This window comes from Emydura macquarii, unplaced genomic scaffold (assembly GCF_026122565.2).
Source record: "Emydura macquarii macquarii isolate MOO-44397 ecotype Brisbane River unplaced genomic scaffold, CSIRO-AGI_Emac_v2 contig_2768, whole genome shotgun sequence".
Classification (NCBI taxonomy): domain Eukaryota; kingdom Metazoa; phylum Chordata; order Testudines; family Chelidae; genus Emydura; species Emydura macquarii.
In genome coordinates this window covers 41,633,813-41,741,031 of record NW_027132905.1, presented here as the reverse complement: position 1 = coordinate 41,741,031, position 107,219 = coordinate 41,633,813, and the positions used below count along the sequence as shown (strand labels likewise).

The 107,219-nt window shown below is 48.5% G+C and overlaps 2 protein-coding genes across 4 annotated transcripts; both read right to left on the bottom strand.

Annotated features, from left to right (window-relative positions):
* Positions 1 to 17,755: 17,755 nt before the first annotated feature.
* Positions 17,756 to 19,102, bottom strand: FNDC10 (fibronectin type III domain containing 10). The gene has a single exon (XM_067567228.1). It carries the CDS (start codon positions 18,605 to 18,607, stop codon positions 17,819 to 17,821), a length of 789 nt encoding a protein of 262 aa, XP_067423329.1. The 5' UTR covers positions 18,608 to 19,102; the 3' UTR covers positions 17,756 to 17,818.
* Positions 19,103 to 29,828: 10,726 nt separating this feature from the next.
* Positions 29,829 to 105,678, bottom strand: LOC137165778 (Golgi integral membrane protein 4-like). 3 transcript variants are annotated; one of them, XM_067567226.1, is made up of 14 exons: positions 104,877 to 105,678; positions 84,621 to 84,695; positions 80,643 to 80,692; positions 75,186 to 75,239; positions 70,451 to 70,601; positions 62,896 to 62,978; positions 56,325 to 56,420; positions 55,797 to 56,090; positions 53,658 to 53,815; positions 48,990 to 49,198; positions 43,743 to 43,810; positions 41,573 to 41,743; positions 37,624 to 37,708; positions 29,829 to 30,443 (listed from the first exon to the last, which is right to left on the bottom strand). In XM_067567226.1, exons 1-14 carry the CDS (start codon positions 105,061 to 105,063, stop codon positions 30,409 to 30,411), a joined length of 1,716 nt encoding a protein of 571 aa, XP_067423327.1. In that variant the 5' UTR covers positions 105,064 to 105,678; the 3' UTR covers positions 29,829 to 30,408. The 3 variants fall into 3 exon arrangements, with proteins under 3 accessions (XP_067423327.1, XP_067423326.1, XP_067423328.1); XM_067567225.1 differs by having other exon boundaries at positions 37,637 to 37,708; XM_067567227.1 differs by lacking the exon at positions 41,573 to 41,743 and having other exon boundaries at positions 37,637 to 37,708.
* Between the last annotated feature and the right edge of the window lie 1,541 nt (positions 105,679 to 107,219).

The following is a 107,219-nucleotide window of genomic DNA, read 5'->3' as shown; positions in this document are numbered from 1 at the left end:
TGAAAACTAGATTTTTTTTTTTAAAGGAAAGCTGAGAGTCTCACATAATCAGATGACTTTGGAAGAAACCCCAAATATCAGGAGACCTACAATAAAATCGTGAGAACCAGCAGCACTGACGACTATTCATGCCAGTTCTTAACAATCTCCCAGCAGAGCAGAGTGACTAGTCGGGTATTCAGTGACAATAAATCCACCCCTTTTCTCTGCTCATGATCGTTCCGTGAGCAGACTATAAACCCCTCCAATGTGGATGAAATTCAGCCCCATGCAGAGGAACAGCACAAGTCCTCAGCAACCCTTAAAGCTTTTTTATTGGTACACAAACCTTGTGCTGGGCCCCTGCTCCGGGGGGAATTTCACCGTATTTGGATCCGTCCATTGAGCCTAAGTCTAAGGACCCATCCCAGACAGGTTGCTGCAATTATTTAATACTCCAGAGTTGAATGTCAAGCTGGGACACTTCACTGTGATTGGTCACATTACGTCACGTGCTATTATTTCCTTCCCGACTCGAGAGGTAACTCTCACGCAGGACAAATGCTTGCATATGGGAATTGAGAGTCCACCTGGCACAAGTGTTCTGTGCCTGTGAGCTTTCAACTGACTTCCTCCAGACAGTCATAGGAGCAACAGAAATGATCCCCAAGGGGCCATGAACGCAGCCACAGCAAATCTACTTTCAAATTGAAGCTCATGCCAGTGGGAAATGATGTATGGTACTCACTCATCTCTGCTTCCCAAAGCCAATCTCTCTCTTCTCTGCATCTTCCTCGCTGAGCTACAAACTCCTACCACGTGAGAGCAGACACGGCTTCTGCAGCACATCATTTTCCATAAGCTCCAGTGTGATCTGGCCTGCAATCAACCTGCTTATTAAATAAAAAGGATAACTGAGGGAGACTTTCATAAAACGATCAAAGCCCATTCTTAGCTCAAGGTCATTTTTATTGATTTTTGGGGGTTTTTTTTTCCTCCCTTGGAAAAGAAAATGAAAGTTATTTTCAGCCTCTCCAATATGCCAGAGCAATTCTAGAGCTGCTAAAAAGGAATGCAATGGCAGCATTTTTATGAGATGTAATTACCCAGGGCTGCTTTTAGGGGGATTAAAGCCCTTATTAAAAGGGAGACCTGAAACGGCTGAGATTACACCTGTACGGGATTTAAATAGCAGTGCACAGACTTCGTGTGACTTTGGAGATGTCAGACACACATCAATTCTGAAGTGAGGCTGCACTGGGCTGTCACTCAAAAGGGCTCTTTGTATCATCTGAAAGAAAAATCCCGAGTGCTCCATCGTGCAGCAAAGGACAGTTCACCATTAAAGAGTTCTGAGCTGTCTCTGTCAAAGCCCTCAGCAATGCCCCCGAAGTGTTAATTAAAGTCCAACTGTACTTGGGTAAATGTCAAAAAAGTCACCAGGGGAAATAAATGGCAGGTTCGGTTAAAGCAACTAAAATCCCTTGAAAAAAAAAATATCCCCACTTATTCCAAAAAGTTTTTTTCACTTACAAAAAAAAAAACCCCCACTCCAGACTTGGCTGCTTCTTCGCACAGTACATAGGTAACCTATGTAACTCACTGCTGTAGGGAGTCAGGGTCAACTCTTGTGGCTGAGTTATACAGATGGGGTGGGAAAGGTGGCGAACAGTTACATACATCACCACGTGTGCCAAAGCGAAGTGGAGTCAAAGCACAGGGATTACTGCAACAAGGCTCAGGAAGAAAGTTTGACCTCTGTCTGCAGCACCGAACAGTGACTAAGTGAATTTTCCCCTGAAACTTCAGGTACTGACTACTGAGGGGAGGCAGGATGCTGGGGGATGAACCCATCGGATAAATCCTACCCCCATTTTACCTTCCTGCATAACTAACACATGAAAGGGAACAAACTTATCCATACGCCCCAGGGATTAAACACTTGGGCCATTGCCCCCATCCCACCTCCTCCATTGTACCTTGCTCCTGGTCTGCAGCCCCCTCTGCTAGGCCAGTCCTGGCCCCCTTCCACACTGCAAAAAAGTGCCCCTTTTCTTAGCTCCACTGTCAGCCCTCAGCCATGCTCCCCGGTAGCAGACTGGCAAAATAAAATGGGCACTTCACTGCGCTGATCCTGGGCATGCAAGCTGAGCACGTCCACCCAGCAAGGCAGCTGCTACCACCCTACGCCCTGCTTCATCCAACCCAACAGAGGCCCACTGCAGAGGGACAGCTCCCAGCACTCAGACAGTACAGTGCGGACGGCCATGTAAGCACCTGGCTAGATTTGGTGGCGTTTGGCTCACCCGGGCTAAAACTGACTTCTCGTTTGGCTCTGCCTGGGCTTCTGTATTCACCTATTTTTGGGACGGGCCTGAACCGTGCCCTGGATTAAAGACCCTGAAGTCCGGACAAGTTCCTGTCCGGATCCAGGCCTGGCAGTCTGGCTGAGCGGTGGTGATTGTGCCCTCTTCATGGGGCAGCCTGCAATTCACCATTTGTCCTCAGTTCTCCTGGCCAGGCCCGCCCACTCTCACTCCTCTTTAAGCAGCAGCCTCCAAGCCAGCGAGTGCATAGCGCATCCGCCAGCATCTCTGAACTAACTCAGTTGCCAAGACTACGCAGCTCAGCAAATAGTCCCCCACAGGCACCGCCTGCACCAATTAGAGGAGGCCACAGACCAGCCATTAGCCGCTCAGCCGATCAAAATGAAACACAGAACCCAATTTGCTTCCCAGAACTTGTCTGCCAACCTCCCAGGGCTCAAGGCAGGAAACAGCCTACCAAGGTGGGGGCCCATGGCCTCAGGGCTGCCTGAGCAGCAGGTTGGTGGCATGACCCTGGACTCTGTAGCATGAGCTATGAAGTATCTGCTCCATGACCTGGGCTTTCCTGGTAAACAAAGGGCTGTGGGTTCAAAAACATTTCCATCCCCCAGTCACATTATTGAGCCCCAGCCCTGTGCTTAAGACAGAAAGAGCAGAGCACATTTTATCTCAGGTGCTTATCTGACACCCAGCACCTCACAATCTTTACTGTATTCAATCCTCAAACACCCCAGTGAGGCAGGGCTGTGCGAGCATCCCCATGTTTACAGATGGGGAACTCAGGCACAGAGAGCTAAGTGACTTGCCCAAGGTCACACAGGAAGTCTGTGGCAGAGCAGGGAAGTGACTGTGAGTCTCCTGCGAGCCAAGCTAGTGGGACCATTATTCCTCTCCTTTGCTGGTCAAAGCCACTTGCAGCTGCCCTTGCAGCTTGAGGAATTGAGTTTGTGCCACCTCTGTGGTGCAGCAGGGCTGTTTTAAGAGATGCTGAGGTGACACGGGAGTTTGAGCCTTCACGCTCTTCATGCTAATGAAATCAGAAGCTTCCTCACAGAGAGTATTGCCAAGGGAGGCAACTCAAGGACAGAAATAAAGTATCTGCTTACTTCATTCCTGGAACAGAGCAGCTGGCAAGATTGTCTCTTGTTTATTTTTACTCAACACAGACTGTGACAAACCTAATTCTCTACCCCCCCAGGACACAATCCTGCTCCACACGCAGCCACCTAATCACAAGCACACACCTCTGACTCACTCACACACACACACGCGCACACACCCCAGCTAGAGAACACACGCGCACACACACACCTGGCCCACAAACACCCTCTCCTAGATACACACGCCCTTAACCCACACACCCACTCCTCTGTAACACCCCCTCAGATACTTACCCCCGCCCATACTTCCCTAGACTTTTATGTTATATTATAAGTGTCAAAACAATGAAGGCGAAATGAACTGTTTCAATAATTTGCCATCCAAAATGTTGACCAAAATTAATATGTTGTCGCAGAACATTTCAATTGTCAAATCAAGATTTTCCAAATGAAAACTGTCCCATTGGAATCTGTCCGTCCAGCCCTAGAGACCACCTACAAATCGCAGCGGCAACCTACCCCAAGATCGCATCAGCTATGTTTGCTAGTGCTTCTCCCTGCAATCCAGGCTCCATTGACACCAGTACTAACTCAGGAGAAGAAATCTGTGGCAGGCAGGGAATGCTATTAGGGCAATGGATGCAAAACTCAGCATGGCCACCGGAAGTGCGCTAGACGTTAAAGCAGTGGTCACTGAGAGTGGGCCTGAAGAGGAACAGTTTCCAGACCAGCTGGGACCTTATTAGTGCATGCCAGAATTCCACGCAATAGCTTCAGCCCCCAAAATCCTGAACAGCAAACAAAAAAAAGTAAGAACCAGGTGATTTCCTCTACCACAGTCATGACTGGTGCCCCTCCCGGGTTCTGAAGGATATCAGCTTAAGGCTGGTGCAGGAGACTGGAGTCCACAAAGCATCTGAGAAGTGAGTTAAACCGAACACACATTTCACTGCAATTCCCCTCTCTCCTTTTTAAATGCAGACACCCTACTTGTGGAGAAAGCTACAGAGGGGATTGTAGGCACATGTTCTCTGTGTTTCCTCTGCACTGATCACCTCCAGGAGCCAACATCTACCATAAAGGACATGACCCCTTACACCCTTTGGCTGCAGGAAGGAGGGCAGAAGGTGATATCCCTTGACAGGGCAGAGGCAGCCACGGTCAAAGCCCAGGAATTTTCAAACCATCAAAATCAAGGAGGAGAGACCTTTGCTCTTATTAAGAGGTGATCTTCACCAGCACTCAGGTCAGGAGAAGAAACAACGAGAGACGGGGACTGAAGAAATGACTTGCTACAGGGCGTGCATTATCCTGAAATGACTGCTCCTGTGGCGCACACGGTAAGAGCAAGGTCAAAGGCCAGATGTCTTCAGCTGTCAAAGGACGCGCCCGTGCACACCACAGATGGCCCTTGCGGAGCAGAGAGAGGCAGAAAGAAAGTGAACATGGACTGTGAATGTGCGGGGCCTGCTCCTGTGAATCCACACTGTACAGATAGGATCGGCTGGGTGTAACTCAATCAATCCCCTGCCATCGCAGGAGCCTTGGGGAACCCCAGTCCTCCTGCTCTCTGCCTGCAGCACACATTAGTCAGGTCTCCTGCTGACTGTAATGCAGTGGGATAATTCTGGCTGTCGTCTTGACATGGAGGGTGGCATTTAGTGGCCTGTGATATACAGGAAATCAGACTAGCTTATCTGGGGGTCCCTTCTGGTCTAAACTGTATGAACATTACACCAGCCCTCCCCATTTCTCCTAGATTCTGCTTGATGAAGAGCTTCAGCTCCTTCTCCCCGGTGGAGCCGAGATCTGCCTGGTACGCGTCTCCTCTGACTGGTACCTCCAAGTCCAGACCTAATACCTTCCAGATCAGCCATATCCCTATCCATGGAGATGGCCCTTCATCTCTTCTGAGGTGTCTCTGGTGCTCTGCAGCTTCTTGCTTTTCAGGCTTGGTTGTCTTCCTCCTACCCCTCAGGACTCTGTCCCTGCCATCATCTCAGTGAGGAAGCACTGATCTGGGTGTCTGCTAATCCCTTACACCCCTTTTACCCCTTGCCCCCAGCTCTCAGGTGGCTGTCTGGGTCACTCTCCTAAATTAGGGTTCCCTGCCCAGCAGGGAGGGAGGGGTGTTGTAATTTCCTCTCTCCAGTGACCTGAATGGGTTGCCATGGAACAAATAAGTGCACTGGTTCCCAACCTTTTTGGGTCAAGGACCACAAATATCATTTTTACAACCCTGAAGGGCCGCCAGTCTATCAACTCATAACAAATGAAGTGTTCTACGCACCATTAAGGACCACTAATCACTATTAGTTAAAGGAAACATTTTGATGCTGCTCTGCTCATTTTTACATTCACTACTTTACACCTACAAATTACCTCCCAGTATGTCACACACTCGCAGACAAAGCACTAGTGTGGATGAGTGACTGTCACTACACACTGAAGCACATGGCCTGGCAGCTTACATCATGGTGGTGGCCTGCCTCCTTGCTGATCTCCCATCCCCCTGGCTGCAGCAGGGAAAACGCATGCATCCTGTAGCCCCGTGCGCTCCACTTGGGTCCCTAGGCAGTGGCTCCCTTCTGCAGCCAGGGGGATGGGAGATCAGTGCTCCCCTCCCTCTGGCTCCAGCAGGGACCCCAGCACCTAGAGACCCAGGCAGAGCACTTTGCCAAGCTCTTTGCTAGAGCCGGGGGAAGGGAGTGCTGATCTCCCATCCCCTTTGCTGCAGGTTCCTTGCTGCACCCATCTTGTAGCCCCACGGCAACACGCTACACCTGGATCCCTAGGCAACAGCTGCCTTCTGCAGCCAGTGGGAGGGGAGTGGCGGGCCCTGTGGGCCACTTTTGGCCCCCAGGCCACAGGTCGGGAACCACTGAATTAGTGCATCTCTGTCTCCCATACATCGTCACAAACTCCAGCGCCATCACTGGCCCTCGCGGTCCAATTCAGCTCTGCAAAGAAGCCAAGGACTCCCTGGGCCAAAAAGATTGAACCTCTGCTCTCGCTCGAGGGGTGTCTCTCATGGTATGGGCAGCGTGGTCAGCGGACAGGGCACTGGATTAGATTTCAGGAGATTTGGATTTTGGCCGGGATTGTATTCCCAGCTCTGCCACTGACCGGCTGCGTGACCTTGGGCAAGTCACTCCTCCCCTCAGAGCCTAGGGCTGATTAGCCTCACTACAGCCATGCAACTTCTGACTCCTCACCATCCTGAAGGCGACAGAGACTGGCCTGGAGGGCTTGGGTCATAACAAGGACTTAACAAAGGCAGAATTGGGCACGGCGACATAAGGGGAATAGAGCCGGGGAGGTGTAGCTCCCCATCTTGCCACAAAGGGGTGTTAACAAAGGCCCCCATATTACAGGGCCTCTAGGAGCTACTGTACTACAAATAAATAACATCCACAGGCCAGGGGAACTTGCCTGTGCTCCGTGGGCAGAGGACATTCATCTCCATGGCTCAGTCCAGCACTTGGCAACAGCCTAAAATTCACCTCAGAAAAGAACGAAGAACATTAACAGTTCAGCTTTCTTTGGCCGGCTCTCTGATCGGATTTAGTTTCCTCTCCCTGACACCCGACTGCTTCCTAATTTTATCTGATCTATGAAACCTCTTTAGCCAGCCGGTCCGTGCCCCTCTTCCTGGAATGGCTGTTTTACCGTCATCTCCTCTCCCACTTCCATCTTATCTCAAAGCTCTTTCGTCTGAGTTTCGTCTGCTTTGTTGCAGTGCTGTTGGCGCGGAGAAATGAAGCACAGAGCTCTCTCCCTTTCATGTTTCATCCTTAAAGAGAGACAACTCACCAGAAGGTTTATGGCACTAAACTCATATGTTGGCTTCTTTAGGCAAAGACGGTTTTAAAGGAAACTTTAGGAGAGCTCCTTTCGCAGCTGCACTTGACCTTCGCCTGCTTTCTTCCTTTTCAAGAGATAGATAGACCCATAGCCACTTTTCAGCCTTAATTGCTCCCGTAGCGCCCTAGAGGGAACGTGAGCATTGCCAGTGAGGCAAGAAGCAGGGTGGTCCAGTGGCCAGAGGACTGGATGTTGGGAGACCCGCCCAGCTACGTCACTGATTCACTGTCTGACTTGGGCAAGTCAATATTTTCCTGCCTTAAGTTCCCTCATCTGTAAAACGGGGATAATGACAGTTACCCAGCTTCATACGACACCTGGGAAATGATGAGTAGAAACCCTCTCATTGAGCCCCAAATACAAACCTCTCACGCTGCTGGCAGCTGTTATCGGCGTTGCATATTCGTTTAAAATGTTCAGATACCAGAATAAACCCCAGCGATTGCAGATCTCATCTGCAAAGGAGTCTTGGGGAGGGGAGGGGGAAGCACTGCAGGACAGTCTTGATCCTATGTTCTATTAGGCCCACAGCTGCTTACAAAGACGGAGCCTATTCAGAAGAAAGTAACTTTCTAATTTCCCACACCTATGATCAATGACGACAACACAAAATGTGTCGAGCAAATGGTGCTGCAGTAAGTGGTTTCCAGGCGGGTGGCTACGTCATGTTGAGTTTGCCGTTAGGAACGCTCAGTGCCTTTGCAACATTGGAAGCCAGTTGCTATTTGTGTGGTTCCATGTGCCAGCTTCTCCTCTAAGCATTGGGGCTGTCACGGCACATTGCTCCAAGGGTCTAGGGAGCAGGAAAATGATCACTTCAAATAAAGGTGTCGGGAATCTGGGAACACGACCCTGCTTTGTGTGCGCGCGTGAATTTGATGTTCATGAAACTGAGGGGCTGATAGCACTAGCAGTGATCACTGATGATCCAGAATTGTAGGGTGCGGCAGTGGGGTGGGGGAAAATGTCCACTGTGCGCTAGAGACTAAAAATCAGACAATCACGTTTATTTACTTGTAATGAAGTCAGGAAGTGAACCTGTGTTACAGGATGTGAAGAGCTAGAGGCGTTAACACCCAGATCCTCAAAAGGTTTTTAGGTATCCAACTCCCACTGAAATCAATGGGAGATAGACACCTAAATACCTTGGAGAGTATGAGCCGAACCCGCCTGAAACAAATCTCTTTTACAGACAATACCACTCCACTTCTACAGCCAGAACTTACATACACTGCTGCCAAGACACACAATAGAGCCAGCTGACATGATCTACTAGGAAGTCAAGCTAATCCATGCAATAGCATGTTATCAGTATTTTGCTACACCACATCAGCCGGACTCCAGGGCAGGCGATAGTAAGTGTATTAGCAGATTTAATCTTGTTGTCTGTGGAAACCAGCCTTTGTTCAGACACATTCACTTCCCTTTCAGGCTCTCTACATATTGAATGCGTTTTAAAGCACAAGCAGTCTGCGGGCCTCTTTGTTGAGAAACTCAGAGGGCTCTGCCGCTCCAGCAGGGGAAACCAAACTTTGCCCAACTGGTGGCCATGGGTAAAATCCAGTGAAGTAAATGGCAAAATTCCCATTGATTTCAAAGGTGCCAGGATTTCACCCCATCTCTTTAATATTCAAGAGACTACAGATCATGGCATGCAGAGCTCTAGCTTGATAGGAAAAGAATCAGAGAGAGCAACATAGGGCAGGAATGAGCATGTCTCTGTTTAAAGATGAAGGCAGTTGGTGAGGACTGCATTGAAGGGCGCTACGAGCTATATTTGGGCTGTACTTTGGCTAACTCTGCTCCATGCAAAAGTGATGCAGTTAATCCTTTAATCTGGGTTCTGGTCTCCGAAAACATATTTGTTTTCCTATGCTTTAAAAAGCAACAAAAAGTCCCATGGTGCAGGGAATAGAGAAAAAAAGATGAATTTCAGTTAGTAATCAACATCTTGAAGTCGATTCCACCCCCCATCTGTTATATCACCAAAAACACATTAAGATATTTTACACATTGCAAAATCAATCTGTGGAACTCACTGTCACATGATATTATTGAGGGCAAGAGTTTAGCAGCATACAAAAAAGGACTGGGCTTTTTATGGGCAATGAGAACGTCCTCAGTTACATTAAATGCTATAAAAAGGTTATAAGGACTAAAAACTCCCATACTTCAGGGTATAAACCAACCCCTAAATGACAAGGGTCAGGAAGGAAATTTCCTCTGTTGGTAGATTCTAGAATATTCCATCCTTTGAAGTATCTGGCACCGGCCCCAGTCAGAGAAACAGGATATCAGACTAGATGGATCCTTGGTTCAGTAAGCCATGGCAATTTTAGGTCTGAAAATCTGTTATAAACTCTTACTAGTGGAACAGTGGCAGTTTTATCCTGGCATCCAGTGATTTTTTTTTACAGTATTTTGATTTTTTGTCCAGCTGAACAGACACAGGAAGGTGTCATGTCACCATGGCATAAATTATCTTCAAGCGGAGAAGTCCCTTGAGTTTTATCCATTACTGAACAGGCTTTGTATACATTACCTGACGCGCACTTGTACCTTCTCATGTGATGGTCCTCACCAGACTGCACTGCTCCTCATGGGCAGGGAGGTGTTACACATAATGTCAAGTTTGCCATTGCTCGGTAACAGAGAAGATGCAGAGAAACTTGCAGCCTGATTTGCTAGTAGAGGAGCCTGATCTGTCCAGCTTTTCATTCTCTGGTCTGCAGCATTGCAGTCAAAGAGGAATTATTCCAGAGCAGCGAAACGGCATTGGGTTATTTTGTGAAGGATGCCAGGAGGGGCACTATGGCAGCTCCACCTCTGTCAGCAGAGAGAAAGGAGTGTCTGCTGGTTGGAGCATCAGCTGAGGACTTAGGGACCTAGGTTCAATTCTCTGCACTGCCACAGCCTTCCCAGGTGACCTCAGGCAAGTTGCTTAGGCTGAGATTTTTAGTGGGGTTTAGGCACCTAACATCTATTGATTTCAATGGGAGGTAGGCATTTAAATCCCTTTTAAAAGCCTGGCTGGGCCTCAGTTTCCAGTCTGTGAAATGGGCATGATAGCACTCCCTATCTCCCAGGGGTGTTGTGTGGATACATACATTAAAGATTGTGAGGCACTCGGGTCCTCTGGCCGCAGAAGTACCTACAATAGAAGGTTCAAACCTCTCCATGTGGATCAAGTCCTAACTGACTGCTGTTACTTATCTGCGAAAGCATCTCAGGCCAGATTCCACATGGATATACACTCCATGCAACACCATTGGTTTCAGGGTGCCCGGCGGTGGAGAATCTGAGCCCTGTGTGCATGTGAACTGGAGGAAGAATATTGTCTCTGCATTAAATGTACCCATTGTCACAGGGCAGAACAGAAAGTGTTCTCAGCATGCTCAGATTTGAACACAAAATCATTGTCTCTGGGTAATCAAGGTTTAATCCAAACCCACACCAATTTATTATAACCATCACCATGAGGCCCCGACCCAGATCTGGACCCGATCATGCTAGGTGCTTTATAACACACACACACCCATTGTAAATACCGGTCCCTGCCCTGGAGAGCCGATACTGTAATTAGACACAGAAGACAAAAGAAATATCGTCATCCCCATTTCACAAGTGGGGAACTGGATCATTGAGGGATTAAGAGACATGCCTAAGGTAGGAGTCTGTGGCAGAACCAGAAAGTGAACCGAAGTGCGACAAGGCCTCCAGCAGGGGCCAGGAAGGGTCTGGTACACCCAGTCACACCAGGTCTCTTGAGACCGAGTTCAGTGCCTTAACCACACGATCATCCTTCCTTGATCTCACAGCCACTAGCTGCCTTTCCTTCCATTCTGTTTTACATCCAGGAAACAAAAACAAATTGATAAGTAAAAGCCCTTACGGGACTCTCTCTCTTTCCCCGGAGCTCCCTGCCCTGGGGCCTGGTCAACAAAACCCTCTTCTCTCTATTCTAGGGCTGAATGAGTTAAAGAGGTCTCTCTTTCTTCTTTCCAGGCAAGAGAAGCTTAAAAAAAAAACCTCACCACCCTGAAAACAGTACAACAGCAGCAGCAGGCAGGAAGGACCAGGTCACCAGGACAGCGCTTAGTGGGCTGATTATGGAGGACAAGGATGGGCAAGTACTCGCAGAATGGCAGCTGTGCCAATAACCAGGGGAATATCAGTACAGCGGCAGGAGCCAGGATGGGGCCGTAGCAAGAAGCCAGCATCGCCTGTTGATTTACCTTGAATTGAGGAAGGAAAACTGACCCGGGCGTGTTATTCTCCACCCTTTCCCTCCAACACTATGAATCCTATGAAGACTGGCTCAGTTTCTCTAGAGGGTGGCCCTGAAAGAGCTAGTGCCAGGGCAAGTAACGCTTGGGGGAAGGACAGAAGATGCAGCCGCTCACATTTTAAAACTGCACTGTTGGCCTGCAACAGGCCATAGCAAACATCATTACTATAATTGCAAGACTTTTACCCAGGAACATGACAAGGTAGCGGTTATCCACCATTCCCTCCCTCAACCCCCCAACTGCCCCCTCTTCTTTCTACACCGTTTTGGTGAAAAACAGCCTAGTGTCTGCAACCCTGCAAGGTTATTACTCCAGGTATCCATGGAAGCAAAGCACCAGCCTTCCCTTGCACCTCACAGGGAAGCAAAGCACAGGGAACTTTCCCTTTCATGTAGCACAAATACCGAATGTAGTTTTAAAAAACAAACAAACCAAACCCACCCCCATAGCCTGAAGCTGAGGCCATTTCTGCCTGGGAGCTGAGATGATTCAAAGGCAAGGTCAGTCAGGAGAGTTGAGTCTGCTCACCTTTCTGCTAACATGGCTTGTTTTCCCATTTAGCACAAGGGCACAGGGAAAACAGGTAAGCCTTAAATCCAAACAGCCCTCAGACAGTAGCATTTGGATTTTTAACACCTCAGTTGCTAAGGTAGAGAACACAGCAGAAGCTAGTTCCATTGCCCCCCAATAGCAAGTATACAACGGTCAGCTCCGTGGCTGGTACAAATCAGCATGGCACCATTGACGTACATGGAACGATGCAGAGATACACCAGCTGAGCAGAATCTAACCCCAGCGCTTTACAGCAGTCTGCAGTGGAACAGGACCAATCCTATCCCCGCAACCTAAGAGGTGTGTTTTGGATACATGCTTAATTTAATTGCCCCATTTTATACAACCAGAATTTAATGTAGTTTGTCTGGGTCCAATTATATCAGGGCACAAATATGTAACTTCCCCATTATTGCTGCATAGGAATTTTCTTATTCACGCTGTTGAAAAATAAAAATGACCAATTGCAAATAGGTTATTGAACATATGGTCTCTTTGTTTTGCTTAGTGTCATATAAAAAAGGAAGGAGAATTCTCTCATTTTTTTTCTGCTCCAATGTTGCAATGTATTGTGAAGATTTAATCTGCTGAAAGCCCATGAGAAGCCACACCATATTGTTTTACACACCCCATCCATAATGCATAGCAATGCTGATGAAATAACCCTTCTGAGAGCTGCAGCAATTCCCCCAACAGGATTAATCCTTTGTAGTACATCTTGTTGCTCTTGTTCCTTAACCCCAGCCCAACATGCTGCAGAAATGCAATCCACAAAAGCAGATGACATTACTAGAGGGTCTCTCTTTAATATGGTATACTGGGGAAGGTGTTGTAGCGAGTGGATTTGCTCTACCAGCATCTAGCAATGCAGCTGATTTGAAAGAGGGACACGTAAAGCTAGAAATGAACTTTGTGGCTGTTTCCGCTAGTGTAACTGAGGTCAGGAGCTGATCGTGTGAGTACATGGATAAAAGCAATTTGGGTTTGCAGCGGAAGCTTGGGTCAGGAGCTGAGAACGGCTCATTAAAAGGTTGATCGTTTTGGCTCAGTGGGACTACTCAAAGGCTCCGAGGTCAGCACTATCAGATCTGATTGAAGGACTGCTGCATCTCTCCCCCACCCCTTTCTTCTTTTACCTTTATAGATAGCAAGCTCTTTGGGGCAAGGACTTTGTTTCTCTCCCTCAGTTTTTAGAAAGCATTTATGGGTTTGGGGCACTACCACATTCTAAATAAATCACAACGGATCACTTCACCCACTGCAGAAATTCAGCCACCGTTGGGGTGGAAATTGGGCACTAGATGAACTGCCTGACACAGTTGTTTTGACAATGTTATTAGTAAGGAAAGTAATTCAGTAGGGGTTGCAGTGTGTTTAGAATCATTCTCTCATGGATTTAACTCTGCTTCTAAAATGCTGTAGATACTGTGATTTCCTTTTTACAAAGAAGCTCAAGGAGCAGATATTTGAAATCATGTAACGTTTATCCCAAACTAGGGTTCATCCATGGTTGATGATGAGAAATGAAAACAATTCATTTTAATGCTCTTATTTTAAATGGTGCATACATTGAATAGATCATTGAATATCAAACTGAATAAGATCTAAATGGATTGGCCCAGAACTTCAACTGATGTCAATCAGGATAGCTCCCCAGGCCTCAATGGGACTATGCCAATTTACATCAGCTGAGGATCTAGCCCATTATTTCAAAAATGAAAGTTGTTAGAGCAGATTCTATTTATTAAAAGCAGATTAGAAATCCAGTAGTCTGGATTCTAGTCCAGGCTCTGCCATAATTGTTCTGTGTGACCTCAGACGAGTCACTTAATAATCTTTTTGTGCCTCAGTTTCCTCAGCTTTAAAATGGAAATAAAAATACTTACAATTCCCTACAAAACACTTTGCGATCCTCCCAGGAAGCGCCACCATTATTCTATTATATTGGCCATCCTGGTGAAAAATCAAACCAAAAAAGTGGGTGTGAACATTTAAACCACTGCTGAAAATTCCAGCACGTCTGAGAACTCATTTACTGTGCAGCTGAACCATCAGTGTTACTTTTTCCCCGCAAAGAAATATTTTTTACAACTAATTTGCTAAGAAATGCAGAAATCAACAGCAGCATTCTAGGGCCTGATCCAAAGCCCATTGAAGTCAATGGCTGGCTTTCTATTGATCTCACTGGGTTTTGCTTCAGGTTCATAGACATGTGGGACACTGAACAAGAACAAAGAAAAGGAAAAGGTGTGTATGGAAAATGTGTTTGCTAGGAAAAAAATCTTTGTGCCAGCGTGTTATATTAGCACTGTTTTACATAATCTAGGTGTTCCAAAACTCCATGTGTTTCCACTTGTATAACAAATGATGTTGCAATAATTTCACAGCAATCAATATAACTAGGACAAGCCTTGGGTGGGTTTATCCACTATATGAATCAGAAAGGACTTCTAACTCACCTGATCTAAAAAAAGGTATCAGTCAGAATCTAACGTTTTTATTATGCTCTTTTAATTCATTAAGGTCAACTCTAAGGTGATACAAGGCTCATTAGTTATACATTTAACTTTCAAGTCTGGCAATTCATGGCAAGATGAAGGACAAGAACAGAAATTGATAGAAATGTACAATATTAGTTCCACTCTACTAATCCTGCCTAGAATTGGCATAGGGTAGATGCATGTGAAGACTTCAAAGGAAACTGGGCCAAATTCACTGTGAGTTTAAATCCACTGAACTCAATGGATTTGCACAAAGGATGATTTGAGGCTATTAGGTACAAGTTGTCTTAATATTCTTAACCTAATTTCAGATTATTTCACACATTCTCTCTCTCGGGAGACGGGGGAGAATAAATGAAATTCTCTGTCAGGGCTCATACTCAGATTGCAATTATATTTTAAATACGGTCAGGTGGTTTTAAACCAAGGTTCACAGGCAAGAAACTCATGGAGGGAAGAAGCGTAATTTACAACAAGCTTCTTGTGAGAAGGAAAACATGAAGAAATAATAAAAGAGAAGTTTTTTGTCTGACAAAATACAAAATAATTTGACCACTCTCAAATTATTTCTGTCCTAAGGGAAATAAATTTGCTTGCTAGATTAAAAACATACAGTACGGAAAAAGGAGAAATGTAGTTCATAGTATGGCGGTGCTCATCTGATTAGTACAAATATTATATTTTAACAAAGGATCCTAGAGGGTTTCTACATATGCCATCTACTTACAAGTTTTATGTCTTCCATACTACCTAAGAAATGCCCGCTGGGCATTTACTGATTATAAACATATATGTTTATTCAGACAAATATTTTAGTTTCATATGTGATCTATCAATAATATCCTGTTACATAAACCCTATTCCCCCTCCCCTTCATTGTTTTTTAATGTGATATAATGTTAGATTTTTGTTACTCCAGTCAACTATATGGAGACAATACTCAACAAAAACTAACACAGGAGCTATAGGAAGGTAATTTACTCTATTTTATATATATATTAAAATTCAAGTAATGTTCAGCTAGCCTAAGTTTATTTTCCTATTAAAGAAACAACACACTGTGGGAGGTACCTGTGTTCCTACAATGTTTACAAGAAGAACAGAAAAGCCAATGTAAATGGGTCAAACTTTCAACACTAAGGCACAATATAATGAATATAAGAGTTTAGCTAAAATCTTAGTTTATTATAGCATTGAGTGAATGGATTACAGCTAGTGTCCCTATATTAAAAATACTCAGCTACGTGAGAGAATTCAGAGTGTTATCTTGGTGCAGCTAAGGTGTATGGCATTCCTAAAAGAAGGGGTAACAAAGACTAGTGATCGTAGTTATCACTAGTAGTTACTTTTCACAACATTATAATTAAAGGTCAATTCATCTTTCCACTATGAAGCCCAGTTTTCAGACCCTATTAAATTGGCCTTTTTAAACTGCAGCAGGCAGAAACCTGTGATACATTGGCTAGATCCATTTTTTGTCCTAAACTCCTGTTGATTTTGATAGGGGCAGGATGGGCCCCCGAGTTGCTAAGCAGTTTAGCAAAGAGCTTGATCCAAAACTCACTGCTCCCAATGGGAGTCTTTCCACTAAGTTGAGAGAGCTTTGCACCAGCTCCAGAGTTGCTTAAGCTGTACTGATCTAATTCTCTGTGACTGAGTTTCAGGATAGCACTCCAAATCAGGAAAGCAATTAAGCACATCTAAATCAATGGGATTTAAGCACATGCTTCAAGTTAAGCATGTGTTTAAGTGCTTTTTTTGAGCTGAGGCTTTGTAGTTTACTTTTTGAAACTGCAATTCTGCTGGCACTTCATGCAGATTCCTGATTTTTATTTTTAACTCACTGAGCTATTTTAAGTTGGAAAACCTGGTATGGCACATGCAGAATAGTTGCTTTAAAAAAAAATTGTACTTAAAAATAGAAAAAGAAATCCAAACCTTTAAATGATACACTTGGCAAATATGCTATTAAAATTGTTTGTAAAATATATTTATATAGAAAAACTAGAAAGATCTTGGTATTTTAACAGCTGGTCTGCAAATAAAACGAAGGAAAATGACTTCAGAAAAAAGATTGTACCTAAAAAAATGTGTTGAAAAATAAGCTTATATTTCTGAAATCTTTAACTCAGTGCTAGTTAATACACCTGACTTTGATCCCATTACTAACTTACTCTATTTTACTGTGAATTTTCCTATGTAACACTACTGCAAAAGAGTGCAATAGTCTATGTTATGGCAATAGTGTGAGGAGTTGGGGCTTTCTTTGTCCCATCTCTTTTATCCTCTTATGGAAAGATTATTTTAAAAAAATCACAGTAAAATGCGCACAGGTCAACAGGGTCTTGAAGGCTGCTTATCTTTCAGGGTTCCACAACACTCACTTTTCGATTAGTAATGTCTGCACGCCCACTCCCAATGTCAGTTACAAACTTCACAAACATTTCACAGTATAAGTTCTTTAGCGCAGAACACACACGTTCAGACACGTGTGGCTATTTCTCCCAGGCTTCTTCCTAAACTCTGTTTTCCCTGGCTTAGTCAAGACTGATCTATTGAAAGTCTTCTATGGAAAATAGTACCACATACAACTCTGAAGACCTTTGAGTCATTCAATGGTATTTAAATCCATCAGGCTGCTGCAGATCTGCTCTGGGTGGTGACACTGGTTTCCTCTGGATTTGAGTTTTCCTTGTCTCCACTAACAGGAATAAAAAGGTTACAGGCTCTGGTAACCCACAGATGATGCTTCAAGTCTACTCCCTAGGGGACCATGATCAACATGCATTTTGGAGTCAGCTAGGTAGAGAAGTGTCCGTCCTTCCCCTTGATGAAGAGGAATCCAACATGCTCCAGCTGAGTGGCAGGTTCCATCCCCCTGGTTGGAGAGGGAGTTGCAGGCCCTGGCTCGAAGGAGATGATTCCATCCTCGAGGGCAGAAGAGGGAGCTCCAGGCCAGGCTCTAGGGCCCGTTCATACCCCTGGCTGCAGAGGGATGGGAGCTCCAAGCCCAGGCTCTAGAGCCGGTTCCATACCCCGGCTACAGCGGGAGCTCTAGGTCCCAGCTCTAGGGCCAGTTCCGTGCCCCTCGCTGCAGAGGGAGCTCCAGGCCCCGGCTCTAGGGCAGGCTCCAGGTCCAGGTTGCCCGGCACGTTCGGGGTTGGAGCGATCTTGACTCCACCCCGCTCCTTCCCTTCCTTCCTCCCCTACGTGGCGCTCTTGGCCGGGGCGGCTCGGCCGAAGGCCGGCGGCATGAGGTTCTCGGTGACGTAAGCCACCAGGAGGCAGATGACGACCAGCATGACGCAGATGGCGCCCCCCACGGCCGTCATGGCGATGACGATGTCCTGCATGCTGGCCGGCTCCACGCTGAACTCCACGCACTCGGCGCGAGGCTGGGCGGGGAGGCGGGGGCCCGGGCCGGGGGGCGCGGCGGCGGCGGGGCGGGGCCGGTAGACGGGCTGCAGGCACAGGCGGTAGCGCACGCTGTCGTGCGCGTCCGGCAGCAGGTAGTCCCGGCAGCTGGCGCCCAGCTGGACGCTGTCGCAGGGGAAGCGGGTGTAGGTGCCGTCCCAGGAGCAGTTGAGGGCGAAGCCCCGCAGCTCCCCCGCCGGCCGGCCGCCGGGCGCCCCCCACTGCAGCAGGACGCTGCCGTTGCGCAGCACGTTGGCCACCAGGCCGCCGGGCGGCGAGGAGCGATGCCGCTTGCAGCGCGGCGGCGGGCACTGGAAGTCACGGGCCGGGCTCCTGAAGCAGAGGCGGCCGCTGCCGGCCTGGCCCTCGCTGAGCACCTTGTAGGGGCACCACGAGCTGTCGCTGTCCGGCGGCGGCGGGGCCCCCCCCCGGCTCCGTCTGGGCAGGGCCGGGAGAGGGTCCCAGGCAGCGGCCTCGGTCCCGCCCGACTCCCGGGAGCCCCTCAGCCGACCCGAGACGTGCCCGGGGCGCCGCTGGCAGAGGCAGAGCAGGGCGAGCCAGGGCAGCAGCGGGCTGAGCATGCTGGCCGGGCAGCGGGGCCGGCTGGCCGGGCGGGGAGAGCGCCGCAGCCCGGCGCCCTAGCGGGGTCCCGCTCCCTTCCGCCGGCTCCGCGGGGACCGGGCACCCCGGCCGGCTGGTAGCGTCATGCGCCGAGCCCAGAAGGGAGCCTCCGCCTCCTCGCGCGCCCGGCTTCCCCCGGCACCGGCGGCGAAGTTTGCACCGGCAGCCGCCCCCCCCCTGCCCAGTGCAGGAGACTGGAGCAGCCGCTGCCTCCTTCCTCTGCTTTGCGCAGCGGCCGCCGCCGCCTTTCGGCCCCGCCAACTTCCAGCGAACGGGCTGCGAGTGTGACTGTGTGCGCCCCTCTCCGCCCCCCTCCCCGCCGCCGCTTCCCCCGGCTGCCAATGGAGACACGGCTCCGGCGTTAACTCTCGCTGGGCTGCGGAGGACAAGACAAACCCGCCTGGCCGGAGCCGGACCCGACTCGGAAGGGAGATCGCGTTGTTAAACTGGAGCTCGGGCAAAGAATAGCACTAAATACTGTCAGTGGGAAATAACATCCCCCAGCACCACCAACCCCAAAAGCACCTGATCCCCTTCACCCCTCCAGCTCAGAGGAAAGCCTCCCATTCACTTCAGCCAAGCACTATTTGGAGGAGGGTTGCCAGTTTTGGTTGGACCTATTCCTGGAGGTTTCAGCACAGGACATTAATTAATTAAAGATTAATCTTTAATTCCTGGAGACTCCAGGACGCTCTTGGAGGGTTGGCAGCCCTCATTTGGATCACATCAACACCTCTTGTATTTTATAGAGCGGGACAAAGTCCAGGGCCTCTACCCACAAGTTCCATCTACGTTTGACTTTTACATTTATCCGTGCACGGGCTCAGCTCTGCCAGGGGTAGCACTGATAGGAAGTTTGGGCCAGTTTCCTTCCTGTAAAATCAAATCAAGGCTGCCCATCTAGAGACAAAGTGTTTTAGTCATATTACCTGGCCTGATGGAGGGTAACAGGGTAAAAGTCTCTGGCCTTGGTTAAGAGGTTAGACTAGATCAGTCTTTCTCAACCTTTTTAAGATCAGGGACTGGCTTCCTATACTGTGTCAGGGAGATCTCGGACCGGTGCCGGTCCATGGACCAGTTGTTGAGAAACTCTGGACTATGACCTAATGGTCCCATCAGCTGTCCTTTAAAATCTAGAGCTGTGAATGAAGTGGGGAGTAATGGAATTCCTTTCCCTTTCGAACAAAGTATTACTACTGATTTGTTTTTCATGCTTATCCCTGCCCTTGTGTCTTTGCTGCATGTTGTACAAGGCAGGCCCAATCCAGCTGACACTTCCTGCCATGTAGCCCAGAGTAATCCCATTGATTGACAGCAGGGTACTGGCTAGAGGGCCCTTTGGCCCTGTCTACGCTAGGGAAAATTGTAGAAAGTTTCCCAGCACTGCTCATGCTCATGCAGCTCCACTCACTGAGGTTAGCAACATTGGAGCCCTGGTGGAGACAGGTTGCAGGGCTGCCACAGGTGTTTCTAACACCTCATCAGGTAACCCCTGCTTGGAACAGATTGATATTGACCCTGTGTTAAAACAAATGCTGATGGTGGGACTGGGTTAGAGTCACCCAAGATCACACGGTAAGGGGATAGTAGGAATAGAACCCAGGTACCCTGCTCCTCTGGACCAGGCTACCTCAAGGTGAGTGAGTGGTATATTGTTCAGGGAAGTGTTTTTGTCTGGATTTTCTTATAAAATAAACTTAGGTTTGTTGCCTTTCTAATTGCTGGCAAGGGACCCCCTATGCCTCACCCTGCCTTGCCTCTTCCCTCAAGGCCCCTATTGCTCACTTGATGGTCTCAAGGAGCCTGCCTGCAGGTAGGAGTGGCCCTGGCTGAGCAGGGGCTGGCCTGGGTTAAGGAGCGTCGTGACCTGACGCCTGACAACCCTATGGCACCTGGACACAGAAGCCAGAAACCAGACAGTGTGGGTAAAACCCAGATGGGTGGCAGCCCTAAATAAATGTTATGCTTTCAGGTTTAGAATTTCTATCTTATTAAACATGGCCCTGGGGGAGCAGGTAGGGTGCATTGGCCTTTCCCTCAGAGGAACTGCGGGTGAGACTTGAGCATGACATACTGAGTCAGACAGGCTGGGAGAAAGGCAGAATGACACAGAGGCAGGAAGTGGCGTGGGTCAGGTAAATTTTATCATAGAAATTAGAGAAGGACTTACAGTACCGAGCCCAGTGTCTTGCTAGCTCCGGGTACATCGACATTGCGATAGACCCCGGCATGGCTACGGCTGGCTCAGGTCAGCTGCTTGGGACTGTGGGACTTGGGCTGGGGGAGCTATAAAATGGCAGTGTTGATATTTGGGGCCTGGGCATGTCTCCACTGTAATAAAAGATAGGTGGCACCGAGCCTGGGAGCCCAGGTCAGCTGACTCTGGCTTGCAAGGCTCAGGCTACGGGGCTAAAAAGAGGAGTGTAGATGCTCACGTAGGAGCCTGGGTGCTCCTCCCCTCTGCTGGGGTCTCAGCTCAGAGCCCAGGCTGCAGTCCCAACATGAATGTCTACACTAGCCCGGCAACCTGAGTCAGCTGACCTGGGCTGTGAGACTTCATGCAGTGGGTTTTTTATCAGTGTACACATAGCCCCAGAGAGACCTGTAACCAAACACCACTTCCGGTCGCCAGAAGGACCCCTAATCCACCCACTCAACCTTTTGGTGTCAGCTATTTCCTGCAATGCTGAGGGAAAGTGGAGAAGATCATTGGGGGGGGACATAATACCAGGCAGATTTGCTCGACAGCATAATGCTTTCAGAACGCTCTTGAAAGATTTATGCTGGGCGTATGTTCCTGCTGCTCTTGCCCTTGTCAAAATGTGGAAGCAGGAGATTCCTAAAAAACAAAAGGATGATCAAAATACACATTTAACTTCAACTCTTTGAGGACCCTTTGAACAGGTAAAGTGGTGAAAGCTGCTATAAATCTTGCCTAATAACTCCCAGCCTCCACCCAATGCAGGATTTTTCTCTAATTATTTTATAAATGAATTTATGAAGTGTCTTAAGAGGTTTTAAGCAACAGAGAAGCCACAAGTTACTACTTTCTGCTCCTTTCCTTCCTACACCAAAGTCAAGGGAGACTATAAATATTGCTGAAGGACCAGCTGCTTCACTTTCTTATTGTTTAATACCATGAAATACTTCCTGGGCCAACACTGACCTGATCACTGCAAACCTTGCAAGGAAGAGTTTCCAAATTACGGCTTGTAAAAAAAACTGTGATCAAAAGCTTGATTAGGGAACATTAACCAAAAGTTAAATGTTTTCTTTAGTGACAACATTAACTCATTTAGCTCATGTCACCTATGATAGTGACCATACTCTGAATTTTAATGTATGGTATAAGATGCATATTATTAAATATATAGTGCCAAGAACATTTTAAGTTTCTTCCCCCCATTCTACACCATTAGTGAATAATTATAGGGTCCATATATAGAGATTTATATTATCTCTTTGTCTATTATATCTGCTTCTTCTGATGCCAAGAATTAGGTTTTAAAAATAGCTACAATTTGATGTCTCAGATAACGCTCATGCTGCCCCTGCTGGCATGCATAGGTATGGTCAGTATCAGTTAAACCATCAGTAATGCTACACACGCCCACAAGAGGAAACATAAAGGTGAAATATTGGCTTCTGATTAATTACAAACGCAGAAAGGAGGGGAAAATCAATGTTTGTCAAATGCCGAGGGGGGGAGGGGAATCAATATTTGTCAAATGCAGGGAAAAATCAGTACAGGCTTAAGCTGATGAGACCAGAATGCAAACAGGAGAGCACAAAATGAGAATTAAAAGCCATTATAAGGAAGTGGTCACAAGTCTCCATTTGAATGAGAAGAAAAGGGAATTGTAGTTGTGGTGGTTTCAGAATGACTGATGTGTGTGGTTGGCCATTTGTTCTCACAACAGAATGTGCAAGGCAAAATCAACAAATACGAAAATGGAAATAACTGTATAATGGAAAATGCAAGCAATGTGTGCCCTCTTGCCAACTATTATTTAAATAGGAGTGAGAAATCTGGCTAGATGAGTTCTTATGCTTTTTCATGAGGAACATATATTGGCTTGTGAAAGTTTGATGTATAATAAAAGTTGAAGCACTGAAGTTTGATTGAATTTGTTTTATTGCCTCAGAAAATGGCTAGGCCTGAATTCAAGTAGTTACTTGAATGTGTTCAAAGCATAATTAACTCCTGTCTGAGATTTATTCAAATTTAGCCTTGTTTTAGACGTGTTGAGCATATATATGATCAAATGGTCTACTGCTGAGCCAGCTTCTCTGAATGACTTACCTTTTTAATTGTTGTTTGCCGTATTGCAGCCGTGTTGGTCTTAGGATACCAGAGAGATGGTGGGTGAGCTAATATTTTATTGGACCAACTTCTGTTGGTGAAATGTACCAGCTTTCAAGCTACACAGAGCTCTTCTTCAGGACTGGGGAAGGAAATCAGAGTTGTAAGCTAAATACAGGGTTGGACAGATTGTTCAGCAGACAGTGTTCACACATGCCTTAGGAGACCACTTCATTTTAAGCGAGCACTGAACTGTTACATAGGGGTCCTCCTCTCTTACAGATCAGAAGCCTGTTGAGGAAAATTTGCTGGCATTAAGGACCCCCTAGCATGTTTTGTAAAAGATGGGGGTCTCTGGAGGGAGCTCATTCCACCTACTGTCCTTGCTGCACAGACTTCAGGGAGGCAGAATGCACTTCCTTCTAAAAACAGATTCCACTCTAAGGCTGGCTTCGGTTTCGTGGCCAGGGATGTGATCCTTTACCAGCCGCACAGGCAGCTTGTCAAGCATAACTAATGAAGAGTTGCAAAGTTTGCCACAGTTATGCCCTTCTAGTCCCCGTGGTTTAGACATGGCCCTCGCTTGGGCCTTATTTTATGTCTGTTTTAAAACCTGTGGGGAGGGAAAACAAATCAAACCAGAGAACCTGTTAATTCACTGCAGTAGAATGGAGCACCCTAGAACAGTGTGTCCCAACCTTTTTGATACCATGGATTGGCTTGCTGCCTTCTTAAACCGTGTCAGAGAGATCTCAGGGTCAGGCGCCAGTCCACAAACCGGTCATTGAGAAATCCTGCCTTTCCTCAGAGTGGGGGTCTGGATTTGCTAAGGATTTTTATTAATCACTCTATAGACAATATTGTAATATTGCTTCCTTTGAGTCTAATTCAACTACTCTACCTCACACCGAATAGTACTTTGAAAGCACTTGGGCTGCTCACAGAGTAACATGCTACTCTGGGTGAGTAAGGGTTTCCAAAGGAAGCCCTTTGGTTGTAGGGTTGTTAAGAGATGTTAGTCATCGCGGGACGGGTCTTTGGAGACCTCTGAATACAGAATCGGATCATTGTGAATTTGGAAAGAGTACTGTGGAATGGTCTCCAGTTATTTACAATTTCTTTATACCTACCCATGGTAGCACAATCGTTTCCCCTCTATTAAATTCCAAAGCAGTCTATTCATTCTTACTCTGCCAGTCAGCTTAGAAACTCAGAGCATCTTAAGTATATGGGGCTCTTCCATCTGGGACAAATTTACTACCAGAAAAATTATACTGACCTTTAATTATGCAACAGCTCTGGCTGAGCATTCAATTGCACATGTCTCTGTGAGTTACAAGTCCTCTTCAAGGGGACAGCACATTGTGCTGTTGTGATAAATTGGGCCTACAAATGTTCCCTCTTTGAGCCCAGCTGTGAAGAGTGAATGAAAGCTCACAAAGTGTCACAATAACCTGTAACAACAAATGTTGATGGCAAAAGGTAGAGACAGACTGAATGAGTGCAAAACAAAACAAAAAAAAAGGCAGCCTCCTGCTATAACTCAAGGACAATGTTAAGATCATGCCTGTAACCAAGAAAAGCAGTGATCCAAAACTGGTGTGTCAGAAATTAGGTGGACAAAATAATGAGAGGATGGGGCATTCCACCCCTCACTCCCTTTTGGCATCCTCAAAAGAAAAGATTTTGGGGGGGGAGAGTTAGGAGAGAAGAGGACACGGATGCTGGCAGATTGAAAGATGGGAGAACAGGAAGGAGGGAGCTTCACAATCATGGCTGCTTCCTGAACTGTGTCCTTAGACCCAGGCTTCCACTGTGACCCCACTGGGCCTGCACTGACCTGTCCCTGAGAGATGTCTTGACCAGAGAGAGGAACCCAGATGACTTTGCCACCTAAACTGGCTTTGACTAAATCCCAAATGCCCCCCAAGACGTGAAATTTTGTCTTCCCTTCCCCCCCCCCCCTTTTTTTTTTCCTATGTCTCTCTTTTTGCCTTCTGGCGAGTAAGAGTCTGACTGTATATTTTGCATCACAACAGTGAGCCTGTGACCAGAAAGAGGCAGTGCCTGCCCTAAACACCCCAGCAGCAGTAGAAATGTGCAGAGTGGCTAATAAGACCATGTGCAGTGCCTGTGTTTTTCCAGCAATGAAATTGCAAGCGAAAGTCAATGCCAGAGACAGAAGCTGCACTTACTCTGACCTCATGCTAACCCTGAAAATGTGCTTGTTTACAAAAATCCAAGCTCCCTCTTGATCAAATTTGGGAAGGGCCTGAAGGGAAAGAAAAGGTTTTTCTTCAGTTCCTGAGACATATGTATAATCAGCCAAAAGGAGACATTACAGCAGGAAACATTATCCTGTCCTACTTCCAGCAATGTGCATCTATTTGCATCTGTTGTCCTGATACTATTGCATTTGCTTGATGTGGCTAAAAGAAATCTGTCACCTGCACATATGCAGGAGTGCAACACCAGAACCCATCACTTGGCACTCTGGTCAGGATGCACAATAATCCTTGAAGTGTCTTGATAAACACCTGCCTGAAAGAACCGGTCCAGTACCCTCTCCTGAGTTCTCTCCACCCCAAAGGGACCTGGTCAGTGCTTAATTTATAATGAAAGAGATGCTGGGGCTCAAGCAATTTTTTTACTTTCATATCGGATGCAGCAAGTCCAGAGGTGCAGGGGCTATGAACTGCCAACCCTAAACTAAGCCCTGGCCCTGCCCACAAGACGTCATGGGCTAACTGTAACTCTTGGCTCCACTACTGGTTGGAGACCAGGAGCTGCATTTGGTGGGCTCTAGTTTGTGTCCCAGATCATCCTCACCAAGAGGTCCCCCTTAAGTTCAAAATGCGGGTACTCAGAGTCCTGAACTGGTCATCCAGTATCCCATTTGCCAATCAGCTATATACTGGACTGAACCCTAGATCCTCCCTGACTTTGGATCAAAGGGCTAAGCCCAACACAGGAGGTGGGCTAGGTTGGGTTGTCAGGAATGGTTTTGAACCAAAGCTTTGACTCAACATTTATTCCCTTAACAACACAGTCATTTCACTCTACTTTTGTCCTTGTCCCTAATCGGCAGCAAACATTTTGGCCATGCTGCTCTCATGCCAGGGTGCCTGCGCAAATACTTTGCTCCATCATCTGCTTATATGCAGCCTTCCAACTAGAATATAAGAAGGTTAGAAATACCTCATAATAGCATTGGTGCTCTTGCACACAGATCTATCCCCACCATTTTCCATTTCTTCTGTTCAGGGCAGAGGACATGGAGTACATTGCACCTCTTATTCCAGCCCACATTTTTGAGCGCATTCACATAGGTATTAGAATGGGGGACAGTTTGCTATAAGACAGACAATTAGGAACCAGGTCACCCAACAAAACTGGCACAGTGCTGTGTGGATATTACACCCCCGACATGGGTGGGTAGGCAGTCCACCGAAAGCATGGGACGTGCTTAGGTCTCAGCAGAGGCCAGCATACAATGGCTAGATAGTAAATGCATTCTCTTACCAGGGAGCCTTGCGTTTAGGGTTGAGTTGTCATCATCCCGCCAAGTCATAATTTCAAAGATAATTCATCACTGATCTGCAAGAGAAGCGAATTAGCCTCCTAATTTAGATAACTCCTGCTGACTCTCTCTGAATCAGCACACTGTTTCATCACTACTAGGAGTTTATTTCCAGCACTTAGCCCGCCTTCAGTATAGCCTGTATGTACTTACACCATCTGGGAGTCACAGGTGAATGAGAACATGAAAAGGGATGGCAGCAAACAAAGTTCAGTACTCATCCCACGCTGCCGGCTTGGGGACGCAGAGATGAAGGTGTCACGGGAGACCCTCCGTGTCACTGCTGATCTTAGTTTGGTCTGTGGAACAATGAAATCTTTGTGGCCCAGCTGAGAATCAGGGATGTTTTTGACTGGGATGCGTCTGGGAAGATTCAAAATAGATTAATCAGAGGAGAATGGTAAGAGCTATTTATAGCAGGCAGTAGAGACAGAAGTGTGTTGCATCATACAGCAAGGTTTGGAGGAGGATAATGCAGAGTGTAGGCACAGTATTAGCTGTTGTATTTAAAACATTCCGAATGACACCTGTTCCTTTGTAGTTTTGCATTGAACTCCCTAATGGATCACGGTGTGGCTTCCATAGGGAGAACACAGCATAGGCAGCAACAATGCCTGACTAACGTGCCTCAACCCTGGAGTAAAACGTTGTCTTACAAGAGGCAAGGAATTTGCCATTCTGTCTCTGGCCTCTTTGCTGAGGTTGGCAACCAAGGTACCAGTTAGTGCCTGTTGCAGTGTGGACAAATGTCCACTAGGCCCCAGCTAAAACCCTTCGTATGGCATTTGTCTCTCCAAAATACTTATATAGATTTTCCAAGCTCTGAACACTCAACCCCCCAATATACTTAAAATAGCAGGACATACCAATGAGTTGCTTGAGTTGTACAAAGCAGAGAGATTTGGGAGCAATGCTCATTAATTGGGGTTTTATGGAATCGCTCTAATTAGGCGCAAATCTGGAGAAAAAAAAAAAGAGGCCAAATTAAAGCTTCACTTACGTGTGCAATTGAACAGCTCCTGGGTGTAGGTCTCTCACCCAAGGCTGGAAAAGGGGACGTATCCCAGTTGCTAGGGGTGTGACCGCCCACTTGCCTTGATTTCCTGACTCAAGAGAGTTATTGTAATGTGGGAAGGGGAGGGGAGCAGCTCTGTGATGTGCGGAGATATTCACGCAGCATCAGCAAACACACTAACCAGCCACCCTTGCCATTCACACGGAGAGGTCTTCCGGCCTGCAGTGAGGTTTTTGCCAAGAACAGCTTGGGGGATGTTGGGGGCGCATGTCTTCCTGTGCACTTCAGGCTGTTTGTCATTTGACTAAAAGGAATAGCAACTATTTTGACAGACAAAAAAAAATAATCAAGGAAGCGAATTTCTTAAAGCTATTGTTAAACTCAAATTCTGCTCTCACGCCTAAAGAACTGCACTGAAATAGGTGGGCGCACACAAGCTTAACTGAAGAGAAGTTAGCTCCCACCCAGGGTATAGAACTGGGCGGGATGGGGTATGATGGCCGCCATCTTGACTGACATGCTGGGGGCTGAACTGAGCACCCCCAGAGCTAAAAGCCTGAGCTGCTGCAGCCTGCGCTAGAGTCAGGGCTTCTTCGCATGTGGGCGTAACAACTCCCATCCTCTGTGGTCAGCACAGGGGGGCTCTGTCACAGGCACGCCTCAGTGGGGTGCGTGTACACTTGTGCTTTCGGAACCGGAGGAGCAAAGCGCTATCGCCGCCATCTCCAGGACGTTGTGAAGGGCAAGGACAGAACCGGGCAGGCGCCACAGATTGTTGCTCAAAAAAATAAATAATAAATCCAAGCTCAACGTCGGGCTCTCAGCGAGCAACTGCCTGGTAACAAATTCCAAAGCAGGTGCCTGGGGAGCGATTGGTCCTTAGCTCCCTGGGGACACTCTCCAGCTTGGCCTCCATCTGCTCCTTCACACCTCATTCTGAAACCCGCCTTCCTGTAATATTGCTGAGGGCCGGTAGCAATGTTAATTGAATACCTAAGTAGGGATGGTACAAGAGAGAGGGAAAGATGATTGTGCAATCACCAGAGAGGTTAGCGTGGTTTGCCATCTTCAAACTGCTGGCTATTTCCGCCTCCCCTCGACAGCCCCTTCCAACAAGGCGCAAGAGCATACAAACCAGCCAAAAATACAGACGGGGGTTTGCTGCAAAAGTACGTCCTACCCAGACCCCAAGCCAGCCACAGATGACTGTCTCTGCTCAGTAAGACTCACCGGTGTTCCTTCATCACAGCTGCTGCCTCTCACAAGCAGTTTGTAAACTGACACAGCAGATTTAGCCACGGATCCATAGGAAGAACCCAGCTACCAGTAATGTTTGGCAGCTGTTAAGTGGTAATATGGTTGCAGCCTCCACCCTTTGCAAGAGATTTATCAATGATACGTTCAAGACAGATGCTCATTCTGGTCTGGAGCCAGATGAGTGAATTCATCCTGGATGTCTATTTTAGTATAAACCCTCCCCCACGCCTCATCACCCACCCATAATCCCCCTGAGGGTCAGTCTCCCATCAAGCTGCCAGAAGTGACCCAGAAATGTACCAGGTTGAGATACGTTCCCATTGCTCCAATTTTTTAAAAGAAAAGGGCTATTTCAGTTTGCACTCTCACTGCAGTGGGTTCTGGCTGGTCAGTAGCTGATGGACCCCAAGTGTTTAAATGACCAAGATGCTCATTTTTTTCTAGCAACACCCTGCACATGCAGCAATTGGGAACAGAGCGGGGCTTTGATGGGCCCAATCCTGCAAGATGCCATGAGACTGGACCCACAGTGACTTTGTCTGCCTACAGCTGTACTCATTACCTCATCTGGGAGTGAGAACGCTTACTAGCTTCCAAGCACAGCCAGCAGCGAGCCCCTATTTAAACCAATAAAACCCATTTCCAGTGTTTGGCTCACACCCTTCATTACGCGTGCGAAAAACCCCAGCGCATTAACTTCAAGCCATTAGAACCACAAGAATAAAATTAATATTGGCCCAATGAAAAGGACCATCTCTGGAGGCTGGGTCTGACTCAAGCTGCAGATGGTCCATTCTAGCACAAAGGGGGACCTGATCCATGAGTGGGCGCTACTGCAATGCAAATAACAACTGATAACAAGAGTGGGCAGGGTAAGGTACTTGTTTTTAGTGTTAAATCCTGCAGGAAAACATTTGATTCTGTAGGGAAAGGGGGAGACGCTGGGGGGGAAGGGTAAGAAGTTTGAATCATTTTCAGGTGCGGTTTGCAGCAGGTGGCATAATCCCAGATAGCAAACAGACGATGTTTTAAAGAAGCATCATGAACCAAATGATTTATAAAGAGAGATTCCTTTGTATTAGAGATCAGTCAAGTGAGCCCAGGGCAACAGCCTGGACCAGCGCAACCAGTGGCATCTCATAGTTCTGCAAACATCTGCTTCTCCCGTACCACAAGCAGTAAAAAATGAAAAACAAAAACAAAACACTTCATCTGAAACGGGGAAGCAGGGATATCAATAAGCACCCCCAAGAGACGCAGCAGGACATGGCCATGCCGGGGGTCAAAGAGCACTTCTGCTTTCTAGACCAGCGGGCAGCGCAGCCGAGGTTGCACAGGGCACACAAACACAATGTGCATTTGGAAGCGGCCTGCTTGAGGGCTGGCCGTGCATTCCTCTGGTGCTGCCTGTCTCGCCGCCTCTGGAAGTTAATGCTGGATCCGTTTCTCTAGAGGAGATGGCTGCAAATCCAGCCCTCTGCTCCCGTAACATTCCATTCTCCTCCCAGGCGCTCTGGGCCGCTGGCATTCTCAGTAGTAATCGTCCTTCTTGCCATCAGCTCCTGGGATGCCCCCACGGTCCTTGTGCTCCTCCACCAGCTCCAGGTCATCGTGATCGTCCACCTCCCCTCCATGATCCTCCTGTTTGCAGAGAGAAGGGAGAGACGGGGAAATCAACGCGGAACAGAGAGGAATTGCTCAATACACACAATCAAGCGGTTGCCAAAATTCATGGTTTCTCCACAAATGAACACGGGTTGGGATCCAGGCGATCTGGGTTTGATTCCTAACCCTACCAGTCTTCCCCAGTGACCTTGGGCAAGTCACATACAGTCTCTGCACCTCAGTTCTCCACCTGTTAAATGAGGATGATAATCCTTCCTCCCTCTCACTCTTTGTCTTGCCTCGTGTTCAGATGTAAGCTCTCTGGGGCAAGGACTATCCCTTAAGCTTTAGGTCAGTTTAACGACATTGGTCAGGGGTGTGAAAAATCCACCCCCGTGACCGGCGTCGTTATGCCAACCTAAGTTCCAGAGTAGACAGCGCTACCGCATCTCGGGGAGGTGGATTTCCTACACTGACTAGCAAACCCCTTCCATCGGCATAGGTAGTGTCCACAGCGAAGCGCTATAGCAGTGCAACTGTGCCACTGTAGCGTTTTAAGTGGAGACAAGCTCTTACTGTGTGTATGTACAGCGCCTAGCACACAGGGGTCCTGGTCTCAGGGTATGTCTATGTGATCAAATGCTTTGGACTCTGGGGAATGCCAAGGGTGTTAATTGGCCACTTATCCGTAATTCGTAGACAATTAACACCCCTCATCCTCACAATTGTATGCACCCTGCAGGTGCAAACTGGCTGCCTAAAAGTACTCCTCTTTTTCAAAGGACTACTTAGTATTTCAGTTCCCACCAGCACAGTATAACAGATCAGATACTTTGGATTCAGGGGACAGGTGTGAATTGGCTGTTATAGATAGTTCATGGGCCAGTTAACATCCCAGGCATTCCCTGGGGTCCGATGCCTGTAGTTGGCATGTTTAAGTGCTACTGCAGTGCAAAGACACACCCCTCCAGTGGAGTAGGAATTTGTTCCCTTTGAAGGGTGCAATACACTCTAAACGTTTCATAACACACACCCCCACCACAGGGTCCTCTCTCTGTGCTAGGCACAAGTATGTGAATTTGCTGGTCGGTCTCCTTTCGATGCCACACTCTGGCCTGGTTGGTTCATGTCCGTGCCCTCGCTGGCTACACACCCTGAACCACTACAGCTTGCAAGCAAAGGAGGAGAGGGGTGGTGGATTTGACTAAGAGGCAACTGGCTCGTGCTGTACGCCTCAGAGAGCTGGAGTCAGGATTCAGCACAAGCAAACCGGACATTCCCAGGGCCTCACATTGCTCCCGATCTGAGCAACCTTCGGGCTGGCCCCCTCTCCACAGGTGGAACCTTTCCTGGCACCTTAGGGCCCTGATGTGCACCTCTATTAGAGCTATAGGCCTGTTAGAGCATCACTCTCTCACCTGCTGCTCTCCTAGCCTGCAGGCTACTCCTTGGTGGTGCTCACACGGAGCCAGGCAACTGCTTGTTACGCTGGTGGTCCTGCACGGACCGGAACCGAACAGGCATGGGAGAGACAGGCACAGCCTGGGTCCCGGCTGAGTAAGACACTGCATCTGATACTGAGGTAGCAGTTAAAAGCTTTTTGCTGAACTCTGAGGCTCCTTGCTTCTTTGACAGCACCATGGGCAGCACCCCTCCGCCTCCACCCCACACACACAGGGACAAGCAAGATGGGTTTCCTTCCCCTGGAAGGCTTCTGATCTGCTTTGGGACATGGGGGAGGCCGCTCCAAGGTGGATTTTTATTGCCAATGGCACTGGCCAGCAGCTTGGTCTTGCTTTGCCTGTTTTCTCTCTCCTGGTTGGTTTCTAGAAGACCAGCTGCTGTCGTCTGTACCCTACCCCGTTCAGTTTCACTGGATCGGCCCGGCCTAGGGCTTTGCTCTCTCACCCAGGTTCCAACAAGCAAATCTAGCTGTTAAAATAGCAGAAAAGTCAAGACGTGCCTCCAGGCCTCTCTCAAATCTAAGAGCCCTGCCCGCACAGGCCAGGCGGCCTGGGGCCCGCTCGAATCAGGTACAAAGCTCAGCTCAGTCTTAAGGGCTGACTCCTACCCTCAGGCCAACATCTTAACAGACAGTGTCTTGGGGACTCTGCCCCCCACCATTGCCTCCCATCCACCATCACATAACATCCCTATGGCAATTACAGCGCTTACATGGAAAAGTAACGTTCAGATGTATTTTAGCACACTGTAATGCAATTCAGTGGCTGGAATCAAAGAGGAGGAGCCACTGCCTGCGTCCTGAGACCAGGCAGCTCCCCAATGACCCCCAGCCAGTGCTCCATGGACCGGATGGTTTGGGAAGTGATGCTTTAGAGTGAACACCAGGGCTCCATCCCCAGCAAACATGGAGCTGGCGCTCTCTGCAGAACTGCCATGGTACTGCAGGAACACTGCAGTGCCGAATACAGAGACTGCGACAGCTACAACTAACTACACCGGGAGTACGTCCCTGAGGACGGCGACTGAATAGCCTGATTTTTTTTAGAGGCAGGAGCGGAGTCCTTGTAGGAATCCACATGACCCCACTGGAGAGGCAGGTTATGTCACACCACGCAGACCCATAGGAAAAGCTTTCTAAGCCGTGCAGTCAATTACAAAGAGCAAGGGATGGGGGGAGGAGAAATTAGGTCACTAACACGTGGCGTCCGGGCATGCCCCTTCCTTTGCCAGCAACCATGCTTCCCGCAGGGAGAAACAGCACAGCTCATGTCCTACATTTTGCAGGGCTGCTGCCTTCCTCCCCTGAAACTTCAGGCTGAGCCCACAGCTTTAAAAAGATGTTACCACCAACCCATCAACAAACGAATGCCATGCACGTGATCTCTGACATACACAGAAACGGCTTAATGCCCCCATAGGAGACAGCGTCCTCGCAGGTAACCAGGTCATTTGAAACGAGGAAATAGCCCACCCACTGCAGCTGGCAAGAGGGGCCTAGTGTTCAGGGTGCTGGACTAGGAGTCAGCAGACCTGGGTTCTATTCCTGGCTCTGCCACTGGCCTGCTGAGTGACCTGTCGCCGCTCCGTGTCTCAGCTGCCCCATCTGTAAAATGGGAATAACGACCCCTCATTTGTAGAGTGCTTTGAGATCTATGGATGAAAAGAGCTTGGCATTACTGTTATTATTCACTCTTACGGGACGTGAGGGAACATTTGATGGGCTCAATGGCAATGGCGGGATAAAGGCTCCCCTCCAAGCCAGTCACAGGGCCAGGCTCCCTGAGCGATGGGGTAAGGGCTGACCTTGCGGTACACACGGTGCTAGGAACGAGGAGTCTCAAGCTTTTACAGGTTGTGCTGCGGGGATCTAGCGGTCAGCTGCAGGCCCCAAAGAGCTGTTTATTCAGCGGGTGCTTCAGGCCATCCCTGGGAGAGCTCTTAAGTAAAAACAATAGTAAGTGGACACCATCAGCCAAAGGGCAGCGATGAAAGTGAGGCAGGAAACGGGGAGCAGGACGTGGCATCAGTCCAGATAGTTAATTGAAAGGTCCCCTATGCAGAGCCAGGGAGAGAAGGGGACGCCTCATTGGTTCAGCTGACGTTAAGGGGAACAGCATTGCCAAGCCCCAACCTTCAAAAACCAAGACGCGGGGCTGCCAAAATCATGAGGCTGGCTTAAAAATCATGAGATTTAAAATAATAATAAGAAGTGTGGGGTCTTTTTCTTTGCCTTTTGAGCATTTCGGGTTCCCATTTTTCAGCTTCTCTCCTCTCACCATGGTTATTAACTCCATGACAGAGGATGCACTGCAGAGCTGGGGTCAGTGCTCCACCATGCTCCACCGTCCGACTGGCAGATTCTGGGGGACTGACCCAGTATCCATGGAAGTCAAGGGAGTCGTTTCCCTGATTTCCGTGTGACTGTGCTCAGACTAAGCTACGGCCTGACCTGCGGAACGGCCCAGCACCCGCAGCTCCCACTGAGGTTAATCGGAGTCATAGGCAACCAGTGCCTCTGAAAATCTGGCCTCTTTCTGCCACTACAGAAGGTCATTCATTTCCATAAACATGGGCCAGGAAATCTCAGAAGCAGTGCCTGTTAGGACACGTCCAGTTTCCATAGAAGGCTGGTTCTCAGGCGCAGCATGGGGCAGGGGAGGAGAGGGAGGCATTATCTAGAAGCTATGTTCATTAAGCCCCATGCAAGTCATCATCCTCATCCACTGCACATTTGCACCTCAGAATTAGAGATTCTTCTTTTCATGGCTCTGAAGTGGAAATTACGTTTAAGTGTTACAATCAGATGACAATAAAAATTCAAGAAGGCACCACAGGTGGCACTAAAGGGCATCTCCCGGTCTCTTTGCAATCAAAGCCCTCAGGGAGGCCGTGTCCCAGGCAAAATTAGCTTGCCAGCTGCTGTGAATTAGATACTGAATTCGTTTGGGGGAAGGAAACTTAGATTTTGGTAAAACAGCTCTCCATCCACATACACACACGACTCCCAGTTTGAATGGAAAATCATTCCCTCAGTCTTGTCTCTTTTTAAGTTAAATGGAAATGGTGCAATTGAAAGCCCTGCCAGCATGACTGCAACAATAAGGTTATTCTAGTATCTAGTGCGTTATGCCAGGCAGTGACTCAATATGGCTACAAGGAGAAATGAAGCTGACATGTCTGCATTCACTGCCTAAGCTAAGGGCAGTCCAAATAAACAACAATAAAATAAAGCGCTCTATAGCGTTGACAATTTCGGACAATGCCCCAGCTCCTGGAGTCCTGTGAACAGGTGTGAACCTCAGCTTTAACTAAAAAAAACCAAAACAGTTTCTAGCCCTCCTGGCTGCAGAGAAAAGTTTGAAAATGTGACCCTCCTAAAAGCTCCAAAAGCAGAAGACAAATATTATTATTTACTATATGTGTTACCATAACAAGAACCACCAAAAACTGTTGTTTTAAAAAGTTTCTAGCATAAAAGTCATCTCTCATTATTCTATTCCTGGCTCTACCACTGGGCTATAGTAGGCAACCCTGGACAAGTCAATTCCCCTCCCAGTGCCTCAGTTTCCCCATCTGTAAAATGAAGATAATGATACTGACCACCTTTGTAAAGTGCTTTGCGTTCTATAAAAGCCAGGTTGTGGTGGTGGTATTTCCTGAGGCCTGACTCATGATTTTTTTTGAATGGTTTGGATTGGCAACATGGAAGCTAACAGCACAAGTGGATGAATGTCAATGTGATTCTTCAAATTCCTCAGTCTGAATATCCCAATGTGTCAATAGAAAGACAGGGGAGGAAGTGAGTTGAATGAAATGAGTAAAAACAAACAACCCCGAAATTACAGAGACATGCACAAGAGAGATGATGTAGCCCAGTGATAGAAATGATATAAACTAATCAGAGACCAGCCAGTGTTTAAATTGGGAGGAGAGAGGAAGAGGGGCAGCAAAAGGTTGCAGACCTGGCCAAAAAAAACAACCCAAAAACCAATTTGAAGTCAGTTAGGTTGCTGATGGGTGAACTTTAATCTTTGTCTTCTCTTGCTTCTCCCAGACTATGACAGGCACCGCCACTATTTTTAGACCAGGTTAAGTCCTGAAAACACGCCATAAAACCCTTGGCTTAAATTATCCAGCAGTAAGTAATGACAGACTGCCTAACTTCAGACACCTTAGAGAGTCCTGATTTACACAGGGCGGGTGCTCAGCACAGCTTGAAAATCAGGGTGGCCCCTCTTTTCAAGTTGGGTACCCACGACCACAAGTCACGTCAGAAAATGCAGGCCCTTATTTCACAGATAAGGAAGAGAGACTGCACCGGTTGTTCAGTGGATACCTTAGAAACCTGCCGCTTTGTTTTGTTCACACAAGTTAACAATGTGCTTACGCCCCCCTTGACTTGTGGATGTGCTTGTGTGCTTTGCTGAATTAGGGCCTCCATGATCCAAGGCATGAAATCCAATCACCCACGTAGCTCAGCTTGCATAGCAACAAGCCGTTTTAACCAGTGATCACACATTTATATCAACAATGTAAAAGCTTCCCCCTCGATGTCAGCATCCCTAGAAGAAGCCTGGAGAATGGGACTGGATGAGGAAGAGTTAACATGAAGTAGCTGAAGATAGGTAATTTCTCTGCTTTGAAAGCAGGCAGAAGCCCAAAGGGGACAGTTTCTGTTGGAGGCACTTATCTTTTGTCTATTATTAATAACCCAGAATAAATGGAGACGCTCTTTCTGGCGTGCCACGGCAAAATGCAAAAGGCAGAGATGCAGCTAGAAGGAGAGTGTCCCCCCCTGCTCCCAAAGTAGACCATTTAAAACAAAATAGGGGTCTCAGCCATGCTCAGTGATGCACTAGGGGCTGGGATTCAGCTTGTTCTGGAGGTCAAACAATCAGGGAAAGAGGGGAGCTGACCATGGCAGAGCTCTAGTTTCTGATTAACAATCTCCCCTCACCCCCATTGGGCTCCCTGAGGGCGGGTGCTGAACCTGAGGGCAGAGCTCTTAGCAGAGTGGGGGCCTTGGTCTTATCAGGATGAGAAAGCCAGGCTGCTTTGGGAAGTGTGGGGGGGCCGCCTTGTATAGCCTCAGTGCTTTGGAACGACGTGTGTCTATCATCACTGACTGGGGCGGGGATGAGGCTTAGAACAATTAAAAGCCTTATTTGTCCTATTTATTACTGCACAGGTGCTGAGCACCAGCTACTCTAACTGGTGAGAAGGAGAGCTCAGGGGGTGCTGAGCAGCTGGGAAAAGAAGGCCCCGTGTGCGCAACATGCTAATACCTGAGGGCCCCCCATGGGAACAGGGGCCCGCTCTGCTAGGTGCTGCACAACCACATAGGATGATAAGGCCACCTAGCTCCTACACAGCGCTTTTCATCAGCAGACCTCAAAGCACTTTACAAACGAGGTCAGTATCGTTATGCTCACTTTATACATGGAGAAACTGAGGCGCAGAGAGGGGAGGTGACTTGCCCAAGGTCACCTGGCAGGCCAGTGGCAGGGCCAGCAAAAGAACCCAGGTTTTCTGATTCTCAGTCCAGTGCTCTGGCCAGTAGGTTGCGAAATGGCCCCCGTTCCTGCCCTGAAGAGCTTACAAGGCAGCCTATTCCTAGGGGTGTAGAGGATTTCCCCTAATAGCTGCTGTCAGCATCCCAGTGCACAGATCTGCCCAGCAGCTGCACCAGGCTCAGCTCCTGGTCTCAAAATACACCCACAACCACACTATAGAACAGGAAAGGAAGAGGAACCTCGGTCTCGTACAATTTCTTGCTCCTGATCTTCTTGGTAGTCATCCAATGGCTCTTCTCTGGCCTTGTCTGGCCCAGCGGCACCCTGGAAACACAGAAGGGTAGCATTGGTAGGTCAGTCTGCTTTAAACACTCCCCCAACCCCAATCCTCACAGCATGGCAAAGCAGCTTTGGAGAACCAGACTTTCATGCATTACAGCCCCAGGTCTGAAGGATGCTGAATTGAGACCCTGGAAGATCAGAGGTGACCCCATATTTGTTGGGTGCCTACTCCCAATCAATGCCTCTGTCCCCTTTATTCTCCAGGCAGCCAGGGGAGTGGACGGAAACAGCCAAGTCACTTCCCGGCTGCCTCATGCCTTCGTGTCTGCCTGATAGGAGGCTGTGCTGGGGAGCGCCCTCACGGTAGGGATCAGCAGGGTGTCAGAGCTCTGCATGAAGCCCTGGGTATGCAGCGGCCACTCTGGGTCAAGCAGTCCCTACAGACAGTGGGGAAGCATCTGTTACGGAGAGCGAACAAGCCAGTTGGCAGAGCTGGGCAGCAATCATGCGCTTACATCCCTAGCGCCACGGCAGTACCAGACTCCAAAGCCTTCTGGATTCCAGGGGGCTGTGGGGAGAACAGTGTCAAGAGCTCCCTCCCCGAACCGCAGCTGCCCAAGTCACATTAGCAAGGCACAGCCAAGCGCAGACCTTCCAGCCGGGAGCCGACAACGAAGCAAAACGGTCCTTCCCCCAGCAGAGACCATTCGTTTTGTTGGCTGCCCGTTGAAGTGAGAGATGGCAGCTGTTTGGGAGGCAGCCGGAGACAGCAAATAGCCATTCATTCAGCCATCCTAGTGCACAGAGACAGCGCGCCCAGGGGAGCCCCGGGGCCAAGCCGCTCGCACCGAGGAGGTCTCCGAAGAGAAGAGAGGAGCGCAAGGGGGAGCAGAGATTGACTGCTCTCTCCACTCATGTACAGGGCCACAGCCGCAGCTGGGATCAATCAGTGCAGCTTCTCTGGCTCCAGCTAAGCTCTGGTGATTGGCACCAGCTGAGGAGCTGGCCTGTGGCTGCTGTCTGTTTGCAGGCTGGCAGCGAGGAAGCCAAGGGCTGCTGCAGGGCACCATGGCCGTGACTGTTACAACAGGGTATGGGCATAAGGTCCATGTCTCTTGGGAATGATCCAACGCCTTTAACCCCCTCTCAGCAGTGATGGCCAAGGGCTCTCAGCTCGCTTGGGAATTGTCATATTCCCTGGAGTCTCAGGTTCAAAACCTGGCTGGCTCTGTTCGGCGGTTTGTCATTCGGAGAGGCTGGAAGGCAGCATGGACCAACGGGCTGGGCACAGCTGGAGCTTAGGACATGCAAGTCCTATGCCCAGCTCATCACTGCGTCAGAGATTAGCACTCGTGGCACTGGCTAAAGAAAGCACCAGGGCTGGTAACGGGCAAGGGCGGTCTGCACGGCCTGGCTCAACCCACGGCACCTGCCCAGCTGCAGAGTTGGAGACGAACAGAGCGGGATCTGACCGGGATTTTCTTGGAGCCTCTTGCTGGTGAGCATGAAATATTAATGCTTTCCATAATTTATACCTCATGGAGAGACGGAGCCAGGGACTCAGACAAGCTGATGCAGCTTCTGATTTACAGAGGCTTTTGTCAAAGCAGCGGCTGAGCAGCACGGCCGCTTTCACCCGACAGGCTGAGCCACGAGCAGGCCATCTGCTCCTGCCCAGAGCTGCTCTGATGCATGCCACCCTCCGCATCCCACAAATGGCAACCAAACCGGCCACCCTTTCAAATACCCTCCCCATGGGGCCTGCCAAAGAGTTAATCACAGCCTACCAGAGCCATGCCCAAGTCAGAAAAGCAAGCCAGCAGAACGGAGGGCAGGCATTGAACTAAGGTCTGTATTGTTCAAAGAGTGGAAAGGAGCAGAATGAGCAGGGAGAGAGAAAGGGAAACAAACAAGGTAGGAAGGGGAGGTGGGGGGAAACCCCACAGGAGGAGTGTTTTGTCTTCTGGTTAGTTCTGTCCTCTCTAAGGGCTGTTGACGTCATCCTTCCTTGTCAGCCATCTGATTGTCCATGCCCTGTCTATTCCTAGTGTTTAGACAGCTCTGGCTGCTGCAGTATCTTGATGCTACAGCATAGATTGTGACAAACCCATGACGACAGCCCTTTGGAACGTAACTGTGACAGCAGGGATAGAACTTCCTCAAAAGGCCCCTCCCACTCGGGCTACAGAAGAATCCCTGTTTCTCATGAGCAATATAGCACTTATGACACACAGTTGCACTGTTCCGATTCCATCCAGTAGAAGGCAGTTTTACCAGTAACCGATCAAGCTGATTTAAGGAGTTTCAATTTTCCTTGCAAAGGAGTGCTAAGTTTGCATAAGTTCTCATTGCCAGAGCTCTCAGGCCTTTCCCCACAAGGTACCTATGCTCTGTGCATACAGTGTAAGCAGATTGGCCGAGGCAAAGACAAATATTTAAGGTACAAACTCTTTTTGCACGAAGGGGCTGGAGTGTTTTATTCAGCAGATGAAATGCTGCCGTGGTGGGATCTTTGCTTCAAATGTCTATTCCGTTGCTTTGGAGTGTTTTTAGACTTGCTACCAATCATTGTTTTAGAGCCTGACAGATAAAATGCTGCTTTTAAAAACAAGTGACACAGAGAATACTTAGCAACTTGTCAAAACAAGCTAATATTTCCCTGCCACAGAGTCTCACTCCAGACAGCAAGAAGCGCTTTACAAAACAAATGGCTCCCTCTGAAAGTGATCGTCTCCTTGGAGGAGGCAAGATTCTCCCTCACCCAGCATAATTGCCACCAGACCATCACAGCCACGGCTACATCCCAGAAACATAGGAATCGCCAGGCTAGGTCAGGCAAGGTCCATCTAGTTTAGTGTCCGGTCGGACAGTGGCTAGAACCAGCTGCTTCAGAGGAAGGTGCCAGAATCCCAAATAGGCAGATGGAGGATAATCTGCCCCTCACATTACATCTCATCCTGGATTCTCATCGCTCAAGGTTGGCTTAAAGCCCCAAAGCAATATCTCCATAATTTTGGTTGTCCTTATGACAAGCCAGGATCTTCCAGCTATCAATTTCCCATCCCTCTGAGAGACTCGTTCAGTTCGTGGCCTTAACTTTCTGTGGCAAAGAGCGCCACAGTTTAATCACATGGTCTGCGAAAAAGGATCTCCTTTGATCGGTTTTGCGTTGGACGTCTCCTTGCTCTTGTGTTGTGAGACCGAGAGGAGAGAAGTTTCTGAGTCACCTTCTCTAGGCCACGCATCAGCTCAGAAGCAGGCGTAACGAGGGCCACTGCGCCCTTAAGGCTGTGTAAGCTGTGGCCTCGGGCTCTCTAACGCTATAGAGATGCCATGCGATATGCCAGGATTCCCCGTTTTCAGTCCTCCTGCAGTTACACCTATCGCCAGGAGTGGCAAGTGGACAGAGTAGGAACAACACAGTCCACCTGGCACCCAGATGTCTGCCCCCTTCTCTTTACCCCCTTCCCAGCTCCCAAACTGGCACTGGAATGGGCTGAAGAGGAAGTAGGACATGTTGCTTAATAGCTGGGCAGAGAAGAGGTGCTGTGAGGTGCTGCCATGCCAGCTGCGGATCAAGCAGAGGGAGAATGGAGGGCAGCTTGCCAGTGGCTCCTGGAAGCCAAAAGAAAATTGGTCATGACCCAGCTGGGACTCCAGAGCCATAAGCTGCCCAGAATCAGGAGCAAGAGATGCTGGAGGAAGGGTTCTCTCACTGCCAGCCCATCACAACATGCCTGTGAGTGGCTTCCAACCATACAGCATAGGGCTTTGGGGGTGAACATTTTCTTGGGGGGGGAAGAGGGGCGTGCATTCTCTCCCTCCTCCCATTTGTAGGACCAAGAACCCTCTTCCTCACCCCCAACACACACCCCCTGAAGACATGGTTTCCCCATCACGAGTTACCTTCAGTGGCTTCTCCTTTGTCTCTTCTTTCACTAGCACGCCGGGTTCCTTGTCTTTGTCTGATCGCACCACCTTCTCTTCAAAGTCCGGCCTCTCCAGCTCAGCCTCCTCAAACTCATCTTCCCCTTGGTTATTGGGGTCCTGAGCAGGGTCTGCAGCATCATCAGGCATCTGGGCAAGAGAAGCCTCGTGTGAGCATCGAGCAGGTCACACTCGTGGTGGCCAGAACGAGCTGGCTTTCTCCAGCAATTGAGCCCAGGCCAATGAGTGGGAGAAGCTACAGCTGGGGATACCAGCATCCAGGAAGGAGGGTTCCCCACCTCGCTGCAGCAGTCCTCTGAGGTTTCCTTTGCTCACTAGTATTCTGCCCCCCTCACCCACGCTCCACCCCGCTGAAATCCCATGGCACTGAGTGTGTCCATCCTGAGTGGGGGGGTCTCTCTATTGGTCCAGCTACGTTGGTAAACGAAGAAACACCCAGCAGAAGTTAAGTCTTAATGAAGTTCTTAGGAAGTCATTGCCTGGAGTTTTTAGGAACCGAAGGAAGGAAACAACCTCACGTCAGAAAGTTGGTTTGCCCAGCTGCAACAAAACCGCTCCATTGACAATAGGCATGATGACCCTAAATCAACCCCCGGAAAGGAGGAAGCTGCATTCTCTGTTTATCAGCCCGACCTCAGAAGAAAAAGCTGCCTTAAGCCAAAACAAATCTGCATTCTGACACGACACTCTATAAGTTGTTATGCTTGCAATGCTTTCAGATTAAAAGCTCCGTTTTTCTTGGCACAGATGTTCTCAGGAGGCACATCAAACCCTGGGCTCCAGCAGAGAGGGACAGCTCTGGGCTGTGGGAGATGCAAGACTTCTGCCTTGTAGCAGATCAGGTAGAAACATGCCCTGTCACTAAAATAAAAGAACAGACCAGCGAGGAAACGCTGTCATCTCCTGTGCTTAATATTTGCCGTCATTTTGTCCTGACATTCTCCTCTGTAGGTCACCTGGGAAGAGTTGGTTTCCCCTAGTGAAGCTGGATCCATGTTGACTCCTATCTGGGGGTGAATTACCAGCGGGCATCCTCATAGAAAACGTCTCGATGTCCTCCTTTCTAGGGAGGGCAGAGAAAGGTGAAAGCCTGTGCAGGAATCAAGGTCATGGATAAAGCTGTGATATCCCCAAGGACCTGCAGGCACCATGATGGGCAGAAGAAAGCCAAACAAGCTGGAGGTCCAAGGCCCAGCCAGAGCCATGGAGGCCAGGGAGGGATGCTATAGAAATGTGTAGGGAAAGATCACTTCTCTCTGAAGTTACCTCCTCTTTCTCTACTTTACTTCTCTACTTGAGCCTCCCTAAGCCAAGAGAAGGCAGCTAAATGGAGCTGCAGCTTTCCGGATGGACATTGATTACCAAACTAACAACACTTGGCACTTACATAGCACTTCTCACCTTCAAAGCATTTACAAACCATCAGCTAATTAGCTAAGCTAGCCCATACTGTCCTCATAAACACTAGTCAGTGCATTGCTTCCCCCATCGCTTGTCTGATAAAATCATATGCCAATGTATTTTCCTCCTGCTATCTGACCAGTTTTACAGATAGTTGAAACAACCTCCTTCCACAGTGGTTCTCTGTCTCTTTCCATACCACAACCGCCCTTTCTATAACTAGAATCAACTCCTCAGGATCCTTCCCGCATCCAAGAAGCTGAGATCAAACTGGGACCTATTTAGCCATATAAGAAGAGTAGGGTGCTTAGGACCCCCTGAAACACCAGGTTTGTGACCCCCAAGGTGAGAGGTTCTGCAACTGATTATATACCACGTCATCAAACAGTAAATAAATTTCCCCTCTGCCATCCACACACACACATGCTCTATTTGACCAGCTGTGTTCCTCCTAACACCCATCAGAGAGAGGTAATGATGTGTTTTTAAGATGGGAAAAATTGAGGCATAGATGTGACCTGTCTAAGTACTTCCTTGTTAGCACTTGAATGGATGCTATGAAAAACCCCTACTATTCTTCATTCAGACAAAACCTTCTTGGGAGGAGGGGTGAGAAAGACCCTGGGAATTACATGCTACATACAATCCATGAAAAGTTTCTGCTTTAAACAGAAGACATTGGCTTCCCATCAGACCCAAGCAATGACACCGTGGAGACGTCTCTTACCATCGGCTCCTGGAGAACCGTCTCTTTTCGAGCATGCATGTTCTCTTCTCTTTCAATCATCCCAGCATCTGTAAGAAAAATGAAATGAGTAAATCCATCTGGCCAAAAGCTTCAATCAAGGGAGTAGCAAAACCCACAGGGCACTGATAATGTGACTGTTTGGCGCCATGGAAAGTTCTCTCTCGCCTAGAGAAAGCGAGCGAACTGATCACTCATGCCTATCTGGGAAAGAAACTGATTTGGGGTGTGAGGAAGCATCACTGGAACTGGAGAGCGGTGTGATTAACATGCCATAAAACAGATACAGAGTGGAAGCTGAGCCAGTCGTGTCTCTCTGAATCTGCAGCCAGCCTGACACAATAGCGTGGATGGGTGTGAACTGCTTCTTGTTCATGGTAACAGGTTAATCCTGGTGCCTAATGATGGTACTTTAAAGGGTCAACACTGACTGTTTCATTGCTCACTTCAGTAAGCATCAAGCTAACATGCTTATTTGCCACTGCTGGATGCAAGGTCAGCTGTCGAGTAGCTGGTTGCTGTCAAGGGCTACGGAGAAATGAGCAATTCAGTTCCCCGCCTCCGTGATCTGAAGCCACCTTTGCCCCAGCCTAGCAGCAGATGCACTTTCGCTGCCTCCTCAGTGCCAAAATCCAAAGCCACCTCCCACATCTCTGTGGGATCCAGAAACCCCCACTACACAGAGCCTTCTACACAGCTGCCGAAACCTCCCCTGGCAACGTCTAGGGTGCAGGTGTGGGCTGGAGACACAAAAACCTCTGACTCTATTGACAACTGACAATATGGGGAAAAGCGGAACAGACATTTAATATCAAACCCAAACGCACCCTCCCGGGGACACTGCACAGCCCAGCCTGGAATCGCGGCGGGGGGAGATGGATGCACCGTTTCAGGGCCCAAGCGGCAAGCTTTAAGTCTCGGGTGCTGAGCAGGACAGCGGGCCTTCACTCATCTTTCCCCCCCGTGTCAAGTTTGCAAGAAAAACAAAACAACATATCAGCTTCTGGGGAGGGCAAGGGATTTGTAAGGCTGCCTTTTTTGGAGGCTTAATTATCCCTGATGTGCCAATTACATCCATCTGCTTCCTGTTCGGTGGCAAGATAGCTGGAGTCAGACCGCAGGCGACTGGCTTACTCAGGTACCGGATGCTCAGTCACTAATCTGTATTTTCAGGAAACATTCTCTCTCCCTCCCCCGGGCTGCTGCAGAGGCTGGGTGGTATCCATGGAAACAACCCAGTTGTGCAGCCAGTCACAGCACCGCTCCCGGCCCGACGGTGCCACGGCGGGTTACAGGTCGGTGCCAGGTCCCCCTTCGTCGGCGGGTGGCGGTTGAAAATGAAAGGCTGGCGCCCCGCATGGGATGGTAGCAGGAGAGGAGAGGGGAGCCCCCTAGTGCAGCAGTGCGGGGGGAGCAAGGTTGTTCCTTAGGTCGATTTCTCCCATTGTACATTTTGGAGGGAGCTGGACCCTGCCCATGCCTTTGTTTTGACCAGAGGGAGGCTCGAACCCCACCCAGTCGGGATCTGGGGCCGAGCTGCAGGGTCCGGTTGTGCTGGCTCCAATGGTCACGCTGACCGATGCAGTGGCAAGCCCAGCAGGGCCCTCTTTGCAGGCTGAGATGGGTGATGCAAAGCAGCCTGCAGCGTCAGGCTGCCCCTCTTTGGCCTGGGGTGTGATCTACAAGGCAAGTGTCCCGCCAGAGACAGATCCAGCAGCAATCGGTAGTGCTCTGAGGGAACGCTTCACCACCCCGACTGGCAGGGGCTGGGAGAACCGAGGAGGCAGTGTCCGGGTCCCCTGAGGGTTTGGGTGCACAAAGAAAAAGAGGGGCAGCCCGTCGGGGTCAGCAATGACCTCTCGGCCAGTTAGAAGCAGAGTTTATGGGCTGTGGAGACCGTCCCAAGGAGAATAATGGTGACGGGGGGTGGAAAGCAGGGCGCGCGGGACGGAACGCCAGGGTGCTAAGAGAATACGGAGCTGCATTTCCAGGATGGCCCCTCCATTCAGAAATGCTCCTCCGATTAAGCAGCTTCATTCTCTGTAGTCTCTAATCCCGTGGCGCGGAGATAGCTCTCCCTCCGGGCTCGTAGTCCAAGTCTGGCTGCATTAGACCCGGGGCCTTTCAGGCCTGGGTGTGGTTCTAATCGCAAAAACAAGCGACAGAAAAGAAGTATTCCTGCCCAACACGCTTCTCGGGACTCCTGGAGCGGAGGGGGAGGTTGCGGGGAAAGAGAGCTGAGAACTAGTCGGCAATTTTGAGAGAGCATCATTTTTATCCTTCTCCTAACAATCCTTGACAAGAGCGGCCTTAGCGAAGGCCAGGGGCGGGGGAAATGCAGGTGCTTGGGGCCGCGTTTCTGTGGTGTCATCATCATTAGCCAAGTTTTCCCTCTTGAAACATTAAATAAGAAAAGAAGAACCCAAGAGGCAAGAGGGCCCCCAATTAGATAGTTTCATGGCCTGGGCGGTAAAGTTGCTCCCTAAGGCATTAATCCCAATTAAGACATGGAGGTCAAGTCCTGCTGGTCCCCACATTCCCCCTGCCTCCCTGTGAGCCTATTTCCTTCAAAGAGAAATTTGCTTTGATGTAAGGCAATTAGTTTGATTCTTCTGTGGGGGACTTGTTGAAAGCAGGTCATTTAAAGATGAAATACCAGCTGGTGGCCTCTATGGAAAAGGACAAGGCATCTGGGCTTTGAAACAAAAACATGGCTCCTCCTTTCTCTCATATATCCCGCTCCCCTCTTTGTCCCAATTGACTGGACCTGATCAGCATACTATCTGACTGTCCTATATTTGGGGGGGTTCTTCTGGACTGGAAGGGCACTGACCCAATGATCTAGGCCTTTCCTCCCTATTTCTGTTATGGCATTATTATTATCTAAGGCTCTGTTAAAGTCATACCCACCTGCATCTCCACCCCTCAGCACCGCTATTCCAATCCCAGCCTTCCCCTGAGCACAGAACGGCATCTGTGCCAACATCCACCACCAAGACATTATGCTGAGACCACCAGACACATTTTTGCTTGTGATCTTAGCCAGGATTTGAACACAGGTCCCCACACGCTGAGGATAGAACCCAGGCATCCTGACTACCAAACGTCCTGCCCTATCGACCAGCCAAGCTGTCTAAGGTCTCAAGGAATATTGCATTCAGAATCACAATGCAGTGACACTTAGATATACGTCACTGACCAAAAGCAACAGAGGCTTTGTTAGCTCGGCTCACTCTAGTAACCCCATGTGGTTGCATTGGTCAAATCTGCATTCTTACTGTAATTAACACTGTTAGCCCTTTAGACCTGAACAGTTAACCAATATTTGAGGTCTTGCGGATTGTTTCAGTTGGGGCAGAAATTGATGATGGAGTTGGATATTTCTTCGATGCAATCCTGTTTATTTACAAAGAATGTGCATAAAGTCCTGTTTCCCTGAACACATTAGGAATCAAAAAGCAGGAAGACAGTTTCTCTGTTTACAGTTCCAAGTCCTTTTCCAGACAGCACTCTGCCCAAAAGCTCTCACTTTGGTTTAGTTTTGTTTTAAGGTCACACTACAAGTGTTCCTTTGGCTGTCCCTGTGGATTCCTTCTTGCCTTCACTGAGGTGTTTCTGCTGTTTCTCTCCTGCACACAGATGCACTGCTACCCTCATATTTAAATCCCTCATCCCTGCATTTGTTATCAGCTCACAGGAAACTCCTTGGACAGCATGGCCCACCCACTGAAAGCAGTCTAGTCCTTGGGCAGTTGTCTTCTATAGTTTCAGCTCTCCCTAAACAAAGGTGCATTTCACTGTTCCCTCAATTCCCCTCTTTGGATGATTGAAACTATCCAGTGTATAGCAATGGGCTGGTGTGATTGTCCCACCCTCAGCTTAACAATATTTATAAATTGTGCCTAAGAAGTGAAGCAGAGATAAAGGCTCTTCCCTCGCAAACCTCAGCTGGTGAATTATTCATGAATCTGTTTCCTGGCCTGATGATGAACTTTCACACCCGAGTCAAATGCTTCTCTCGCCTCCCCTTTTTAATGGCTTCCCTTGAAAATACATTATTAGATGGCTGAGCCAGTCTGGGGAGTCTGAATGCAGTTTGATAAGCAGAGGGGACAATTCTAACATGGGCCAAATGGCTCGAGGGCTGGTCTCCTCCAGATGCCGATTTGCAGCTTTCCAAGATAGCTGCAGTTGCTGCAGTTGTCTGACTGATTAATGCAATTAGCTGGCCTTTGAAATGGCTTGGTCTTCATCCCCGTGGGAAATTCATCACCACGATTAAAATTGGAGCCCCCCCTTCCAAAAAAAAATTTAAAAAAATAAAAAAGACAGATAGATAAGAAATCTCATGGGAGATTGACCTCAAGTCTTGCAAGAAACAGTGACAGGGGATTCTCTTATGAGAGGGGGATCCCTCTTATACAGAAAGGAAACAAACCGCCTGAGCCTGTGTGAATTCCCAGCACATCGCTTTAGTATGTATGATGCACGTGGCCTGAAGGAGGAAGATAGTGGACAAGGCAAGGTTGGATGAAAGTGCCACCCTATCCCTGATAAAGTGATGCATGGGATTCCTTGGATGACAGAGGAGAATAAGGGCAACAGACTCTCCTCCGTATTACTACAGGAGGTGGGTCCTTTCTTTTTCAATCTCTAGGAAAACAAACTCCTTAGTCATTCACAAGGGGACTGCAGATGTTAAGATGCTTCCTATCAGAAGCAGCAGCAGGGAGGATGTGCGGGGTTTCCCAGAGCCAGTCTCCATTTCTGCACATTGCAAGGCAGGAAGGAGAAGAGTTATTAGAACTCGTAGCAGTTGTACCTCATTGGCAATGAAACATGCCTTGGTTGGACCTATGCTACGTGCCTATCGGTGCTAACCTAAGCAGGGCCAGGCCACATCTGTATTTGAATGGGAGTCCTCCCAGGAGCACCTGCATATTGCCTGAATTAATGCTGGAGACACGGGAGGCTGCAAGCATTCTCCTGCAGCGCTGAGAATCCAAACAGGATTGAACTAGGGCATGAGACAGAAGAAACGAAAGTGACTAGAAAGTACGGCAAAAATAACCAAGACATTTGGATTTTTTAAAATACTGGATTTCTCTTGACAACAATTTCAAATTAAAATTTCTCTTCAAGTTTTTGAAAGACGTCCTTTATTTAAAAAACACCCGGTTGGTAAGCAATGGGTCATTACTGTACTTCATTGCATTATGGAAACCATACCCATCTCGAGTTCCTCATCATCCGTCCCTTCTTTGTCTCCTTCCTGATTGGCTATCTGATGCTTTGCCCCTCTGTGCTGATTGGCCAGCAATAGATTGCCATTCTGCATCTGCTGCCCAGGTCTGGTGTCAAAGTGAAAGCGTTGTGGGTAACTGTGCACTTGTTCCTCGTCCATTCGTGCGTTCACTTTGTTAACAATGTCCTGCCAGCTGCAGCAAATAAAGAAACAAAACAGAGCAAGCCACACAGCAGTAAGCTCAAGAGATTTCAAGATGGCATTTCATAATCTAAATGCAAACGGGAAAACAAAACAAGAAACCCACCTCCAATACATGCAAAATTCCTGCCTCATTTTACATCTCAGGCAAAGTAGCAGATTGCATTATCCCTGCAAGCTACATAAGTGCAAGCTTTATAAATGTAATGCATTAGAACTGCTTTAATCTCTTATTCATGCACTGTGACAAATGATCTATATAGCAGTGGCAATATTTTCACTAACTCCAAATTGATATATTTGCATGCTTCCCGCATATTGGAAGGCATAAATTTGCCTTTTTGGAAGAATACCAAACCAATAGCCCTCTTCATGTCCCAACCTTTATTTAAAACAATAATGCTGCTTGTACTACAGTCTTCTAGAATAATTGGTCCAAACCCTGAAGAGTCATTATTGAGAACTGCAGGGTTTTGGTCTACGAGTATAGAAAGCCTTTTTAAGAAAAACAATGATATAAGGAACTCGTTGCAGTGTAGCAGTGCAGATACCTTTTTTCTGGTCTCTTTTAATAAAATCTCTCTCTCATAAGTTGTTTGTAGTGATTGTGACAGACGCTGTGATGAAAGTCTCCTCTTTGGGGGAGACGGGGTCTGTCTCTTTTAGAGCCTGACATCTGTGATCTTTCTGTGACCCTGCTTCTGAGCTCTGTGGAACTACAGGCAGCTCCTTCTGGCCATCCATGAGCTAGGTTGGGAGTTCCATCCTTTTCTGCGAATGCCTGCTTCAAGCATGTTCCTTTTGCTACCTTTACCTGGATCCACTATCTGTCTGCTTCCCTCTTGGCACAACAAGGCATTAACAATAGTTGGCGACGGGACAAATGCTGAGTGCCACACCCTTCTTCTCAATGCTTCCATCTATGCATGGCGTCGGTACCATCACGGAGCTCAAAAACCCATCTCTACATGGCCAGTCAGAGGCTCCACTCTCTGTCCATAAGTGTGCATTACCGATGCAGAGAGATGGGTTGGGGGGCCGTACAGGGGTGCATAAGGTAGGACACCTACGCAGACATTCTCAGGCAATGTCAGAGGGGAGCGTCTTTTATGTAGGGTACAAAGACGGCCCAGTCTTCTCCAACAAAGGGACTGTTCTCCACCCAACTTGTTGCCGGAGGGCAAGATTCAATCACCCAAGCACCCAGACTCGCACTTTGGAAGATATCTAACACACCAGCAGCCAAATCCAGACCTGGAGATTCCCTCAAGTGGCACCTGCCTGCACCTAGGCCTGAACAAGGCCCCCGTTTCTGAGGAATGCTTTCACTTTTTTTTGGAGCGAACCTTGAAAGTTCTGAATCCGCGTAAGGCCCCTAAAAGTCCAGTCTGCTTCTCTGAACAATTTTGGCCCTCTGAAATAGCAGGGAAGGCTCTCCAGAACAGCTACAAATGCTTGCAACATTTCACCACTTCCATCGCCCGTCCCAAAGGCACAGAGACTTTCAGGAGTGAAAAATGATGGGTGCTGCCAGAACTTTTAAACCTCGAAAAATGGCTTCAGTTCAAGTTCAGATTCCTGCTTTATATAGCCAGAGATCCCTAATTCAGATGCATACGCCAGCTGAGATTTCCAAATCTACCTAAGAGATTTGGACACCCAGTTGCCATTAAAATTAATGAGACTGCTGTGCATCCAACTCCCTTAGTGTAACTGTTTACATTGCAGGCTTGTCATGGGTCCTGACTCATGCACATGCGAATGCACTAGCTGAACCTGCCTCCAAGAGTCCACATTGCTATGCCCTATACTCTGTATATCTGTGTCCACACTACTCCAGCTACTCATGTCCAGTGCAAGGATTTCTGGGGGCATATCCCAGAGTTCTTGGCGCTTAGCCCAGTGAAGCCACTCTAGGATTTGGTTCCTGGCATATCGTAGAACTTGTCTGTCCTCCCCGGAGGCTCGTATTGAAATGGTTTCAGCTCACCAACCCCAGCTCTGTACGCGCCTCACTTCTGCCTGTTCCAGCCAGGCTCAGCTGCTGCTACACTTCAAGCCAGCCACTGCACAAGCTTTTAGAAAGGAAATCACAGCCGGGATTTCATCTTGGATCAGCTCACCACAAAAACAATCAAAATGTAAATCAACCATCAAGAGCCTCTCTGGAATCTGCTGATCTCATCCACCCCTGCACCAGTTCCTCACGCTGGACAAATGTCATCTTTGCCTCTGTTAGGCTTAGTGTTATTTTTGGCATCTCCAAGAGAATGTCAGTTTGACCGTCCCCCTCCCCCACAATTATCCAGGTTACATGACTGTCCCTAGCTGCTCTGACGATGTCTTGATCTTAGATCCATTCAGGGAGAATGTCCTTTCAGTGCCATGCTGTGGCCTCCATAGGAATCATGTGCCAAATAGCTCAACACTTGGACGTCCTGATTCATTTATTGGTGACAAACTCCCCTCTGTGTTATATGTGACCCAGGATGGAATATTGGGTCATCTTGAGGCCAGAGGCTGCCCTCAGTTACACCCCCAAGTTCAATGACTTTAATGGCTCCACATCAGCATAACAAGAGACCCTCATCCATCTATTTTATGTTTTATTAAACCCAGTTTGCTTCTTAAACCTGTTGGTTATTATTACGATTTCTGTTTCAGTGGCACATAGACGACCAGACTGAGATCAGGGCCCCATTGTGCTTGTTGCTGTACAGATACATAATAAAAGACAGCGCCTGCTCTGAGGAGCTGGCAAACTAAGTGAACAAGATAGGAAGGGGGGAGGAAATGAACTGTTCCTATCCCCATCAGAACTCAATGAACAATTCAGAAGCTGTCTCTCCTACAGCTTTTCTAAATCTACACAGATCTAACAGGAGCAAAACCTTGTTTGTTTCAATAAAGTCAGTAGATGTAACTTGGAGATGTGTAGAGAGCAGATGGGCTGAGAAAGATGCCAGTTTTAGATTCACTTTTCAGATTATAGCCAAACTTTGAAGAATGGTAGTATCAGAAAGTGTTTTCACATGCAGACTGCTCATTCTGCTGACTGGTCAGCAGAGACCTTCCCTTCGATTGTCAGCTCTTTGGGGCCGGGACAGTATTTTTGTTCTGTGTTTGTACAGTGCCTAGCACAGTGGGTCCTGGTCTATGACTGGGGCTCCTAAGTGTGTCTGCAGTACAAACAAGTAGTATCCATTTCATGATACAAGTGTAACAGTCACACCCTACCTCCGAATCCTCCTTTATTTGCAAATTATCCGGAGAGCATTCATCTCGTCTCCCCTACACCACAGAACGAGGGCTGAGTGATGCAGGTTGTTATGTATAAAGAAGCCCTTTGCATTTGTCTAATAAAAACTAAAGCTCCCAAGAGGCTGGGAAATTTCATACTAAGACCTCATCTAGAAACAGAAGTTGCACTTGTTTTAAATCTCTTGAGTTAAACCAGTGCAAGCTACTGTGTGGACACAATTAAATAGGTTTACATCGACCAAATTAAGATAAAGTCAAGATAAGCCAATTGCAAAACAATCAAAGTGCATCTACTCTGGAGAATTCACCAGAGTTTTACTCAAGAGAGGGAAGGAAATCCGCAAATGAGAAAAGGACAGAGCATCCAGTGCTTGGACCTTCACCTCAAACCCGGGTGCAAAACTGGAAGATGACAGCATCTTAAACGAGGCCGGTTGCCTGCCACTTCTAGATTATCCTATAACCTTGAAGATGACAACCCTTCAGATCTTGTTCTGATCCTTCCGACAGAACATGCCAGGTTACTGATTAATTAGTGGAAAACATGAGCAAGCCTCAGCTTTAATACACAGCTTAACGCTTCTTAATTAGAGGAGCTGATGGGATCCCTTAACCGCCCTGCTGCTGAAGAGGTATAGCCTCCACTATGCTGCACTTCTTCCGCTTGCTAAACAACACAGGATTTTTATTTTTAAATTCCCCACCGCAGAGAGGTCGGGTACTTTTTGGCAGAAGTCAGCTCAGAATTCTGCACTACCATTTCTTCCAGCTAAGACTCAATCCACACCGCGCCCTCCTCAACAGGAGCTCCCCAGTGTCTCCCCGCTGCACGACACCTCTAGGACTGGTAGCCAGAGCCCACCCAACTGGCTAAATGCAGCCCATGAAGAGGTCAGCCCTCTCACGTGGAAATGGAACTCACCAGGCCATGCATCCCAGCATGCAGTGCTGCATCTTGACACGAGTGGCCTGCTGCTTGACGCCAGATGGAACCTCGCATGGGTAGTGTTCAAAGCACGAAGGAGCAGAGCATGCTGGGACCTGGAGTCTCCATTTGCGCCTCTTCGTACGGAAGATGATACGGACCACCCCCAGCAAGGGGAAGTGTTCAACGGGCCAGTCTTGATGACCTCCTTTAGTGTTCTTCCCCCCTGAACCCTGAGAGTAGGGGAGAGCCCTGCAGTACAAACCTTTGCACCTGCGCCTGCTTGTTCCCTGCCGAGGGATGGTTGCCCGGAGCCCGCTCCTTCTCCAGCGTAGATGGGTGTTTCAGATTGGGCGCTTGGTCTCTGGGAGCTTGGTTTTCCTCACTGGTTTTCCCCTGAATGCTCACTGCCACCTTGTGATCCTGCAGAGAGGACAAAGATCCAGAGGATCTGTAGAATCTACCCGGCCTCACGGACCCTCACTGCCCCTCATCACATTTGGAAGGTTCCTGGTTTTGGCTCACATTTTTCATCAGGGAACATTAGGACAGGAATTGCTCTGCCGGAGAGATGCATTCCCTACCAGCCATGCTACCCTATTGTGAGCAACGGAACGCCAGAGTTCAGAAAAATACATTTCTGTTGGGTGGGCTATGTGAAATGTGCTTGCCCTGTCCTCAACAGGCCTGTGTCCATGGGACAAAAGGGCAATCCTATGGTCACACCTTAAAATAAGGGTACATTAATTACTGTGTAACTACTGTGCAATTAGTGTTGTTATACTGTGGTTTTCCTTGTAATTAACACTTAATCACCTTCACAACATCTCTGTGAGACAGGCCAGTGCTATTATTAACCCCATTTTACAGATGAGGAACGGAGGCATCAAGCGACTTGTCCAAGGTCACACAGGGAATCTATGGCAGAGTAGGGAGCTGAACCCATTCTTCTGAGTCCCAGGCCAGCACTTTAGTCACGGGACCATCCTCCTGAGTACATACAGGATGTCCTTATTCACAGCCTGAGGCCAAGACTGTTTCTGGACCAGGCCAGCGTGAAAATCCACAGCCACATGTGGTTTGGAAGATAAATATAGCTTGGGGCTCCCCAGCCAGGGGCTGCATGAATTAGCTCTGCAGTGATGTACAGAGAAATATGTGCTGGCTGATCAGGAACCAGCACGGCAAACATCTGTGGTTTTTCCCCACCTGCGTGTTAGAATTTACTCCTGCCACCTCCAGTTTTCCCACATACACCAATTCCCAGCTTCACTTCTAGTGTCCCTAAACCTGGCTACGGCAGTATTTCTACTCTACCTGCCCATCACTGTGGTACCCTGAGATGTGGGTTCCTAGATCTGCTGCAGACTTGCTGTGTGGCACCAGACAAGTCACTAACTGGGGGGGGGAGTCATTTGGGGTGCTTAGGACCTCTGGAAAGAGGGTCCTTAATCTCTCTGCAACAGCTGTAAAATGGGGGCAGATAAATTCCTTCTGGCCACGAAGTGCAGGTGCTACGGTGAAGAGTGCAACAGAAAAGACTATAAATAACTAGGATAAATATGGATGAGCAGCTACCTCTGGAGACAGATGAATGAAAAGGAGAAGTAGAGGACTTAGCTGATCACCCACTTATTCTCTGTCCATTGGCTGACAGTGGAGTCTGACTCCACAGCAGAGGAATCAGCCCGTTGCTGATACCCTGGGACTTTACGGGCCTGATCCAAAACCCATTGGAGCAAATGGACAGGCTCCTACTGGTCTTTGGATGAGACCGTAGGTCCATCTCTGGGCTGTAGCTAGAAGGTAAAGAGGGATAGAAGAGATGAGGTTAGATGAAGACACGCAAGGTGAACTATTCGCAGAGCAAGCGCCCTCCATGGAGCAGAAATCCTTGCTGCCATGGCACTGCAGCTCCAGCCCTCCTCTGAACTGCTGCCCTGCCGTTTGCAAAGGGAGTGAATCCGAGCCCAGAGAGAACTGGGGAAACGCGCAGCAGAGCCAGCCCAGCCGTGTCATTAACTCCTGCTTGGCTACGCCACAGGCCAGCAGTCAGCGCTCTCCCCCTGGAGGAGAACGTCCGGGGAAGAGGAAACAAACGCTTCCCAAAGGATCGTTCCCTGAAGACCGAGTCAGAGAGGGATTCACCCTTTCCTTTAGCTCAGAGGGAAGAAATCGCCAAAGGCAAATCAAACCTGGAAACAAAAAGCAGGACGGGGGGCTAGTTTCCACACAGACTAGTTTCACTTCCAAATTTAAAAAAGAGGATCCTTCACGGAGGCTGCTGGATGCAGACTGACCCTGTGGTTCTCTCTGACTCCCTGTGCTGAGCCTGTGCTGTCTAGTGTCACAGGCTCCCCCTAAGTCCCGGCTTGGATTACACAGCTGACTGCGCTCTACTTACCGAGTTCCCATTCTGCACACTGTTCACTGTCCGTGTGAATCGGATCACGGGGCCGTCCCGGGGCCCTTGTGGCCAGGCAGGCTGGGCTGCTGGAGGGGGGTTGGCATCCTGGAGGGGGGCTGGATGGGTGAACAGCCCGTCAGCCTGGGATCTGGGGCCATCATTATTATGCGAGGTCTGGCCTTGGGGCAGAGTCCCCTCTCCCTGGATCTGTGGTCTCAGGAGGCTCCCACCAGGGGGCTTGTCCTGATCCAAAGGGCTCAAGGGCATTTTGGCCCCCTTGGCTGCAAACACCTGGAAGAAGGAGAGAAGAAAGAATTTAGCCAGGCCGTGTTAATTACGGAAGGTGGGAAAGGGGGAGAAGGAACCCCAGGTGATCACCCACCCCACCTTGCGGCATTCCTCTCCCCAGGACACTTCACACGCCCAGGTTCAAACCCAGCAAGGCCCAATGGCAGGGCACTGTACCTACTGCCTAGAAAACTATAAAACATTGCTGCCGGGCACCAGGGGTTGTTCTTTCAGTACCTGGAGCTGTGGTTTCCCCTTTGCGGGTCCCACTTCCTTGAAACTCGGCATCTTCTGCAGAGCTTCCTTGAGCTGCCTGAACTCCTCCATCTGGGTCTGGGGCAACGAGAAGGGCAAATAAAATCTCAGGTGACAAAGGGTTACTGTTTCCCCACTGGGAGAAGCCATCACTACAGAGTCCTGCTTCCCGTCTGCTGCTCTTTAGGCTGGGGCTGGACGCTCCACTCAGCGTCAGGGGGCTGCAGTAGCACCTGGCATTAGTGTGCAAGAAGCTGGGGGAGAGAATTCACACCTATTGTCCAATACCACCCCCTCAATGACTGCAGCAAGCTCCCAGGAAAAGCTAATCTCTGCCACGGTCATTCCCCCGTCTGTCCCCTCATCTGAGGCTCAGTTTTTCCCTACCCCAGCAAACCAAACGCTGTCCAGCTTTTATCATCCATTTTTTATATTGGAAATGCCAACCCATGAAACCAGCGTTAGAAACAGTGCTAGTCACAGCCTGCGCTGCAGAATTGATTCCTTCTGGCCTTATCCCGCTGGTTTTCTGGTCCCTTTCATTCTGGGTCTTGGCAGGTTAGGATCAATCTCTCTCCCCTGCCCCCGCCCCCTCATACCCACACACGTTCAGGTTAACATGCTTTTCCATGGAGCTTTTTCTCACTGGATGTATTCATCTCAGAGGGGTTGACACACTAATTGGCTTAATTCTACTTGACAATTCAATGTACTTCACCATACGAATTAAAATTGATTCCCCTGGACTCCAAGGCAAAACATAACAACACTTTTTTCTTGGCTGCAGCTTATCAGCTCATTTCCTCCCTCCCCACCCTGGAAAGCAAAAGAGCTTGACACTCGGTGCTGTGTTATTTATAGGGAAGGCGGGGAAGAGGGGGGAATTCTGGTCATCTGATTGCCAACCTGGGGTGGATGGTAAGTTTTCCAAGCAGAGAGGAAACAAATTCCTTGAGCAGAGGTTATTGATTTCAAGTCTCTCCTTTGCAATCATGTTTTGTTTTGACCTGAGTGGTGCAAGTGTGTTTTTAAGGTGGCTTTTTTTTTTTTTTTTTTTTAAGAACAGACAATACAGCATGGGAAAGGAGCTGGGAATGGCTTGTGGGACAAAGAGTATCAGCCCCACTGTTAGGAGAAGATTGGCTAAACTATAACAAACCAGAGAGATTTCATTCAAGCAAACCCAGAACACAGTGGGGAGGTTTTAAATACAGTATGACCTACAGGAAGCTATCTGGAGTCTAGCACAGACGACTGCGTCTATGGACTCCTGGGTTCTGTTCCATCTCAGCCACTGATTCACTCTGCAAGGCCTTGGGCAAGTCACTTCATCCCTCTGTGCCTCATTTCACGCATCTGTACAATCAGAACACAGCTCAATGCTCCTGTTAGTTCACTAAGGCATGCCAAGCACTTTGCAGTCCTTGGACAACAAGCATGCTACGTAAATTCCCTGTTTGTAAATGTTCGCCTGCAGCAGGGAGGCAAGATTGGTGCAAATAAGCCCTGCGGTAATAGAAAGAATTGCTGGCTGATGCAGGGAATCTGGTTGGGTACCTGATTGTTTAGCTAGCAAGAGTGAAACCCTGGCCCCAATGAAGTCAACGGCAACCTAAATTCAACCCCCTTACGCATACACACATTACGATATTCTTTAATTTCATGAGAACAAAAACTTGTTTCCCCAGGACACAGCCCAAAGGGGTGAAATAAGATTTCACAGGCAGCCTTAGTTCTGGCATTTCTGAGTACTTGACTTTGCACCCTTAACAGTCTTTTAACATAGGTTTTACAAATGTCAGCGTGTGTGTGTGTATACACATGCACAAAGTATGCTTGATTTTCTGACCGCCTTGCGATAACATGCCCAGCACAGAATCCATGAAAGAGCATCTAAGAGGTGCTTAGCTAAAGAATAATTCACCCTTGATCCTGCCTTCTCTGCCAAGGTGCAAATGCTCTCAGCACTTAGTGAGCCAGACAAGAATATTTTAGCCACAGGGTGACTGGTAACGGGACATGCAGCCTCTCACCTGTAGTTCCTTGGGTTTTGACCCAGGCTGCTTGTGATAAGCTGTCACCCTCCAAGAGCTGTTCAATGGCCTATACTAGCTGGCTAGGTCTCAATCTGCTTCGCAAAGGACAGGTGCCCACGTCACCACATTTGAGGCTATTTCTGATCGTTTGGGTAAAGAGGCCAAGTCGACGAACGAGTACAAAGGCTGAGTCGCATTTCAATCCGCAGCAGGCAGGCTGTGGGGTAGGGTGGGGACACATGCCTGGAGAAGCTTTCATCACCTGCTGGTTAAGGGTGCTGGCCTCTTTGAATCCCAGGAGGGAGGTCACAGGCCCACCCGAAACTGAAGGCTCGCCCCCACACCCGAGGGAGGGGCACCAGAACCAGGACACAACTGATTTCTCAAGACAACAACAACAACAGGCGCAGGAGTGAGGATCAAAGGGGCAAAACCAGGGTGCCAGGTGGCGCCACCACGCCGAGAACTCCGGCCACTGCCCACTGCCCACCGGAGGAATGAGGGGATGCTGCCCAGAGGAATGGTGCACAGCTTCGTGAAATAATGAGGGACAGAAGTAGGCCCAGTGGAGGGTGCTGGATTGAGTGAAGTCCTTGATTTACGCTCACATGGGGCACATGATGGCCCGTGCTCGTGCAAGCTGTCCCACCAACATGCCATGAGGGGGAGGAGAAGGGAATGCTGCCACCAGTCTCTGAATACGTTGGTGGGTGTGTGACATGGACATCTGTCCGCTGGGAAACTTACTGAGACACGCCCTCAACCCGCCAGTTAAAAGTCACACGGGCCAGCAAGCTGCTGTCACGGAGCGACTGCTTCCAGTTCCCCAGGGAACTGGACTTGCGCCAACGACCGGCGCTGGACTCAGGGAAGTAACCTGAAAGCGATGAACTCTTCGTGACGTCAGCACTCCCTGCCGCCATCCAGAGCAGGCCAGGAGACAAGAACAATCTTGCAAATAAGGGAAAAAATCCCCTCCCCTCCAGCCCCAAGCACATGTGGCACCTGGCTCAAGAGAAGGATGGCTGTCAGCTCCCCGCTTCTGAGCTTAGCCCATAGCCCAGGAGAGTGTCTGACAGCAGGCTGTTAATTAGCCACAGAATACGCCAATCCAGCCAGTGATAGGACTTCAGAAAATGCATTTACAAAGCTGCTGGAGCATCTGGCTCATTGCAAGGGCCTCAGAAAGTCAGCGATCTCCCCCTTGGTCTCTCCTCTCCCTTGGTCATCTGCAAAGCGTTGTTCAGATTTGCACAGTGCCTCACTGGAAAAGCAGTGCCTCCCCGTAAGCAGGGCCCCCCCAGTCTTGGAGCAGTGGGTCTCCTGCAACGTGCTGGGATTTAGGGGCTGTGTTGAGGCTAGAGCGCAACTGCAAGTGCTTCTCCAGGGAAACTGCATGTGTTACATCCTCCTTGCTCTTCAGCCAACGGGGCTTCCATCTCTGCCCCTCTGGCCTCAAAAATTAAACCCCCGCTCGACAGCTTTTACTGCTAAACAATGACACCTTGTTTGTGTCGCCTCCCCCTCTGCAAAACCATCACCGCAAGCAGCAGCAAGAAAGCCATTTTCTACCATTTCCGAGGGTCTGTTTATATTCCCAGGCGAGTCCCCCTCTCCGCCAGGCAGGACAGCACGGCACTGCTCTTTCTTGCTGCAATTAATTTTATAGCCGTTGGCAGAAGATGACTGAACCCTGCTCAGAATGGAAATGTTTCTGAGATCTGGGTTGAATGACGTCAGTGATTAGTGCGGGAGGAATTCTGCCCACAGAGAGGTTAGGTAATGCTTGCTTCTGTCTCAGCCATGCAGCAGGGATCATTGCGACTCGACTGGCCGGGCCAGGCCCAGCGCTCGGATAGGTTTATTGGTCCTGAGAGCGTTTGTCCTGCTTCGCCAGCCAAAGCATGTTTGTAGCCATCTACCCAGAAGAGTTCAGCAGCCAGCTGTATTTATTGTTTGCATTACGATATGGTATCAGTTGCAATTATGGCCTCATAATTATGGCATTATGAGGTCACTATGGACTTCAGTCAGGGATCGGGACCCCCTATCGCGATATGCACCACACACACCCCTAATGAAAACACAAATCCCTGAAGAGCTTCTGGCATCAAGTGCCAGTATTAAGAGTGGAGACTTCAGACCATTTGAGAGCGGGGACTCAGAGGAAACTGCATTTCCTAAATGCCTAAAGAGAGGTGGGAATTCAAGTGTGTGGGAGGAAGCAAGCCGCTAATCGAAATGGCATGATCTCAAGGTCAGTCTTCTCACAACCTGCTAGCGCCTTCTAAGAGTGCAGACCAGTTGTCCCTAACACTACGGGATCCAAAAGGTATCAGCCTTCAAACTACACCAGGACCTTACTGGTCTCTTCGTCTTGCATAGCGATGGGCTGCAGCCCCAAAGCTCAGATCCAGATTTCTTGCTAACCTAGATCCAGATTTTTCTATTCATCCCTCGACAGGCAAACGTTCCTGAATCTCTTCCTTCCCAAAAGCCAAGGGTCAACTTGGCTCCGCAGGTTTGATTTCCATGCTAGCAGCGTGAAAGTCTGGACTTGACATAACAAGTCCCAGACCAGCATAATCTTTGATCTCTGTGATGATTTGGTGTTGAGGAGGGAGAGGGGGGTTATAGTCAGTTTGAGATAAGCAGAATTAAAAGATGTCAGGGAAAAACTCCCAAACACCAAACCTGATGGAGCCCCTGCAAAGCTCTTTCCTTTCCAAAATATTCAGAAATTAAAAACCAAACAAACAAAAGGGGTGATCAAGGACTCCAGGCTCCATCATACAGAGAGCTGAGTGATACAGGTAAGTAGATCTTTAGGTGACTTGCCAGATGCTTTTGGATGGTTTGAATTAAAACCCCACAGGCGGCTTCCCTTGCCTAATCGGTGAATTGCACAACTGAGACTTTTGTCCTAGTGCAGAGGAACAAAAAGAATCAGTGAACGCACAGCTGGTGCAGCGTGCTGACAGGGCGGCCATGGAGGCTGACGGCTTCCGTTAGCGAGCACAGTGGATGCAGCATGGACAATACAACAGCAACCTTCCCCAACACCTCCCACCGAACTGCCTCCACCCTCACCGTTGGGCCAAGATTGCCAAGAAGGGCCCCAACGAGAGTCAGCTGCAGTCTGGGTCACGTAGCGTAGCTGCTTCGTCACTGCACACAGAGCGTCAGAAGGTAACTGCTGACTTACAGCTGGAAGGCTGCGTGTCTCATTGCCACAGAGCCAAGCTGCGGGTGGGAAGAGGGAGGGCAGGGCTGATCTTGGAAGCAGGGCTAGATACTCTCCTTCCTCTCCTCAGGAGAGGGGGGGAAAAAATTCAGCTGGCAAGAGGCTTTGCCATTTAATGAGCCACCAAGGCAGTGAGGGAGCAGCAGTTGTCTTTGAAAGGACGGGCATGCTGTTAAAAGCCTCGGAGCCGGAGGACGTGCTGCAGCCATCCGAGCTGAACCAGAAAGGAGAGCCTAGGAAATGGCATGGAAGATGGCTCTGGGGCCCTTCAGGAATCATCCACCGAGCAAAGCTTAAATGAACACTGAATATAAGAAGTGCCCCGTTGGTGGCTGATTTCCATCCATGTGCAGCAAGTTCTTAAGTGCTGAGAGCAAAGAAGGTGGCTTTCTTTCTGCTGTTTAATAAGAAACTACCTCCGGAAGATGCCAGGGAGTCCTCACCCAGTTTTCAGATGGCCTCCGGGTCTTGGCATGAAATCCAAAAACTGTCCTCACCATTTGGGTCTTCCCCTGGGCTTGGGCCAGCTGCTGGCTTGGGGAATTCTGCGCGCAATGCAGCGTGCACAGCTGACTCCACAGAACCACAGATAGAGACCTACCTGAGAGACTCAGCCCGGCCCGGCCCAGCCCAGCCGGCGCAGGGCTCTTGCCTACATTATTCCCTAGTGCTCTGTCTAAGACAATTCTAAAGCACACTCCAGTGACGACACTCCCTCCGCTTCAGTTCAGAATGGATTCCCCAGGGACCAGTTTTCATTCTTGGGATGCTCAGCTCACATTTCCCTTTCTTCAGCTTCATCCAGCTCTTCCTATTTACACCCCCTTCGACCTCTCCTAAACAAATCCCCTCCCTCCTTAGCGTTTGCACACTTCCAATGAGATCACCGCTCAGCCCTCCACAGCACCTTCTCAAAGCACGTCGCAAACACAGTGGTTTAGAAAACCACTATTGCTGGTCAAGAGTCCAAGGCACAAACCAATAACAGTGGAAAGCCAAGGGAAAGTTTAATGTCATGAGAGTCCAGCTAGCCCAGGTTCCTTCTCTCATCTCAGCTGGAAACAAAGCCCAGTCTCTGATTTAAGGTCTATTTCCGCTGTGTCACTAGACCAAACTGGCTTTACACGCACAAGGCCTCCTGCCATCAGTCCCTCTGCAGCTGGGAAGCCTTACCACGTCGGTTTATTCACTCCAGCCAGGTTATAAACACCATTCACCTGACTTCAGGATAAGGCTGTTGCTGGGAGCCCAGCGAGGACACAGCATCTCTTACCTGAGCGTCAAGGAGCTGAGAGTGGACATCCTGGTGGGCCTGCCGGAGAAGCTTGCTCTCCTCTTGGAGTTTGAAGACGGTATCTGCAAGAGAAGAATGAGAACACGGGTGAACACCACGGTTTGGTTAAACACGGCTTCTCACTCACGTTCGTGCACCCCGATGGAAACGCCGGGGCTTGCAAAGTACGAGGAAGATCAGGTGGCACCAGCCAGGCACCCCCGTAGCATCCTGTCAGATACAAGCCACCTGCCCTCCCCTCCTGTCAACCTAAGTAACTTCCTCCTTTAGAGAGGGACCTAAATACCATATAGCGGCGGGCGCGATCTGCGGTCCCCACTATTTTTATGCCCTTTGCTAGGTCAGAATAAGAGGGTTTTCCCTCACTTGCAGCTCCTGCTGTTTATTGGCAGGCAGGGAACAAGGCCAGAGTCCCTACTCTGGAAGGAAGGGACACGGGGTACAGAGGACTGTCAACCCTCAAGTACGCACAGCAACTGCAGAGCACATCAGACTAGGGGCCAATCCAGTACAGCATCCTGTCTCCGATCATGCAGGCAACCAGTTACTTCAAAGGATGGTGCAAGAAAGCCTGGAAAAGTTCTAGGTTGGTTTGTCCATGGGGGAAGTTCCTTCCTAGCCTATTCAGTGGTTGGCTAATGCCCTGAATCATCAGGTTTGTATTCCTTGCAAACTCTTTGTATCCTCATCAATGCATGAAAGACTACGCAGCAATTCCGATACTTTTCATTGCACTGAATACAAAAAATGACTCTACCCCCCACAAGTGAAGAGACAGACTGTCAAAAGATGCCAGCCTTATTTTGCAATCTGCCTGAGCCTGTATTAAAACACCCTAGAACCTGAAACCTTCTGCGCTGGTGTGTATTTTAGCCTGCAAATAGCTCTTAGGAAGTGGTATTTTCACTCACAATACAGCCACTTAACTGTAGGCTGACTTGGCATGTTAGATTTCTGTTTGAGATTATGACTGACTGATTGGCATCCTTCCATCTGTGAGAGAGGGTGGAAATTGCAGCCAAGACGTAGATGGTTTGCAATGTTTTCTGTGACTACATAGTCCAATCCAAGACTTGCATCATCTTTGGCAGTTATTGCAAATGTGTGTGTCTTGGGCGGGAGCTGCTCGCTTCCTACAAGCTCTTTTCTCTTCAAGCTGTGGGAGCCAGCTCCTGTCATGGACATTGATGCCCTGACGGAGATGATGGTGCCACTTGTTACGACCACTTGCCAAGAATTCCCATCGGTCAGGATCAATTCCAAGTTCCTTCATATCTCACTTGCCTGTGCCTTTATAGCAAAGCTTGGGACATACTGTTGTTCTTCCTCCCTCTGGTAGCTCCCCATATAGCATGTCCTTAGGTATGTGTCCATCTTCCAACCTGCTCAGATGGCCCAATCAATGCAGTTGTCTTTGCTTGAGCAGTGCTGTCACACTTGGTACATTTGCTCTTTGAAGAACCTCTGCGTTGGTGACTTCACCTTGCCATTTGATGTTAAGTATATGGTGTAAGCAGCCTAAGAGGAAACTGTTTTAACTTTTACTCTTGATGAGCATAAATTCTCCATGTTTCCCCACCAGGCATGAGTGTGCTGAGGACGCCAGCTTGGTACACTGGCATTTTGGTCTTGATGGTAAGCTTTGAGTTGTTCCCTGCTCTTTTAGTCAGTCTACTAAAGATTATGGCAACCTTTCCAATGCGAACATTTAGTTCTCCTTCCAGTGAGAGGTTGGTAGTCACTGTAGAACCTAAGTAGCTGAACTTTTGGACTACTTCTAGCTGGTTTGCATTTAAGATGGTTAAAGGCTCTTGTAGAACCTCCTGTCCTAATACAACCATTTTCTTAATGATGATGGTGAGAGCAAATGCTTGACAAGCACTTGAAAGGTGGTCCGTGAGTTCTTGTAATAGATCTTCATTGTGGGCTAGAAGGGCAGCATCATCAGTGAATAGAAGTTCTCTGATAGCACCTTTTTTAGTTTAGTCTTTGCTTTAAGTCGTGAGAGATTGAAGAGTTTCCTATCTGATCTTGTGTGGAGATATACTCCATCTTTCACATCCTTAAATGCACAGTTTAGGAGCACTGAGAAGAAGGTTGCAAAGACTGTAAGGGCAAGAACACATTCTTGCTTCACTCTGCTTTTCATCACAAAGCTGTCCGAAGTAGAGCCATCAAACTGGACATTTGCTCTCATGTTGTTATGAATGTATATGACTTAACAAGGTTGATGCACATGCTATCTTTTCTAATATGGCAAATAGATCTGCTCTGCTGACTATGTCAAATGCTTTGATTAGGTCCACAAAGGCAACATACAATAGTTAGTTTTGCTCTCTGCACTTTTCTTGAAGTTGACGCAGAGAAAATATCATGTGTATAGTTGATCTTCCAGGCCTGAATCTACACTGTGATTCAGGGTAGACAAGATTCACCAGCCGTTGTAGGCGCACTAAGATGATTTTTGCAAAAAGCTTTTCCTGCTATACTTAGTCACGAGATACCGCTATAGTTCTTACAGTCACCTTGTTTGTCTTTGTTTTTATACAGAGTGATGATATTTGCGTCATGCATCTCTTGTGGTACCTCACCCTCTTTCCAGCATTTAAGTAACAACTGAGAGAGATACGGTAGGAGGCTTTCTTTCCCACATTTAAAAATTTCGGTAATCTTCACTTCACTAATGATCAAAGAGTGCTCGGTGACACAATCAGCATTGTGAAACGTGAGAGTGTTCTGCTCTGAGGGTAGGTGTTGCCTTCTGCCGATGACAAGGTCTAACTGGTGCCAATGGCCTGATTGTGGATGTCACCATGGCACTTTGTGGCGATCTTTTCCTGCTAAATCTGAATTGCTAATACACATTTGGTTTGGGGCCCAGAATTCAAAAAGTTGTTGGCTGTTCTCATTCATCTTGCCAATGCCAAAATGTCCTAGGCAACCTGGCCATGAATTGTTATCTGCACCAACTCTTGCACTGAAGTCACCGAAGAGGAAAAGTTGCTCAGTTGATGGTATTCTTTTGATGACTTGATACAAAAAGTTGTAAAATGTATCCTCCCCTGGGCTAGATTTGAGTGTTGGTGCATAAGCACTAATGATGTTCACAAGGCTGATAATTGTCTGAAATTTAAGTGAGATAATGCACTCTGACTTCCCAATGGGTGTTTCTAGGAGCTTTACTCACTTATTTCTCACAGCAAAACTGACACCATGCAGACAATTTTCTTCGCTGCATTTACCCTGCCAAAAGAAGGTATAATTGGCCTCTTGGACAGAATCAGCATCTGCAAGTCATTTCCTGTAGTGCTGCAATGTCAACATTGAGTTTGTACAGTTCACGGTCTATCAAAGCTGACTTCCGTATGCCTCTTGTGTATTGTAGATCGTCATTGTCTGTCAATCCTGGGCACATGGTCCTAACACTCCAGCTTCCAAGCCGGAAAATTCTTAGTTTCTTATTTTTTCCATCTGCCACCTTCCATGTTGTGCCCATGCCGCCGGCAAGGATGGAGTGTCCTCCCTATGTAATATGGCTGCAATAACCCGGGCAATTAATATGGAGGTGCTGCTTGGCTCATGTGCCAGCGTCTCCCTCTTGGCTTCACTGGTTTAGACCAAGGACAGAGGTCGATACATTTGGAACCAGCTATGCTGCAGGAATTGCCAGTGCAGAAGAGACCTTCCATCTTCCTGTCTTCGGGGCTCCACTGGCTATCAGCTATGGCTGACAGGTCCAATCTCTCCTGTGTGGATGCCATTGGCAAATACACTCAGTGAATCTGCTCATCTGCCTTTTGCTGGCATTTCCTCCATCAGGGGTTCCACTACCCTCCTCAGACGCTCATCCGCCCGAAGCCACTGGCACTTCCCAAGGGCTCTGTGTTAATTAACCGCTGCCCAGCACTCCACATTGACCAATGCAGGTTGTACCACTTATGGTCAGAGCAGTAGCAGGCCCTCAATTCTAACCTGACCTGAGATTATAGGTATGACAAATTACAGTAGTGTCTCTATCCACTGCGCATGTCACACGCGATGGAGGAGGGTCCCAGAGCCCGGGCTTCAGCCTAAGCCCAAACATCAATCCTGCCATTTTTCTAGTCCTGCAACCCGAGCACAAGTCAGCTGACAAGGGCCAGCCCCGGGTGGTTTATTGCAGTGTAGACATGCCCAACGGGACTAGGATTTCATCTCTTGTCTTTTGGTTAGGGCATTTCTCTAGTGCAAGTTCAAGCCTGGTCAAACCTGCAGACAGCACGGATACTTGAGGAGTAGCTTTGCAAAGCAGGAGAGAGCTAAACCATGTGGATTAGAGCAGGGGCTGCCAGGGGGAGACCTGGTATTACTAAAGGTAAAATCCTAGAACAAAGGAGAGGAAACAAACAGCAGGGAACAGAAAATGGGGGTATGCATGGGGAGTCAGGGAGAGAGGGAAAGAACCAAGCAGACCCCAGCTCAGTCAGTAGTATTTGCAAGCCTCTGAAGACTTTTATTAATCAATATGCACTGTGGTCACCCCTACCACCCACAGATCACCAAGTGCTTTACAGAAGTGGACATTATCTGCATTATATCAACTGGGAGATAGAAGCACAAAGCAGTAAAGCGACCGGTCACATAAAAGGAGCGCCAGAGTTGAGAACACAACCAGCTTCCTTGCCAGCAGTCCCGTTTCAACCTCCTTCAAGAGCACTTCCAGCCCAAGAGTGGTACAGAGGCATGTCTTACACCGCAGCTCTTCAGTAGATGCTCTACACACACATGCATGCATGCACACACACACACACACCCCACCCCGTGGAATGTAAAGTAAAGAAAATGAGATGGTAGATGTGCTATTAGCCACCAGTCTTTGCCTATCTCATCAAACTGCTATGCGCTTTCACAGACTGTGGTTTCAAACCCTCCACCCCCACACAATAAAGGAAAAATTTACCAGCCAGTTTAGAGCTAATAATACAGGAATGATACCATACTGACTGAACGAGCAGCCAGTAAGATGCGCATTGAATATCAATATCTCAGGTTGAAGTCAGACTCCTTGAGTAGATTTTTTCCCACTCCTAAGTGTTTTTTCTAATCTTTATTCCCCCTTTGCTTTGACAGAGTTCATTTTCCTTGCTGTGTTTTTCACCATGTGTTTCAAGGAGAGAGGTGGAATCAAATATTTGGTAATCTATTTAGCTTGCGTGTAAGGTTTCTTTTTCCATCCTAGCAGCATTACTCAAATATTAGAATAAGATGAAAAAAAAAAGTCAGCAGCTTTGACATTCTCAGACCCAATCCCGGGGCTAGAAATGAACCTCAAAAACCTCACAACCTCATTAAAAACTGAACTAAGAAATGCTCTGCAGGAATTAAAGGTATCAGCATTCCCTACAGCAATTTTATCATTAAAAGTATTTTATATACACATCCCGCTAATTAAAAAAGGAAAGTTTAATTTACTCTAAAATTCAGGTTTTGGAATTTACAAGACCTAATAATCTGAGCAACAGAAACTGTTTCACAAAATAGTAGTTTACAGAGAAGTGAGAAGATTCCATTTAAATGTCCTCCTGCAATATGGGACACCCAAATGCTGCAGTGCTATATGAGTGCAGTAGGAAATGACTTTGGCTAATCTAGTCTCATTTTCCTTGCTGAATAAAATGAAAGGGAGAGGCTGGGTAGAGCACTGGTCTGGGATTTAGGAGACCCTAATTCTATTCCCAGCTCAGTCACCAACCTGCTGTGCAACCTTGGGCAAGTCACTTCCTAGCTCTGTGCCTCAGTTTCTCCTCCCATTCCTTGTCTATATAGATTGTAAGCTCTTCCGGGCAAGGAGTGGGCACAGTGGGGCCCTGATCTTGACCGGGGACATCTAGGCACAGATGGAATAGAAGAAAAAGCCAGCATAAGCTAGTTATATTTTCAAAATCATTGCAGCTTTCATTATCTAAACTGCTTCCAGAGAGTTAGGCCAAAAATGTTTAAAATATTAAAAGAGTGGAACATGGATTTTCTGAACTCCAGTTTAACAAGAGGTCAAATTATATCCCCTGGGACTGTGGGAAACATAACTCCATTCCTCTGGGACTCCACCCCTGTACTGCTTAGGGAGCTCCACTGACTGAGCTCTCGCTCCAAGAATCACGTAAAATCCACAAATGGACGCAACTGGTTAGCCAAACGCCTGGTTTAACAAAGGTTTGGGATGTCACCAGGGACTGGGGTTTACTTGTGCACAGTCTTTCTCCTGACAGTGGCTCAAATGCTAGTTCAAGGGTGGTGCAGCCATTTCAACGCCCTGGACTGGATGCTGGATTTGGGGCACCTCCCTGGGCAGAGCCGGAAATTTCACTCCAGATTCTAGAATCAGATTTTGTTGTTGTTGTTGTTGAGGATTTCAGACTTAGGCATGAATGGGGTGAGGAAGTAACAAAAGAGAAGAGTTCCCCTCTCACTGGAGCACCAGTGATGTATTAAAGCAGGGGCGCCCCCAGAAACATTTCAAACTGCACACATGCCTCTCCCCCTCCTGACTCAGGGAGGAGCCTGGTGGCGGCTTTGCCATGCTTAGCACTCAGGCTCAGACCCACTGGACTGTGCCACGGTAAATAGTCAGTCTCTGTCCTCCCCACCTCGGGGAGGGGCTGCTAGCTGCACTGACCATAGGGTAGGTAGGGGCAGGGGGGCGAGAATTCAGATGCTGATACACACAGATGGTGCTCACAGGAAGTAGGACACAGGTGCACTTTGGACAGGCCCTGAGAATCCCAGCCAGACCACACCCAGGGTGTTTCTAGCCTTCCCCTCCAGCAGAAGCTGGTGCCACACAGGCAACACGTTAGGTAGCACAACTGCACTTTAATGCCTCTGATTTTGGATTCAGACAACCCTTAGGATCCTCCAGAGCAAGCCATTCCCCTGCAGTGTGTCAGTGTCTCATCAGACAGCTTCCTAAGGATTGTGGCTTATAGAACGTGGGCCCAGATACCACGAGAAGGGGCCTGGTATGTGTGGAATTTCAGTACTGCCCTATCCGTTCCGTTCCAGGCTGCGTGGAGACTCCACTGTCACGGGGCCGTGTGCCTTTCATGCAATGTGAGCTGAACTTAAACCTTCAGCACTTAGCGTGGGGCCACCGCTGGGCATAATCCTACTCAGAAAGGACCTTCGCTGGACTTCCCTGCAATTCACTTCTGGCTTAGCTAGTGCTCATGAGTTTGGCTGAAAGATTTCACCCAGCATAAATGTTTTTTTCCCAGGGAAAGATGTAGATTTGGTGACACCGAAACGTTTTGCGATTTTGTGTCGGTTTCGCCGAAAGGTTCACGTAAAACAAAACAACCCCTCCCCAATTAGGACAAAGTCTAAACTCCTTTTCTCAAGGAAACTAGCCTGTTCTATGTTCAGGATCCTTCTAGCATTTGCAGAAGGGAACTGGCAGGGAGTTCACAGGAGGAAAGGTGCCAAATCCCAAACTCAGGCCCTCAGCAGCACCCTCGCCTCACAGCACCCTTCTAGCCCAGCTCCACGCCACACTCACCCTGCAAGCCCGTGACTTCACTCTCTTTCTCCCGCTGCAGCTGCGAGTATTTCTGGCTGTGGGTCTCCAGCGTCTTGCGATGCTCCAGTTTCAAGCTGTTGTGCTGCAGCTGCAGGTCGAGCAGTTGTTTCTTGACGTCTTCGTGCTGGTTCTGAACGGGAGAAAAGAAGCAACATTCAGGGTTGGTGCAAAGAACCACCGCCGGGGCTGTTTGATCCCCTCTGCCTGGGACGTTTCCGAAGCTCTGGTGGCACACGTTGTTTGCAGTTGCACCTCCATAGCACATATCCAGCACAGGACCCTCTCTGCAGCCCATTTCAGCTTCACTCCTCCATCTCCAAAGCCTCCCAGGCAACCGGAAATAGAGTGAAAGCCAAAAGTCCATTCAGCCCTTGTATTTTTCCTGGTACTCTCCCTTGTTCGACACTTGATATAATCGTTTACAGAGTAATAGCCCCATGCTTCGCAGTAACCAAGTAAGCCAAGGTTCCCCGAGTACCGCATCTTTAAACAGGGCCGAGTCCCCCTCCCTGCTGCCATTTTGTGTCCAGATGTTGCCTGCCACGCACACACTGAGCTCTTGCATGGAGAATTTACTTTTGTTCTTTCTTTCGGGGTTGCCTCCTGAAAGCCTGTTAGCTGCTCTTTCACCCCCCCATACCAAACTGTGAGAGGGGATCTTCACAGGAACCCCTCTCCACTGGCACAGATGGCTTGGAGTTGGAGGGAGCCCCAAATCTGCTGCATCAGCATGACCCGGGATGACATGTACAGCCAACAAGCCACATATCTGCTCTACTCCAGACAAAGGCTCAGGGTCCTGGAACAAGGAGACCCTAATGAGACTCATGGGCTGGGTTCTGAGTGGGTGGGGTTTCAAAACCACAGGGTGAAATAATTTGAGAACAGACTCTCTGTCTCCCTGCCCTCCCCACACTAGAGAACAAAACACGCTGAGACATCCTTGGCTCAAACCCAGTGAACCAGAATTCACTTCCTTTTGGGTTCCCATAGTAACCTGTGGAGTTCTTCCACACTTAATTTGCCAGCACCAATTACACATGCAGATCAACTGGCTCCCAGGTGAACTCCTGGCCCTTCAATACAAGAACGCTGCAGGGCTACGGCAGCAATTCCAATTTGTTTCCCTTAAATAATTATTTTTAAAATGCCATTAGTGCTAGGAGTCATCCTCACAGCTTCATAAAACAATGGGACATATTTCTATGGGGCCTTCAGACCTGTGGAAAGTCCATAGCACAACCCTGTCCCCACTGAATAATCATACTCAGAGCAATAAGGTAAAGAGAGAGAAGCCCCTGTGGTCCTCAGATACATATAGTGTGGAGGAAAAGGCTACAGGTTATCAACATCTCTGAGAAATCAGACCCTCAAGAACTTTTTGACCTGAAACACTTGGTGAAGTCGCAGAGACTAATACATAGGAATGAACTTTTTGAAGAAATCACAAGAGATTCCCAGAATAATAAATCAGTTAATGAAAACAGTATCCACATGCACCAGAGTTGTCCAGTAGAGGCTCCAGTTGAGATCAGAACCCTGGTATGTCAGCGCTGTACAGAAGAGAAGAAAGGAAGGATTATGAGCCCTATTTTACAGCTAGCAAAACAACAAGAGTCCTGTGGCAGCTTAAAGACTAACAAATTTATTTGCGCACAAGCTTTAGTGGGCAGAAACCCATTCGTCAGTTCTGCCCACGAAAACTTATGCCCAAATAAATTTCTTAGTCTTTAAGGTGGCACAGGACTCTCGTTGTTTTGCTAAAAACAGACTCACATGGCTACCCCGCTGGAACTCATTTTACAGATAGTCGCTCGTTGCTCAGTTCCCTGACTGACTTGCCCAGGTTACCCAGGGAGTCTGTAGCACAATCAGGAATTGAACCCACATCTCCAGAGTCTCTGGGTACGTCTACACTGCAAAAGAGCTGCGTCCTTAATGCCGGTGAGTGATCTTGAGTTAAAATAGCAACTTGGTGTTTAAGCAGGGTTAGCTGCTCATCTTGAACCCCAGGCTGCACTATAGGCTTTATTCCGAGCTGCTAAAGGAGGTGCTGTGTCTTCACTGCTATTTTAACCCAAGTTAGCTAACCTGAGTTAAGAACACACCTTATCTGCAGTGTAGACATAACCACTGTTCAGCTCCTTCACCACAAGAGCATCTGCAATTTTAGAATAAGCTACTAAGAATTGTAATGGTTTATGAATACAATGCTTCCTAGGGGTCCACAGTCATTTAAACTTACACGCTCTGGGGGATTTGTCAGCTACAATTCAACCTCGGGAAAAAGATTCTACTGAGAGCAAACTTCATAGCTTAAAAATGTTTATAAGTCAAAAGTGGAAAAAAATCAAGAACAAGCAGGGAAAGCAAGGCAGCAAGGTTAAATAACTTGCCTGAGACCTCAGTCAATGTTGGGGAGAGAAGCCATGTGTCTTGGCTGCCATTTTACCCTCTACAGTACACTGAGTATTCACACACTGCAGTGCACCAAACCAGAAGTCTGTGATACACGGCACATGATTCAGATATAAAAGCGGATTAGCTATAGGAGGACTTCTTAAGTCACAGAAGCACCCTGGAAGTGAGTCCCTCCACAGCTCCAACAGGGTTGCAGTGTCCAGGGCGTCTGGGGCAGTGCAAAAGCAACTGTGAGTGTGGCATGCTCCAATCTGTAGAAAAGGCATCGAGCAATAAACTCAGCAAGGGAGACAGAAGCCAGTGGCAAGTGTGGAGCCAGAGACAGAGGGTCTTAATCAGAAGGTCTGACTGCTGCTTTCGGCTTCAGGCTCACTGAATTCCCAAAGACAAAAATACAGGAACAAGTTTAAATCTGGAGAATGAGCCAATACTAGAAGCACAACCACCACCTTGCTGGCTGTGAGCAGGGATTGAGCCATGGGCATCTACAATTTGAGCTAAAGTCCAGCCGCTGAGAACCAGAACAGACTCCTCTCTGTTGTGGAATGGGCACACGCCAGGAGAGACATGACATACGCTGAATACTGCACTGCACCAAGAAGGCAGAAATGGATGTACTGCAATCAAGTTCACATTTCACATTAGCGACGATTAATTAGCACGTTTAGCTGCAATCCTTCTCTAATACCTTTCACAGTGGACTTGAAAAAAAATTATATATGTTCCTTTTCAATGTGATTTCAGCCAAATATAATTGTAGATTTCTTTTTTTTTTTTTTACATTAAAATAATTGATTGACGTAATATAAAACAAAATTTTACAATTAATTTTTATTAAATTTAATTTAAAAAGGAATTCACGAAGAGATGCATCTTGGATTCAATCACACTGATATTTCATTAGCCTTGGATCAATTTTTCTTATTTATTTATTTTAAACATGGTAGGTTGCTGGGCAAGCTTTTTGCTCAGTTTTTGGGTTGCAGACCAAAGACTGATTTTAAAGATCTGACCTGTGGGAATGATGGTCCAGTGGTTAGAGCACTAGCTGGAAGCCAGGGTTCAATTCCCAGCTCTGCCACAGACTTCCTGTGTGACCTGGGGCAAGTCACTTAATCTTTCTGTGCCTCAGTTTCCCACCTGTAAAAAAAAAATGGGGCTGATCTTTCCCTACCTCAGACAGGTGTTATGAAGTGCTCGGATACTATGGTAATGAAAGCTATAAAGTATTTAAGATAGTATCATGCATCTATCATAAAACTTCATTCAGTATTCCCTATATCAGTGTTTCTCAATTTCATTCCCACCCCGGAACCTTTGCGCGCCCCTGCTATACCCAAGGAACCCTTGCACCCCCATGGCATGCCCTCCGCCGAAAAGTCAAGAAAATCTTGCTCTTTTCGGCAGCACGGCGTAGCCTTGATTCAGCGGCGCAGCCCCATCAGCTGTTCGGCGGTGTGCGAGCAGCTGTTCGGCGGCGCCGATTTTTGTTAATTTCAGCGGCACGGTTCCGCTTCTTCGCGGAACCCTTCAACTCGTTCAAGGGTTCCACGGAACACCATTTGAGAAACACTGCCCTATATCAATCCCTGCAATTTGCAACTGAGCAAAAGCATATCTTTTTAGACAGACATCTAGTCTTGGAGAGGTTGAGAATCACTGATCTATGCCATGTGCAATGCAGCACAACACCCTCACATTCACTTCCCTGCTCATAGGGTGTACAATGCCTGAAACCTCTCTGCCAGCTGCAATTTTAATTCAGGACAGCATCTGGGGACATGCAGTACAAAATAAAAAGTTCTCTCATGGCTTCCAAAGCAGCTCTGCAAATGCAAGTTTAGAAAAATGAAGAGGTAAATAATATATGCCCTGTACCACAAGCCATGGGAAAATGCTGTTCATTGCAAGTTCCCGGCATATAGCAATTTTAGGAGGTCCTGGTCTATAAATCTCTTTCATTCAATTGCAGTTCTTTGCCTTGGCAGACAGTAAATGGTGGTCAAGAAGAGAACACACTGAATCATGGAAGGCCTGGGTTTTAACCACACAAACAACAGCACGGACACAAACACACACGAGATGCTCCAAATCTCAGCTGAGTCAACGAGCCTTTCCATTCACTTCAACAGCCCTTTGCTGCCTCTTCAAGCCAAGCTGTCATGAAGCCACGTTTGTGGATGCCACCATATACTTCAGAACCTCCAAGACAAGTTCTTGTAGAGTTCGAAAAGAAGCCAGCTTCACTTTATACAAGCACAAATCAAAGAGAAGCAGTCATGCACTGATTTACCTTCAGTATCTTGTGCTGTGAGCTGAGGGCCCCATATCTGTTCATAGAATCTTGCTGTAACAAAGATCACAAAAGCTTTAGAATACAGAAGATAGTGAGGCAGACAAAAACCACACACAAACATCAGGGGGGCTACATAATCGCACCGTTAAAAGTACATCCAAGTTTGTGCACACCATGTTTGGTCTCTTGGATCAGATCAAGCCTTGTATCCATTTAACCTGAGAAGGATCACTTCTCAGTGAGTGCTGCTAGAATGGATTAGTTTAAAAATAACCGAACTACTAGTTTAGTCTGGGCGGGAAACTGTTCTGTCCTCCTGTCCCATGAGAATTTTTTTATTTTTTTTTTTAAATGTCAAACAAAGTCCCATCACAAATTGGGACCAAAAGTCAAAAGCTTGAAAATTCTGTTAACCAAAAATCCTTTGGTTTGGGTTAATCAAAATGTTTCTTTTTGATCATTTTGAAACATTTCATTAGGATTTTGACTAACTTTTTTAGTGTAAAATTTACTAAAATTTCTAAATTAAAAGTTTTGAGACCAAAAAACACCCCCCAAAACTGTCTGGTTGGACAGTGTTGAAATGAGATGCTTCAACAACCTTGCAACCTTTTTTTTAGCCAGAAGTTTTTCAAACTTTTTCAAACCTGCCCCTGTTTCACACAAAATATTGGTTTAAAAGAATCAGCATTTTGGGGGGCAAAAAGTTTCATCAAAATATCCCCAGCCTCTCTACACTAGTTAGTTAATTATAGTCACAAAGCACTTTCTTCCACCTCAGCATATATATAGATCTATGCTTTATACCCAGTATAAGATAAGGAGGAATATTTTCCAGTTTAAAGAAAATGAAGAGTCATATTTTGCTCTCAGTTACACTGGTGTAAAACTGAAGTAATTGATTTCCATGGAGTTACATCAGTGTAAGTGAAATCAGAATCTGGCCCCAAGAGCATGCACTAAAATGCAGACAGGGACAATTCTCTCTGGCCTGTGATTCTCACCCTAGTACAAAGTGCAAAATGCTCCAACACTAGAGGAGCTTTGTAAAGGACAGAACTGGGATGATTGCTCTTATTAATGTGGCTTAGGGGAGAGACATACAACCCAAACCCTAAGCCTTCGCCTATGTGTGAAAGTTGCACCAATTTAACTTAAACCGATCTTTGCACTGGTTTTACTGCAGCAGTTTAAACCCATGGATACGGGCACAGCTACCAGATTCAGCTAAATCAATATAAGCCACATGCAAACAGATAGAATCGTTCCCAGAGAAGCGTCTGACCTGCTTTAAACCAAATATATTTTAATCAAACCAGTGCAGTCAGTGTGCCGATGGGGCCCGTCACCCATTTAGGCTTTCGCCTACTTGTAGCTCCAGCACTTTGCTCCGCAGGTGGCAGCAGAAGGCAGCATGGTCTCTCCAACATGTACAGTTCAGTGGCACCATCTGACTCTCATTTACCTGAAAGGATTTCTTGCCAATTACCCAAATCCCTATCTGTTCCCCTCAAGCATGTGCTCCTCTTCCATGCACTTCTATTTCCTCCCTGGACCCTTCCACTGGTCACTGCTCCTAGCACCCCAAAGCTCTCTGCCTCCTCTTTAGCTTCTTGGCAACGGGTCCAGAAGGCGGGGGCCAAATTCTGTTTTTTCCTGTGAAAATTCAGAGCTTGCAGGGCGCAGGTGATGAACAAGATGCAGAATTGTTGCCCCTTCACAAGTGTCTCTGCTCAGATCTGCACTTGGGGAGCTTTAGGTAGCATGGCACAGATCACAGGCAGCACCATGGAATTGCAAACTAAACATAGTGCATAGTTATTTCCATCTTCTAACTCACAACTCAAGTTATATATTCAATAGGGCATAAAATATTACCACCCAATGAGTTCCAGGGACACACCATTGCCATGAAGCTGCGTAGCCATCAGTATATTTAGCAAGTATATCTGCTAGACTAATTGAGTAACTGCATGATATTTAGCAGTCACAGTGGAACTGATTAAATGTTCCACCTACTCTGCTGCCCAGTTTCCAGCAGTGACCAGTTTCAGATGCTTCAGGAAAGGAGTAAGAAGTCCTATAAACTAAAGTAAATGGGTTAACCTAGTGATGCATTTCTTCCTGACACCAGCCCTGAAGCATGAGGACCAAGAGCCCTTGTTGTTTTATCCCAGTTAGTGTAACTGTAGATGCTTTTCACATTAACGGGAGTGTCTCCCCAGTACACGCTATTAACTTCTGCATCGTTTAACCATAAGGTTCCCCTTTTTTTTCTGTGCAGCTGTATTCATGGCACTTGGCAAACGGCAGTGAGGACATAAATGGGATGGGGGAGGTGCTCTGGCATCTGCATGTCCAGCTATCAGGGGTTTTAACACAACAAAAAGTAGGTATGGGGCTGAAAACCCTGGGATGGGACCAATCTTACATTATTTCAGCTGCATAAATGGCGACAAAAGGAAGCCTGTGAAAATCAAATGCAACCGCTGAGCTCTGGGCACCAACAGACTCTAGCAATAAAGTTCTGCCTGAATTCAGCAGCACTGGTGCTTTCGTTGCTGTTGGTCGCACAGCACCACACGTGCACTGAACAGCAGCCCACAGTTATTCAATGCTTTCTGTTTTGCAAAGGGCCAAGGGCTGCTGAATATGAGGACAAAGGAGTCCCATCTCCACTGAAAGATGCCCTCATCCCACCCCCATGGGGAAAAAGGTTCCCCCCCGCAGTAGGCAGAACGGGGTTGGCAGTAAAACCTATCAACTCTGCTGCCACAGCTGGAATAAGGAGCAGAGCCCCACTGACTGCACGAACCACGCGAGATGCAGGGTTTGGAACGATGGCCGATTCGCTCTGGCTCCCCGCACTGGGTAGCTGGGAATTTAACATGCAGATTGTTAGTGACAAACATCCGTCTCCCATTGGGGCTGCAAGGCGAGGGGTTGCTGCTACTCATGATCTCCTCCCGACTCAGCTCTGCTGCTGGGCTTCCACTCACAGAGCAGGAGAAAGCATTTACCTCAGTCCCAGTGACAGACAACGTCATTAGCTTCCCTGCAATAGAATCCCTCTCCCTTCCGGGCTGTCCCTATGCTTCAGTTCTCAGGGGCGTAGAATTCTGTCCAATACAAAGACAACTGGCCTTTTCTTTGCCAATAGGCAGCTGAACTGGACTCCATGGTGCCATGGAGACTAGAAGGCCAGTCACCCAATTTGCCACTTACAGCTCTGGACAAACAACATGGACTTGGTCTAGCAACATAACCAGAGAGAGACAGTTCTTTTTTCCTGTCCAAATGAGCTGAAATAGACCCCTTCCTCATCATAAGGCTTGTCTACACAAACAATTCGTTCACGGCAAGCTGGAGTGTGAATCCACCTTGCACTAATCTGCCTCAGGCTCACTGTTCACGTGGACCCTGCTGATGCACATTAGCAGTTTGGGCTTGTCTACACGGGGACATCCAGGAAGATTAATCTGAATTAACTAGACCTGTGAATTTGAAGTGAATTAGTTAAACCACAATAAATCCCTGTGTGGATGTTGTTATTCAGAATTAAAGTGGCCTTAATTTAGTTTAGTTTAATTCACTTTGGAAATTAATTCAGATATTCAGAATTCATGTGGCCTCAATTCAGTTTAACAGTGTTCACACAGGGGTTAATGTGGTTTAACTAATCCACTTAAAATTCACACCTTTAGTTAATTTGGATTATTTTTTCTGGATGTCCCCACGTAGACCAACCCGAACTGTTAATGCGAGTCAACAGGGTCCCACATGGACACTTAGTCCAGAGTAAGCTAGTGCTGGGATTGGAAAAAAGGCAAATATAGTGCCAATCTTCAAGAAAGGGAAGAAAGAGGATTCAGGAACTACAGACCGGTCAGCCTCACCTCAATCCATGGAAAAATCATGGAGCAGGTCCTCAAGGAATCCATTTTAAGGCACTTAGAAGACAGGAAGGTGAACAGGAACAGTCAACATGGATTCACCAAGGGCAAGTCATGCCTGACCAACCTGATTGCCTTCTGTGAAGAGGCGACTGGCTCTGTGGATGTGGGGAAAGCGGTGGACGTGATATACCTTGACTTTAGCAAAACTTTTGATACAGTTTCCCACAGTATTCTTATCAGCAAGCTAAAGAAGTATGGGTTGGATGAATGCACTATAAAGTGGAGAGAGAGCTGGTTAGATCATCGGGCTCAACAGGTAGTGATCAATGGCTCCATGTCTAGCTGGAGTGCCCCAGGGGTCGGTCCTGGGGCTGGTTTTGTTCAATATCTTCATTAATGATCTGGAGGATGGGGTAGATTGCACCCTCAGATAAGTTTGCAGATGACACTAAGTTAGGGGGAGTGGTAGATACCCTGGAAGGTGGGGAAAGGATACAGAAGGACCTAAACAAACTGGAGGATTGGCCAAAAGAAATCTGATGAGGTTCAACAAGGACAAGTGCAAAGTCCTGCACTTAGGACGGAAGAATTCCACACACAGCTACAGACTGGGGACCGACAGGCTAGGCAGCAGTTCTGCAGAAAAGGACTGGGGGGTTACAGTGGGTAAGCTGGATATGAGTCAGCAGTGTGCCCTGGTTGCCAAGACGGCTAATAGTATATTGGGCTGCATTAGTAGGAGCATTGCCAGTAGATCGAGAAAAGTGATTATTCCCCTCTATTCGGCATTGGTGAGGCCGCATTTGGAGTATTGTGTCCAGTTTTGGGCCCCCACTACAAAAAGGATGTGGACAAGTTGGAGAGAGTCCAGCAAAGGGCAACAAAAATGATTAGGGGGCTGGAGCACAAAACTTATGAGGAGAGAATGAGAGAACTAGGCTTGTTTAGTCTGCAAAAGAGAAGAATGAGGGGGGATTTGATAGCAGCCTTTAACTACCTGAAAGGGGGTTCCAGGGAGGATGGAGCTAGGCTTTTCTCAGTGGTGGCAGATGACAGAACAAGGAGCAACAGTCTCAAGTTGCAGTAGGGGAGGTCTAGGTTGGACATTAGGAAAACGTTTTTCACTAGGAGGGTGGTGAAGCACTGGAACGGGTTACCTAGAGAGGTGGTGGAATCTCCATCCTTAGAGGTTTTTAAGCTGCGGCTTGACAAAGCCCTGGCTGGGATGATTTAGCTGAGATTAGTTCTGCTTTGAGCAGGGGGTTGGACTAGATGACCTCCTTAGGTCCCTTCCAACTCTAATATTCTATGATTCTGTGGGTGGATTCACACCCCAGCTTGCCAGGAACTAAACGTTCATGTAGACAAGCCCTTAGGCCATGAATGATGATGTGACCCAGGATTCATCCTGATGAGATACCTCCTGGCCCAAAATTCTGATGCCATCATCATTTCCAATGTGTCTTTTTCACTTCCCTCTAGGTAGCTGCACATTGGTGTGCAGTTGTGGAAATACTGAAGGGATACTCACACACTCTCACACACACAGTATACCTACCTTTTCTTTATTGAGCGCCTCTTGAGCTTCTAATTTATACACTAAAAAATCTAGAAAGGAAGAAAGAAGAGACTATTTAATTGGATGGAATTTACAAGGATCTGTTTTATATTTTCAGAAGGAGAAAATAAGCTCCTAACCAGGCAAAAGTCTGTGACCCAGCAGGATGGAATGCAGAAGCTTTAAGAGACTTAAACAACAATAAGATTCTGTCTGTTCTGTACAATCAAAGATCCTGTGTTGCTTTCCATTACACCTGTCTGCCCTGGCCAACATTTCCCTTCTTCCTCCTACAGTGCAGTGTTCTAGATGTCTGCCACTCTGCACCCTAGAGATGGCTACATTTCAGCAGTGCAAAGATTGTTGCAATTCTTTGGGATCCTTTGAGATGAAAGATGCTAGCAAGGAACATATTTTAAAGCTACATAGTGGCTTCTCTCCCAGCAGGGCAGGGGGCTTGAAGGAGAATATCAGCGGCACAGCTGCAGCACACACAGGTGGAGGAGTCAGTCCATTTTACAGCAAACGAAAGATCTTCACACAAGTTTCCCCAAGGGCCGGCTGGTGAGCGTTAGCCGCAGTGAACCAAAGTCGGCCCCCAAGAGTCCAAACAGAACCGCGGGACACCTCGTCCTCCCTCAGACACGGTTGACACAGGAAGGTTAGATTATCAATTCTTCAGGGCAGGGAATGTCATTGTACTGCACGTCCACATAGCACCTGACACAACGGGGCCCTGATCGGTGCCCTTAGGTTCTACCACCATACAAATCATAACACTGCAATTCAATCGGAAGCAACATAACCCATGGCAAGAAACAAAAACGAGAAGATAACCGTGTCTAGGATTAATGAAAACACGAGTGTAGTTGCACTAGCACCCCAAAGGCCTTTGAAAAGATGGCCTGTCCTTTTCTTTGGCTTTATTGCTTATGCCAAGCGAGGGACCCAATTGCTGGCTCTGCCTCCTCAAACTCCCATGCACTCTCGCCTGCCGTCAGCACCCACTCTGCTCTGTTACTGCACCTCACGGGGACCCTGCAGCGCCCGGCGGCTAGTCCAGGCTTGCATCCCCTTGCCAACTTCGAGCAACGTCCATCAATCCTGATCTGCAGCATCCCCCATTAGTTCAGTCTCGGGGCCACGCATACGGCTCCGCTAAAGTGCCCTCAGTGTTGTCCTGTGGCATCCCCCAATAGTCTGGTCCTTGGGCCTCTAACTGGGCTGCCTGGCTGATACTTTGATGTCAATAAGTGTCCAACAAAACCAGATGCTCACATTGTCCTTTGCGACCCACCTGGAGAAGACAGAGGGAAACAGCTCTGCATTCAACCCTCTCCACACCAGCCCATGGGGAAACACGGGCTCGTGAAGGTATATCATTTATCTGCTATACCTGAGCCCTCTGCTGAGAATGGGAGGCTAGGTGAACTCCCCATCTCATCGTAGAACTAACTAGATCCGACTGCGGTATTGGAGATCTGCCACTGGAACTGGGAAAGGGATTCAATCATTTGGTGTCTGTCTGCGTGTTCCTCCCTCGGAATCAAAAACAAACAAGAAGGGCCTGTCCATGAAGAACATGGCATCATTGCTCACAGGCAGCTCCCAAATTCCCACCATAAGCATCCCCCCTGCATTCTCCAAAGGGCTGTCACAGCTGGAAGAGACACGACGCTCCTAAACAACCGGGCTCTGCCATAGGGCCAGCTCTCGTTCCTGAAAGTGCCACGTCAGGGGAGCAGTAATTGACACAGAATAGTTAGACGCCATAACACATTGGTGGGCTTGCAGAGACCAGTACAGGGCCAGAAGCTCCAGGTTTTGTCTGGCTCTAAAACCAGAGATCTCCCCAGCCCTTGCCCAGCTTAGTCACCAGGGCTGCAGTGAGATTAAAAAATGAGCTCTAGGTAGCAACAGACAAAGAGGTGATACCTTTGGGAGCACCAGTGTGCCCCAGATTTCTCCCTCCTGCCGAAAGAGCAGCTGGAGCAGCTCCACCAAAAATCCTCTATGCTCTCTCTCCCAAGAAGGTTGTGTAAATTACTACTGCAGAGTGGCCCAGGGACTAAGGCCCTGAACTGGGAGTCAGGAGACCTGGGTTCTATTTCCTACCCCTGAGCTGCTGTGTGATCTTGGACAAGGCATTTCCTGATGTGGTGCCTCGGTTTCCCTTCACCGGCCTTTGTCTATTTAGGTGGTAAGTGCTTTGTGTAGAGTACAAAGGGGCCCTGAGGTTAGGTAAGATGCTACAGTCCGTGGTGAAGTTTCAGAGAGCTATTACCTAACCTATGCCCCCAACTCGCTTAGAAGCTTCAGAGAAACAGACCCAACCCTAACTGCTGTGTCCCAGGGAGCCAGGCCCATGCCACTCTGCAGGGGTGTGTTGGAGGCAGAACTTTTCATTTTACCCCCCAAAATGCTGAGCAAACTCTAGCCTAATATTTTGCAAACTTGCCCCCTTTCTCCTTAGGACAGGGCAGCACATCGGCTCAGTGCATAAGCTCTTTGAGGAAGGGACCGTCTTTTTGATCTTTGTCCATACAGCACCTAGCACAAGAACAGGACTCCCAGGTGCCACCACAGTTCAAACAATTAGACACAGCGAAAGGGAATCAAAATCCCTTTGGAAGGGATGGGTCAAGGGGGTGAATTCATTGGCCTTTCAGATCCTGGCTTAGGTCCTAAATGAAAAGTTAGTTCGGTGGAGTAATCATGACAACTTCCTTGTGCTCACGTCATAAAACCACTCCATGGTTTGCTATATATGGCTTCCCAAGAGGAGACTACACAAGTAATTGCAGAGTGTATAACTGGTCCGGACAAAGAGGCGTGTGTGGTGAAAGTTAGCTGAAGACAGCACTACTCATCCTTTGCTTTATAAGCATCAAAAACTATATTTGCTTGAAATAAATAGTCTACAGGATCCAATCATGGAGAAAAGTCTCTCAGCATTCTTAGAGCCGAAATTCACGCAGCCCTGAGCCATTCAGAGTCCATGCACACTCTGCAGCAATCCATTTGGCAGTTGCTTCATCTCCTACAGCAACACCGATGAACTATTAAAGGAATCTAAACATCAGAAGACAGACAGTCAACAGTTTAGTCAACGGTTTATCCATAGATTCATCACCAATACGGATGCTGCACGTCAACGTTTCAAAAAAAATGCAGGCAGTTAGGAATAAGACCAAATGGGATAGATGTATTTCTCCACATATCAGCTTTGAGGATACAAACAATGCTGTTAAATTGCCAGCAACATCTGGGGCTAAAGAGATCTACTATCCAGCATGGAGTGTTACTAGGAGATACAGGTTCTAGCCCTTTTGCCTCTTATTTCGTATTCAATGTCATGGTCTTAAGAATATACATGCTCATCTCTGGACTTCAAGCTAAAGAGAGGTTTTACAATTCATTCCCCATGTGAGTAATGAAGAGTTTGCAAATAATGCTATCATTATTAATACACACTTATGGAGCTGCATATCTTCAGAGCACCTTACAAACACTGGAACTGTAATAGCTGTGCTGATTTTTGTGAAACGGAACCCGCTATTTCACCTTGCAATAAAGTTTGCTTATTTACAAAGAAAAAGCCTGGTCTGGTGCTGGGTTTCGTTAAGGGGTCTTGGGCACTCAGATTGGGTGTCAAGGCAAGATCCTAAATAGACAGGTTGATTAGACAGGGACTAAATACAGGAGGAGCAGCCATTAACTGCAGAGTTCCAATCCCTGATCTCACACCACCTCCTTCCTCTGTGGCCTTGGGAGAGTCACTATCCATTTTGCCTCAGTTTCCCCATGTGCCAAAGCAGGGATAATTCCCACCTACCGCTTCATAAGGGCTTTGGGAGGATTCGTTAACCTTTGTACAGTGCTAGGAAGGTGGAAATCACTGTAGGTGCTGTGCTTTATTCCCTAGAGAGACTATTTGAGTTGCTGCTGGACTCTGCTATGCCTGGGTAAGAGACTCACCTTCTTTAGTCTTCTTGTGCTCACCTCGCTCTTTCTGCAGGGATCGTTCTAGCCGCGATCTGTGCTCGTACACAACTGGGGATGCGAAGAGAAAGGGAAAGCATGAATTAAACCGCCCACACAATTCTGTGTTCCCCTGCATTCTCTCCCCACAGTCAGGGACGCTGTCAGGCTGCACGTGTGTGCAGGGGGCACACATCCTAAGTTCACCCCGCAGTGGGATAGAGCATCATGCAGAGAGGCTCCTGGGGGAGCAGACTTGAGCCAGCAAGTCTAACTTCCCCCACTTCCATGTCACGACTAGGCTACAACAGGCCCTGGCTTTCGGGGCAATTAGCCTACGGTGGCTACAAGGTGTGGCAACAAGGCCCCCCGCCAAGCGCAACAACTGTCCTGAGATGCACAGCCAACCTCGGCTCGCGGGTAAATTGCATTTCAGCTCAAACCAGGCTCAATGCTCCATTTCGGGCTGAGACGCCAATATCACAGGGGGAAATTACTAATCCAGTAGGAGGCCCAGGCTGGCTATGCGGCAGCAACCCGGTAGGGTTGAGCAGCCCGTAGCTAATCAGGTCCGTACAGATTGCTGAGCCAGATCCACAGCTGGGGCCTATTCTTATTTATGGGACTGCAGGCAAAGAAGGAGAAAAGATTTATGGAGCCTCTGCTCACAGAAGCCGCTACAGGAGCTTTTCAAGAGCACGGAAAGGGAGAAAAGGAGGGCACAGAACTGGAAGATGCCTCTTGCTAGCTAACTCCTGGGGCATGAGACTGGACTCCGCTTGGGTCTTTGCCCCCTGCTTATTTCTATTGTACTTCATGGCAGGGGAGGGACGGAACAGAAATTCATCCTGAAGCCTGAAAGAGACAATCCCTACCACACGGACTCTCTCTCTCCCCCTCTCTCACAACCACACACACACACACACACACACACACACACACACACCCCACTCTCAACACTCCAAGATTAGCACCATCCAAAGGTTTGGGAGGCAGGCAGAGGGAGCTGTCATTGCACTAACAACTGTGACTACGGAAGTTTGTCAGGCTTTGCCCTCAGGGAGCCCTGCCAGTCCAGGATTTCAGATCGCCGGACGGAGGTGGGTAAATATTGCTATCCCCGTCTTACAGAGGGGAAGATGGAGGCACAAAGAGCAGAAGCAACTGGCGCAAGGCCACAGGGCCAGTCAGTGGAAGAATCAGAGAAGAGAAGGACGCTGGTTTCCTTCCCTAACCACCAGGGAGGGCTACGCTGCCACGTTCGGGATGGTGTGAGGGACTGTGGAGGATAAAGCTTAAAAGGAAGGCGACAGACAGACAGGGAAAGAAAGAGGCTCTCAGGAGCCATTCTGACATACTATGCAAACAAGGGAGCCTGGCCTCAACAAAGTACAGCCACAGAGAGAGAATTCTGCCCGGGGCCCCTGCGTGTCGGGGAAAAGCCAGGGAGCCAGAAAACCCTCCCCAAGAAGATTGAGCTTGGAAGCAGCTCGCACAGGGGGTTTACAGTCTCTTTTGGAAAAAAGCCCAGAGCGCGTGGCAAACTAGAGTCAGCCAGCTGGACTAGTCCCCATTTCATGAAAAGGGTTGAGATTTTGGGATTTGTTCCGTTTCCCATCGGAACACAAGAGGAGATCGTTGAAATCTGTCATTAAAAAAGAAGGGGGGGAGGGCAAAACCGACCCACCCCACAGTGGCCAATAGCCTAGTGGTTACAGCACTCACCTGGGATGTGGGAGACCCATGTGTTGCTGTGAATCGGGAAGAGCAGAGATTTAAATCTAACCGCTGGGCTTCTGGCTCTCCTGTGTGCCCCTCTCTCCCCCCCCCAATCCCCCGAAATTCCATCCTGGACTTGAGAAAGTTTTGTCAAACTGACACATTTCCACGGAACCTTTCGGTTTTGATAAATTGTCATTTTCCAAACACAAACGTTTTCCAAACACAAAAGGCTCCCGACCAGTGCTATGGAAGACATCATCCACACACACACACACACACACACACACACACACACACACACACACACACAGTTCATCCCACACTGCCACTCCTTTGCTACACGGAGAACAGGGGACTTGAAAATAGCTCTCACTGGGGAGGCCAGAGTGGAACAAATCCAAAGCTACTTTAGGAACCACACCTAGAGTCTGAGGAGTCAGATCCCTAGCCAGTGTAGATCAGTGTCTCTCCACTGAAGTCAACAGAGCTACACTGATTTACACCAGCTGAAGATCTGGCCCTGAAAAAAATCAAATTGGTGTGGCTTTGATGCATATGCATCATAAAAACCATTATACATGCCCCACTGGTGACGAACGGCAACTAAAATGATGAGGGGGCTGGAGCACATGACTTATGAGGAAAGGCTGAGGGAACTAGGCTTGTTTAGTCTGCAGAAGAGAAGATCCAGGGGGGATTTGATAGCGGCCTTCAACCACCTGAAGGGGTGTTCCAGAGAGGATGGAGCTAGCTGTTTTCAGTGGTGGCAGATGGCACAACTAGGAGCAATGGTCTCAAGTTGCAGTGGGGGAGGTCTAAGTTGGACATTAGGAAAAACATTTTCACTGTGTGGGTGGTGAAGCACTGGAATGGGTTACCTACGGAGGTGGTGGAATCTCCATCCTTAGGAGTTTTTAAGGCCCGGCTTGACAAAGCCCTTGCTGGGTGGTTTAGTTGGGGTTGGTCCTGCTTTGAGTAGGGAGTGGGACTAGATGTCCTCCTGAGGTCCCTTCCAACCCTCATCTTCTATGATTCTATGATTCACTGCTCACCTCTTCCCATGACGAGAATTAGGAGTCGCTCTTAAATGCTGAGACGCTAACAGCAGCTTTTAAGGGCGTTTAAAAAGGGATTCCAGGATTATATTTAAAGGAGCTACACAACCCTTCTATGCCTCTAATGGGACTCACGATGAAGTCCCATTTTGTAATAAGTTACCAAGGCTGCTCTTCAGTAACCCAGAAATACTCCAGTTCGCCTCTTACTGACACGTCTTCCACCCCATCAACCCGAATCATCCCCAGGCGCTTTTCAAGCAAAGTGGACGCTGATCACATCACCCAGCATTGAAATGCAGCCAACTCTGCAGCAAACCACATAACTCTCCACAAACACACAGAGCATGGCAATCTGGTGCAGCATCAAGCATGGTCAGGGTCAGAAAAAGGGACTGTAAAAAATAAATAGCATTCACTTATTTGATTCACTCAAGTCAGTTTCACTTATCCATTCACTGCTACTTCAAGCCAATTTCAGCTGCTTTTCTGAAAGTGTTAAAGGGAAGAAGGAAGGAAGGACCCAACAGTAACAGGCAGGACTCTGGGCCCGCACTATTGCCAGCTCTGTCACAGTCTAGCTGTCTGACACTGAGACAGTTTCTCTAACCCGGCTTGGTCTCATTTTGCCCATCTGTAAAGCATTTCCCTGCCTCATTGGCTCAACGTCTGCAGAAGCCAAGAGAGAGTCTCTTTATACCTGGCCGATGCTGTGCAGACACATTTGGAGCGTCTCTTGTTCAGCTGATAAGAGAGAAACGCCATGGGCGAATTTTAACGTATGAGAGAACAAACACGTGAGAACCTTGTCGCGCCACGGAGGCGCGTTCTCCCACAGCTCACTACTGCACTGATTCAACTTGTCCTCACTCAGACCTGGACCTAAGACACTTTAGAAGCCACAGCAACAGATTGGGGCGGCGCATACGTATGTGTTTTAAATCCACACCGTATGCACATTTTATTCTTAGGGCTCTCGAGAGGCTTTGGATCAGACAGGATTGTCCATGTAGTTGAGGAAGAAAGAAAAACCAGAAAGCGATTTTTTAAAGGAGGTGAGGCCAGGGCACATGCAGGCAGTTACCTGAGAAGCTCAACTGTATTTCTCTGCAAGAGGCTGCCAGCAAAAACCACAAGACTGCTGTTTATGAATCTCACACCCTGTATCACCGAATGGAAACGGAGCACATTCAAGCCTTTCACCCCTTAAGGTAGCATAAAAAGTGACGGAACTTTTAAAAAAACCCACCACAGCTTGACAGGTTCTTTTAAGCTACTCCAACGCGAGAAGTAAACATCCCCTGAACTAGACTTAAGCTCTGTTACAGCACGTTGTGCTGGCTCCAAGACCCAGGCATTCCTGGCTGTTCCACCCTAACTAGCAACTTGAATTTTCTTTATCTTCCAAGAATTTGCACAGTGTGTGTGCAAGATAAAGGGATGTCTGCATTACCCACTCACTTGGGGCTATGAGCGCCTTTTTTCAAAAGACCAGTGAACAAAATATCTTTGGTGCTTTCATAATACCAGGGAGAGGCCAGTAGCTTTTGCACTTAGGGTAATGAACTTTATCAGGCATTTTGAGACGAAGTCCTTTATAACAGATCCTGGACCAGATAAAGCTGCATTGGACAGTGCTCGTTTGTGATCACAAGCCCAGACCTAAAGTTTATTGGTTCCCAAAGGCACTGGGAAAAATCCAGCCAGTGCAGCCTTGAAGTCATGAGACACTGGACCCTTGTAAAATCACGTCATTGTCACAACCATTTTGCTTCTCCTCCACTCTGCACATTTCTGGCCTGATCAGATATTTCAGCCACTGAATCTTAACATTTGTCGTACAGTGGCACAAAGCGGTCCCACCTGATATCAGGGCCACTTCCAGTTTCACCTGCATGCAGTCATCTTCACTTCCTGTCCTAGACAGTCCGCTGTTAAAATCCTCCTAGAACGAACAGAATAAAGACCTTATCCTCAGTTAAGGCTCCCAGATAGCCAGACACACCATTAGCGGCTAGAGCAGAAAGAGCCCCACAGGCTTTTTAGGACGGAGAGAAGATTTCTCTCCATTTAGCCCTTTCGGTTTTAGGAGACGCTTGAGGCGTCCCATTGGCCCCAATGAGGTTTCAGAGTCAGAGCTTCCCCTCGGGCAAGCCAGCGGGCTGGCGTCAGTAAATAAAAGAAGAGAGACTGAGTAAACCAGAGGGAGCTGCCCTCAGTACAAGCAGGCACCCCCGTGCCAGCGAGTTGGCCAGGAGGCGGCTGGCAGCTCTGTCTGGGTATCCTGGAGAGGATTCCCGCTCTCAGGGGATGGCAAAATGCACGCTAGCCTGCGGCCGCACGGGATGGCATGAGAGCAGTGGTTCCCAACCTCTTTGGCTCGTGGGCCACAGATATCATTGTTACAACCCTGAAGGGCCACCAGTCTCCACCAGCAGGCCCCACTCCCTCCCACTGCAGCCAGATGGAAGGAGTTGAGGGAGGAGGCTGCCTCCCTCCTCACTGATCTCCCGTCCCCCTGGCTGCAGCAGGGAAACTGCACATGTCCTGTAGCCCCATGCGCTCCACCTGGGTCCCTAGGCAGCGGCTCCCTTGTAGCCAGGGGGACAGGAGATCAGTGCTCCCCTCCCTCTGGCTCCAGCAGGGAGCCCCGCACCTAGGGAGCCAGGCGGAGCGCTTTGCCATGCTCCCTGCTACGTCCAGAAAGAAGGGAGCACTGATCTCCCATCCCCTTGGCTTCAGCAAGGAGCCTGCACCGGTCTTGTAGCCCTGCGGCAACACGCTCCGCCTGGATCCTTCAGCAGAAGCTCCCTTCTGCAGCCAGCGGGAGGGGAGCTGCGGGCCACTTTGAAAGTCCCTGCGGGCCATTTTTGGCCCCCAGGCCACGGGTTGGGAACCAGTGGGTTAGAGAATTAGCTCCTCTGTTTGACAGACCCTCCAGTAGAGCCAACGCTCTGCAGGACACCATGTACTGAGTTCACAAGTCCCATGCCGTTTGTCAGCCAGTCAACGGTTCAGATTCCCAGAGACCCGGAAGCACCCTTTGTGCACAAGCATGGTAACCAGGAGTCCTGCGCAATCCTCATCACGGTCGCCGCTGGGTCCCTCAGAAGCAAAATGTCCTGAAATTGTGACCACACAGGACTGAGTCCGAATAGGACAGGCGCATCCAGCCACAAGCGAACGGGAGCCATGGTTCTCTTCACACACAAGCACGGCAAGGAAGCTGGTGAAAGTGGACGTAGGCGAGTGGGAATACGAGGCGCTGCTCTAGAGCAGGGAAGCAGGAGCAGCTTTTGCTTGGTATTTCATACCCTGTTCTTTAAAGGGCCAGGTGCCCAGCGCCACACCTGGATTGGGAAAAGTTAAATAAAGAGAGGCGGGCATTTGTGAATGCTCTCAATGGACTGACTTACGTGAATAACTAGAGCGTCTTTGCAGGCGGGGCTTTTATCTGGAGGAGCAAGGGTACGAGTTCCTGATCTAGCCGCGCCAGGCTCCGGTTGGAAAGGGGGCTCAGTGGACACATGTGAACGGTAGCACTTGCGAATTACACGTGTGGTTAATTTTAGAGTGAGAGCTGAGGGCCAGAAGGGATGACTAGATCATCTAGTAGTCTGACCTCCTGTCTAACACAGGCCACGACCACCACCCGGCACCTGCACACTTCACCCACCAACCACAATTTGTTGGAGGGAAGAGGATTGTTTTGCCTTTTCACTAGTGGAAGAATGACATGACTGACTGTGAGTAACCTCCAGCATCTTCACAGAATCTAATTTCCATACTTAGGACCTGATCCTTTAAGTTTTATTCGGGGGGGGGGGGGGGGGGGGGGGGGGGGGAGAGGCGGAGGAGAGAGAGAGAGAGAGAGAGAGAGAGAGGACGGGGGGGGGGGAAGGAGAATGGGACTCTAGTGGGAGTTTTCCCTGAGTAAGAACTAGGAGGTTGTGTAATATGGACATGGAATCCCATCTAGCAGGTTATGCAAGTGTTCCAGGGTCCTTCAAACAGCTGTTTGGAGACCACAAATGTTCATTTCATAAACAAAAATTAAGGACTGCAGTTGTGTCTGTGCCGACTGGGCAGGTGGTTTCTACATCTTACCAGTCTCATCTCCATCCTCGTCTCCCCAGCCCAGAAAGAAACGCGTGACTAAACGGCTCAACTAGTGGGACAGAGCCTCCCCCCCAAAGTCACAGCAACCAGTTTGGGCCAGGGGAGTTGTGACCAAATTACTTGGGGCGGGTTTTGTTCACAAACAGCCTGGAGTTGCCAGTTCTGGATGGGGTCAGCCACACGTTATCTCCTGTGGGCAACCGCTGAGGAAGCGTCTTGGCGTACACTCGCTCCATATCGCTGGGCCGCGGGAACCTGCTGAAGGGCTAAGGGGTTTCTTTGTAAAAGGAAGGCGGAAAAGGGAGCATTACCATAATCCTGGCTGGATGAGACGCGAGAGCAGGAGTAGCCCAGTCGCGATGCAGAGAGGATCAGTCGTCTCCTTCCCACTGTTCAATGCCCTGGGAAATGGACAGGACAGAACAGCACCTGGTGGCTTGTGACCATCTGAGCCAAAGCCATGGGTTTCTCGAAGGAAAACCAGTCCAAACAGAGAGCAGCAGCTGCAGTGTTCAGGTGGTCCAAGTCATCAGTTTAACCCACTAAAGGGAATGTTGATCTCCACCTGCTATTTAGCTGGAAAGAGTACCAGTTCCTAAGACCCTCTATCTAGTGAGTGATTTCACATCCGCAACAAAGTCTTTAAAGGATGGCAGATCCTTCCCCCAACCCGCCTTGTATCAGTGAATAAGATCAAAGGTGCCTGTCAGTTACGTTTGATGGAACATTAAGGGCAGGTGGAAACCAAAAGCAGCAGCCTTAAAAACCATCGAGAATGAACTCTGTTAACAGAAATGGCAAGTTCGTAACATCTAAGGCATGTCAGAGGCGGGTTTCTCAGAAGCACCCAGCCCTGGCCTAATTCTGCTCCTGTGGGAGTTAATGGGAGTTTTAGGGTTGGACTGCAATGGGAGGAGCAAAGTCAGGGCAACGCTGAATGTTTCTGACAACCTTTGAGGTATGGCCAAGAGAGAGAAACTAGTGGAGACTCAAAGGTGTGACAGTAACTCCCTGGCCTGAGACACGCTCAGAACTAGAGCTAGCTCCAACAGACAACGCTGTTTTCATCACCGTCTAACCATTTCTTAAAAAGTGTTCATTTTGACAAAAATTCCTGCGGAAAGACATGCTCCTAGAAAGGAAGGTGAAGCCGCATGACTCAAGAGGAGGAGATTGGGCACACTAGCATGGCTGACACAGAAGGAACAGGGGAGAGGGCCGTATTCCCTTTCCAGCAGGTAAGTAATCATGCTACTCAGCCAGTCTGTTATGGACCCACTGGGTCCCAAGTTATCCAAAAGGGATTGCCCTAAAAGTCGAGGCTCAAGAGTGCTGACTTGAGCGTTGCATTGCTTAAGCGTCCATTGACCTGCGCCAACACCTATTGCTGCTCCAATCCTCTATCCCCTCACACCGAAGAGGGCCTGTCATTCCAGGTTGCTTTGAGCACAAACAAAGAAACCACGTTTATTTGAACTTTCAACTCAAGAATGGATTTAAACTCAGGAGTCCGGAGGCAACAAGGCAATTCACAGATACCCCATTCGTCTGGACGTCCGGTGCTTACGTCAGGGCTATGAGAATTTGCAACCCTACCAGATCTCTCAGGCTAAGCAAGGCCAGGCCTGGCCAGAAATTGTACTGGGAGGCCGCTAAGGAAATCCTGGGTGTTGGTGACTTGGTAGGACAAACTCTACGTGAGCACTAAACCAGCATGAGGAGAGCACCATGCTACTGGAGGTAAAATTTCAGAAGAGATGGAAAACCAATGTTCTGATCATGTGTGAGCAGGAGAGACTTTTCACGACAGGTGGGGGTCAGCTTTTGGGGTCTGAGTGATTCTAATCTGACCGTCTACCTTCTAAAAAAAAGAAATAAAAGCCAGCCACCCTCTGCAGTTTTAATTGAGACTATTCTCAATTGATCATGCAGCTACTTCATTCAACACCATACATGGCTTCAGTTAAGTGGCACGTGAAAGATCCTTACATGCATTATTATTTCTACAGAGATCCCAGTTTGTAAGATGCTTTGGAGCATTCAAAGTGCGATGAGTTTGTATACGTGTGTATAATAAGCTCATCACTGTTGCATTAAAAGTGCCCAGAGGCTGGATATAAACTAATTCTCTCTTTAGGTTCTTGTATCATGCCCAGTGCCGTAGCATCAACAAACAAGCTGCTTGTTCTGGAATTTTGCAAAGAAGATCCTCCTCTGGCATGATAGAGGCATGCTTTGGTGTCTGAGCTGGGAAGGCTGGGAGTTTGTTTTCCTTTGGCCAGCCAAATTACATACTTCCTCTCTGTAGCAAGTCTGAAACACTTCCAGGCTGACTGCAGTACGAGACTCAAGCCGGCCAGTGCCTCCCAGGTCAGCTGCTCTGAAATTGTGTCAGCAGCAGGCAGGAGACAGCCAGAAAAATGCTTCCACCCACCATTCACTCCCCAAACCATTAATTGGTCTTAAAGCAAACACAAGCCATTGAAGATAAATGGGCCAGCCCACTCGCTTGCCCATCACATGCACAAAAGAACATCTATGCTGTGCACAGAGGTAACCCTGAGGGAAAGCGAAGGATTGCTTTGTGTGTCAGCCACATGACAGATAAAGTGCCAAAGAAACCTCCTGATGGATGATGATTTTAATCCAGTTTGAAATCTGAAAGCTAGCCAAGAGCTCTCCCTGGTTCGTTTCTACCCTCTGCTTCCAGAAAGACTTGGCCAGGCTGGGGGCATAGTGCTGGGCTGGGATTGGGTGACAGAGGGGATAAAACAGCTGCTTCCAAAGCAACTCCTTTCACAACTGGGACCTTTTGCACCATCTCAAGCAAAAGAACACCACACACACACACATCAGAAGCTGGACCACCCCTCACTGAAACCTTGCAAGGCATTGAATGGACTGCAGCCAAAATCCCCAGATGTCTATAATCACTCCTGAAAGGCTGTGACATCATCTGCTAGATCACACGGCAGCAGGCAAAAACAGTTACTGTCCCCCTGTCTCCTCCAAAAGCCTCCCATAAACAAGTCACCTTCCTGCCAAGATCCCATGGATGCAGGACAGGTGGCAGCCGGGCCTCAGGACTAGAGAAAATGCTGGGAATGCTTTGACTGTGTCTAAAACGTTATTGTGCAGCCACCCAGTTGCACTAAACTTCAAACTACAGTTACATACATGCCTGTGTATGTTATTTTATACACCCCCAGGAACCGTATACACACACACACACACACACACACACGCTTGGCTCAATTATACAGACATGAGCGTAACCTACCATTTTAAAGCCCTGATCTCAAGATTGGATACCTCCCTAAAAGATGTGCTTTAGCACAACCAGGAGTTATGGACTCAATGCTGAAAGTACCCAGTGAAACTCTCTGATCTTCGTTAGACCTATTAACTATCTATTAACCTGGCCCTTTTGTAGCATCTCCAATATAATGCATGAAGCCTCCCAACACCCCCACAACACCCAAGGGGGAGGCACGTCAAGTCTCAGGTATGTTGAAAGTACAGCTGCAGTGCTGAAACTGGGCCCCCATAGCACCATAGCATAGACGCTCCCTGTCTCGATGGAAGGGGTTTTTCCATCGATGCAGGTAATCCTCCTCTCTGAGAGGCAGCAGCTGGAGTCCCGCCATCTACCTAGCCACATCTACGCAGGGGGTTTAGGGCAACCTCACTACAGTGCTCAAGGCGCAACATTTTTCATAGCTTTGAGCAACGTAACTAGGTTGAGTTTAGGTGTATATCAGAGAAGGGACATGAATCTGCCATAGATCACACAGTGAGTCAGTGACAAAGTCCAGTCTAGAACCCAGATCTCCTGATAACCATCGGGCCTCACCTCCTCTCCATCTAAGCCAACAAAGTCAAGAGCAGCTTATTTCAAAAAAGAGAGTTACCAGTTTCCCTGCTTTAAGCACCTACTCAGCCCTGAGCAAACCTGAGAGCAGGTACCTGAGAGAGCAGAAAACGGAGCGAGAGAGTACAGCCCCCCATCTCACTGCAGCAACGACCAACAGAGGATGGGGGGGGGGGGGGGGGGGGGGGGGGGGGCGACACACGACACACGACCCTCCAGCAGCAGCACCGGGCTGCTTCTCTTGTGCTCTGCATTTCTGCAACACTTCATCTGCAGATCCCAAAAGCGCTTTGTGAAGGCAGGTTAGTATCATAAGAATGGTCCATCTAGCCCAGTATCCTGTCTTCCAACAGTGGCCAATACCAGGTGCTTCAGAGGCAATCTATTGAGTGATCCATCCCCCGTTGTCCAGTCCCAGCATCTGGCAGTCAGAGGCTTGGGGACACCCAGAGCATGGGGCTGCATCCTGACCACCTTGGCTAATAGCCATTGATGGCTCTTTCCTCCATTAATTTATCTAGTTCTTTTTTGAACCCAGTTATACTTTTGGCCTTCACAGCATCCCATGGCAACAAAGAGTGAAGTCTAAAGAGGTAACAGGACTGGTCCTGTGTCAGGCAGTGAGAACTCGGGTATAAAACCCAACTCCCTAAAGAGAAAGGGCCACCTTGGAAAGCCAAGCCTTCTGCCCAGGCAGTAAGCAGAGCACACCCAGCCATGCAAGTTTCCACAGAATCCTCGTTTGGGGTATTTCTGGGAGGACCAACAATGGGTGCAACTGACCAGAGAGGGCCTTCCAATTCCTCGAAGCAGGGAAGCCTTTTGGGAGAAGGTGATCGAAACAGCAGGGGAGGCCAAGGTTACTGAGGCCCAACCCTTTGCCAGAGTTCCTAAAACTATCCCAGGTCCTGAAGTTTATTCAGCAGCTTCGCTGAGCCTCCATTCAGAGCCTGTGTTCCCAAAGCTGCACTGCGTTCGCATTGTTCATGCTGGGCCACCACAATGGGAGCCGTCCCCACCCTGCCTGCAAGGTCTTGTCTGCTAAGCGGTTGAGTGAAGCATGAGAGACAGGGAGCAGGAGATACGAAGTCCAGCAGCAACAGAGCAAAGGGAATGCAAGATAATGCTCACGGCACAAAGAAGGTGTTTGGCCGGTGGGTAAGATACTGGGTGAGGGCTCAGACCTGAGTTCAATTCCCCGCTCTGCCACAGATTCCTTGTGTGACCTTGGCCACATCACTTACTCTCTGTGCCTATAATGGGGATAATAATACTCCCTTTGTCCATCCTGTCTATTTAGACCAAGGGTTGGCAACCGGTGGCACGCACGATGATTTTGAGTGGCACTCACTACTCCCCCCTTCTGGCCCCGCCCCCTCCTACGTGGGCTCAGCGACACCCTGGCCGGAGCCATGCCACTCTAAACCCAAAGCAGCACCACGCAGTGGCCACTCCCCTTTTCCAGCCCCGCCCCTCTCCCACGTGGGCCCAGCAGCATCCTGGCCGGAGCTGTGCCGCTCCCAGCCCTAAGCAGAACCCTGTGGCAGCTGCTCCCTGCTCCTGGCCCCACCCCTCTCCCCCGTGATGTCACGCAGGCCCAGTGCTGAGAGTGGGAGGGGACCAGGAGGAGGGAGCAGCCGCTGTGCGGTGCTGCTTGCGGCCGGGTGAAGCTCCTGGCCAGGGCGCTGGGCCCACGGCACGTGGGAGAGGGGTGGGGGTGGGAAAGGGGGAAGACGTGGCACGCCTCGTCCGAAAGGTTGCCGACCCCTGATTTAGACTGTAAGCTCTTCAGGGCAGGGACCATCTCTTACTCTGTGCATTACAACACTCAGCATAGGGGGGGACCTGGTCTTGGTTGGGGCTTCCAGACCCTAATAAAAATAAAGCCATGGTCCTTTCTGTCAGGGGCACTGTCAGGCCAATCGTGGCGTAGAATTTACAAGCCAAGCACCGCAGCATCATGCTAGAGCCCGATGGCCAGAGAGAGCCTGTGTCAGAGCCCCACCACCTGGAGTGGGCTGTTCTTTTCATACCGATAATGAAAGAAAGGCAAGAGAGCAATGAGACAGCAAAATAAAAGAGTTCAAACACTGATGTTCTGCTCGTATAACTAGAGCAGTACCTATGCAATAATACACAGAACAGGCCTGCCATTCAGAAGCCCTGACCATTGACCGTTCCAGATGACGTCGAGCACTGAAGGTATTGAGTTCCTCTGGAAGTCAGGGACAATAAGTCAAAATTTCTGACACACCTAAGTAATTTAGGAAACTAAATCCCCTTTCAATGAGACTTAGGTTCCTACACGCCCATGTCACTTTGGCAAGTGAGATTTAGGTTTTAGTTCATGTTTTGGGGGGGAAAAATATTATTATTATTGGAGCACACTATTGCCGACTCCTACAATTCTATCATGAACCTCGCAAAATTTAGTCTTGAGAAAAGATGACTGCGGGGGGACCTGGTAACAGTCTTCAAATATGTTACGGGCTGTTATGAAGAGGATGGGGATCGATTTTTCTTCAAGCCCACTGAAAGCAGGACAAGTAGCAATGGCCTCACTCTGCTGCAAGGAAGATTTAGAAAGTTTTTCCTAATATCTAAGCTAACTCTCAGGGTAGTTAAGCTCTGCAGTAGGCTTCCAAGGGAGGTTGTGGAATCCCCATCTCTGGAGGTTTTTAAGGACAGGTTGGACAAACACCTGTCAGGGATGATCTAGGTTTACTTGGTCCTGGCTTAGTGCAGGGGAGCTGGACTTGATGACTTCTTGAAGTCCCTTCCAGCCTGACATTTCTCTGATTCTGTATTTTTTTGTTTGTTTGTTCGTTTTAAAGCCCCAGCTCTTGGAACCAGATGATTAGGTGCGAATCTCTCATGGTTACAGAGACACGCTTGAAACCTGTGTGAGACCTAAAGGCTCAGAAACCTAAAGACAAAAATGATGTAAAACTTGTCACGATTTTTAAGCCAATCCTGCAATTTCTGGGTCCGCCTCATGTCGTTTGAACACTTGGGGCTGTTAAAGTTCACGGCCAGAGCTGCTTGATCGTCAGTTTGGTTCTTGAAACACTGCATTTGAGGGGGTAGGGAGAGAAGAAAGAGTGAGCCGTTCAGTTTTCAACAGGCTCTTAGTAACTCAGGCCAGGAACGGCTGTTGCACTTTCCACCCTGGAAGCAGCTCTTTCCAGCCTGAGGACCTGAAATCATCCTTCAACGCAGGGCCCCCAGCTGTTGGAGTGGCTCAGCCAGTCGGGACGCAGGCACATCACTTGCAAGTCTTCAGTGACAATTGTATTTTTAGAAGCACTTATCCAGCCATTGCTTGGCCAGAGGTTTTCCCTGCCCTGCTCTCTATAAGTCAAGATCGGCACATAGGCAGACACTAAGGAGCCTCAGTCAATACTGCACTGACCTTCTCTGAGAGTTTCTCACTTGCCACAAGAAGCTCCCAGTCTAAATTAAGACAGGATGTGGCCAGGGATGGTAACACCTCTTTGGCGGTGTGGGAGGTTGGACATGGGGTTACAGCAGTGAGTAGGTGTGGCTGCTTGGGCTAGCAGCGGAGATGCCATGAAGACTGCAAACGATGGTTCCTCTGGTTTTTAGGACCCCTTTGATTCACAGTTTCACACCGAAGTTCACTGCATTTGCTTGAGCAGCTGTACGCTAGGAGGAACTTTCTCCTTTTGATTCTTTCCACGGGGGTATTCAGTCAGCAGGGCTAGTTTCCAAGAACACAGATTGTTCCGAGACCTAAGCAAAGGATTGTCAAGATGCATTGACCCGAGAGATCAATATTGGACACAGTCATTACAAACCCCTGCCAGATGGGCTTGTTTATATGTGAGGCTTCTGGTTTTCAGGGTTAGTCAGTTCATCTTTTGCAGATTATTTTTATGAGTTTTATATAGATGTCCAAAAAAATCAGGTGGTTTGAGGCTCTCTCTTTGTATCCTGATGTATATTATATACATTGCTCATTACGGTAGTATATATGGTAATGAGTAATCTCTCATCATGTTCCCTCGTGTGCTTTAACATACTAGTGTTTCAAACAGTACGACATTAAAGTGCACTAGCTTACCTTTAGTGCGCACCAGCAGGGTCTACATGGACCAATTAATGAGCTGCATGTGAGTGCGCTTTAGAAATCACACCCTCAGAGTCCAGATTACTGCTCCATGTACACAAGCCCTTAGATATAAGTAACCATTTCTGGTGTTTATTGGATAAACAAAATTTTTTTTTTAAATCCAGGGTGTTTAATCAGTTAAAACTAAAATCTGAAGCCCCATTTGCATGTCACTCCAAAACCACCGCCTAACAGTGGGAACAGCTGCCAAGCCAAACTCAGACAAGACCAAAGGCCCCTGACTGATCTAACAACCTTGACCAAACAACACGGTGCTGTCCGGAACCGCAGCAGAACGAAGTGCATGGTGCACCACGCAAGGGAAGTTTCATGTCAAAAGACACTTGCATGTGTTCTGCTATACACAAGTGTTCACCCAGCCATGTCTTTTGTGCAGCACAGGTCTGCTCTGACAACCCCATAAGGTGTCAGGTGCTACTCTCTCCATGTTGCAAATGGGGAAACTGAGGCATGGAGCAGCTATGTGTAGTGACAAACTTGAACTGAAATCCAAATCCAAAAATCCTAATCCACACTTCACAAGTTCAGGCCATCTCTAGCTAAGTGACATGTTCCAGTTCACACAGAAACTGTGGCAGAGCCAGAGAGACCTCAAATCTCCTGACTCCCAGTACCATGTACTTTAACAGCTAGGTAAGCCTTCCTTGCATCCAGCGAGGAGGAGGAGAAGAAAACTTTGCCTTCCATACCACCTTTCATGCAAGGCTATTGGAACCTTGTTAATAAGGTTAACCTTTGCACCAAGTGGGAAGTAAGTACTGTACAGAAGAGCAGTGTCACACAGCATTCTAAAGCAGGAAGTGAAGAACTCTGTAGCCAGTTGAAATTACAGGAGAGTATTTAAGGATGTCAGAGTGTAATTAGCAGAGCTAGAGTTTGTCCAGAATTCCAGGGTTAAAGCAGCACCACATGCCACCAAGCAAACTAAAATGCAAAGCCCTGAACTGCAGGAAGGAATGAAGTTTAAAACAAATAAATAAAAGCTAATTTTCCTGGTCATTTCCTGCCATTATACACACATTCCCTTGAGTCTGAGGATTTGCTGGAACCGCTCAGAAAATACTAATGCGCATGAACTGTGTAGGTAGGCACAGGTCTGAGCTCCTTTGAATCTGTTGTTAATCTTGGTGGATCTTTTCCTGTGACAAGTAGTTTCCTGTCCTCAGCTACCTGGTGATACAAATCGCTTTGTCCTTCATAAAAATCTACAATTTAAGACTTAAAACGTTATGCGACGACCTGGCTAATGTCATATCCGACTGACCTTGATGGGAAGGAATTAGGAATTCATCTGGGTGTCCTATGCCCTATAGCACAAACAGGTCATGGAGATTCTATTTTAATGTTTGGGGTAAGAAGCCAATGGCTTTGGAGCAGGAGTAGCAGGGCTCTGTCACAGCTTTGGCGGAGAAGTTCCACGGGCAGCATAGCGACATCTGTGAATTTCTAAAACAGCCCTGGATTTCATATAAACATCAGACATGGCTCCTTCTTTGCTAGGATGAGTGAGCAAGTTTGCTGCAATTGCGACTACAGGATATCGAACGTAGATCTCATAACTGCAAGCTACCAAGAGTTTTGCAGCACAGGAAGTCCCACGGAAACTTTAATGCTGTACTTTGCCCTGTATTTCTTCCCCCACCAATACTAACTACCAAGTAGCTTCTCTCTCTGCCGCTTTTTCCTCTACAGAGATCAGTGGAGTGCTGCCAGATTGCTTCAGTCACGTCACAACTCACTGCCCGTCACACTGGCACCATCTCTGGCGTAGCAAACCTCCATTTCCCAAAACGTCAGACTGTAGCCGCTTTGAAGAAATCCCACGTGGGGGAGGAGGCAGCAGATTACAACCAGAATGAGAGCCAGAATTATCATGCAGCGTCTTCTAATCATGAGTGGTGGCAAAGGAAACAAAACGCATGACAGATGCCCAGTGGCTGGGGGTAGGAGTATTAGACTTGTTGTCACCCACGTATGACAGTGGCTCTTTAAGAGATGGAGAATTCTTCCGGCCCAGAAGTCTGTTTAATGTGTGATTGTATGTGCCAGGCCACAGGGCAGAGGTCAGGGAGAACCAGATGGGGCATTAAGTGCATCCTCTCCTTCCATCTGCACCAATGCTCTGATAGCACCATTTGCTAGTAAAATAACTGAAATCAGATTACACCAGTCTTAGTCTCCACAGTCATAGGCAAAAAGCATCTAAACACACCCTCCTTCCCTGACCCTGTGAGGAGAGACGAGGCAAAAGGGAGGCATTTTAAAGCCACTTGCCACAAAACTTCAGGGCCCTGCATTAGTTTGGGGAGGGAAAACCTGGACCCTCATCGGGCATGAGATCACGGCCTCACACGGAACTGCCATGGATTGCCCAACCGCATCCCTGAAAAGAAATCTGAGCCCAGCCAGGGACCAGAAGGCCTCGCAATTTCTCTCTCAGGCCCCACAGGCTCCTGCCCTGGCTTGGTGGCATTGAACAGAACAACCTCACAGCATGGTAGGGAGGATTAACCAGCCCTTGGGGTATTAGCCATGCGTTGGGCCACATGACTTTGGAAAAGAGGCACTCGCACTCTTAGGAAGCCTCCCTCTCTTCCCTTCATCTTCCTGAGACAAGCAGCGGAGTTCAGAGCCTGACCATTTTATTCCAAAGTGATTTCAGCAGCTGCTGGGCTCGTGTTTGACAGCAGAGCAGGGGACGGTACATTTCCCTGGGCCAGCGACAGAGGACATAACATGGGATACAAGTCACTGTCTCTGGGACAGCCCTGGAATGAGAACAGCCTCACTTCCCCCCTCACTTTCCTTTCCCCTTGCAATAATTTGTGGCCTGTCATTCCACTTGAAAACTTTATTTACAAGAGAGCAAGATCCAGAAGCGCCAGCCACTTGCTGCGCTGGCTATGAAGGGACCAGGAAGTACCCGAGAGATGAGAAGAGCTGTGCAAAGTGCTGGGTAAACATTGCCTGATTCAGCCTCATAACAGCCCAGTGAAATACTCTCCCTGTTTTACAGAGACAGGGGAAACCGAGGCACAGAGTGGGTAAAGCGACATGCTCAAAGTCTTAGAGCAAGACAGCTGTAGAGCACCCAGGAGTCCTGCGCCCATTCCCTGGCTTTAAGCACCAAACCAGCACTGCTGGTGGAAGTATGGGAAGACAGCATGAGATATACAGCAAGATGTGCAGCTCCCAACGTACCCGAAGGGACCCAGGAGCAGTGCTGACAGCTTTGCAGATGACAGCCTGTTGCCAGCAAAATTTGAATCAAACTTTCATCTTCTTAAAATAACTGGACAAATGTTCTCACAAGAAGAAGGGTTTCCATGGCAATGCCTGGATTTGCTAGTGGGAGGTAGCGAAAGTGAGCAAGCAAAGCCAGCACCAGGCTACTTGCTAATTGGATGTGTGGACAAACAAACTTTCTCTGGGTGGAATAACATCATGAGCTTGACTTCAGTACTTCCTCTGCCTTGCTCCCAGAACCATCAGGCCCAGTGATTGGTGGTCGGAGCTCATTCTTTAAGCATCCAACCCCATCCCCAGGGTGAGCCTCAACACGTCACAGGACCTGAGAAAAGTGGTCTGGATATTTGCACTGCTGATCTTCCTCTCTCCACCCCGCTGCTTCTGATCAGAAGTCCAGGTGGGAGGCCTCTGGGGTGGGGCTGTGCCAGAGGCACTGTCACTGCCTTAATGCCACAAGTGATTAGCCGACCAAACAGAAATGAACTGTAAGGACTGAGCATATAAACAGCACTTCCAGGGGGTGTAGCAAAGTGTAAATCTGTGAGGCAGGTGAAGAGTTACTCTACCCATTTTACAGACGGGGACACAGAGTCCACACTGCAAGAAGAGCAATTGCTGTATTGCATGCAGAGCTCTGCACAGCACATGTGTGCAAACTAGCACCCGCGGGCGTTCAATGGAGCACGCACAGGCTTCGGAAGATTTGACCCAGTAAAGAAAATGCCTTGTGCAAAGAGTTACGCTGAAGCAATGACAGGGATGGAACCAGTAGACTTTCCTAGCAATGCAGGCTACTGTCCTGGAGATATAATTTTATATCTGACGGAGATCATAATTGTTCTTAGCCTGAGGAACCATCTTGGCTTTACATGCCAGAATCTAGTCTATTATTTGAGAAGAAATATGTTTAAGTGATTCTCTTGTCCTTGAGACACCAAAATCGGAGGCATGTAGGCATATGAAATATGTTCTGTGGGCATTCCATAACTGAGTCCATCCTATAGCTGCAGAGCTCTGGGCTCCAGAGGACTGGACTCCAAGGAATAAATCCCTCTACTTAAAGCTAACAAAGATACAGACAGGCTCAGGATCTCAGGAGAAGTGCTGGTGTTAATACTGGGCGCTCTAGTAGTTTTAGCAAACACGCAAAAAGTCTAGAATGTGCAGTCTAGAAAAAGAAGAGAGTTCAACACAAGAACACCACCTGTCTTCCATTCTGCCTCTCTGGGAAATCCCTCCAGTAGATAAAATTAAATACTCCCAAATTTGGAGATTTTTTTGAAGTAAAAAAGGAGGGGAAAAAAAATGATAAAGAAGTTTGCTGCTGGGGCATCTCTCCAGAAACTCTTGCCAGTCTAAGTGGGTGGTCCTGCTGGAAAAATTACACAGGCACACAGCTCCACAAAAGCTATTTCCCTTTGGATTTCAGGGATGAGTCCTCCATAGTCAATTTCCCTCTTAGCATGCCTCATTGCTGTGGCATTATATTAGCATCCATCAACAACAAAATAGACAGGCAAGAACATTACAGGAACCGCAGATCAATTTTCTCACTAAATTGAGGGGGTTTTCTTGCTCAAAACAGCAGTGCTGGATGCTATGCTAACAACTTTAGAGAAAAACCAGCCCTCCTACAATTCAGTATCCAGGCACCTACCCTTCCTCATCCAGAGGAGTTAAATATTATGGGCCTGATTCTGCCTAGCGAAGTAAGAGTATTTTGTAAATTATATCAATTAAAAGTTACATAAAGCTTGTGCTGATGATCCAGAGAAACTCCAGGGACATAAATCAGGGCACGTCAGATGTAACTGAACTCAACAATCACGCACAGATGCCCCTTAGTGCTATTTGCAGAGAGAAATTCAGATCCATGGTTATTCTATTTCCAGACAGGGACGTTAAAAAAAAAGACAGGGGCAATGTATTTTTAAGACTTCTTAAACCAGCAGCGGAGCCTGTTTACTAAAAGCAGCTAACACTTGTCCCCAGGGCTGTTGAAGAGTCATACAACAGACCCCATTAAGGGGGGGGAGGGAGGATTTCCAAGAGGAGCAAACACACACACACAGAGGTTCACTCACCTTGTAGCTGGGCAGACAGAGCTTCCTGCTGCTGTTTGTATTTCACAGCCAGGGTTTCGGCGTTCTTCGCCTTCTGCTGCAGGTGATTGTACATGAAAACTCCGGAGCCGAAACACGCCAGGGCCACAAGACAGAAGCCGGTTTGCAAGAGGCCCTTTTGCCTTCTCGAGCACATCCCAGTCCCCATGGTGAAACTGGAGCAGACTGGTGCCGAGCGATGCCGCTTCCCCGCCTTCGCTAAAGCACCTGGCCAAATCTGAAACACGCTCCCCGCAAGCTACACATCCCTTAAAGTTCTTCCTCCTTCCCCCAATTCTTGCTGAGTGAAACTATTTCTCTCCTTCCTTTCCAGCCCTTACAACGGTGGGGAAAGGGTCCGATCGCCTTTTATTCCTCGTAGCCCATAGGAGAAGGTGGGGAGAGAGGGGGAAAAAAAAACCCCAACACAACACAACAGAACTATCCAGGGAGGAGCAGCCCAGAGGCAGAGGCGGCGGGAAGGAAGTCACGTTCTTCGGCAGGCAGCTGTTTCAGGCAGAGAGGCAGGCGCCCTTGCAACTTTGGCGAGGCAGATCCCGCCGCTCCGTGGGAGGGGAGATGGCTGGCGGCTGCCTTCGGGACCCGCTGCGCGCTTCTGAAGCAGCAAAGGGGAAGCGGCGGAGCAGGAAGAGGAGGGAAACTTTTGCTTCCCGGGCGCTGCCAAAAATCAATCCCTCCATCCATCCGAAGGCTGCCCTCGCCTGCCTCCCCACCCCAAACCGGAATCAGGCCAGGCCATGCCGGCTCCTGCCTAGTTGCCTCCCCCCCCCGGTGCCGCCTCTCAAAAACTTGCAACAATTTCAAAGAGGAAGAAGCGACCGACGGCCCCCAGAGGGGGAAAGTGACATGGAAACTGACCAATGCAGCCCGGCGGCTGCTGCAGAGCGCCCGCCCTCTCGGGAGAGGCTGGGAGAGCCAGGCGGGGCCGGGAGGGATTCGGATTCGGGAGGGGTGTGTGTGAATGATTTGGGGAGGGACGCGGCACTGGGGAGGAGCTGAGCGGGGAAGCAAAGGGACGGGTGGCTGTGCCAGGATCCGGGGCTGAAGGAGGAGGAGGGGCCGAGCCGTGGCGAGGGAGGGGCCGGGGTTTTTTGGACCAGGGAGGGAGGGGATGTAGCATCCTGGGGGTGGGGTGGGGTGGGGGGGGGTGGGGGAGGGGAGGGGAGGGGAGGGGGGGCTGTTCTGGGGAGGGAGAGGCTGGATCATGTACTAAGGCAGGGCACTGCTGGGAAGGGGGCAGGCAGGGCTGCAGCAATGGGGAGAATGTGGGGTGGGCAGGGGAGAAGGGTGCACATATCCAAACCAGCCCAGCTGATAAGAGAGACCCCCGCAGGGCCCAGGGCTATGGGTTGGAAGGAGCACTGGGGATAATGCATCTGCGCTGCTGGAGAGGGTCTGGGGATGGAAACAGGATTGGGGATGGGGCACAGAGGGGGGTGGAAGTGGCGCTGGGGAGGAGCCAGAGAGGCGCTGTCTGTGACAGGGGACGGGCTAGACCTCTTGCACCTCTCCCCACGCCCCAGAGAGTGTGAGACCCAAGCTGGCCTGGCTGCAGGTCAATAGGGCGAAGGACAGGTGCCAGAGGCATTAATGTGAGAGGAAGCGGGGGCCAGCCGGCGTGATCAATCAGTCACTGTTGTTAGGAGGACAGGAGGCATGTTTATATCTGGGCTGGTTTTTTCCAAGCTCCAGCAGCCCCAGAAGATGGAGGGCTTGACGGGAAACAAAGGCGGTGGCGCAGTGCCTGGGGATGGTGTGTGGCTGCAGCTCCGGCGAACGGACCAGAGAATGCTCAGCATCCCATTGCTATTGTAAAGGAAGCCCGGGAGACAGACTGCTGTCTCCCAGTCGCTCGGCCACCTCTGCCTGTTGGGAAACTGGCTGAGAGCTAAACATTCATCAGGTTACATTTGGTCCCCAACTGATGTGTCTGTGATTTTTTTTTTTTTAAATACAACTTTCTCTGACCTAGGAAGGTTTTAAAAAAATCCAGCAGAAACAGTTTGCTGGCGTGCAACCCACCTTGCCACATGTAGCAGGGTTGGGCCAATGCATGAGAGCCAGAGGCTGCAGCAGACAAGAAACAACAACAACAAACGGAATTGTTTGTTTTCTTTGTCCCAGCTAAGATAGGTAAAGGAAAATGGGGGGGGAGGGTGTGTTAGCGTGTTTTGCCTGAACAAGAACTTCAACATTGGGTTTCTCGCTCACAAAGTAACACCAACCAACAGGAGTTTTATCAGGTTTTCTGTTTGCTTCCTGTGACTTGCAATCAGTCCAGTGTTTGTCACGGGGGCAATTCTA

What these genes read in the sequence shown, in the direction of transcription:
- FNDC10 (XM_067567228.1), bottom strand. Translation starts at nt 18,607, where the DNA reads ATGCTCAGCCCGCTGCTGCCCTGGCTCGCCCTGCTCTGCCTCTGCCAG.
- LOC137165778 (XM_067567225.1), bottom strand. Translation starts at nt 105,063, where the DNA reads ATGGGGACTGGGATGTGCTCGAGAAGGCAAAAGGGCCTCTTGCAAACC. An exon ending in AAGCAGGCGCAGGTGCAAAG is followed by an intron (nt 49,199 to 53,657) that starts GTTTGTACTGCA and finishes TATTTGCTGCAG; the next exon opens with CTGGCAGGACATTGTTAACA. An exon ending in AAGATCAGGAGCAAGAAATT is followed by an intron (nt 30,444 to 37,636) that starts GTACGAGACCGA and finishes CTCTGCAAACAG; the next exon opens with GAGGATCATGGAGGGGAGGT.